Below are 144,179 nucleotides of genomic sequence, written 5' to 3'. Positions count from 1 at the left end.
GGACAATAGCAAAAAACTGAAAAAGGATGGAGGTGGGAGGGCTGATACCTGGCTGGCCAATGCCTTTTTGTTTACCAGTGTCTAATTTCTCCTGAAGGTGGCAGTAGAACTCAGCTGAATTTGCATACTTGAATCCTATATCCCTTAATGAACGGGAAAGTAGGTACAGCATCCTAGGACACCATGAAAAAACTGAAATAGGATGGGGGCGGGTGGCCTTTTTTTTTTTCTTTTTGCATACCAGTGTCTAATCTCTCCTGTAGGTGGCAGTATAACCCAGCTACCGTATCTCTAAATACCTGAATCCTGTATCCATTAATGAATGAGAAAGTAATATTAATACATTGTACTGTAGTTGCTTTATTTGCTGTTTATGTTATGACTCTGAGTAATATCACGTAGCAAGATGACAGTTTATATTTTGATCAATAGCACCATTTTTTTAAGAATTCTTTCTTTTTTTTTTTTTTTCTAACTTTCTACATAAAAAAGTAAAAATTTAAATTGATCCTTGCCTATTACATTGTGTCTAACAATGGCACCTCTTTTTGTACGCGGTCATATAGTTCTGTGAATTCTTTGTATAACGTTCAAGTGCAAGTTTTATATATAAAAAAAAAAAAAAACAATTAATATCATTAATCATGCTCATTGAAAATCTAATCTTTTTGATTTTGCCCTGGTACAGGAAATTGCCCTCCATTATTGAGTCTCTCATTAACAGAAGTGATCTTCAGCAGTGAAGTCCTATTATTCGCTTCCTTTGTAACTCTCTACAGCTAGCCCATTACTTTTTTTCCTCTTTATACATTTCATTTATTATAAGAATCCATGTGATACAGGAAGGGTCAGAGTCATAAGATACATCTGTACCTCTCTCCAACATCAAAGGCGATGGAGGTGCATTGCTTGCTGTATTCTTCTATCCGGAGAGAAATCCCGAGACTTCTGCTCTAATCACGGCCATTCCATAGAAGAAATATTGCTTTTGTTATTAACAATTCGAGGGGTTATCAATCTTATTTGAGAAAGGAAGACGCTGCACGCCACTGCTAAGCCTGTGATTGGAATGGTGATAATTTCTCAAATGCTTTGAGACAAAAAAATACAAAATGATACATTAAATAACATCGAATTTGTACAATAACCAAGCCTTGGTTACAACTTGCTATTTAATTCCAATCATAAGTACCTCCCATTAGTAGATGTGTGTGGAAGATGGAAATTTAACGCTACCCACGTAGGAGCCGCTGATTTTAACCACTTTACCACCGGAGGATTTTGCTGTCTTACGTCCAGGCCATTTTTTGCGATTCGGCGCTGTGCGAATTTAACTGACAATTGCGCGGTCGTGCGACGCTGTACCCAAACGAAATTTACGTCATTTTTTTCCCACAAACAGAGCTTTCTTTTGGTGGCATTTGATCACTTGTGTGATTTTTACTTTTTGCGCTATAAACAAAAAAAGAGCGTAAATTTTGAAAAAATAACAATATTTTTCACATTTTTTATATGAAATTCCCCCCAAAAAAAAAATGTAAAAATCAAAATTTTTTTAAATTTTTGGCCAATTTGTTTTCTGCTACCTATGTTTGGTAAAAAAAAATCACAATAAGCTTATTTTGATTGGTTTGCGCAAAAGTTATTGCGTTTACTAACTAAGGGAAAGATTTCTGTCATTTTTGGTGTTTTTTTTTTAACGAGTAATGGCGGCGATCTGCGATTTTTTTTGCGGGACTGCGACATTGCGGCAGACAGATCGGACCCTTGACTGACATTTTTGACACTTTTGGGGGTACCAGTGACATTACTACAGTAATCAGTGCTATAAATATGCACTGTTACTGTAAAAATGACACTGGCAGGGAAGGGGTTCATTTTATTGGAGAGGGAGGGGTTAATGTATGCCTGGTGCTTACTAACGTGTGTGGGGGGAGGTGACTGAGTGACACAGGGACAGATTGCATGTTCAGCTACGCTGAACCCTGCAATCTGTCACTGTCTGTCACTTAGGAGATCCGCCCGCTCTGTTTACACAAGCGGGCGGATCTCCAAACTCGATTCCCGGACAATCGGGGAAGAGCGGCGGTAAGCACCGCCGCTCCTCCCCTGGCCCGACTCCCGCTGTGACTAAATACAGTGGGAGCGAGCCTCCGGCGGCACGCGTGCGCCGCCCACAAGTGGAGGAGTCCAGCGACGTAGGTCTATGTCGCTGGACGGGAACTAACCACTTTGCCGCAGTAGAGCTCGGCAAGTGGTTAACAGGTTCTTCCCCAACCAGTGCAAAGGCCTCCAATCACACAGTCAACAAATCCATTTACTCCAGCTCCATTAAATAGTCTAGGGCAGGGTTTCTCAACCAGGATTCCATGGAACCCTAGGAGGTTGGTAGGGGTTCCTGGATTACCTATTTTGGGACCGGTAGGATTTTTCCCATTAATGACCAGGCCATTTTTTCCGATTCGGAACTGCGTTACTTTAACGGAAAATTGCGACGCTGTACCCAAATAAAATAGATTTTTCCTCACAAACAGAGCTTTCTTTTGGTAATATTTGATCACCTGTGCGATTTTTATTTTTTGCGCTATAAATAAAAAAAGAGCGACAATTCTGAAAAACAAAAACAATATTTTTCACATTCTGCTATATAACATTCCCCCCCCCAAAAAAAAAAAAAAATTAAAAATCAAAATTTTCTTAATCTTAGGCCTATTTGTATTCTGTTACATATTTTTGGTAAAAAAAAATCGCAATAAGCGTATTTTGATTGGTTTGCACAAAAGTTAGTGCATCTACTAACTACGGGAAAGATTTATCTAATTTTTATTGTTTTTTTTTACTAGTAATGGCGGCAATCTGCGTTTTTTTTGCGGGACTGCGACATTGCGGCGGACAGATCGGACTCCTGACTGACATTTTTGACACTTTTGGGGGGACCAGTGACATTACTACAGTAATCAGTGCTAAAAAAATATGCACTGTTACTGTAATAATGACACTGGCAGGGAAGGGGTTAACATTATGGGCGATCAAGGGGTTAAGTGTGAGCCTAGGGAAGTGTTTTCTAACTGTGGGGGGCGTGGCTTGTGAAAAGACCATAGAGAACTGTGATTCTATATAGAAGGATCACAGGAGCTCTGTGATCATTTCAGGGAGAAGAAGGGTCTGCCGTGTTTACAACAGCTGACCGTCCTTCTCTCTCAGCGGGGAGTGATCGCGGGTGCCCAGTGGCAATTTTGCCCGCCGGTCCGGTGGATCGGCATCCCCGCTGCCTAGTGGGGGCAGCAGGGATGCATCCCCGCTCGCCCCTCTAGCACTACACGCGCGACCGATGTAGGGCTACGTCGTTTCATGCAGCCTAGCCAGCCCGCCGCAAGTGGTTAATGAGCAATTTTTGCCTCCTGGATAAGTTCCCACTGATGCCATTGATTTTTGTAGTTATCTGTAAGTGGGTGATTCTTCCCAATGACCACAAGTATGAGGAGCATTCTTCCCATTGACCATCACACTGATGTATCATGAGTTGTAGATATAGTCATTTTTAGCAGGGGTTCCCTGAGACCGGAAAGTTAGTTTAACCCCTTAATGCCTAAGGGTAGGGTTGAGCGGACACCTAGATGTCCGTGTTCGACGGGTTCGGCCGAACTTTAAAAAAAAGTCCGGGTCCGTGTCCCGGACTTTTACCGAACTTTTCCCGGACACCGAACCCCATTGAAGTCAATGGGGACCCGAACTTTAAGGCACTAAAATGGCTCTAAAACACCAAAGGAAAGGGCTAGAGTGCTGCAAATGGCAGCAAAACGTAATTAAGAGCATGGCAAGTGCTCTGCAAACAAATGTGGATAGGGAAATAACTTAAAACAACAAAAAAAAACAGAAAAATAAAACAATGTTCTTCTTCATCTCTGAAGGACGAGGCCCATATGGAGTAGGAGGGAGGTTGAGGTGGTGGTGGATGTGGCGGTGACATAGGCGTGCGCACAGGGTGTGCTGGGTGTGCCTGGGCACACCCTAATCACCTAGGGCACATAGCATTGCCAGTGAGGAGATGGGAAAGATCTCCCTGGGACCTGCTCTGCTCTATTTCTCCTTGCCTACAGGTACATGGCCCCGATACATTACTCTCCCTGCTGGCAAACACATGCATGTGTATTTCAACTTTGGGGTGCACACCTTAATGCAATAGGCTGCGCACACCTATGGGCGGTGTAGGTGGAAGCGGCGGTGGAGGAGGACCAGGGCCGGATTAACAGCATCATGGGCTTGGTGCTGAGGATTTTGAAGGGCCTTAAGGGCCGTGCCTTGCCATGCACCCAGAGGAGGAAGGGTGCAGCCATGCATGCCTAATTCAACATGGGATGCTGTCTCTGAAGCCCATAAACACATCCATGCATCGCCAACTGTCCCTCCTTGTCCGGCCTTCACGCTGTGTGGGGAGGTTCTGAGGGTGCTGCCTGGGGAAGCGAGCATAGAAGCCAGACTTCTGTGTTTACAAGTGACAGAAGAGCGGTAACAGTGAATATGGCCAACCCGGGGCCTATATAAAAGGTAGGGGCCTGGAGCTGCAGCTCCAATAGCCCCTACATTAATCTGGCCCTGAGGAGGAGGACGAGGTAGCCAACACTGCTTCTTTTCAAAAATTTTAAATGAGGGTACACCCCAAAAGAGTGAGAAAGAGCAAAAATGGAACAATGGGTGGGTAAGGTCGGTATCCATTGCTATTCTGCATAAGGTACGGAAAAGTCCCGTGGGATCCATGCCTGGTTCATTTTAATGAACGTGAGCTTGTCCACATTGTCTCTGGACAGGCGGCTGCGCTTGTCTGTTATAACGCCCCCAGCCGTGCTAAATACCCGTTCAGATAATACACTGGCTGCAGGGCACGCCAGCACCTCCAAGGCGTAAAGGGCAAGCTCAGGCCATGTGCCCAATTTGGAGACCCAGAAGTTGAAGGGGGCAGACCCGTCATTCACTACATGTAGGCGTGTGCACACATACTGCTCCACCATGTTGGTAAAATGCTGCCTCCTGCTAAGACGTTCCATCTGAGCTGCTGGTGCTGCTGTTTGTTGTGGCGTGCTGACAAAGCTTTTCCACATTTCGGCCATGCTAACCCTGCCTTCTGAGGTGCTGGCGGTGCCCTGGTTGCGTTGGCGACCTCCTCCTCCTCCTCCTCTGCCTTGTGCTTCCACTGTGGCCCCGCTGTCAGATGGGAATGCCAGCAGCATGGCGTCTACCAGCGTGCGCTTGTACTCGCGCATCTTGCGATCGCGCTCCAGTGAGTGAATTAAGGACGGTACGTTGTCCTTGTAACGGGGATCCAGCAGCGTGGCCACCCAGTAATCAGCACAAGTTAGAATGTGGGCAACTCGGCGGTCGTTGTGGAGACACTGCAGCATGTAATCGCTCATGTGTGCCAGGCTGCCCAGAGGCGACGAAAGGCTGTCCTCTGTGGGAGGTGTATCGTCCGTGTCCTCTGTATCCCCCCAGCCACGCACCAGTGATGGCCATGAGCTGGCCTGGGTGCCACCCTGCTGTGAACATGGTTCCATCTCCTCCTCCAGCTCCTCCTCCTCCTCATCCTCCTCATCCTCCAGAACTGTGCCCCTGCTGGACAATTGTGTCCCTGGCGTTTGTGTGTGCAGGAACCCACCCTCGGAGCCCCTTGCGAATGACTGCCCTGAAAGCCTTTGAAATGTTACCTCTTCATCCTCCTCCTCCTCCTCCTCATCCTGTGCCACATCCTCTTCCATCATCGCCCAAATTGTTTTTTCAAGGAGGCATAGAAGTGGGATAGTTAAGCTGAGAATGGCGTCATTGCCACTGGCCATGTTGGTGGAGTACCCAAAACAGCGCAACAAGGCACAATATATGCAAATGTCAAATATGCAAACTATGCCGCAATTTAATGTTTTTTACACCAAAAGGGTGTGTATTGAATAGCGGAATAGGATAAAAAACTGTGTATCTCACACGTACAAACACAGACTAGGCCCGATTAAATTTTTTCCTACCCTAAAGGGAGGATGAGGAAGAGGAGTATGGAACATGCAGCACCCTCAAATCTTCAGAAGTATGAGATGAACCCCAAAAACTTGGAAAGGTGGATCTCTCTCACACGTACCAACACAGACTATCCCCCAATTTAACTGATCCCCAAAGGTTTTTGATTAAATAGCGGAATAGAAAATATGATCCAAAAAAAGTGTATGTATATCACACGTACACAACCACACTAGGCCCCAATTACTATTGTTTGTACCCCTAAAAGGCTAGATGAGGAGTAGGGGGGGTATGGAACAGGCAGCACCCTCAAACCTTCAGAAGTATGAGATGAACCCCAACAACTTGGAAAGGTGGATCTCTCTCACACGTACCAACACAGACTATCCCCCAATTTAACTGATCCCCAAAGGTTTTTGATTAAATAGCGGAATAGAAAATATGATCCAAAAAAAGTGTATGTATATCACACGTACACAACCACACTAGGCCCCAATTACTATTGTTTGTACCCCTAAAAGGCTAGATGAGGAGTAGGGGGGGTATGGAACAGGCAGCACCCTCAAACCTTCAGAAGTATGAGATGAACCCCAACAACTTGGAAAGGTGGATCTCTCTCACACGTACCAACACAGACTATCCCCCAATTTAACTGATCCCCAAAGGTTTTTGATTAAATAGCGGAATAGAAAATATGATCCAAAAAAAGTGTATGTATATCACACGTACACAACCACACTAGGCCCCAATTACTATTGTTTGTACCCCTAAAAGGCTAGATGAGGAGTAGGGGGGGTATGGAACAGGCAGCACCCTCAAACCTTCAGAAGTATGAGATGAACCCCAACAACTTGGAAAGGTGGATCTCTCTCACACGTACCAACACAGACTATCCCCCAATTTAACTGATCCCCAAAGGTTTTTGATTAAATAGCGGAATAGAAAATATGATCCAAAAAAAGTGTATGTATATCACACGTACACAACCACACTAGGCCCCAATTACTATTGTTTGTACCCCTAAAAGGCTAGGAGTAGGGGGAGTATGGAACAGGCAGCACCCTCAAACCTTCAGAAGTATGAGATGAACCCCAACAACTTGGAAAGGTGGATCTCTCTCACACGTACCAACACAGACTATCCCCCAATTTAACTGATCCCCAAAGGTTTTTGATTAAATAGCGGAATAGAAAATATGATCCAAAAAAAGTGTATGTATATCACACGTACACAACCACACTAGGCCCCAATTACTATTGTTTGTACCCCTAAAAGGCTAGATGAGGAGTAGGGGGGGTATGGAACAGGCAGCACCCTCAAACCTTCAGAAGTATGAGATGAACCCCAACAACTTGGAAAGGTGGATCTCTCTCACACGTACCAACACAGACTATCCCCCAATTTAACTGATCCCCAAAGGTTTTTGATTAAATAGCGGAATAGAAAATATTATCCAAAAAAAGTGTATGTATATCACACGTACACAACCACACTAGGCCCCAATTACTATTGTTTGTACCCCTAAAAGGCTAGGAGTAGGGGGAGTATGGAACAGGCAGCACCCTCAAACCTTCAGAAGTATGAGATGAACCCCAACAACTTGGAAAGGTGGATCTCTCTCACACGTACCAACACAGACTATCCCCCAATTTAACTGATCCCCAAAGGTTTTTGATTAAATAGCGGAATAGAAAATATGATCCAAAAAAAGTGTATGTATATCACACGTACACAACCACACTAGGCCCCAATTACTATTGTTTGTACCCCTAAAAGGCTAGATGAGGAGTAGGGGGGGTATGGAACAGGCAGCACCCTCAAACCTTCAGAAGTATGAGATGAACCCCAACAACTTGGAAAGGTGGATCTCTCTCACACGTACCAACACAGACTATCCCCCAATTTAACTGATCCCCAAAGGTTTTTGATTAAATAGCGGAATAGAAAATATGATCCCAAAAAAGTGTATGTATATCACACGTACACAACCACACTAGGCCCCAATTACTATTGTTTGTACCCCTAAAAGGCTAGATGAGGAGTAGGGGGGGTATGGAACAGGCAGCACCCTCAAATCTTCAGAAGTATGAGATGAACCCCAAAAACTTGGAAAGGTGGATCTCTCTCACACGTACCAACACAGACTATCCCCCAATTTAACTGATCCCCAAAGGTTTTTGATTAAATAGCGGAATAGAAAATATGATCCAAAAAAAGTGTATGTATATCACACGTACACAACCACACTAGGCCCCAATTACTATTGTTTGTACCCCTAAAAGGCTAGATGAGGAGTAGGGGGGGTATGGAACAGGCAGCACCCTCAAACCTTCAGAAGTATGAGATGAACCCCAACAACTTGGAAAGGTGGATCTCTCTCACACGTACCAACACAGACTATCCCCCAATTTAACTGATCCCCAAAGGTTTTTGATTAAATAGCGGAATAGAAAATATGATCCAAAAAAAGTGTATGTATATCACACGTACACAACCACACTAGGCCCCAATTACTATTGTTTGTACCCCTAAAAGGCTAGATGAGGAGTAGGGGGGGTATGGAACAGGCAGCACCCTCAAACCTTCAGAAGTATGAGATGAACCCCAACAACTTGGAAAGGTGGATCTCTCTCACACGTACCAACACAGACTATCCCCCAATTTAACTGATCCCCAAAGGTTTTTGATTAAATAGCGGAATAGAAAATATGATCCAAAAAAAGTGTATGTATATCACACGTACACAACCACACTAGGCCCCAATTACTATTGTTTGTACCCCTAAAAGGCTAGATGAGGAGTAGGGGGGGTATGGAACAGGCAGCACCCTCAAACCTTCAGAAGTATGAGATGAACCCCAACAACTTGGAAAGGTGGATCTCTCTCACACGTACCAACACAGACTATCCCCCAATTTAACTGATCCCCAAAGGTTTTTGATTAAATAGCGGAATAGAAAATATGATCCAAAAAAAGTGTATGTATATCACACGTACACAACCACACTAGGCCCCAATTACTATTGTTTGTACCCCTAAAAGGCTAGATGAGGAGTAGGGGGAGTATGGAACAGGCAGCACCCTCAAATCTTCAGAAGTATGAGATTGTGTTCACTGTACCCCACAAAGATTGAGTTCACTGCACCCCACAATGATTGTGTTCACTGCACCCCACAAAGATTGTGTTCACTGCACCTCACAAAGATTGTGTTCACTGTACCCCCCAAAGATTGTGTTCACTGCACCCCACAAAGATTCTGTTCACTGTACCCCACAAAGATTGTGTTCACTGCACCCTAAAAGGATGTTGTTCACTGCACCCCACAAAGATTGTGTTCACTGCACCCTAAAAGGATGTTGTTCACTGCACCCCAAAAAGATTGTGTTCACTGTACCCCCCCAAAGATTGTGTTCACTGCACCCCACAAAGATTGTGTTCACTGCACCCCAAAAAGATTGTGTTCACTGTACCCCCCAAAGATTGTGTTCACTGCACCCCAAAAAGATTGTGTTCACTGTACCCCCCAAAGATTGTGTTCACTGCACCCCACAAAGATTCTGTTCACTGTACCCCACAAAGATTGTGTTCACTGCACCCCAAAAAGATTGTGTTCACTGTACCCCCCCAAAGATTGTGTTCACTGCACCCCACAAAGATTCTGTTCACTGCACCCCACAAAGGATTTTGTTCACTGCACCCCAAAAAGATTGTGTTCACTGCACCCCAAAAAGGATTTTGATCACTGCACCCCAAAAAGGATGTTGTTCACTGCACCCCAAAAATGATTTTGTTCACTCCACCCCAAAAAGATTGTGTTCACTGCACCCCACAAAGATTGTGTTCACTGCACCCCAAAAAGATTGTGTTCACTGTACCCCCCAAAGATTGTGTTCACTGCACCCCACAAAGATTCTGTTCACTGTACCCCACAAAGATTGTATTCACTGCACCCCAAAAAGATTGTGTTCACTGCACCCCAAAAAGGATGTTGTTCACTGCACCCCAAAAAGGATGTTGTTCACTCCACCCCAAAAAGATTGTGTTCACTGCACCCCACAAAGATTGTGTTCACTGCACCCCAAAAAGATTGTGTTCACTGCACCCCAAAAATGATTTTGTTCACTGCACCCCAAAAAGGATTTTGTTCACTGCACCCCAAAAAGGATGTTGTTCACTCCACCCCAAAAAGATTGTGTTCACTGCACCCCAAAAAGATTGTGTTCACTGCACCCCACAAAGGATTTTGTTCACTGCACCCCAAAAAGATTGTGTTCACTGCACCCCAAAAAGGATGTTGTTCACTGCACCCCAAAAAGGATTTTGTTCACTGCACCCCAAAAAGATTGTGTTCACTGCACCCCACAAAGGATTTTGTTCACTGCACCCCACAAAGATTGTGTTCACTGCACACCAAAAAGGATTGTGTTCACTGCACCCCAAAAAGATTTTGTTCACTGCACCCCAAAAAGATTGTGTTCACTGCAGCCCAAAAAGATTGTGTTCACTGCAGCTCACACACAGAAAAATGGATGTGGATCACTGACACCTGCCTATCTCCAATCCCACACCACACAGCAATATCGATTGTAGTTTGTAGAACACAGTTTCCCTAAAATTCAGCAGACTCTGTCCCTAACAGGATTGAGAAGAGATCGTAGATCAGGATTGAGTGCAGATTCACCCCACCCCCCACACAGCAATATCGATTGTAGTTTGTAGAAGACACTGACCCTATAATTCAGCAGACTCTATCCCTAAAATGCCTACAACTCGCCCTGCCTAAACACTCCGACCTGTCCCTCAATTCTATCCGGACACAAATGGTTTTTTCCTGCCTATCTTTCCCTAATCAGCAGCCAGCACATTGATGTGTGCTCTGTCCCTTAGCTAAGCAGCAGAATGACGCTGCTGCGGCGGCTGCCTCGAACTTATAAAGACTTGGTCACATGCTTCAGACGGCCAATCACAGCTACTAAGACATTTGCAGGCATGGCTGGGATGGCTTAAGGCACACCAGTTAAACGATTGTTGATTGGCTGTTGAAAGCCCGCCATGAAAAGAGCGCCAAAGCATGCAAAACCCGGAAATAAAACGACCGAACACGGATTTTTACCCGAACATACAGTAAAGTGTCCGTGTCCGTGTTCGGGTAAAAAAAATCCAATTATTCGGTACGAACACGAATAATACAGTCCGTGTTCGCTCAACACTACCTAAGGGTAAAACAAATCTTAATGCCTAAGCACAATTTTGCAACTTTGATATGTGTTAGTAAAACCATACATATCATCATAAATACTTTGTGCATCCAGGTGGATTATACCATGTTTTATTCAGGACAAATTGGGCTTTCAGTTGGTGGTAAATGGTAATCTCCTGATTTTTTTTTTTTTTTTATCAAAGGAAAACTGGCCCAAAATAATAAAAAAAAAAAAAAACATTTTTAAAAAAAAGCTGCTACTATCATAACCTTCCACCAAAGAACAACCCAAAATAGATATGTGCACAGCGGAAAAATTTGTTTTGTTTCATTTCCGTTGATTCGTAATTTCGTAAGATGTGAATTTTTCTATTCAGACTAATTAGTGCCTTCGTAAGGGTAATTTTTTGGTTGAATTGGAATGATTTGTATTTCCATAAGGCTCCTTTTTCATTGATTTGGAATTCGTACTTTTGTAAGATTTCCTTTTTCGTTGATTCAAGGCACATTTTGTAATTTTGTGATTCGTACTTTCATGAGATTGCCTTTTTCGTTGATTTCGTACTTTCAAACACATTCAACCGGATCAGAGTGTGTTTTTTCTTTTTAAACAGCAAGAAACGAAAAAAAACATGTCTCTCTCAAAATGGTGGTGCCTAATGTGTCAGAAAACTAAACTAAGATACAAAATTCAGAACAGATGGACGAAAATACGAAATTCTGAACAAAAGAATAAAAATACGAAATTCTGAACAGACAAGGGAACGAAAATACGAAATTCTGAACAGACAAAGGATCAAAAATACGAAATGCAAATCACTCGTTATAGACATTTTCTTTCTTTCGAAAGTTCATATTTTTGATCTTTCATCTGTTTGGAATTTCCAGTTTTTGTTTTCTTTGTTATTTTGCCTGTTCGGAATTTCGTAATTGTCGTATTTTCGTTCTTTTACCTATTTGGATGTATGTTTGTGTTGGTTTCATGCCGCTGGCCACTGCCACAGCTCCCGGAGATGAGTCCCCCACCATGTCTTCGGCTTCCAGCACCTCATTTGGAACCTTTAGCTGACCTGTGAGTAACCAGGGGAGGCTCCTCTCTCCCCCTTTTTACTTTTCTCCCCCCCCTTTTTTTGCATTTAATACTAGACTACAAATATACTTTATTGCTGGTACAAGCTTATTTACCCTGCATGAGTGGAAAGAACCCACGAAACGCGTAGAGCCCTTTTTGATGCTACGCAATTACCACTATCTGATGCATTACTTGTTCATACAACCATTATTCATCAATGCATCTTGACAGCAAAGTCTAGGTCAATTTATAACACCCACAACACGATGGTGTGGCGATGTGTCTTAGTGTGTATATATATGTACTATGTGCGATTAATGAGCAATGCCATTTATTCATTGAATTTTGAAACGACTCAATATGTGTATATGTACCGATAAACATTTTATACATTGATTTTTTTACATCACTTTATAGCTGTGTGCTTCATTCAAAGTCCCAAACCTCCCTCCTCTTTTATTTGGATGTATGGATTGATCTGAATGTCCGATTGCGTAAAAATTTGTACCAATATTAATTTGTTACGAAACAAATTTTCGTAAAAAAAATTTGTACCAATATTAATTTGTTACCCTCATGCTTTCATGTCTTTTCTTTCCTTCCTCATGCTTTTAATTTGTGAGGTACAGGCATTTGAACTGTCAGGAAGGATCTTGTAACGGTTCTTTCTCTGTTTGAAAGTTTAGAGAGGGGTGGAAAGTTCTCCGGCAATCCACTCCCTCTTTCAGTCCCTCCCTCTCTTGGACATGTGGCTGTGCTTGGCGAACAGGCACACCCCCAACTGCCAGCTAGAGCGAGCACGCTCTTCACGTGCATCCGTCTCCATGGCAACCTGTCACCACAAAACCCAGTCAGTTTCCTATCCTCCAGTAACTCTTCTGGTCTTGTGTTCTCGGCAGCACTTTCCCTCCGGTTTGTATCTTCTCTCCTCTGCAGCTCTCCTTCACCTCTCCCTTGGACTTTGATCTCCAACTATCTGGGCAGATCCCCCCTGCCATCAATCAGCAGCTGTCAAAGTCTGTGTTGGCTTTTCCAGCCCTGCAAGCACAGGGGATGGGGGAGGGCAGTGCTGGGACAAGGGGTGGGCAGGAGGGGAGGCTGCCCTGGGGGCAATGGTTTATTGCAGAGATAGGGGGGCACCCTGACCCTAACCCTAAGGGAAGGGGGGGGGTGCAGTTTGGCATCTTTGCCCTGGGCGCTGGATGACCTGGTCCCGGCACTGGGGGAGGGAGATGGGGTTGTCAGAATTGTGAAGGGGGGGGGGAAGTGTCAGCCAATACTTCCCATGCTCAGCTATCCTCTGAAGAGGGGGTGGAAGGAGAAGGGAGGGAGAGGAAGGAGAAGGAAGGGAGAAGGAAGGGAGAAGGAAGGAGGAGGTAGGGGGGAGGGAGGGAGGAGGGGGGGGGGGAGGAGGAGCAAGGGGGGAGGAGGGGGGAGGGAGGAGAGAGGGGGGAGGAACGAGGAGGGGGGAGTCATCTACTTCAACGATATACTGAAGATCTGGGTTGGGATGCTAGAGAATTTGAGCCATACTAAATATTTCCTTTAATTTCTAGAAAGCAGATACTGCTTCTGTCGACCACACCTTAGTTTGCCACTTTCTTGGTCATAGCAGTAAGGGGGGAAGCAATGGTGGCAAACTGTTTTATGAAGCGTCCATAATAATTGGGGAACCCCAGGAAACTTTGGACCCCTTTTAATGTCTTTGGTTGGGGCAACTGGAGAACAGCCATCAGTTTTTGTGGATCCATTTGGAAACCTTCAGGACTTATGATATACCCCAAGAACGGTATCTGAATTTGATGACAAGCACACTTGTCTAACTTGGCATAAAGGTGGTTTTCACGTAAGCGCTGTAACACCTGTTTCATGTGAAAGACGTGTTCCGGGTAAGATTTTGAAAACAAAGGATTTGTCAAAAACTGTCTTGTGTGGTTATTACTTTTGTACACTTTTTGGGTGAATGGACAAGGGTATTATGTACCCAATATGTGCCCAATTCATTATGTACCCGATACCCATTCACATGGGGGGGGGGGGCTGGATCTGGGAGCCCCCTTGATAAGGGGGGCTTCTAGATTCCAAAAAGCCCCCTGCCCAAAGACCCCCAACAACCACATCCCAGGGTTGTTGGAAAGAGGCCCTGAGAGCTCGCCCTGCCCCAAAGCACCCAGCCCTCCATATTAAAGCATGTGGCCTGGTGTAGTTCAGCAGGGAGGGCACTCGTTTGTCCCTCCCAATTCCTGACCTGCCAGGCTGCATGCTTAGATAAGGGTCTGGTATGGATTTGGGGGGGAGCCTACGACATTTTTTTTTTACATTTTGGCATTGGGTTCCCCTTAAAATCCATACCAGACATAAAGGCAGTTTTTTTCTTTATTTTTTTCAGTAGCTGAGCTCCGACAATTGTAAGTAATTTTAAATGGGGTTTGACTAGTTTTTGTTCTTTAGAAATGTAATTGTTCTAAAATGTTCTATGCATGCTACAGATGTGACACTTTACAGGTACATTATGGGGACCCCCAGGCACTATATTAAAAAGGAATTTTTCATTGTTATTTTTGCACTTTAAGCCTAATTAAAACACTGCTCCTGACAAAACTATTGTGGGTTTTTTTTATTTTTCTTAAACATCAGTGCCTGACCTCACAAATGAGCTCCTGGAAAAATGGTCAAACATTCCGGTAGACACACTCCTAAACCTTGTGGACAGCCTTCCCAGAAGAGTTGAAGCTGTTATAGCTGCAAAGGGTGGGCCAACTCAATATTGAACCCTACGGACTAGTGGGGCGCCATTAAAGTTCATGTGTGTGTAAAGGCAGGCGTCCCAACAGGGGCGTACCTAGAGCATTTGGCACCCGGGGCGGATCCTATATCTGGCACCCCCACCGGCGTGCAGGCGACGAACCGCACATTGACCCGGCGACCAGGCCCCTCCTCCTCTGCAAAAACGGCGCCGATTGACTTGAGGCGCCAGACAGAAATACATGTAACTGGCAGTGGCATACTTACTGTGTGCTACTGCCAGTGGTGTCACTAGGGTTGGTGTCATCTGGTGCAGTAAACCATGGTGTCGCTCCCCCCCAAAAAAATGATTTTCCTGTTTTCTGAAAGCGCGCCAAAGATGCAGCATGCAAGACTTTTGGTGCGCTTTCAGAAAATGCAGAAAGAAAATCTATAGGACTGCAGTAATATCTGCGAGTAAAATGTAGGAAGACCCCCTTTACATTACACAGCCCCCGTACCCCTGGACCCCTTTACATTACACAGCCCCCCCATTGGAACCCTTTACATTACACAGCCCCCGTACCCCTGGACCCCTTTACATTACACAGCCCCCCCATTGGAACCCTTTACATTACACAGCCCCCGTACCCCTGGACCCCTTTACATTACACAGCCCCCCCATTGGAACCCTTTACATTACACAGCCCCCGTACCCCTGGACCCCTTTACATTACACAGCCTCCCCATAGGAACCCTTTACAGTACACAGCCCCCATACCCCTGGACCCCTTTACATTACACAGCCCCCCCATTGGAACCCTTTACATTACACAGCCCCCCCCATTGGAAGCCTTTACATTACACAGCCCACACCCCCCTCATGGAAACCTTTATGTTACACAGCTCCCGCCCCCCATAGAACCTTTTCCATTATACAGCCCCCGTCCCCCAATAGAACCCCTTACATTACACAGCCCCCATGGAACCCTTCACATTACACAGCCCCTGCCCCCCAAAAGAACCCCTTACATTACACAGCCCCCACCCCCCCCATAGAACCTTTTACATTACACAGTTTCCGCACCCCCCCCCAATAGAACCCTTTACATGACATAGCCCTCGCCCCCCCCTCAATAGAACCCTTTAAATTATACAGCCCCCCAATAGAACCCCTTAACAATACAAAGCCACTGCCAATAGAACCCCTTTACAATACAACCCCCCCCCCAATAGAACCCCTCTACAATGCAAACCCCCAATAGAACCCCTTTACATAAAAACACCCCCAATAGTACCCCTTTACAATGCAGACCCCCCAATAGAACCCCTTTACAATACAAACCCCCCAATAGTACCCCTTTACAATACAAACCCCCCCCAATAGAACCCTTTACAATACAAACCCCTCCAATAAAACCCCTTTACAATGCAGACCCCCCCCCCAATAAAACCCCTCTACAATGCAGACCCCCCCCCCCATAAAACCCCTCTACAATGCAGACCCCCCCAATAAAACCCCTCTACAATGCAGACACACCCCCCCCAATAAAACCCCTCTACAATGCATACCCCCCCCCCAATAAAACCCCTATGCAATGCAGACCCCCCCCCAATAAAACCCCTCCACAATGCAGACACACACCCCCAATAAAATCCCTCTACAATGCAGACACCCCCCCCCCCAATAAAACCCCTTTACAGTGCAGACAACCCCCCCACCCCTTCCAATAAAACCCCTCTACAATGCAGACCCCCTCCCCCCCCCCCCGACTGTCTTTACAATACAATTGTCCCCCCCTTACCTTATGAGGAGGAGAGCAGAGAGGGAGGAACTGTTCAAAGCAGAGAATGGGAGAGAGGCTCACGAGCCCTGCATACACAGCGGTCAGCGGGAAATGCTGAAGTTTACAGTGCTGGTTAATGAGCCGGTGATTGGTTGCTAGGCGGTCCTAGCAACCAATCACCTTCTCATTATCGACCAGAGTTAACTTCGGCATTTCCCGCTGTGTATGCAGGGCTCGTGAGCGAAGTGAGTCTCTCTCCCATTCTCTGCTATACAGCTTCTCCTCCTCTGCGCTCCTGTATAAGCGAGCGGCGGAGGCAGTCCGGCGGCCGGCCCCGGGTGTCACCCTGGTGCTCGCTGACACCCCCCTGATGTGTGGCACCCGGGGCGGACCGCCCCCCCGCCCCCCCTATTGGTACGCCACTGCGTCCCAATACTTTTAGTAATACAGTGTATCTTAAAATAATAAAGGATGGATGTATTGATGGATGGAGATATGGATGGGGAGTTTGCTTTGAGTACTAAAAATGAATAAATGGTGTTTTTAGTTTGTGGTTCTCAAATAATGTTATGTTTTTTGCTTTATTGTATCTACTTTAAATCTCACAAATAAAATAATTTCCAAAAAATAAATTTCACCCGTAAATAAGGTTTGAAGTTTAGAAGAGGATAACTCATCTAACAATAAATGTTGGAAAACAGCAAAATCAAAGCAAAACTCTGGGTGCAGGGCTTGTACCATTGCCCTCTAAACCGGCAGCCTCCACTTCTTGCTCTCTTTTGACTGAAATGAAGGACAGCGGGGGACCCTGGAGACGCACAGTCATCTAAGGAATGCCAACCTTATGCAGCTGACTATTAAATGCAAAGTAAAAACATTCTTCCATTCTCAGCAAGTGCCTTGAACCTACAACAACTACACAAAAAGCTTCATAAAAATAAGAAAAAAAATATGTTTAGTGCTTTTTCTAAAAGCCTATTAAATTCTTGGTGTACGGTAATCATAAAGTATTCAGAACATAAAGGAAGGAATGCTTTGATTCCACAATATACAAACAGATATACAGTATAATATTTAGTCAGACAGATTCATAGTAAGCATATGTAGTTTCAGATTTTGTATTAGGAAACTTATAAATGAAATATATTGGATGACTTCAGTTGTAGTTGCGGTATTTAATTTGTGGTATGTACAATATATATATATATATATATATATATATATATATATATACAAACCCAATTCCAAAAAGTTGGGACACTGTACAAATTGTGAGTAAAAAAGGAATGGACTAATTTACGACAAAAAGAGAGAGAAGACCAAGCGCCAATCTAAGTGTAGCAATGCAGTTGATTTATTAGCAATTAAAAGAGTATTACTCACAAACGTGCGTTAAAAACAGGCATCTCAAATAGTGCAGGGCATCTGGGCGCTATTCATCCAGGGTGTCATTCCGGATCCCTTGTGGAGCTGGCGCTGTGGGGGATGAGCGGCGATCTCCTGTTGTGAGGCAGGGGACGTGCAGATCCTTCGGCGGTGGTGTAGCAGCGTGGGTCCTCGGGTCGGAGGGCTATGACTTCACTTTCTGGGGATGCTGGTGCGTAGAACGGCGACGGCCTGAAGAAGGAGCGCATGCTCCGCAACGCGTCGCCGTTCTACGCACCAGCATCCCCAGGAAGTGAAGTCATAGCCCTCCGACCCGAGGACCCACGCTGCTACACCACCGCCGAAGGATCTGCACGTCCCCTGCCTCACAACAGGAGATCGCCGCTCATCCCCCACAGCGCCAGCTCCACAAGGGATCCGGAATGACACCCTGGATGAATAGCGCCCAGATGCCCTGCACTATTTGAGATGCCTGTTTTTAACGCACGTTTGTGAGTAATACTCTTTTAATTGCTAATAAATCAACTGCATTGCTACACTTAGATTGGCGCTTGGTCTTCTCTCTCTTTTTGTCTTGGATCCATACAGGGTTGCTTCACCCTACAAAGCCTGCAGCCATCAAAGTGTCTAGCAATTCCACTGGACTCAATCATCTGCATTTTTGCCCATATCTAGATTATTGCAGCAGCTCGTGTAATCCGATTGCGCCAATCTCCCCCCCTTTTTTCCTGCATGGACTAATTTACAAATCTCATAAACTTATATTTTATTCACAATATAATATAGATAACATATCAAATGTTGAAAGTGAGACATTTTGAAATGTCATGCCAAATATTGGCTCATTTTGGATTTCATGAGAGCTACACATTCCAAAAAAGTTGGGACAGGTAGCAATAAGAGGCAGGAAAAGTTAAATGTACATATAAGGAACAGCTGGAGGACCAATTTGCAACTTATTAGGTCAATTGGCAACATGATTGGGTATAAAAAGGGCCTCTCAGAGTGGCAGTGTCTCTCAGAAGTCAAGATGGACAGAGGATCACCAATTCCCCCAATGCTGTGGCGAAAAATAGTGGAGCAATATCAGAAAGGAGTTTGAAGTTATCATCATCTACAGTGCATAATATCATCCAAAGATTCAGAGAATCTGGAACAATCTCTGTGTGTAAGGGTCAAGGCCGGAAAACCATGCTGGATGGCGGTGATCTTCGGGCCCTTAGACGGCACTGCATCACATACAGGAATGCTACTGTAATGGAAATCACAACATGGGCTCAGGAATACTTCCAGAAAACATTGTCAGTGTGCCATTCACCGTTGCCGGCTAAAACTCTATAGGCCAAAAAAGAAGCCATAACTAAACATGATCCAGAAGCACAGGCGTTTTCTCTAGGCCAAGGCTCATTTAAAATGGTCTGTGGCAAAGTGGAAAACTGTTCTGTGGTCAGACGAATCAAAATTTGAAGTTATTTTCGGAAAACTGGGATGCCATGTCATCCGGACTAAAGAGGACAAGGACAACCCAAGTTGTTATCAGCGCTCAGTTCAGAAGCCTGCATCTCTGATGCTATGGGGTTGCATGAGTGCGTGTGGCATGGGCAGCTTACACATCTGGAAAGGCGCCATCAATGCTGAAAGGTATATCCAAGTTCTAGAACAACATATGCTCCCATCCAGACGTCGTCTCTTTCAGGGAAGACCTTGCATTTTCCAACATGACAATGCCAGACCACATACTGCATCAAATACAACATCATGGCTGCGTAGAAGAAGGATCCGGGTACTGAAATGGCCAGCCTGCAGTCCAGACCTTTCACCCATAGAAAACATTTGGTGCATCATAAAGAGGAAAATGCGACAAAGAAGACCTAAGACAGTTGAGTAACTAGAATCCTGTATTAGACAAGAATGAGACAACATTCCTATTCCTAAACTTCAGCAACTTGTCTCCTCAGTCCCCAGACATTTGCAGACTGTTATAAAAAGAAGAGGGGAGGCCACACAATGGTAAACATGGCCTTGTCCCAACTTTTTTGAGATGTGTTGATGTCATGAATTTTAAAATCTACTTATTTTTCCCTTAAAATGATACATTTTCTCAGTTTAAACATTTGATATGTCATCTATGTTGTATTTAAATTTAATTTAAATATTTGAAATATATATATTTGAAATATATATATTATATAATATATATATATTTTATACACTGCTAAGGAATCTAAGGAATGGCCCAGGCATAGTAAATATTCAGGCCAATTATTTGATTTTCCTGCCCTTAGCTCTAGAACAGGGGTGTCAAACTCATCTTTATAGAGGGCCGCATCAGCATTATTGACTTCCCTCAAAGGGCCAGTTGTATCTGTAATACTAGATGTCCTTACATCAGATATCAAGAGTCCCCCCCCCCCACACCCTCCCTTACATCAAAGTGCACCCCACCTTGTGTTGTTGCTGGGAAGAATATGGGGTAAGAGCTGGGAAGCAGTAAGTGCAGGGTCACTAGGGGGTCCAATGGGGGGCTGGAGCTCTACTGCAGCTCTAGGAGAATGGAATGGCCTTGAGGGCCAGATTCGGCCCGTGGGCCTTGTGTTTGACACATATAGAAGATTCTCCCAGAGACAGGGTGAAAAATTAAACCCCTAGTCTGTTAGACCATGAGCAATCAAAGGAAAATTATCAGTGCTCCTCTAATTACAGAGCAAGCCAATAAAATAAATTTACCTAGCATCAGAGGCGTAACTAGAACCTTCAGGGCCCCGTTGCAAGAAACCATGAAGTACCCCCTGCCCCCCCCCTATCCATCCGTGCCCTGGGCTTCCAGTTTTGGGAGGGTGTCCGTGGACATCTTCTCAGAATCCCGCCTCCCGTGCGCCCCCTGGGGTGTGCATCCAGCACGCTCTTTGACTGCTGTGTCTTTTGGACACAGCTGATCACTAATCATGCTAAAAGGCCAATCACAGCGGCCCTTTACCATGTGATCACATGAAAACAGACTTGCCAGTTATCGGCAGTCCTTTCCTCCCATGCTGTGTCTGTGTGAGGAAAGGAGAGCCGTTAACCGACAAGACCTTTCAATACATTGTTTACACTGATAATCAGGGCACCGATCTACAGTGCAGCCCCATCAATGCCACCTATCAGTGCCATCTATTAGTGCTCATCAATGCCACCTATCAGTGCCATCTATTAGTGCTCATCAGTGCCGCCTATCAGTGCCATCTATTAGTGCTCATCAGTGCGCCTATCAGTGCCACCTATAAGTGCTCATCAATGCCACCTATCAGTGCCCATCAGTGCAGCCTATCAGTGCTCATCAATGCCACCTATCAGTGCCCATCAGTGCAGCCTAGCAGTGCTCATCAATGCCACCTATCAGTGCCCATCAGTGCAGCCTATCAGTGCTCATCAATGCCACCTATCAGTGCCCATCAGTGCAGCCTAGCAGTGCTCATCAATGCCACCTATCAGTGCCCATCAGTGCAGCCTATCAGTGGCGCCTATCAATGCTCATAAATGCTGCCTATCAGTGCTGCCTATCAATGTCCATTATTATTATCATACAGGATGTATATAGTCCCAACAGTTTGTGTAGCACTTTACAACATGAGGGCAGAGAGTACAGTTACAATACAATTCAATACAGGAGGAATCAGAGGGCCCTGCTTCCTAGAGCTTACAATCTAGAAGGGAGGGTCAAGTGAAACAAAGGCAATATCTGTGGGGGATGAGCTGATGGAGAAAATGGAAGTACGGTTGTTAGGTGTGGGTAGGATAGGCTTCTCTGATGAGGAGGGTTTTCAGGGATCATCTAAAAGCGAATAGAGTAGGAGGTAATGGGACAGATTGGGGTAAGGAGTTCCATAGGATTGGGGAGGCTCTAGAAAAGTCCTGGAGGCGAGTATAGGAGGAGGTGACGAGGGAGCTAGAGAGGAGGAGGTTTTGAGAGGAACAAAGAGAAAGATTAGGTTGGTATTGTTGCTGGGGGGCTAGGCTGTGGATGGCTTTGTAAGATGTTGTTAGTATTTTGAATTTAATTTGTTGGGTGAGCGGAAGCCAGTGGAAGGCTTGACAGAGAGGAGCAGCGGACACTGAGCAATTGGTAAGGTGGATGAGTCTGGCAGCAGCATTCATGATGGATTGAAGGGGGGGGGATAGCCTATGTAGAGGTAAGCCAATGAGAAGGGAGTTGCAGTAGTCGAGGGGCGAGATGACCATGGAGTGAACTAGGACCTTTGTGGCGTCATTGGTTAGAAAGGGGCTTATTTTAGAGATGTTGCGGAGGTTGAGGTGGCAATATTTGGACAGTGATTGGACGTGAGGCTTGAAGGAGAGTTCAGAGTCCAGGACTACATCTAGGACCTTGGAATACGGGGATGGGCTGATAGTTGTGCCATTGATTTTGACAGAGAGTTCAGGGGAAGGGGCACGTGGTGGAGGAATAATTACAGGGAGCAGTGCTTCTACCGGCTGTCCCGTGCGATCGGCGAGCCTGAGAAGGAACCCGTCGGTGGTGGAAGTTCGCCATGGAGAATACCAGTGACCAGATGGTCCCCGGCAGTCTCCATGACCTTCGGAGGCTCGGGCACGATGGTATAACATCAGGTCCGGCCTGGCAGATGTAAACACTGCTGTGTCCCCGGCTGGAAAGGCTGATCTTTCTTTTTTTTTTAATCTCAGGCTTTCCAGTCTAGATGAGAGATGTGAGGTCTTATAGACCCCACATCTCTCCATAAAGAGGACCTGTCATGCCCTATTCCTGTTACAAGGGATGTTTACATTGCTTGTAATAGGAATAAAAGTGATAAACAATCAAAATCAAAAAATGAAAGAGTAAAGTGTAAAATTCAAAAAAAAAAAAAAATTTAAAGTGCCCCCCTGCCCCCGCATGCAGAAGCAAACTTATACGTACCACATATGTAAACAACATTTAAACCACACTTGTGAGGTATCACAGCGAACGTTAGAGGGAGAACAACAATTCAAGACCTCCTCTGTAACTCTAAGGCTACGTTCACATGTGGGCGCAGCGGATCAGGGCAGAATCACAGCGACTCTGCCCGCGATCCGGAAATCATTGCAAATTGCGGGACGCCTGTGCGATGCCGGTGATTTGCAATGGCACCCCAAACGCTATGCGATGTTGCAGCGATTTCCGCCTGCCGAATCGCTGTAACATCGCGCAAACAGAATCGCGGGATGCATGATGCCCAAAAAAGGTACAAGAGCTTCTTTTGTGGGTCATGCGCCCCGCAATTCTGTTTGCGTGATGTTACCGCGATTCGGGAGGCAGAAATAGGGGCAACATCGTATAGCGTTTGGGGTGCCATTGCAAATCACCGGCATCGCACAGGCGTTTCGCGATTTGCAAGGATTTCCGGATCGCAGGCAGAATCGCAGTGATTCTGCCCTGATCCGCTGCGCCCACATGTGAACATAGCCTTAACTGGTAATCTGTATAAAATGTTAAAGCGCCGCCTTTGGAGATTTTTTAAGTACCGAAGTTTGGCGCCATTTCACAACTATGTACAATTTTAAAGCATGACATGTTAGGTATCTATTTACTCGGCGTAACATTATCTTTCACATTATACAAAACAATTGGGCCAACTTTAGTGTTTTGGTTTTTTTAATAATTTATTAAACAGTTTTATTTCCTAAAAAAAACCTGTTTGAAAAATTTCTGCGCAAACACCATGTGACATAAAAAGTTGCAATGACCGCCATTTTATTCTCTAGGATTTCTGATAAAAAAACAACATATAATGTGTGGGGGTTCTGAGTAATTTTCTAGCAAAATAATGATGATTTTTCCATGTAGGAGTGGAGTGCCAGAATAGGCCCGGTATGGTTACATTTTTCTTTGCACATATTGGGTAATCTTTGCAAAGAGAAACTTCCCCACATTCGAAATTCTCTGGGGAAAATTCCCTTGGCAAGTAAATCAACCCCCCAATGAATGTTGAGCACTTTGGTGACATCTCTAGAGGCGGGCCCATGATGCTTTGCACACACACACTATGTTCTCAGTCTCCTGGGTTAAAGCAGAATTCCACTTTTGTTGAGAAAAAAAAATTCCCCTCTGGGTGATCTCTGTACATTACAAGGATTATAATAAACTTTGTTGCAGATTCCTGCCTTTTGTTATTCTGAAGAAATCATTGTTTGTTCCTCTGTGTTGAGTGGGTCTAATGGGAGTGGTTTCATAATTATGTATCAGCTGTGGCAGCTGCAGGGCTCTAATGAGGAAAGCTGCTGGGCCTGCATCCTTTAGACGTGTTCCTATTGGGAGTATCTCACCAAAAATGACATTTTTGTTGCAGGGGATGCCAAAAATCTGACTTGTATCTTATGAAAAGGAGAGACAGACTCAAATTGGAGGTATGGAGAAAAAGAAAGGGCACTCACGCCCCAGTATGTATAAATGGAGATAGAGAGGAAAAAGGAGGCGCAAAAGGAGGGGGGACTTTCTAAAGGGGTACCGTCATAGGACCAATAAAGTCAAAAATGATGTAAAAGAAATATTTTATTGAGACATATATATAAAATGTATACTGTGTTTCCAAACAATAGAAGACAGTAGTACAGTAATCAATTAAAAACATATAAGTGCAAGCCAAATCATAGCAAACCATGTATCGATCAGTAAATACCGTATCTTACACAGGGGCTGATAGAAATTACTACAGACCCTCAACCAACCAGAAATAGATTGTCCTGGTTAGTATGGACGTGAAGAACGATGATGCCCAAAACTGTAGCCCGACATGTTTCGCGGCAACAGCAGCTTCCTCAGGGGCAGTTGAGGGGTTATATAAACATCAATACAGTTACTAGAAAAAAGGAGAAAAAAGACATATATATAACAGATCTTTGATATGGTACATAAGCCATTAATTATTTGTAGCACATAAAACATGACTTGTATCTTAGTGCAGACTTCTGTGAAAATCGGTGAGCCAATCACACAAGCAGGAAATGATGTTTCTGGGGGGTGTGGTCAGTATACATTCTGTGTACAGAACAGCTCCAGGCGGCCATATTGCATTTTCCAAAAATTTCAACAGCTGCAGATTGAAAAGAAAAGGTAATTTTTGATAACAATTAATTAAAATATGATTTGTGTCGCAATTGTATACACTATATTGTTTTTCTTTATTTGCTATTTTTTTTCCTTACGACAGTGGAGTTATCCTTTAACCACTTGCTGACCGCTCACAGTAATACTACTGCGGCAGATCGGCTCCCCTGGGGCCAGCGACGTAGACCTACGTCACTGGACTCCTAGTGATCAAGGTGGCGTGCGCGCGCCGCCGGAGTCTCGCTCCCCTGTGTTTAGACACAGCGGGAGTCGGGCTGGGGGAGGAGAGGCGGCGATTGCCGTCTCTCTTCCCCGATCGTCTGGGAAAGTGTGAGAAGATCCGCCTGCTTATGTAAACAAAGCTGGCAGATCTTATCTGTGATAGACAGGGAGAGATCACAGGATTCAGCATAGCTCAACCTGCGATCTCTGTCTGTGTCACAGAAACCCCATCCCCCCACACACATCAGTAAGCATGAGGCACACATTTAACCCCTTGATCACCAACAGTGTTAACCCCTTCCCTACCAGTGTCATTATTACAGTAACAGTGCATTTTTTTTAGCACTGATTACTGTAGTAATGTCACTGGTCCCCCCAAAAGTGTAAAAAATGTCAGTTAGGGGTCCGATCTGTCCGCCGCAATGTCGCAGTCCCGCAGATTACTAGTAAAAAAAAAAAAAAACAATAAAAATGACATAAATCTTTCCTGTAGTTAGTAAATGCAATAACTTTTGCGCAAACCAATCAAAATACGCTTATTGTGATTTTTTTTTTTTACCAAAAATATGTAGCAGAAAACAAATTGGCCTGAAATGTTAAAAAAATTAGATTTTTACATTTTTATTTTTTTGGGAATGTTATTTTTTTTTCAAAATAATTTTTCAGAATTGTCGCTCTTTTTTTGTTTATAGTGTAAAAATTAAAAATTCGCACAGGTGATCAAATACCACCAAAAGAAAGCTCTGCTTGTGGGGAAAAAAGGACGTAAATTTGTAAATTTTATTTGGGTACAGCTTTGCACGACTGCGCAATTGTCCGTTAAAGTAACGCAGTGCGGAATCTCAAAATATGGCCTGGTCAGGAAGGGAGTAAAATCTTCCGGTCTTAAAGTGGATAAAAATACGCTCATTACGAATTTTTTTGTCAAAGACATGTAGCTAAATACATTTTGACCTAAATATATGACAAAAATTTAATATATTGGATATTTTTTAAGAGTCAAAGTAGAAAATGTAAATTTTTCGCAAAATTTTCGCTCATTTTTTTATTAATATCGCAAAAAATAAAAATCGCAGAGACGATCAAATACCGCCAAAGGAAAGCTCTGTTTGTGGGGAAAAAAGGACATCAATTTTGTTTAGGTACAGCGTTGCACGACCGCGCAATTGTCAGTTAAAAATCACGCAGTGCCAAATCGCAAAAAATATGGCCTGGCCAGCAAGAGGGTAAAATATTCCGGTCTTAAAGTGGATAAAAATACGCTCATTGAGAATTTTTGTTTGTCAAAGACATGTAGCTAAATACATTTTGGCCTAAATATTTGACAAAAATTGAATATGTTGAATATTTTTTAACAGTCAAAGTAGAAAATGTCAATTTTTTGCAAAATTTTCGCTCTTTTTTTTATTAATATTGCAAAAAAAAAAAAGCGCAGAGGTGATCAAATACCACCAAAAGAAAGCTCTGTTTGTGGGGAAAAAAGGACATCAATTTTATTTGGGTACAGCGCCGCACGACCGCGCAATTGTCAGTTAAAATCACGCAGTGCCAAGTTGAAAAAAGTGGCCTGGTCATTGAGCAGCAAAATCTTCCAGGGCTAAAGTGGTTAAATGATGCTTTTGGAAAACAGGAGTACAGCAGGAGACAGCTCTGGAATGAAGTTTAGCATTGCAGCCTAAGCTGCTTCTTTTTTTTTTTCCCGCACCTCTGGAATCACAAAAAAAAAAAAAAAAAAAAGCTAAAGCACGAACTGCTAAAGATTGCCAGAAATTGAAATGCACTTTTGATTCAAAGGAACGTTTATTTACCAGCAAGGAAGATAATAAGATACAGAGAATTATTATTAAATTCTTTAGGCAATGCAAATGCCACGTAAATGTTAATAAAAAAAAAAAAAGCAAAGAGGAGCGAGTTTACAGCTTTTTAATAATTTATTGTGTGTGTTTGGTTTTGTGTGTGAAGGGATTTCGGTGATATATGGGAGTTCATCCTTGTAGAAATGTTTGCTATGTTTATCAATTGCTTGTGAGCGTATCAGGAGAATGAATATAGATTTCTGCAATGTTTGACTTCAGCGCATTAAATAAAAGGCGCCTTCGCTGCAGGGCTGCCCATCAAGTGGCGGTGTCAGAATGATTCTATTCTCATGATAATCTTCTCTTCATTGTTGGGAGAATATTTGTGACGGATCGGGTGTATATTATAGAGCTCTGCCGATGTAAAGATGGAGCCGACAGATTAAACCCCACCATGCCCACCAAGAAAAGGTATAAAAGTTTATTATATCTCACAGAACGGAGTGCGCAGCATGAGCCGGCTGGAAAATAAGATACACAGTATGGATATCATACATTGTAAATACAGCGTCCATATATCACTTGATGGTACAGTGCAGTGTATTGTCAGTAAGCACACATTTAGAGTTTTTCTTTTTTCTTGCAGTGTATAATTTACCCACTTCAGCCCCGGAAGGTTTTACCCCCCCCCCCCCACTCCTGACCAGGCCATTTTTTTTTATATGGCACTGCGTCATTTTAACTGACAATTGCGCGGCCGTGCGACGCTGTACCCAAATAAGAAAAATGTTACGTTGTGTTGGCTTATACATATCTATAAATCTCTATCTATCTATCTATCTATCTATCTATCTATCTATCTATCTATCTATCTATCTATCTATCTATCTATCTATCTATCTATCTATCTATCTATCTATCTATCTATCTATCTATCTATCTATCTATCTATCTATCTATCTATCTATCTATCTATCTATCTATCTATCTATCTATCTATCTATCTATATATATATATATCTATATCTATCTATCTATCTATCTATCTATCTATCTATCTATCTATCTATCTATCTATCTATCTATCTATCTATCTATCTATCTATCTATCTATCTATCTATCTATATATATATATATATATATATATATATATATATATATATATATCTCTATATATATCTCTCTATATATATATATATATATATGTATATATATATATATATATATCTATATATATATATATATCTCTATATATATATATATATATATATATATATATAGAGAGAGAGAGAGAGAGAGAGAGAGAGAGAGAGAGAGAGAGATTTACATATCTATCTATGTGTGTAAATATTGATTTTACACATATATACTGTATCTATATCTAAATATATATCTATATCTATATACTGTATCTATATATACTGTATCTATACATCTATATCTAAATATATAAATCTATATATATATATATAGATATATATATATATATACACAGTGCCTTGCGAAAGTATTCGGCCCCCTTGAACTTTGCGACCTTTTGCCACATTTCAGGCTTCAAACATAAAGATATAAAACTGTAATTGTTTTTGAAGAATCAACAACAAGTGGGACACAATCATGAAGTGGAACGAAATTTATTGGATATTTCAAACTTTGTTAACAAATAAAAAACTGAAAAATTGGGCGTGCAAAATTATTCAGCCCCTTTACTTTCAGTGCAGCAAACTCTCTCCAGAAGTTCAGTGAGGATCTCTGAATGATCCAATGTTGACCTAAATGACTAATGATGATAAATAGAATCCACCTGTGTGTAATCAAGTCTCCGTATAAATGCACCTGCACTGTGATAGTCTCAGAGGTCCGTTTAAAGCGCAGAGAGCATCATGAAGAACAAGGAACACACCAGGCAGGTCCGAGATACTGTTGTGGAGAAGCTTAAAGCCGGATTTGGATACAAAAAGATTTCCCAAGCTTTAAACATCCCAAGGAGCACTGTGCAAGCCATAATATTGAAATGGAAGGAGTATCAGACCACTGCAAATCTACGAAGACCTGGCCGTCCCTCTAAACTTTCAGCTCATACAAGGAGAAGACTGATCAGAGATGCAGCCAAGAGGCCCATGATCACTCTGGATGAACTGCAGAGATCTACAGCTGAGGTGGGAGACTCTGTCCATAGGACAACAATCAGTCGTATACTGCACAAATCTGGCCTTTATGGAAGAGTGGCAAGAAGAAAGCCATTTCTTAAAGATATCCATAAAAAGTGTTGTTTAAAGTTTGCCACAAGCCACCTGGAAGACACCAAACATGTGGAAGAAGGTGCTCTGGTCAGATGAAACCAAAATCAAACTTTTTGTCAACAATGCAAAACGTTATGTTTGGCGTAAAAGCAACATAGCTCATCACCCTGAACACACCATCCCCACTGTCAAACATGGTGGTGGCAGCATCATGGTTTGGGCCTTCTTTTCTTCAGCAGGGACAGGGAAGATGGTTAACATTGATGGGAAGATGGATGGAGCCAAATACAGGACCATTCTTGAAGAAAACCCGAAGGAGTCTGCAAAAGACCTGAGACTGGGACAGAGATTTGTCTTCCAACAAGACAATGATCCAAAACATAAAGCAAAATCTACAATGGAATGGTTCTCAAATAAACATATCCAGGTGTTAGAATGGCCAAGTCAAAGTCCAGACCTGAAGTCAATCGAGAATCTGTGGAAAGAACTGAAAACTGCTCTTCACAAACGATCTCCATCCAACCTCACTGAGCTCGAGCTGTTTTGCAAGGAGGAATGGGCAAAAACTTCAGTCTCTTGATGTGCAAAACTGATAGAGACATACCCCAAGCGACTTACAGCTGTAATCGCAGCAAAAGGTGGCGCTACAAAGTATTAACTTAAGGGGGCTGAATAATTTTGTAAGCCCAATTTTTCAGTTTTTTATTTGTTAAAAAAGTTTGAAATATTCAATAAATTTCGTTCCACTTCATGATTGTGTCCCACTTGTTGTTGATTCTTCAAAAAAATTAGTTTTATATCTTTATGTTTGAATCCTGAAATGTGGCAAAAGGTCGCAAAGTTTAAGGCACTGTTTCTAAATAAATATATATATATATATATATATATATATATATATAAATATCTATATCTTTATATCTATATCTATCTATCTATCTATCTATCTATCTATCTATCTATCTATCTATCTATCTATCTATCTATCTATCTATCTATCTATCTATCTATCTATCTATCTATCTATCTATTTATCTATCTATCTATATATATATGTATGTATGTATATAGATATATATATATATTTATTTATTTATATACACACACATACAGTCAGGTCCATAAATATTGGGACATTGACACAATTCTAATCTTTTTGGCTCTATATACCACCACAATGGATTTGAAATTAAATTTCAGCTTTAATTTGAGGGTATTTACATCCAAATCAGGTGAACGGTGTAAGAATTACAATAGTTTGTATATGTGCCTCCCACTTTTTAGGGGACCAAAAGTAATGGGACAATTGGCTGCTCAGCTGTTCCATGGCCAGGTGTGTGTTATTCCCTCATTATCCCATTTACAAGGAGCAGATAAAAGGTCCAGAGTTCATTTCAAGTGTGCTATTTGCATTTGGAATCTGTTGATGCCAACTCTCAATATGAGATCCAAAGAGCTGTCACTATCAGTGAAGCAAGCCATCATTAGGCTGAAAAAACAAAACAAACCCATCAGAGAGATAGCAAAAACATTAGGTGTGGCCAAATCACTTGTTTGGAACATCCTTAAAAAGAAAGAACGCACCGGTGAGTCCAGCAACACCAAAAGACCCGGAAGACCACAGAAAACAAATGTGGTGGATGACCGAAGAATTCTTTCCCTGGTGAAGAAAACACCCTTCACAACAGTTGGCCAGATCAAGAACACTCTCCAGGAGGTAGGTGTATGTGTGTCAAAGTCAACAATCAAGAGAAGACTTCACCAGAGTGAATACAGAGGGTTCCCCATAAGATGTAAACCATTGGTGAGTCTCAAAAACATGAAAGCCAGATTAGAGTTTGCCAAACAGCATCTAAAAAAGCCTTCACAGTTCTGGAACAACATCCTATGGACAGATGAGACCAAGATCAACTTGTACCAGAGTGATGGGAAGAGAAGAGTATGGAGAAGGAAAGGAACTGCTCATGATCCAAAGCATACCACCTCATCAGTGAAGCATGGTGGTGGTAGTGTCATGGCGTGGGCATGTATGGCTGCCAATGGAACTGGTTCTCTTGTATTTATTGATGATGTGACTGCTGACAAAAGCAGCAGAATGAATTCTGGTGTTTCGGGCAATATTATCTGCTCATATTCAGCCAAATGCTTCAGAACTCATTGGACGGCGCTTCACAGTGTAGATGGACAATGACCCGAAGCATACTGCGAAAGCAACCAAAGAGTTTTTTAAGGGAAAGAAGTGGAATGTTATGCAATGGCCAAGTCAATCACCTGACCTGAATCCGATTGAGCATGCATTTTACTTGCTGAAGACAAAACTGAAGGGAAAATGCCCCAAGAACAAGCAGGAACTGAAGACAGTTGCAGTAGAGGCCTGGCAGAGCATCACCAGGGATGAAATCCAGCGTCTGGTGATGTCTATGCATTCCAGACTTCAGGCTGTAATTGACTGCAAAGGATTTGCAACCAAGTATTAAAAAGTGAAAGTTTGATTTAAGATTGTTAATCTGTCCCATTATTTTTTGGTCCCTTAAAAAGTGGGAGGCACATATACAAACTGTTGTAATTCCTACACCTTTCACCTGATTTGGATGTAAATACCCTCAAATTAAAGCTGAAAATCTGCAGTTAAAGCACATCTTGTCTGATTCATTTCAAATCCATTGTGGTGGTGTATAGAGCCAAAAAATATTAGAATTGTGTCGATGTCCCAATATTTATGGACCTGACTGTATTACATATATATTGTGACAAAAGTAGATAAATCAGCGCAAACTATTAATATAATATTATGTGTGACACAGCAGCTATGCCAACTGTGCTTACCACTGCAAAGTCAAGAAATTATAATATAAAAAGGTACAGCGCTTTTGAAAACTAGACATCAAATTCCAGTAGATAGCTGGCTAAAGTGCTTGCCCAGAAGCTGTTCAGCAGGGAATGACGCGCCTGCACCGGAAGTGACGAGCGGGGCCGGTGCAGGCGCATTGACTCCTGGGAGAGATGGCGTTCAGCTCCCAGGAGTCAATGCAAGCAGGAAGTGACGGCGCGGGCCACGGCCGCGGAGGGAGGAAGTGGAAGGAAGGTAAGTATATTTTCTTTAAAAACAAGGTTAACATTTAAAAAAAAAATTGTGATTATCCAATTCTTTTTCAGGTTACTTAGAGCAAGCGGATGGCAAAATTTCGTTTTGAGGCTGGAACTCCGCTTTAAACTCATATAACATTAAAAATACGATAGACTATCTGCTACAACACAGCACAGGCCCGGCCGAGAAACATATATTGCATCAAATCTGTGAAAATACTTTTAAAAATCAAAAAAGATGGGCCAGTTAGCAGCCACCATCCCTCAGGAACGCCTGGATCCAGATCCTTTTGCACTTGTATCGGCACTTGTTTACCCCGTTAATTCGGGTTGATTGTATATGTGTCTGGTTACGTCGCTGTTATATTGATAATTTATATGATTTTTAATACTTGATGGATTATTCAATTTTTTTTATTTTTTTATGTATTTGAGGAACATTGTATGATTAATAATTATTATACAACTGAACACTTAAAAATCCCCCTTTTTTTCCCGCCATCTCCTCCAATTGGGGGAAAGGTGGGGGCCTCTTTTTTAACCACTTCTGGACGATTTCCCCCCTTAATGTCCAGGCCATATTTTGCGATTCGACAATGCGTTACTTTAACGGACAATTGCACGGTTGTGCGACGCTGTACCTAAATAAAATTGATGTCCTTTTTTTTCCCACAAATAGAGCTTTCTTTTGGTGGTAATTGATCACCTGTGCGATTTTTATTTTTTGCGCTATAAACAAAAATAGAGCAACAATTCTGAAAAAAAAAAAAACAATATTTTTCACATTCTGCTATATAACATTCCCAAAAATTTTTTTTAACATTTTAGGCCAATTTGTTTTCTGCAACATATTTTTGGTAAAGAAAATTGCAATAAGTGTATTTTGATTGGTTTGCGCAAAAGTTATCGCGTCTACTAACTACAGGGAAGATTTATGTAATTTTTATTGTTTTTTTTTTTTACTAGTAATGGTGGCGATCTGCGATTTTTAGTAGGACTGCGACATTGCAGCGGACAGATCGGACCCCTAACTGATAATTTTGACGCTTTTGTGGGGACCAGTGACATTACTACAGTAATCAGTGCTAATAATATGCACTGCTACTGTACTAATTACACTGGCAGGGAAGGGGTTAACACAGTGGGTGATCAAGGGGTTAAATGTGTACCTAGGGGCGTGTTTCTAACTGTATGGGGGCGGGGCTTATGGAATGACCATAGAGACCTGTGGCACTCTGTGATCATTCCAGAGAGAAGAACGGTCAGCTGTGTTTACAACAGCTGCCCGTTCTTCTCTCTCAACGGGGAACGATCGCGGGTGTCAGGCGGCAATCGGAGCTGCCTGCCCCGTGCATCGGAGTCCCCGCTGCCGAGTGGGGGCGGGAACGTGCCGGCGCGCGCTTGCCCCCTAGGTGCAGGCACGCGACTGACGTAGGTCTAGATCGTTTCGCTTAGGAGGGGCTGCCTGCCGCAGTAAAACTGTGGCGGGTGTTCGTTAAGTAATTAAAGTGGAGTTCCACCCATTTTAATAACTTGGATTACATAGATGTATGTAATCCCCTTTAAAACTACTTTTACCAATGGAAACTTTTTTTTTTTTGCTAGGAAATACCTTATTTTCTTCTTTATTCATCCTCTCCTCACTTCCGGGTCCGGTTGGCGATTACGTCATTCGGCGATTCGCAAGGGCTGCTGGGATTTATCTCATGGGATGAAATCTCGCATTATTACACAGGAGTCCTGAGCTGTACTTGTATGTATTGGATTGAGGCCGTGCTTCGCCCCGCCCCGCCTCCGCCCCGCCTCCTCTCAGTGAGCTGTACTCGGATGTATTGGATTGAGTCCGTGCTCCGCTCCACCTCCGCCCCGCCTCCTCTCAGTGAGCTGTACTCGGATGTATTGGATTGAGTCCGTGCTCCGCTCCACCTCCGCCCCGCCTCCTCTCAGTGAGCGAGGACTGAAAGCATTATATCCTCACTGAGCTCACTGAGAGGAGGCGGGGCAGAGCCGGGGCAGAGCACGGACTCAATCCAATACATACAGTACAGCTCAGGACACCTGTGTAATAATGCGAGATTTCATCCCATGAGATACATCCCAGCAGCCCTTGCGAATCGCCGAATGACGTAATCGCCGATCGGCGGCCGGACCCGGAAGTGAGGAGAGGATGAATAAAGAAGAAAATAAGGTATTTCCTAGCAAAAAAAAAAAAGTTTCCATTGGTAAAAGTAGTTTTAAAGGGGATTACATACATCTAAAGTTACTAAAATGGGTGGAACTCCACTTTAACTTAGCTCTATCTAGGGATTGTGCCACAGTGTATTTTTTAATACAGAGTCTCACCCTACCTATTCACTCCAAAAAGATGTCAATATACTATATTTATTTCTATACGCTCACTCTATTGTTAAAATTACTCTGAAATTCAACAAGTATCTGGGTGTAGTAGGATGTTCGAATGGTAGTTCTATCAGATTAGTGCTACCGGTCCTGGAACGCATAGCGCATGCACAGTAAGTGTTTTTTGTCGGAACGCCACTTCTGTTACACAATCTGATGGGTAGCGGGAACACAGGCAGGAGGGTGTGCTTAGCTGAGGAAGAGCCTCCTCCCACAAAGACCTCTGGGCAGAGGCGTAACTAGAACCTTCAGGGCCCCGGTGCAAGAAACCATGAAGGGCCCCCCAGACCCCTGGCCGGGTCCCTTCTCTTCAAGCCTGGGGCTCTTCCCACTGATCCTGGGGCCCTTTACTCTTGTAATGGGGCCCTTTATCAGGGTCCTGCAGCGGGACCCTTTCACAAGTTCTGCAGTGGGCCCCTTTCCTGCCATCTTGGGGCGCTCCCACGGTTGTGGAATGCCAGGGCCCGGTTGCAAGTGTGACCTTCGCGATCCTGGAAGTTCACCCACTGGTGTCAGTAGTTTTTATTTTTTGGTATTTTAATTGTATTATTTTTTTATCATTTTATTTAATTTTTTACAATGTAACTGACTATGACTCTGTCCATTCAGAAAAGGAAGGAGCTGGTAAATTACAGATTTACCGACCCCTTCCTTGTTCTCTATTGTGACAAATCCCCTGCAGCAGCCGGGGAAGGGAGCACAGTAGGGGGGGGGGAACCAGGGGAGCACAGGGGCCCAGAGACAGCAGAACAGAAGTGAACTGAATAGGAGGAGTGGCGGGGGCAGCATACAGAGGAACCAATCTCCTCCTTTTTCCTCCTGCGGCTACAGAAGGAAAAAGGAGGACAGTGATTTCTCTACATGCTGCCCCCGCCGCCCCTCCTATCCAGGTGTACAGGGGAGCTGCATGGGCCCCCTGGAGCATGGGGCCCGGTTGCAATTGCAACCCCTGCAACCCCTGTAGTTACGCCCCTGCCTCTGGGATGTATGACATCATTTTGGCCTAGACCAGAAACCAGGAAGTAACTGAGGAAATGTAAAAAAAAAAAAAAAATTCAAACAAGTAAATATACAGGTGCATCTCATATAATTAGAATATTGTCAAAATGGTAATTTATTTCGGTAATTCAATCCAAAAAGTGAAACTCATATATTTTATATAGATGTGTTACACACAGAGTGATATATTTCAAGCATTTCTTTCTTTTAATTTTAATGATTATGGTTTACAGCTAGTGACACCCCAAAATTCAGCATCTCAGAAAATTAGAATATTACATAAAACCAATAAAAAAAAAGGATTTTTAATACAGAAATGTTGGCTTACTGAAAAGTCTGTCCATGTACAGTATAGTATGCACTCAATACTTGGTCGGGGCTCCTTTTGTATGAATTACTGCATCAATGCGGCGTGGCATGGAGGCGATCAGCCTGTGGCACTGCTGAGGTGTTATGGAAGCCCAGGTTGCTTTGATAGCGGCTTTCAGCTCATCTGCAGTGTTGGGTTTGGTGTCTCTCCTCTTCCTCTTGACAATACCCCACAGATTCTCTATGGGGTTTAGGTCAGGCGAGTTTGCTGGCCAATCAAGCACAGTGATACCATTATCATGTAACCAGGTATTGGTCCTGCTGGGAAATGAAATCAGCATCTCCATAAAGGTGGTCAGCAGAGGGAAGCATGAAGTGCTCTAGAATTTCCTGGTAGAGGGGCTGCGCTGACTTTGGACTTGATAAAAACACAGTGGACCAACACCAGCAGATGACATGGCTCCCCAAATAATTTACAGACTGCGGAATATTTTGCATTTCATTTAGAAAGCAAGGTCCCAGAGTCTGGAGGAAGAGTGGAGAGGCACAAAATCCAAGTTGCATGAGGTCCAGTGTGAAGTTTCAATGGTCTGTGGTCAAGAAATAAGATCAGCCGTCAGTACATCAGGATTGATAAATTTTCAAATATACAGTATATATACCATAGTTTATAGACACTATAACTTCCACACAAACCAATCAATATACATTTATTGTTTTTTTTTTTTCAAAGACATGTAGCAGAATACATTTTTGCCTACAGTACATTTGGTCTGGTCGTGGAAAGGGTAAAACCTTTCTAGAGGTCAAGTAGTTAAAATAGTTAACTCAGTTCTTCCTCTTTAGTTGTAAACTAGATCTAAACAAATTTAGACACACCCTCATGCATTTATGAGGGATAGCTTAACCACTTGCCGACCAGTCAAGTACCAGTGACTGTACTGCGGCAAAGTGGCTCGATTTCGTCCAGCGACGTAGACCTACGTTGCTGGACTCCTCCCCTTCTGGGCGGCGCTCGCGCGCCGCCCGAGGCTCGCTCCCGCTGTGTTCAGTCACAGCGGGAGTTGGGCCAGGGGAGGAGCAGCGGCGATTGCTGCCGCTCTTCCCCGATCGTCGGGGAATCGAGTTTGGAGATCCGCCCGCTTGTGTAAACAAAGCGGGCGGATCTCCTAAGTGACAAACAGTGCAGGGTTCAGCATAGCTCAACCTGTGATCTGTCCCTGTGTCACACAGTCACCTCCCCCCACACACGTTAGTAAGCACCAGGCATACATTAACCCCTCCCTCTCCAATAAAATTAACCCCTTCCCTGCCAGTGTCATTTTTACAGTAACAGTGCATATTTATAGCACTGATTACTGCAGTAATGTCACTGGTACCCCCAAAAGTGTCAAAAATGTCAGTCAAGGGTCCGATCTGTCCGCCGCAATGTCGCAGTCCCGCAAAAAAATCGCAGATCGTCACCATTACTCGTTAAAAAAAAAAACACCAAAAATGACAGAAATCTTTCCCTTAGTTAGTAAACGCAATAACTTTTGTGCAAACCTAGGTAGCAGAAAACAAATTGGCCAAAAATTTAAAAAAATTTTGACTTTTACATTTTTTTGGGGGGAATTTCATATAAAAAATGTGAAAAATATTGTTATTTTTTCAAAATTTACGCTCTTTTTTTGTTTATAGCGCAAAAAGTAAAAATGGCACAGGTGATCAAATAGCACCAAAAGAAAGCTCTGTTTGTGGGAAAAAGGACGTAAATTTCGTTTGGGTACGGCGTCGCAAAAAGTGACCTGGACGTAAGACAGCAAAATCCTCCGGTGGTAAAGTGGTTAAGCTGACTATACATGGACCACAGTTCAGCAGGAACCGGCCAAATTTTAATTCCGTTTATGATCGTTCCATCCATGAAAACTTTGGCCTGTACGTTATTACTAAGGGCATGTAGTACATGCAAATAGAAATATCTTTAAAAGTACCAATATTTGAGATGAAACACATCCAAAATATACCCAAAAAGACCACCCAACAAACAGATATTTAGAATACAATCTCTAGACCAGTATTCATGAGTTTGGCTAGCGATGGTCCTTACAAGTCAGACAGAGAGACAGAAAAAACACACTAGAGGGCATTGTCCCGGCCCTTGTGTAGAAATGAAATGAACAATCCTTTAGGGGGGCAGAGTGCAACTCCTCCTGGTATGCTGTGCACAATGTAAAAATGACCATCACTGCAGAACAATTACCCTGTCCGGCACAGGACATGTTATGACCTTGTTATGCTGTATAGCATGTGCATTGGGCATATTGAGTGAAGTTCTTTCTTCACATTGGGTATGTTGAGGGAAGTTCTTCCTTCACATTGGGTATGTTGAGTGAAGTTCTTCCTTCACGTTGGGTATGTTGAGTAAAGTTCTTCCTTCACATTGGGTATGTTGAGTGACATTCTTCCTTCACATTGGGTATGTTGAGTGACATTCTTCCTTCACATTGGGTATGTTGAGTAAAGTTCTTCCTTCACGTTGGGTATGTTGAGTAAAGTTCTTCCTTCACGTTGGGTATGTTGAGAGAAGTTCTTCCTTCACATTGGATATGTTGAGTGACATTCTTCCTTCACATTGGGTATATTGAGTGATGTATTGGATATTTTGAGTGACATTCTTCCTTCACATTGGGAATGTTGAATGATATTCCTCCTTCACATTGGGTATGTTGAGTGAAGTTCTTCCTTCACATTGGATATACTGAGTGAAGTTCTTCGTTCACATTGGATATACTGAGTGAAGTTCTTCCCTTACATTGGATATGTTGAGTGATATTCTTCCTTCACATTGGATATGTTGAGTGATATTCTTCCTTCACATTGAATATGTTGAGTGATATTCTTCCTTCACATTGGATATGTTGAGTGACATTCTTCCTTCACATTGGGTATATTGAGTGAAGTTCTTCCTTCACATTGGATATGTTGAATGATGTTCTTCCTTCACATTGGATATGTTGAGTGACATTCTTCCTTCACATTGGGTATGTTAAACAAGCAAAAAAATTTGGGGGAGCATACCCATGTATTTCTAAAGCTGGTGCAGCTATGAACCAAAAGACATGTATATTAAAAAGGAAAAGCGCACACATGCAAAAGAAATTACTACCAAATTTGAAGACAATCCATAAATAAAAATGGGGGTTTGGTCCCACCATATGGCCATATAGTGCTCAAGCCCACCACTACGTCAAAGTACCCCATTATCAGTGGGTCCTACACTATTCATGAAAAAGAGATGAATCCAGCCTCTCTAACCCTTGGAGACAACACTCCTTGCTGGGAAAGATGTGCAAATGCACTACAGGGGACTCCTCCTATATCCACTTGATAGTGGACACTGATAGAGTACAGGTGTGTGTGGGGGATGGGTTGCTCAACCTCAGTAGTCTGGTCAGACCGAATACATAATAAACAAGCAAAAAAATTTGGGGGAGCATACCCATGTATTTCTAAAGCTGGTGCAGCTATGAACCAAAAGACATGTATATTAAAAAAGAAAAGCGCACACATGCAAAAGAAATTACTACCAAATTTGAAGACAATCCATAAATAACCCCCCACATACACCTGTACTCTATCAGTGTCCACTATCAAGTGGATATAGGAGGAGTCCCCTGTAGTGCATTTGCACATCTTTCCCAGCAAGGAGTGTTGTCTCCAAGGGTTAGAATGGCTGGATTCATCTCTTTTTCATGGATAGTTTAGGACCCACTGATAATGGGGTACTTTGACGTAGTGGTGGGCTTGAGCACGATATGGCCATATGGTGGGACCAAATCCCCATTTTTATTTATGGATTGTCTTCAAATTTGGTAGTAATTTCTTTTGCATGTGTGCGCTTTTCTTTTTTAATATACATTGGGTATGTTGAATGATGTCCTTCCTTCACAATGGGTATGTTGAGTTAAGTTCTTCCTTCACATTGGGTATATTGGTTGACATTCTTCCTTCACATTGGATATGCTGAGTGAGGTTCTTCCTTCACAATGGGTATATTGAGTGAAGTTCTTTCTTCACATTGGGTATATTGGTTGACATTCTTCCTTCACATTGGATATTTTGAATGATGTTCTTCCTTCAAATTGAGTATGTTGAATGAATTTCTTCCTTCACAATGGGTATGTTGAGTTAAGTTCTTCTTTCACCTTTGGTATATTGGTTGACCTTCTTCGCATTGAAGATGTTGGGTGAAGTTTTGCCTTCACATTGGCTATATTGAGTGAAGTTCTTCCTTCACATTGGATATGTTTCTTAGTAATAACTGTGGCCTTGAGAGCTGCCAAAGCCGTAAGGATTTACTAATGAAATGTTTTCAGCCACTGCGTCATGTGCAAATGATTTGCATGTTTTTTTCCCTAATAGATGGCGTATAAATCTTTCAGCATTCAAGTAAGTGGAAATCTATAAGGACACCATATTATCATCTAACATAGGTCTGGACACAAAGCAGATGGATCAATATCATGCAAATAATTAGAGTTCCGATGGTATATTTACTTATCTGTTAATAATGACTAAATCAATCCAAAAGGTCCATGCCTGGGGAAGAGAGTACATGAAAAACAGAAGCACATTTTAATTTACCTTTGACAAACATCTTTTCTATCCTTGGCTCCAATGGCTCCAGATTTGTAATTGTCTATTTTGCAGCTACAACTCAATAGTTCTAATGGTTTTTTTATGGTTTATCTAGCAGAGGTGTAACTGGCCCTTCAGTGTCCTGTAATAGGAGATGGGGCCTTCCTGGTACTGGACCATTATTTTACTGGCCACTAGAAATGCCACCTGGATGGTCAAAATGTGACTCGCCAATTTTATCAATATGAAAACTTCCATAAAGCTGATATATTTTAGCAAAAAAACGAACAAGTTTATTGACCACATTTTTTGTAAATTGTATGTGTAGTCAGGTTTGCAGTGGTTACAAATATATTTTTCCGTGTATGGAAGCGTTGCTCCTTACCTGTGGCATAAGGAGGGCTAAATGAATTACTTTCAATGCTGAGCTGAAGTGACCATTTTCGAGAAGACTACAAACAGTGCTCACCTATGGAGTGTCTTCAACCTTGGAGGCACCCATTTTGGGTGAGCTAATATAAATATGTTGGACAGATTGTAATTGGCAGAAGCAGGCCAAAAACACAGAGGTAGGGTGCTGGACTGCTGTGCATCTTTGGAGTCACAAGTGTCTTCTGGGAGGAACTGAAACTCGTAGAGGATGTACTGTAGTCCCCAGACAGACTGAGCCTATATGTCAGGCTGACAATTGAACTACGCTTACTAGCATGACTGGGACTCTGTGGAGAGGAAGATGAAGGTCTGCTCCTGGGCTAGAGACATGGCCTTAATCCATCCATTATTATATATGTGCTCCAACTCAGGAGATTTTTAAGATTTATAGAGTTAGGACTGCAGTACACTGGGGTTCCGTGACCTGGCTTCTGCAGCTTATGCAAATGTGTGCAAACTAAACCCCTTGTTTTTAACGTGAACTGTTAGACAGGACAATTTGGTTTGTTGCAGGCTGGCTATTTATTGAGCTGGGAATTATTGTTGATTTTTGAGCACGTCACTGTTGCTGACTGGTGCTGCCACCTAACCATTGGGGAGAATGCCACTGTTGCTGACTGATGTTGCCACCTAATCTTTGGGGAGAATGCCACTGTTGCTGACTGGTGTTGCCACCTAATCATTGGGGGGAATGCCACTAACCTCATTGAGCCGGTGAAGGAAAATCGGGTGGAGACCAGCTGCCATCCCAGGAGTTGGTGAGAGGATACCGGCAGACTTGTATAAAGTATTCAAAATTTCTACTTGAGTAAAAGTACAAGTGCTCGATCAAAAAGTGACTTGAGTAGAAGTGGAAGTGCTCGCAGAAAAAGTTACTTAAGTAGAAGTACTAAAGTATTCAACATTTTTTTTACTTAAGTATTGCAAGTAGTTTTTTCAAAAAATTTGCTACTTAAGTACTAAAAGTAAAAAGTACCAGTAGTTTTGAAAAAAAATTTCTACTCAAGTACTGAAAGTAGAAGTACAAGTACTGTGTTATGTAGTTATTAAAGAAAGAAGTCAAAAGTTTGAACATCATATTGTTTTTTATTATTTCAAATGATTTATTCAAATGATTAACCTAAAGGACAATCACAATTCCTTAGGCTGTAACTTTTTGTAAACAAAAAACAGATAAAGTATGTCCCTCCCTTCCCCTTTTAAAGCATCCACCTTTTAAAGCCAGGGGTGGTCTCCTTCCTGAGCTTCCTCACTCTCACAGCCAGGCAGATCACTTGAAGTTGAAGGGCCAGGGGTGGAAGGTGGTGTTTTTGGTTCGTCCATCTTTTCAGCTGATCAAAAGGCAGAACAGGAGCATGCGCAGTCTTCTTAATCGCGGTTTGATTTGATTTGCTCAATCGATGATGATGTGCCAGGCCAGCTTCATCAAACCTACAACGCTTAAAGTGAAAAATGGATCAAAAACTACTAACAAAGTGGCTGTGCTAAAAATGCTAATAAAGTGCCTGCAATTATATATATTCTTCTTGTATTCAAAATCATCGCCCACAGTATCAAAAATAAAGTGACATGTCTGTGCTAAATGCAGTGCAAATTATTCCCAATTTTATGTAAATTTAATTCATATAAAATATATATGACAATACCACAATAAAATAAGTTGTGATTGTGAATAAGATAGGTGCAAGTTTAAGTGTGTAAACTAAAACTGAATTCCAGTGTGCAATCTAAGAAGTGCTGTCACTTGCTGTCAGATGCTTCCACCTTTCTGCTGTGATCTGCACAAGTAAAGTGGTGGACTGGATAGCCTCTCTCTCTGCCTCTCACCTTAGTAGCACTGGCACTGCACTGGTTCAAAAAGCTGTCTATATTATTTTCATTATAAGAACTTGTCAGAACATGCTTCCACCACCTGTCCTTCACACTAGTAGTGCTCATTTGCTTTGCTCAAGTCAAGTGCCACTGCCAGTGGCCACTGCAGTGCGGGCACAGCCGCACAGGCGGGTGTCCCCGTCATCCTGCCAGGGCCACCAAGAAGTTCATCACCTAATCTTAAGTTATTAATATCTTATGAGGAGAGGACCTATGAGATTGAGAATTGAAATAATTAAATATATATGGCTTTTTGAACCAGTGCAGTCAGTGCCACAGTGCCACCCAGACGCTATCCACCAGTGCCACCACCATTAAGTGTGTTGGTCGGTCACTCGAGCACTGAAGGAGGTGAAAGCATCTGACAAGTGAAGTGACACTTTAGATTTGCACACTGGAATTCATTTATGGACTTTTCGTTATAGATAGGTTTACACACTTCAACTTGTTGCACGCACCTGACCTAACTTATTTCATAACTTATTTTATTGTGATTTATTGTCATATTTTATATGAATTGAATTTACTGTTACATTGTGGGAATAATTATTTTCACTGCATTTAGGCTTTAGCACATTCATGTCACTTTATTTTTGATACTGTGTGGAGTGTGGGCAGGGCACTGGGGACAACAATGATATTATATCGATTGCACAGGCACTTTATTCGCACAGCCAAGTTGTGTTTGTTAGTAGTTTCTTGATGCACTTTAAGCGCTGTAGCACAATTTATTTGTTTGTTTCATATTTTCTTTTTATTGGAAAGATTTGGTATAGCAGCTTTTATTATACACAGCCTTTATTTTCGTATGCGCTGATTTACAAATGACATTATTCCCCTTTTTTTGAGCTTTATGTAACCTGCCATCTACTGTTCTGGCAGTGGTAATTTTTTTAAAAGTAACGAGTAACTATGCAGCACAAAAAAAAAATACTTGAGTAGAAGTATCGAAATCATCGAAAAAATGTAGTGAAGTAAAAGTAGAAGTAGGAGAAAAAAATTCTACTCTAGGAAAGTACAGATACCGCATTTCGGTACTTAAGTACAGTACTTAAGTAGTTCTACTTCGTTACTATACATCTCTGGATACCGGCCAAACCCTGCTGCACCCTGGTAAAGAGGAACAGTATTGTTTGCTTGGGATACAGTGCGAGAGTCTATACCCAGGAGGAACTTATTTTGAGTGTTCCAACACCAGATCTGGCCCCCAATGTGCTGGCCAATTGTTTGTTCCTTCTAAATCCACTCTGAGATGCACAGGACACCCAGATACCCAGGAGGTTGGATAAAGAGTGCATCCCGGGATTGGAGATTGAAATTAAGCGTTATATGATCCAGGTTGCCATAAGGTAACAGGGATATACACAATTTGGTAAGCTTTAACTCTTACCACAGTAAACGAGTGCCTTGGGGATACCCACCATCACTGTTCCCCTGCATGATTGGGATGTTTCACTTGGACAACATAGGCTGTATATACACAGTTGTTGGACATTGCGTGGACATTTCTGCACAGAGCACACTGGCACTTTACTTATATAATTATTGCACAGTTATTTTATATATATTTATTATCTACTATATCGGCACATTTTTTTTATGATATTTTGGACATTTTTGCACAGCATTGTGTTCATTTATATGTATTGGTATGTTCACAATGTATGCACTTTGAGGGTGATGTTATTCCACTTAAGCACTTTATATACACAGGAGATTTATTATTTATTTTGTATACATATATTTTCTTATATATTTTATATGTATGCACTTTAAATTTATACAGGAATTTTGCGCTGCTAGAATTGTGGATATTTATCTCCAATTTATAGCTATATTGTTTCCCTATATTGGGCGTGTAGCAGCTGCAATTCCCTGAAGTTTACACATATTATTTTTACACATTGGCGCAAGTGTTTTTTCATTTTTAGTCCAAGAGGCACGGGCTGGAACAGGCGATAGCTCGCCTCGCGGCGGACCGCCAGCTAGAATGACTATGTGTCCCTGGATTCCGAAAGTGACTGTCACGTTTCCGGCGATGGCACGGCTTTGGGCTGAGTCCAACACAGAGAGGGAGACTCCATTCAACCCAGCAGTTACATAGATAGTTTGTGAGGTTGAAAAAAGACACCAGTCCATCCAGTTCAACCTAAGATGAGTGTGTGTGTGTGTGTTTTTATGTCAATAGTACATTGTATACCCCTGTGTGTTGTGGTCGTTAAGGTGTCCATCTAATAGTTTTTTGAAAACTATCGATGCTCCCTGCTGACGCCACTGCTTGTGGCAGAGAATTCCACATCCTTACTGCTCTGACGGGATAGAACCCTTTATGCAATTTAAGGTTAAACTACTTTTCTTCTAATTTTAGCGAATGCTAAAAAGTTTGTTCCTTATGCTAGGGTCACCAGTACAGTATTTGTACGTTGATATCATATCCCCTCTCAAGCGTCTCTTCTCCAGAGAGAATAGGTTATAAGCTTGCAGTCTTTTTTCATAGCTGAGATCCTCCAGTCCCTTTATTAGCTTTGTTGTCCTTCTCTGGACTTTCTCCAGTTCCAGCACATCCTTCCTGAGGACTGATGCCCAGTTAAAGGAGAAGTCCAGGCAAAACCTAACTAACGCTAAACCTTGTCTGTGCCACATTCTAAACCTAAACTATCTAACCCTGTAAAGCTAAAATCTCTGTACTTACCTATTCTGAGATCTGGTTATCGCAATAAATATTTGATTTTATTGGCACCACTGTCGAACGTTTTTTTTTGGTATCACAAAGCCCCCCCATTTCCCCCATTCCCTCCTTTATGGTAGTCTCTTATGCCCGGGACAGTCGCGCATTTTGCATGTCTGTCCCGGGTCCCGGACACCTTAATTCCCGGACAATACAGTGTCCCAGAATGAAACTGACAGAGCGATCAAACCCCACCATAGCGCTGGTGCTCCGCCTCCACCTGAGACTCTGGCCACTGGTTGCTGGAGCCGCCTGCCATCTAGCAACTAGTAAAGTCACAGCCGCAACTTCCTACCCATCAATCAAAGCGGAGGAGGAGTTAACTTTCTCCTCCTCTTCGCCAAGTGCTCTCCACCACGCCAGACGTTCACCCACCCCCAGGGCCGGATTAACATTGGGGCTATTGGACCTCCAGCTCCAGGCCCCTTCTCAAAACACAGAGAAACAGGAGCCCAAACCTTGCTGAAAACATTGCTTCCTCATGAAGTCTGTATAGCTTCCCTGTAACCAGGGCTTTTTTTTTTCAGCCAGCCCTGTGTTGGCCGCTAACAACTGTCACATCTATACACAGAAGCTTCTGTGTTCACATGTGACAGCGATTCTCTACTGGCTGCTGCAGTAAATCTTCCCTGCCCTGCACAGTTCTTTTGAGAGTAGGAGGCCGGGAATGTACACAGCCGCTCTGGTCTGGTGGTGGTTCGGCAAGTTCCTCTTGAAGCCCTCGTGGAGACATTAAGTAAGATTTATGCTTGGACTACTACACTATGAGGAGTCCCCTTTGTTTGTTCCTTCTAAATCCACTCTGGGATGCACAGGACACCCTGATACCCAGGAGGTTGGATAAGGAGTGCACCCCCGGAATTGGAGATTGAAATTAACCACTTAAGCCCCGGAAGATTTTACCCCCTTCCTGACCAGGGTTTTTTTTTTGCGATTTTTTACTGCGTGACTTTAACGGACAATTGCGTGGTCGTGCGACGCTGTACCTAAACGAATTTGATGACCTTTTTTTCCCACAAACAGAGCTTCCTTTTGGTGGTATTTGATCACCTGTGTGACTTTTACTTTTTGCGCTATAAACAAAAAAAAGCGTCAATTTTGCAAAAATAACAATATTTTTCACATTTTTTTATATGAAATTCCCCCCCAAAAAAAAGTAAAAATCAAAATTTTTTAACATTTTTGGCCAATTTGTTTTCTGCTACATATGTTTGGTAAAAAAAATCGCAAAAAGCGTATTTTGATTGGTTTGCGCAAAAGTTATTGCGTTTACTAACTAAGGGAAAGATTGTCATTTTTGGTGTTTTTTTTTAACGAGTAATGGCAGCGATCTGCGTTTTCTTTTGCGGTACTGCAACATTGCAGCGGACAGATCGGACCCTTGACTGACATTTTTGACACTTTTGGGGTTACCAGTGACATTACTGCAGTAATCAGTGCTATACATATGCACTGTTACTGCAAAAATGACACTGGCAGGGAAGGGGCTAACTTTATTGGGGAAGGAGGGGTTAAGTGTGTCCCTAGGGGCGGGCTTTTTACTGTGATTGGCTGTGGCTACTAGTGTAGGAACAGTGATCAACGGTCCTACATAGTAGAACCGTATGGATCAGTGTTTCTACACAGGGGAGAATGACAGGCGGCTTGTTTACATCAGCCGCCTGACTTTCTCCCTCTGCACCGACGATCGGCGAGTGACCGGTGGACATCGGGTCCGCCGGTCACACGCACTGACTTCCCTGTGAACGAGCCGCGGCGGGCGCACGCTCGCCCGCTATTGGCTCACAAGGAAGTGACAGGCAAGTGACGTACCGGTACGTCACTTTGCCTTGCCGGGGCTGACCGCTGCAGTAACGCTTAACCGGTCGGGAACCGGTTAAGCGTTATATGATCCAGGTTACCATAAGGTAACAGGGATCTACAAAATTTGGTAAGCTTTGACTCTTACCAGAGTACACGAGTGCCTTGGAGATACCTGCCTCTCCCTAAAGCTCTTGACTGAGTGTCCCGGGGGCCCGAAGTGTTTATGAAAGTGTCCAAAGCAGGCCGGTCGAATACTTCTAGTATGCTAATGGTAGGAATGATGGAATAGGACTCCGGTTCTATTTTGTTGTTTTTCGGAACTGGGACCATGTTTGAGAGGGACGGCCGGGGGGGCATTCGTATTGTGATGCTAGAGGTGAAAATCTTGGACCAGCCCAAGACAGACCAAAGAAAAAGCATTTGCCAAGAAGAACCCCACCTCCTCACTATTGAACAAGTATACAAGGAAAATCATTCCTCATGACGTCTGTGGTCCTGCTTTGAGCAGGTTCTGGAAATAATGGATATTGGACGGTACGGAAATGGTTATTCGTTATCTTGCTTGCAAATAATGCTTGCGGCTTGCATGTTAATTAGCCAGCACTGCCCGCTGATAATATTTCCTGCTTGATGAGTAACCTATAGTTTTCGCTCTGAGTAATACACAAGTTTTCCCCAACAAAGAGCTGCTGCAGTGCAGTGTGCGCGGGCCGCACTGTAATCTGAACTCCGCTTGACCTGAGGATAGGAAAGAAAGGCCTCTACTGATTTACTGCGCAGCTTCACTTTCCTTTGTGCTCTAATTTGCCTGCTGGGAAATTGCACGTACTGTTAGGCTATGCGTTTATTTGTCTTTGAAGTTAATATTAATTAGCGTTTTCATTATCACTTATTAAAACATACACTGGTTCCATAAGAGACAGCCCTGTGCTTAATGAAGTCATTTTATCTCCTGCTCCATTTTTACGGGGGCAAATTGAGAATTTAATTTTGCCATTTAATGCTCGCCATTTACTAGTAGTCAGTGGGAAGAAGTTATCAGTACGGGTTTGCTACTTAATTTCAATAATGATAAAATATCTATTTATCATATTATGTCTATAATAAAGTGGAACGAAACTCTCTCAATCACCATGAACTATGTTTAATCCTTATGCTGCCAGCAAATAGATAGGAAGGTAGAATATATTTACTTTAATCCTTTTTTTTATACATTTATACAGTTACTTCCTGGTTTCTGGTCTAGGCCAAAATGATGTCATACATCCCTATAGTTCCCAACTGTCCCGGATTTTGAGGGACTGTCCCTGATTTGGAACAACGTCCCTCTTTGCTCCTCATTTTGGTCTGATCTTTACAGGGCTTTCTTTTAGTGGGAACGCCGTTCCGGCACCTCTAGTACTGCATACCTCCCAACTTTTTGAGTTGGGAATGAGGGACACCTATTAGCAAAAAAGGTCTAGGCCAAAATGATGTCATATATCCCCAAAGCTCCCAACAGTCCCGGATTTCGAGGGACTGTCCCTGATTTGGAACAACGTCCCTCTGTCCCTCTTTGCTCCTCATTTTGGTCTGATCTATACAGGGCTTTCTTTTAGTGGGAACGCCGTTCCGGCACCTCTAGTACTGCATACCTTTCAACTTTTTGAGTTGGGAATGAGGGACACCTATTAGCAAAAAAGGTCTAGGCCAAAATGATGTCATATATCCCCATAGCTCCCAAATGTCCCGGATTTCGAGGGACTGTCCCTGATTTGGAACAAAGTCCCTCTTTGCTCCTCATTTTGGTCTGATCTATACAGGGCTTTCTTTTAGCGGGAACGCAGTTTCGGCACCTCTAGTACTGCATTCCACCCAACTTTTTGAGATGGGAATGAGGGACCCCTATAAGCAAAAAAGGTCTAGGCCAAAATGATGTCATATATCCCCATAGCTCCCAAATGTCCCGGATTTCGAGGGACTGTCCCTGATTTGGAACAAAGTCCCTCTTTGCTCCTCATTTTGGTCTGATCTATACAGGGCTTTCTTTTAGCGGGAACGCAGTTTCGGCACCTCTAGTACTGCATTCCACCCAACTTTTTGAGATGGGAATGAGGGACCCCTATAAGCAAAAAAGGTCTAGGCCAAAATGATGTCATAAATCCCCATAGCTCCCAACTGTCCCGGATTTCGAGGGACTGTCCCTGATTTGGAACAACGTCCCTCTTTGCTCCTCATTTTGGTCTGATCTATACAGGGCTTTCTTTTAGCGGGAATGCAGTTCCAGCACCTCTAGTACTGCATACCTCCCAACTTTTTGAGATGGGAACGAGGGACACCAATTATCAAAAATATATAGGCATAGAACACACCCCCTGCCACGCCACCCTTAAAGAAAAATTTATACCAAAAAAAAAAAAATTTGTTAAAGCCACAATTATTGCTTTATATTGGCTTTTGACATATGTAAATGCAGCAATTTATAAATTAGCACTTTGAAACACTTTTTGAAAAATAAATAGTGCATTTTATATACAACTATATAGATCAGATCAAAATGAGGGACAACTGAGGAGGAAGGAGGGACAGAGGGACTTTGTTTCAAATCAGTCCCTCAAAATCAGGGACAGTTGGGAGCTATGGTACTGTATGCACTGTATGTAATGGCAAAGGGTGCTGGGGTGTACTGGAGGGTCTAATAAGGCTGACTGCTGGGGGGTCTATTGTTGCTGGTTTGCTGGGGGGCAGTGGGGCTTATGTTGCTGGGGGTTAATTGTTGCTGGAAGGGATCTACTGTTGAGGAAGAGGTCTATTGATGCTGGCCTCTGGGAGATCTGTTGTTGCTGCTCAATGTCTTTTGTTGCTGGGGTGGCAATGTTGCTGGAGTACATCTATTGTTGCTGGAGAGGGTCTATTCCTGCTGGCTGCAGGGGATTTATTTCACTGCTTTTCTTATTAATTATTACCAAATTCCATACAAATGACTTAGCACCACAAAATTATACTTGGCTGTGTATTCTCTAAAAGGGGCGGTACTAGGAGGTGGGTTAGACTCGAGGGCGGAGACAAGAATTGACTCACAAAGGGGGAGTTCTTGCACCTATTCACTGAGAAAAAAAGCCCTGGATCTATATAATTGTATATAAAATGCATTATTTATCTTTCAAAAAGTGTTTCCTAGTGCTAAACTTTTCATTCAATTTCTAAATTGCTGCATTTGTAAATTTCAAATATAAGGGGGGTTTGTACTGCGCTTCAAGGTTGTTTTAATAAATCGCTTATATATTTTGTTTAAAATATTTAAATAAATTCAATAAACAAATACAGTGCTTGTGTGTGTATCATGTGACTACAGACATCATGTGCAAAAAATGTGCGAAAAACCATAAACAATACCGTAAATTGCTTAAGTGTCAACATCACAGTATAAATAAATATAAACTATAAGGTGCTTTTAAAGCTTAAAGTGAATCCGTGCACAAACATATAATATATATATATATATATATATATATATATATATATATATATATATTCCGTGTAAAGCAGTTAACAAGTGCAAATGCCTCTATCCTGCACATATACAGTCAGGTCCATAAATATTGGGACATCGACACAATTCTAATCTTTTTGGCTCTATACACCACCACAATGGATTTGAAATGAAACAAACAAGATGTGCTTTAACTGCAGACTTTCAGCTTTAATTTGAGGGTATTTACATCCAAATCAGGTGAACGGTGTAGGAATTACAACCGTTTGTATATGTGCCTCCCACTTTTTAGGGGCCAAAAGTAATGGGACAATTGGCTGCTCAGCTGTTCCATGGCCAGGTGTGTGTTATTCCCTCATTATCCCATTTACAAGGAGCAGATAAAAGGTCCAGAGTTAATTTCAAGTGTGCTATTTGCATTTAGAATCTGTTGCTGTCAACTCTCAATATGAGATCCAAAGAGCTGTCACTATCAGTGAAGCAAGCCATCATTAGGCTGAAAAAACAAAACAAACCCATCAGAGAGATAGCAAAAACTTTAGGTGTGGCCAAATCAACTGTTTGGAACATCCTTAAAAAGAAAGAACGCACCGGTGAGCTCAGCAACACCAAAAGACCCGGAAGACCACGGAAAACAACTGTGGTGGATGACCGAAGAATTCTTTCCCTGGTGAAGAAAACACCCTTCACAACAGTTGGCCAGATCAAGAACACTCTCCAGGAGGTAGGTGTATGTGTGTCAAAGTCAACAATCAAGAGAAGACTTCACCAGAGTGAATACAGAGGGTTCACCACAAGATGTAAACCATTGGTGAGCCTCAAAAACAGGAAGGCCAGATTAGAGTTTGCCAAACAACATCTAAAAAAGCCTTCACAGTTCTGGAACAACATCCTATGGACAGATGAGACCAAGATCAACTTGTACCAGAGTGATGGGAAGAGAAGAGTATGGAGAAGGAAAGGAACTGCTCATGATCCAAAGCATACCACCTCATCAGTGAAGCATGGTGGTGGTAGTGTACCTAGGTTGGGCTTCCTAGAGGGGCTTTTGGGTCCTTCCGAGATCGTTCTGGTAGCTAACACCTCTGCTCCTTATAGCAGAGCAGCAAGTTTGAAGCAATCCAACATGCTGATCCTGGCTGCTGCGGGTGGAGCCGATGATGTTTCAGCTCTAGGTGGAGTAGCCCAGTACAGCTCAGAGGTAGGTGAGATAATCCAGTGGTGACCCCGGGGATAGTCCTGTTGCAGTGTTATTAGAAGGGAAGTGGGGTGACCCTGGTGCAGTGTTTCGGTGGGGGGTGACCCCGGTAAAGTTGCTCGCTCAGCGCCGCAGCAGGAATGCGAGGAATGATGGAATTCTCTTCCTGGCAGGTGGGCAGCTCGAATTCTTGTAAATAATGATTTTGTTGTTTATAAGTTAGCTCTGCTCCTAAGACTTTCATTGGGGTGTATTCATTTTTGCAACAGGGTCTTGAATTAATTTGTTAGGAAAAATACTTTTTTGTGTGTGCAAATAAACAAATCCTGGTTGCAATCAATGGCTCGCCTTTGAGGGAGTATTGTTTTTAGTAAAGTGTCCCATAGAAAATGTTGGAAAGTAAAGGTTTTTCTGACAATTCTGCTGGGGTGTACTTATTTACGTATGCTGAGCACTGTATTTGTAATATGTTTGTATATCAAGTTTTTTTAATACATGATTAAAATACTTTGTTTACCAATGATTTACCCAGTCTGGAGAAAGCTGCAAGGTTGAAGTTCCCCTTTCACATTCAGTTGCCCTAAGTGAGACACTTTTTTCCTGAACACCGATTACAATATTTGTTCCCTTTCTACACTGAAGGGGAGACGGTTATCATTTGATTTTCTATCGATACTGTAACCTGTGAAATCGGACAAGAAGTCAACTTTAGGCTAAGGGGAATAAATATGGGTGGGTGGGGTATCAAGGCTTCACAGGATAGGTAAAGGAGATGGTTTTGGAAGACCATCTAGTGGTGGTTTGGTATGTTGAGGGTGTTTCAAAGGGGACTACAAGTTTTGCTATATTGATGAAGTAATAAGTGGTAAACCACTTGGCGACCAGCAGCCGTAGTTTTACGGCAGCAGGTCGGCTCTGTCCCGTGAAATGACGTACCTGTACATCGCTTCGCAGGACCGCTAGAGTACGTACGCGTGCACCCCCAGAGGCGCGTGCATGCGCTGATTGGCTACAGGTGGAGCCAATCAGCGGGTCCAGCAGCCGCGATGTTGTTAACACGGCAGACCTCTGTTCTGTCAGTAATGAACACAGGGATCATGTGTTCCTCCTATTTAGGAACACAGGTCTCTGTGTTCACGCAGCAAGCCCATCCCCCACACAGTAAGAAAGCACACCCTAGGGACACATTTAACCCTTGGTGTTGCCCCTGGTGTTAACCTCTTGCATGCGTGTTAGTACAGTAACATTTTTAGCACTGATTCCTGTAGTAATGTCACTGGTCCCCCCAAAAGTGTCAAAAATGTCAGTTAGGGGTCCGATCTGTCCGCTGCAATGTCGCATAAATCTTCCCCTAATTTGTAGACACACAAACTTTTGCGCAAACCAATCAATATAAACTTATTGGGGTTTTTTTTTACCAAAAATATGTAGCAGAATACATATTGGCCTAAAACAATGAAAAAAAAAATGATTTTTTTTAATTTTTTTTTTGGGAATGTTATATAGCTGAAAGTAAAAAAATTTTTTTTTTTTTTTTTTTCCAGAATTGTCGCTTTTTTTTTTTTGTAGCGCGAAAAAATAAAAATCACAGAGGTGATCAAATACCACCAAAAGAAAGCTCTATTTGTGGGAAAAAGGACATCCATTTTATTTGGGTACAGCGTCGCACGATTGTCAGGGAGTCAAATTGCGCATATGGTAAAATCCAAGATGTCATACATGAGGTCACAGGAATGATTTCAAACCGCTGCTGTCATTCATTCAATATGTTAATAAATAGCGTATTCAAAGCTCCATATAGAGAGGTAGAGGAAGAAACACTCTCATGGTGCAGTAATTCAAATCATTTATTTAAAAAAGAAGATTGTATTGCACTTACATCAAAGAAGACAGGGATCAGCATGTATTGTATGGGGTATGGGGACGTTATTTCCGGTCAGCTGGAACGCAGGTGGAGTGCAAACTGGCGATTCCTGAATACATGCTGATCCCTGTCTTCTTTGATGTAAGTGCAATAAAACTTTCTTTTTTAAATAAATTATTTGAATTACTGCATCATGAGAGTGTTTCTTCCTCTCCCTCGCTATATGGCAACACTGGAGCTTTGAATACGCTATTTATATACATAAGGGGTCTTCAAACCTTGGCCCTCCAGTTTTTCAGGAACTACAATTCCCCTCATGCCTAGTCATGTCTGTGAATGTCAGAGTTTTACAATGCCTCATGGAACATGTAGTTCCCCAACAGCTGGGGGGCCATAGTTTGAGGATCCCTGATATACATATTGAATGGATGACAGCAGCGATTCAAAATAATTTCTGTGGCCTCATGTATGACATCTTGGATTTTACCATATGCGCAATCTAACTCCCTGTAATAGGGGTCAAGTAAATCTGGTGAGTGTATTGTGCATCTGCACGCTGGAGGAGAGGAACCTTTAATATACACACTGAGGACGCTACTCACGTGTGGGATTATATATGGACAATTTTTATGTATTTTCAGGTGTTTAGACCCCCCTACAATTTCATCCAAACCACCCCTCCCCTCCCTCCAAACAGTAATGTAAATTTTTTTTCTATAACTATATATATATACAGGGCTTTTTTTCAGCGGGAACGCGGGGGAACGCAGTTCCGGCACCTCCAATGGGTGATGGAGGGTCTACTGATGCTGACTGCTGGGAGATCTGTTGTTGCTGGAGGGGATCTATTTTTGCATGGCAATCTATTGTTTCTGGTGGAGGATATTTTGATACTGAGGGTTAATTGTTGCTAAGAAGGGATCTACTGTTTAGGTAGGGGTCCGCTGTTGCTGGCTGCTAGAGAGTGTATTGATGTTGGCTGCTGGGAAATCTTTTGCTGCTGCTGGGGTCTATTGCTGCTGGGGGGGGGTCTATTGCTGCTGGCTGTGTGGATCTATTTTATTGCTTTTCTTGTTATCATAACCTAATCCTATACATTCCAATACAAAATTATACTTGGCTCTATATTCTATAAAAGGGGCTGTACTGGAAGCTGGGTAGGGGGTGGAACCAAGGGTTAGTGCTCGGAGGTTGGAAGGGGTGGAACCAAGGGTCAGTGCTCGGAGATTGGAAGGGGTGGAACCAAGGGTTAGTGCTCGGAGGTTGGAAGGGGTGGAATCAAGGGTCAGTGCTTGGAGGTTGGAAGGGGTGTTAGGGTTAGTGTTCGGAGGTGGGTAGAGGGCAGTGACACAAAGTAACTTAGAAGGGGGAGTTCCTGCACCTATTCTATGAGAAAAAAAGCCCTGTATATATATATATATATATATATATATATATATATAATATTTTTTTTCCCACAAAAGATTTATTTTGGAAAAACTATTAAGAACAAGCATTGACATATGGAAAAAGTTTTTTTTTTAAATTGTAATAAAACATTTGTAAAATAAAAAAAAAAAAAATCATTAATTTTTGTAATTCGGGAGGGGGGCCTTGTCAGGTAGGCTGTACGTGGCCCCATGATTTCTAACGCCAGCCCTGGGAATGATATTCAAGAGGATAGTAAGTAGGTGAGTCAGATGTTAGTTGAGTTTCGAAGCATACTGACAATTTCAAGGGCAGGCAGATCAAATTTTATTAGGAGCCCCTGGGTTTGCTGACGCACAACCAAGGAAGTGTTGCATTTTTGGTACTACCGGTGGTCCACTGTGTCTCCGGGAGAGACACCAACCAGAACTGTGATAGAGTATGGAGATGGGATCAACCGATTATCGGCAAAGCCATTATATCGAGGGCCGATATGTGCTTCCCCGATATATCGGAATCGGCCCCAGAGGTTACCGATATCATTGATATTTCATAAAGTGCTTGTACCGGAGTGATGCCTGCAGCTAGAGGTACCGGCATCCATAGCCGACGGTCGGCTGTCTTGTAATGACAACCGATGCGGCTGAGAAGCCACTCGGCTGTCATTACAAGGAGCGGGAGGCGACGTCCCCCCTCTCGCCGCCTTCCGCAGCTCGCCTGGGTCTCCCGTCCCACCGGGAGACCCGGGAAACCAGCCTGCACGGCCGCCGAAGACCCGATCAAAGCCGCATTCGTCTCTGATCGGGTCTCCATGCAAAAACCCGGAAGGGATGTCATGACATCACTTCCGGGTGCTGTCTGGTGCCAGATTAAAAAAAAAAACAGCATTCAAAACAGCCAAACTTGGCGTTTTGAATGCTTTTAAGTGCAGAGGGGTGGTTTGGGGTCTTTTAGACCCCCAGATCCCTCCACAAGAGTACCTGTAAAGCAAAAAAAAAAAACATTTTTAAATGTACGAAAATATCGGCTGATATCGACCGATACCGATATATCGGTATTGGTATCGGCAATGAGAAAACGATATTGGTCGATCACTAGTATGGAGAAACAGCAATTGAAAGGTACATGTTTATAAGAACGCAATGACTATTCTGAGCCGAGGAATGTGGTTCATGGATGGGTTCATGGGGACATTTGATTTATTTTCCCCTTCATATGCTTTTTTCTTACATTTAATTTTTCTGCTCTTTATATTATATATTCATGGAATTGTGTGGTTGGCACCACACTAGATAAGAGAAAGATTATAATTATACTTTTTGTTATATTTTATAACACTAGAACAGAAAATCGAAATAGGTCAACCTTAGGGCCCAATTCAGTCTGAATGACTAAATAGATATTGAAAGAGGGAAGCAAGTGTTTCTATGGTGGAGCAATAAACAGCATTTCCACCGGTGATGGCTTCTTAGCAGGCTTTAGAAATTCACGCGTGTCCTTCAGCTATTCCAAAGCATTGAATACTGCAGTTCTTATTCTTAGGAAATAGAAACTGACCACAGAGACAAGTGTTCTGCCATTATGTTCAATGAAAGGAACAGCAGTATTCGCAATACTTATTAATATGCCATTAGGGGCACTCGACCCCGGTGGTATTGTATTAGCAATGCCTATAATAGCCAATGAGTATATGGCAAAAAGAATAATACGGCTGTAGAGTATAATAACGACTGCAATAATAGAAATCCCAATGCTTTTATTGTCACACATTAAATAAATGAACAACAACATCTCCAGCATCCCTTTACAATCCAACTAGAAATAGTAACAATAAAGAGTAACTCTAAAAATGTATATTTAGGATAAGGTAATATATTGATTATGTTCACCCTTATAGAATAGCCCAGTAGCATCTGCCAAAAACTCTACAGCCAATATCTGGACTATTAAATGATCCTGAAGAAAATATAATTAGGTAGATTTTTGGTGTGGTGATTTAATCTGCAATGCAGCCCAGGACAAGGGTAGAAGGCAAGTTACAAGGAAGGAAGGAAGGAAGGAAGTTATGGAAGGAAGTTATTTGTCTGTATGCCTTTGTTTGATCTTTTTTTTTTTTTTTTGGTGTTAATGTTTTACTTTAAATAAAACTTTTTATTTTATTATTTGATTATATTATCATTTATTTATTTAATTAAATATATTTATTTAATATATTTAAATGTTTATTATTATTATCTATTAAATAAATATGTTTTTAAACTTTACATGTTTAATACCTGGAATAATATATAATATATCCAAAGAAAATATTATTAAGTAAATTTTTGGTGTGGTGGTTTAATCTGCAATGCAGCCCAGGACAAGGGTAGAAGGTAAGTTACAAAGAAGGAAGTTGTTTGTCTGTATGCCTTTGTTTAATCTTTATTTGGTGTTAAGGATTTACTTTAAATAAAACATACTTTATTTTTACTATTTGAGTATATTATCATTTATTTATTTAATTAATTAATTAATTAATTAAAGTGTTTTTATGTATTTATTGTATTTAAATGTTTATTATTATTATCTATTAAATAAAATGTTTTTAAACTTTACATGTTTAATACCTGGAATAATATATAATATATCTAAAGAAAATATTATTAAGTCGATTTTTGGTGTGGTGGTTTAATCTGTAATGCAGCCCGGGACAAGGGTAGAAGGCAAGTTACAAGGAAGGAAGTTGTTTGTCTGTATGCCTTTGTTTGATCTTTATTTGGTGTTAATGATTTACTTTAAGTAAAACGTACTTTATTTTTATTATTTGAGTCTATTATCATTTATTTATTTATTTAATTAAAGGTTTTTTATTTATTTATTGTATTTAACTGTTTATTATTATTATCCATTAAATAAATATGTTTTTAAACTTTTTATGTTTAATACCTGGAATAATATATAATATATCTGAAGAAAATATAATTAAGTAGATTTTTGGTATGGTGATTTAGTCTGCAGTGCAACCCAGGACAAGGGTAGAAGGCAAGTTACAAGGACGGAAGGAAGTTTTGTCTGTATGCCTTGCTTTGATCTTTTTTTTGGTAATGTTTTACTTTAAATAAAACGTACTTTATTTTTATTATTTGAGTGTATTATTTATTTATTGAATTAAATGTATTCATTTATTTAATGTATTTAAATGTTTATTATTATTATCCATTAAATAAATACAGTATAGAGAGGGAGAGGAAGAAACACTCTCATGGTGCAGTAATTCAAATCCTTTATTTAAAAAAGAAGGTTGTATTGTACTTATATCAAAGAAGACAGGGATCAGCATGTATTGTATGGGAATTTCCGGTTTGCGCACCACCTGTGTTCCAGCTGACATAATTTTCAGTCAGCTGGAACGCAGGTGGAGCGCAAACCGGCAATTCCTATAGAATACATGCTGATCCCTGTCTTAATTTATTTAATGTGTTTAAATGTTTATTATTATTATCCATTAAATAAATATACATTTTTAAACTTTATATGTTTAATACCTGGAGTAATTGATAATATATCTGAAGAAAATATAATTAAGTAGATTTTTGGTGTGGTGGTTTAATCTGTAGTGCAGCTAAGGAAAAGGGCACACACCGCCCTAGTGTAACACCATTTATTTGAAGTTAATAGAAGCCATAAAAACAGGTACTCACAAACAGATAGGAAGTCATGCATGGAAATAAATATCCCCCGATAATGTTTACAGGGCTCTCTCCTCCTAGCCTCGGCGGCTCAGCTGTTCGTCCAGCACTAGTCAGTGAGTATCGTACGGCTAAGCCAACCGCCTCGGATTACTCAAGGAGACTCGATGTGGTGAGCCTGCGCACGGTCCAGCCGCCGCCGCACACCCTCCAAGAGCCGGATGCTATAGCCGCTCAGAGAAACTGACAATGCGGTTAAGCAGAGGGAGACTCCACGATCGGGACCCAGAGCATGACTTGCATGGGGCTGCTAAGGACAAAGTTTCGGAGGCGTAGCCTCCTTCTTCAGATCTCAACACCCCAGAGATCCTTTGCCCTCATTTATATAACAATATAGCGGCTCCTCCCCTCACTATTTCTTAAAGGGACATGACAATAGAGAGCCTGTAATCAGGGGCAATAATATCCAAACATTCATATATATCCATGAATTGTACATATCTAATAAAAATGTATAAAAGTGAATAAGTTCATAATACAATAAAAACTTTAAAAAACTTAAAAAAAAAAAAATATATATATATAATATACATATATAAACCTACATGACACTGTGGAGACTAGTAAACTCAAAAGGTGCATGGCCTGTAATTTCATGCACCATGAGAAAAAGCACTTTGTTGGAAAAGATGGGCGGACATTTAATATTCAACAGTTTGTCTGCTGCGGCACACAATTTGTTGTATATGGTCTGCGGTGCCCATGTGGATTATTCTACGTGGGCAGAACGGTGAGGGCTATGAGAACCAGATTTGGTGAACATCGCCGGTTCATCGAACAAAAGAAAGACAAACATAGTGTTCCCCGCCATTTTTGCCAAGTACATGGGGGCAGCACCAAGGGGTTAGAGTTATTTGGTATTGAAGCCATCCCTATGACATTATCAGAAGGTGAAAGATTTTCGCGTCTATGTATGCGCGAAACGTATTGGATATTTACGCTTAACTCTATATCCCCCGATGGCTTGAATGAGGAATTGGAGGTTGGCACTTTGATTTAAAACTTTGTTTTTATGTATGTACCAGTCTATATATTTTACATGTTGTCAGCATATATTTACATCTTCCTCATCTCTTATGGTCTTCTATGTCAGTGTACATATATGTTGGCATGTGTATTCCTTTATACGCACCCAGTATCAGTATACGGGAATATTTTGAGATACATATGTGCACATATATGGTGTTTATCTTGTTTTGTTAGTCTAGTCTCCACAGTGTCATGTAGGTTTATATATATTATATATATAATTTTTTTTTTTAAGTTTTTTAAAGTTTTTATTGTATTATGAACTTATTCACTTTTATACATTTTTATTAGATATGTACAATTCATGGATATATATGAATGTTTGGATATTATTGCCCCTGATTACAGGCTCTCTATTGTCATGTCCCTTTAAGAAATAGTGAGGGGAGGAGCCGCTATATTGTTATATAAATGAGGGCAAAGGATCTCTGGGGTGTTGAGATCTGAAGAAGGAGGCTACGCCTCCAAAACGTTGTCCTTAGCAACCCCATGCAAGTCATGCTCTGGGTCCCGATCGGGGAGTCTCCCTCTGCTTAACCGCATTGTCAGTTTCCGGCTCCTGGAAGGTGTGCGGCGGCGGCTGGACCGTGCGCAGGCTCACCACATCGAGTCTCCTTGAGTAATCCGAGGCGGTTGGCTTAGCCGTACGATACTCACTGACTAGTGCAGGACGAACAGCTGAGCCGCCGAGGCTAGGAGGAGAGAGCCCTGTAAACATCATTGGGGGATATTTATTTCCATGCATGACTTCCTATCTGTTTGTGAGTACCTGTTTTTATGGCTTCTATTAACTTCAAATAAATGGTGTTACACTAGGGCGGTGTGTGCTCTGTTCCTTTATTTTTTGTACAGCTGCTTTGCCTCATATCCCATGGAGGGTTAGAAGAGCTGCCACGCTTCATTCATGTGTTTCACCACAGGCCATATTACAAGATTCCCCAGCTTGAGAATCAATCTCCAGGATCTGCGCAGGGACTGGTAATGTGTGTTTTCTCTAAGGAAAAGGGCAGAAGGCAAGTTACAAGGAAGGAAGGAAGGAAGTTATTTGTCTGTATGGCTTTGTTTGATCTATTTTTTGGTGATCATGTTTTACTTTAAATAAAACATACTTTCGTTTTATTATTTGAGTGTATTATCATGTATTTATTTAATTAAATGTATTTTTTTATTGTATTTAAATGTTTATTATTATTATCCATTAAATAAATACAGTATAGAGAGGGAGAGGAAGAAACACTCTCATGGCGAAGTAATTCAAATAATTTATTTAAAAAAGAAGGTTGTATTGCACTTACATCAAAGACGACAGGGATCAGCATGTATTGTATGGGAATTGCCTGTTTGCACACCACCTGTGTTCCAGCTGATGTCATTTCCGGTCAGCTGGAACGCAGGAGGAGCGCAAACCGGCGATTCCTATACAATGCATGCTGATCCCTGTCTTAATTTATTTATTTTGTTTAAATGTTTATTATTATTATCCATTAAATAAATATAAATTTTTAAACTTTATATGTTTAATACCTGGAGTAATTGATAATATATCTGAAAAATAATTAAGTCGATTTTTGGTGTGGTGATTTAATCTGCAGTGCAGCCCAGGACAAGGGTAGAAGGCAAGTTACAAGGAAGAAAGGAAGTTTTTTGTCTGTATGCCTTTGTTTGATCTTTTTTTTTTTTTCCTTTTTGGTGTTAATGTTTTACTTTAAATAAAACATATTTTTTTTATTATTTGAGTGTATTATCATTGATTTAATTAAATGTATTAATTTATTTAATGTGTTTAAACGTTTATTATTATTATCCATTAAATAAATACAGTATAGAGAGGGAGAGAAAGAAACACTCTCATGTTGCAGTAATTCAAATCCTTTATTTAAAAAAGAAGGTTGTATTGCACTTACATCAAAGAAGACAGGGATCAGCATGTATTGTATGGGAATTGCCGGTTTGCGTACCACCTGTGTTCCAGCTGATGTCATTTCCGGTCAGCTGGAACGCAGGAGCGCAAACCGGCAATTCCTATACAATACATGCTGATCCCTGTCTTAATTTATTTAATGTGTTTAAATGTTTATTATTATTATCCATTAAATAAATATACATTTTAAACTTTATATGTTTAATACCTGGAGTAATTGATAATATATCAGAAGAAAATATAATTAAGTAGATTTTTGGTGTGGTGATTTAATCTGCAGTGCAGCCCAGGACAAGGGTAGAAGGCAAGTTACAAGGAAGGAAGGAAGTTATTTGTCTGTATGCCTTTGTTTGATCTTTTTTTTTTTTTTTTTCCTTTTTGGTGTTAATGTTTTCCTTTAAATAAAACATACTTTTTTATTATTTGAGTGTATTATCATTTATATAATTAAATGTTAATCTATTAAATGTGTTTAAATGTTTATTATTATTATCCATTAAATAAAAAACAGTATAGAGAGGGAGAGAAAAAAACACTCTCATGGTGCAGTAATTCAAATCCTTTATTTAAAAAAGAAGGTTGTATTGCACTTACATCAAAGAAGACAGGGATCAGCATGTATTTTATGGGAATTGTCGGTTTGCGCACCACCTGTGTTCCAGCTGACGTCATTTCTGGTCAGCTGGAACGCAGGTGGAGCGCAAGCCAACGATTCCTTTAGAATACATGCTGATCCCTGTCTTAATTTATTTAATGTGTTTAAATGTTTATTACTATTATCCATTAAATAAATATAAATTTTTAAACTTTATATGTTTAATACCTGGAGTAATTGGTAATGTACCTGAAGAAAATATAATTAAGTAGATTTTTGGTGTGGTGATTTAATCTGCAGTGCAGCCCAGGACAAGGGTAGAAGGCAAGTTACAAGGAAGGAAGGAAGTTATTTGTCTGTATGTCTTTGTTTGATCTTTTTTTTTTTTTTTTTCCTTTTTGGTGTTAATGTTTTCCTTTAAATAAAACATACTTTTTTATTATTTGAGTGTATTATCATTTATATAATTAAATGTTAATCTATTAAATTAAAAGAAGGTTGTATTGCATACAATAAATATTGATCCCTGTCTTCTTTGATGTAAGTGCAATACAACCTTCTTTTTTAAATAAATGATTTGAATTACTGCACCATGAGAGTGTTTCTTCCTCTCCCTCTCTATGCTGTATTTATTTAATGGATAATAATAATAAACATTTAAACACATTAAATTATTATCCACTAAATAAATATACGTTTTTAAACTTTATATGTTTAATATCTGGAATAATTGATAATATCTGAAGAAAATATAATTAGGTAGATTTTTGGTATGGTGATTTAATCTAAAATATAATTAAATGTAATAATTTATTGAATGTTTTTAAATGTTTATTATTATTATCTTATTATCCATTAAATAAATACTTTTTTAAACTTTATATGTTTAATACCTGGAAAAATATATAATATATCTGAAGAAAAAAGAATTAAGTAGATTTTTGGTATGGTGATTTAACCACTTTACCTCCGCTCACATGGAGGCTACTGCGGCAAAGTGCCGCGATCCCGTCCAGCGATGTAGACCTACGTCGCTGGACTCCGCCCCTTGTGGGGGGCGCTCGCGCGCCGCCGGAGGCTCGCTCCCGCTGTGTTCATTCACAGCGGGAGTCGGGCCAGCGGAGGAGCAGCGGCGATTGCCGCTGCTCTGCCCTGATCGTCGGGGATCGAGTCTGGAGATCCGCCCGCTGTGTGTAAACACAGCGGGCGGATCTCCATAGTGACAGGGACTGACAGATCGGAGTGTTCAGCATAGCTGGACATCCGATCTGTCCTTCTGTCACACAGTCACCTCCCCCCCCCCACATGTTAGTAAGCACCAGGCATACATTAACCCCTCCCTCTCCAATAAAATTAACCCCTTCCCTGCCAGTGTCATTTTTACAGTAACAGTGCATATATATAGCACTGATTACTGTAGAAATGTCACTGGTACCCCCAAAAGTGTCAAAAATGTCAGTCAAGGGTCCGATCTGTCCGCCGCAATGTTGCAGTCCCGCCAAAAAAATCGCAGATCACCGCCATTACGCGTTAAAAAAAACCCACCAAAAATGACAGAAATCTTTCCCTTAGTTAGTAAACGCAATAACTTTTGCGCAAACCAATCAAAATACGCTTATTGTGATTTTTTTTACTAAACATAGGTAGCAGAAAACAAATTGGCCAAAAATTTAAAAAAAAACATTTTTTTGGGGGGAATTTCAAATAAAAAAATGTGAAAAATATTGTTATTTTTTCAAAATAAACGCTCTTTTTTTGTTTATAGCGCAAAAAGTAAAAATCGCACAGGTGATCAAATACCACCAAAAGAAAGCTCTGTTTGTGGGAAAAAAAGGACGTAAATTTCGTTTGGGTACGGCGTCGCACGACCGCGCAATTGTCAGTTAAAGTCGCACAGCGCCGAATCGCAAAAATTGGCCTGGACGGAAGACAGCAAAATCCTCCGGTGGTAAAGTGGTTAATCTGCAGTGCAGCCCAGGACACGGGTAGAAGATGTCTATTATTTGTCTGTATGCCTCCTTCTCATCTTTGGTGTTTATTTTTGTGATCTGATTTTTTTTTTTTTATAGTTTATTCTATATTGCCTGTAGTGTTTATGACAGATGTATCTAGACTATTTTAAAGGGTGCACAGAATGGTATATTGACGATACTATTTGCAGATATATATTTTTATAGACCACTCTCTATTTTTATAGGCAGATTACAGACGAGTGTTAGATGAGAAGGGTTTTCCCGGTATGTTTATTTTTTGTGACAATAAAATGATTTGAATGATGTCGCAATCATTATTTTACATTTGTTCATTCTCTAGCTAACGTATAGATGTTTTAGGTTTATGGAAAATGCAGTAAGCGCTAAACCACGCCACACAGAGCATCATTAAAATGTATTTAAGAGAACATGAAGACATGAATTTACTGACAAAAAATCTGTGGAGAAACCACGGGAAGCCAAAAAGGAGACTTGTAATGAGAGAAATGAGCCAGCTGCCATTGGTGACCTCTCCTTCTGAAAGTACTACTTCAATGGCTGTCATGCTGGTTTCTTTGGCTTCCGTATTTCATGGCATGGAGAAAGTATGTGCTTCAGGAGTCCAGACTTTTTTTTTTTTGCAATTACTTTTAATTAAAGTTTCTCCTTTTAACCACTTCAATACAGGGCACTTTCACCCCCTTCCTGCCCAGGCCAATTTTCAGCTTTCAGCGATGTCGCACTTTGAATGACAATTGCGCGGTTATGCAACACTGTACTCATATGACATTTATACATCAGTGCCTTCTCATCAGTGCCCATCAGCACTGCCATTTAGTGCCATCTCATCAATGCCCACCAGTGCTGCCTCAACAGTGCAGCCTATCAGTGCCAATCAGTGCAGCCTATCAGTGCCCATCAGTGCAACCTCATCAATGCCCATCAGTGTCGCCTCATCAGTGCAGCCTATCAGTGCCCATCAGTACAGCCGCATCAGCACACACACCATTTTGAGACAGATAGAGCTTTCTTTTGGTGGTAATAACCACTGGGTTTTTTTTTTTTGCTGAACAAACGAAAAAAGACCGAAAATTGTGAAAATAAAACCTTTATAAATTTTAGCAAAAAAGTAATTTTTCTCCTTCACTGATGTGCACTGATGAGGCTTCACTGATGGGCACTGATAGGCTGCACTGATGAGGCGACACTGATGGGCATTGATGAGGTTTCACCGATGGGCACTGTTAGGCTGCACTGATTGGCACTGATTGGCTGCACTGTTGAGGCAGCACTGATGGGCATTGATGAGGTGGCACTAAAGGGTGGCACTGATGTGAAGGTACTGATGAGGCTGCACTGATAGGTGGCACTGATGGGCACTGATAGGCGACACTGATGGGCACTGATAGGAGACACTGATAGGTGGAACTGATGGGCACTTATAGGTGGCACTGATGGGCACTAACAGGCGGTACTGATGAAGAGGCATTGATGGGCACTGATAGGCAGCACAGTTAGGTAGCACTGATGGGCACTGATAGACACTGATAGATGGCACTGATAGGCAGCACTGATGAGCAGCACTGATGGGCAGCACTGATGGGGCTGCATGAATAATCAGGCCACTTATGATCAGTGCCCTTATTATCTGTGTATATGCCCCCTGTCAGGATTGCTGGTTACCAGTTGTCCTCTCCTCATTCTCCTCATTCTCATTCTCCTCCGCTGTCACAACGCGGGAGGTGAGAGGAATACCGATAACCAGAAAGCCAGTTAAAACTGTGATCAGCTGTGATTAGACACAGCTGATCACATGGTAAAGGGCCGCTGTGATTGGCCCTTTATCACGATCTATGATCGGCTGTGCCCAAAGGACACAGTGATCACAGAGCGTGTCGGATGCGCGCCCCAGGGAGAAGAAAGAACTGTTACTTTCTACAGAGTATGTATGTCACATATTATACTTGTAGTGCCACCTCTGTAAGGGCCACTGGATTTTCAGGCCTTCCCTTACGCACACAGCCTGGCAACAGTAATTTTGCAACTCTCGCTCCGACTCCATGATCAGTCCAGGATATTTTGTTTTGTTTTTTTGTTTTTCTATTTAGATTTATTTGGATGAATTTAGACATGGAATAGGAATTCATGGGATGCCCAAAATTGTAAACCTTGAATGAAATCCTAAGGAATGGCTGATGTCTCAGACTGGTAGGCATTAATATCCATAATGCTGTCCTCCCGTAGGGTTGATGCCACAGCTAAACTGATAGCCGTGACGACTGATGAATGCAGATGCTACTCCTTAGAGAACTGTTGATGCACCTGGCTGCTTTGAACCCAAGCTAGAGGTGTAGGATAGCTTGGAAGGCTATGAACTAGCATTAGGCGGTCCAAAAGAAAGGTAGACGGCAACTCCAGAATCCAAGTATAAAGTCTTTATTGCTACATATAGGTGAGGTTAAAAAACAGCTTACGCGTTTCAACAAGCATGCTGTGACCAAGGCTTTGTGCGGAAATCTGTAAGCTGCTTTTTAACCTCACCTATATGTAGCAATAAAGGCTTTATACTTGGATTCTGGAGTTGCTGGGTACCTTTCTTTTGGACATTTATTACAGTAGATGGAGATCCTTTAAACCTGGGTAGCCAGTAAAAAACTCCACTTTGGATTTATCAGGAGTTTCCCCTGCTGTGAATGCTGCTTTTGTATTTCTTTTGTCCCTTGGTTAGGGGCATGCAAAATATTGCACCTTGCTGACCGCCTCTATCCAGGCTTGGGGTATGATGAAAGAAAGTCAATTACTCAGTCCCTCTTTGGTAAATCCTGAGGTCCAAGAGGCTGCTGCACAGGTTTCCGGCTATATAGGTCCAAATCTTGACTTTCAGGGTAGCGTCAGCTAAACCTAGCTGAGTCTGGAGAGGGTGTGAGACTTCAGCTGCTCCTTCTCTCTTCTACTGGCTCTCTCCCATCCTTTCTTCTGCCCAGGGGCAGCACAGGGGTCTCCTCCAGGTGACTGGACCCTGAACTCTGCTCCCCCACTAGCAGACTCCTGAACATTTATGGCCCATCTCCCCACCTTCTGGGCCTTACCTACCCAGGGATTGGTGGAGATCCCACCAATATTCAGGCTTTAGCTTCTGTTCCTCCACCCTCTAAGTTCCAGAACTATCCAGTTCATTCTGGAAGAATGATAATGGAGCTCTGCCCAGCTAACACAAACAAATTAACCCCAGCTCCTCTGATTACAGAGGAGCCAAACTAAATTTATCAACACTGTACACTGAGCGTGTTGCTTTCCTTTGTAAACTAAGCTGTTGTGGTACTCCAACCTATGTTGTCCGGTGTGTATGTATCCTAACGGCATTAAATAAATCTCAATGTGAGCCACAAATCTCAATGTGAGCCACAATGTGTACCACAAACCTCAATGTAAGCCATAATGTGTACCAGAAATCTCAATGTGAGCCACAATGAGTACCACAAATCTCAATGTAAGCCACAATGTGTATGACAAATCTCAATGTGAGCCACATAATGTACCACAACTAAGGGTTCTAAACCAGGAATGGACAGCCATGGTTCTCAAAGTTTTTTCAATTTATTTTGAGCTTCTCTATGTTGAAAAATCAAGTGTTCCCTTGGGAGTGTGGAATTAATATGGGTATTGTCAGGGTCCGGACTGGTAGCAGGAGCGGTGCAGGGAGTGGATCCGCTGTGTCAGTGAGGGATTGGCGTGGACCGTACCGGAGGATCGGTTCTAAGTAGTTACTGGTTTTCACCAGAGCCCGCCGCAAGGCGGGATGGGCTTGCTGCGGCGGTAACTACCAGGTCGTGTCCTCTGGTAGCGGCTCAACCTCACCGACTGCTGATATAGGCGTAGTACAAAAGGGACAGGCAGAGGCGTAGTCAGACATAGCAAAGGTCAGGGCAGGCAGCACAGGTTCAGAGGCGATAGTCGTTAGCAAAGGGTTCGGCAACAGGCAAAGGATTACACAAATAACGCTTTCACTAAGGCAACAAGGCAACAAAGATCCGGCAATGGCTGGAAGGGGCAGGTCACTTATATAGGAAACAGGAAACAGGTCACAGGAAACAGGTCACAGGAAACAGGTCACAGGAAACAGGAAACAGGTCACAGGAAACAGGAAGGGAGGTTTGGACCAGACACCAATTACTGGTGCACAGGCCCCTTGAATTTCAAACGACCTGCGCGCACTCGCCCTATGGTGCAGGGGCGCACGCTCCGGGAACCATGTGAGCGGAGGAGGGAGCCGGAGCGGGCACAGGTGAGTGGATCTGGAACGAACGCTGCGAGCGCTCCGGGTCCAGAAGCAGGGACCGGAGCGCTCAACGTTACAGTACCCCCCCCCCCTTTGGTCTCCCCCTCTTTTTGGTACCCAGAAACCTGAGGATGAGGTTACGGTCCAAGATATTCTCCTCTGGCTCCCAGGATCTCTCTTCAGGACCGCAGCCCTCCCAGTCCACCAAAAAATATCTTCTCCCCCTGACCAATTTAGAGGCCAATATCTCCTGAACGGAGAAGACATCCGAGGTACCGGATACAGGCGTGGGAGGAAGATTCTTGGGGGAAAAGCGATTAAAGACCGCAGGCTTGAGGAGGGAGACATGAAAACAGTTGGGAATTTTAAGGGAGGGAGGGAGGGAGATGGAGTTGGTAACACACAGGATTGATCCTCTTCTTGACCTTGTAGGGTCCCAAATAACGAGGACCAAGCTTGTAACTAGGAACCCTGAAGCGGACGTACTTGGAGGAGAGCCAAACTCTGTCCCCAGGAACCAGGACAGGAGGAGACCGACGTTTCTTGTCCGCTTGGATTTTCATGCGGGATGAGGCCTGTAAGAGGGACAGGCGCGTCTCACGCCAGATGGCAGAAAAGTCTTGCACCAGGTCATCCACTGCAGGTACACCGGAGGAGGAGGATAACGGCAGAGGAGGCAGAGGATGACGACCGTAAACCACGAAGAAGGGAGACTTGTTGGTGGCCGAAGACTCTTTGTGGTTATAGGAGAACTCTGCCCACGGGAGGAGGTCGAACCAATCGTCTTGACGGGAGGAAACGAAGTGGCGAAGGTAGTCGCCCAAGATTTGATTGACCCGCTCTACTTGTCCGTTGGTTTGGGGGTGGTATGAAGAAGAGAAATCCAGCTTGATTTTAAGCCGTCCACAGAGAGCCCTCCAGAACTTGGACACAAACTGGACTCCTCTATCGGAGACAATATGTGAAGGCAGGCCGTGTAACCGGAAGATGTGTCGGAGGAAATGCTTGGCCAACTGAGGTGCGGATGGTAAGGCTGGCAACGGGATGAAGTGCGCCATCTTCGAGAAGCGATCTACGACGACCCAAATTATCGTTTTCCCGTGAGATGGTGGTAGGTCCGTAACAAAGTCCATCGCGATATTGGACCAGGGGGTCTCTGGTATGGGAAGTGGCTGGAGAAAGCCGGGGGGGGCTTTGGCGAGGGGTTTTGTCTCTGGCACATACAGAGCAGGACTGTACAAATTCAGAGATGTCCTTCTCCAAGGATGGCCACCAATATCTCCTGGAGATAAGTTGTAGAGTCTTTCGGACGCCAGGATGTCCTGCGAGAAGAGAAGAATGTCCCCACTTAAGAACCTTTAGGCGAAGACGGGGAGAAACATAGGTCTTTCCGGGAGGGAGGTTACGCAAGTCTATAGGTGCCACGGTGACCAGACATTCCGGGGGCACAATGTGCTGTGGCTTGACTTTCTGTCCTGTGACATCAGACGAACGAGAGAGGGCATCGGCCCTGAGGTTCTTGCTCGCTGGACGAAAGTGGATCCGGAAGTTAAATCTGGCAAAAAATAGAGACCAGCGAGCTTGGCGGGGATTTAGTCTCTGAGCAGACTGGAGGTAAGATAAATTTTTATGATCCGTGTAGATGTTCACGGGATGTACCGATCCTTCCAGTAAATGCCGCCACTCTTCCAAGGCCAGCTTGATGGCGAGTAATTCTCTATCCCCAATAGAATAATTTCTTTCAGCGGGAGAGAAAGTCTTAGAGAAAAACCTGCAAGTAACCGACTTGCCTCTCGTAGTCTTTTGCATGAGCAAAGCACCAGCACCAACAGAGGAAGCGTCTACTTCCAGGTAGAACGGCTTAGTAGGATCCGGTCTGGACAGAACTGGGGCGGTGGCAAAGGCAGACTTAAGAGCGCTGAAGGCCTTCTCGGCCTGGGGCGGCCAAGATTTCGGGTTAGCCCCCTTCTTGGTTAGGGCTACAATTGGTGCCACAAGGGTGGAGTAATGCGGGATGAACTGTCTATAATAGTTTGCGAATCCGAGGAATCGCTGGATGGCCTTAAGGCCAGAGGGACGAGGCCAGTCCAGGATGGCAGACAGTTTGGCAGGATCCATTTGTAGTCCCTTGGCAGAAATGATGTAGCCCAGGAAGGGAAGGCCGGTACGGTCGAACAAACACTTTTCAAATTTTGCGTAGAGACGGTTCTTTCTGAGACGGGAGAGTACTAAGCGGACATGAGCACGGTGTTGATCCAAGTTAGTAGAGAAGATGAGGATGTCATCCAAATAGACCACGACACAGGTATAGAGCAGGTCTCGGAAAATGTCATTAACGAACTCCTGGAAGACCGCTGGAGCGTTACAGAGCCCGAAAGGCATGACTAAGTACTCAAAATGCCCGTCTCGGGTGTTAAAAGCCGTCTTCCACTCGTCACCCTCTCGGATGCGAATAAGGTTATAGGCCCCTCTGAGATCCAACTTGGTGAAGTACTTGGCGCCTTGTAACCGGTCAAAGAGTTCCGTAATCAGGGGAAGAGGGTAACGGTTCTTTACAGTAATGCTGTTGAGACCCCGAAAGTCTATGCAAGGCCTAAGGGTACCGTCCTTCTTCGCAACAAAGAAGAATCCTGCTCCGGCAGGAGAAGAGGATTTCCTGATAAACCCTCTCTGCAGGTTCTCCTGGATATACTCTGACATGGCTAGAGTCTCTGGAGGGGAGAGAGGATAGATTCTTCCCCTAGGCGGCGTAGTGCCAGGTTGCAAGTCAATGGGGCAGTCATATGGCCTATGTGGAGACAACACCTCCGCCTGTTTCTTGCAAAAAACGTCTGGAAAATCCGCATATGGTTCAGGCAGACCGGGAGGAGGAGAAATAACAGGTGCAGACTTGACTCGTACCGACTTGAGACATCTGCCGAAACAAGCCGAACCCCAGCTTCGAACCTCTCCGGAGGTCCAATCCAGAACGGGACAATGGCGCTGGAGCCAGGGCAGACCCAAGAGGAGTTCTGAGGTGCAATGGGGTAACACAAAAAACTCCAATCGCTCAGAATGCAGGACTCCGATGTCCATCTGGAGGGGTTCTGTACGGAACTGCACCATACCGTCGAGTCTCTCTCCATTAACTGTGGAGATGAAGATGGGCTTCAGTAAATGAACCACAGGGATGTGGAACTTGTTCACCAGCGAGGCGTCAATGAAGTTACCGGCTGAACCGGAATCCAGAAAGGCAGAGGCAGCAAAGGAGATCTTGGCGGACACGGAAATCCGCACGGGTACCGTAATGCGTGGAGAGGAGGTATTCACACCTAGCAACGCCTCTCCCACGTTGACTAGGTGCGAGCGTTTCCCTGACGCGGTGGACGGAGAGGACAGTCCTTTAGAAAGTGCTCAGTACTGGCACAGTACAAACAGAGGTTCTCATCCCTACGGCGGTTCCTTTCTTGCGTGGTCAGGCGAGACCGATCCACCTGCATGGCTTCCTCGGCGGGAGGCCCAGAAGAGGGTTGCAGTGGAGGCTGGAAGATAGGCGCCAGACGAGGAAAGCGTCTGGGACGAGCACTTCCCTTTTCCTGTAGCAGTTCCTCTCGTTGCTCAGCAAAACGCAGGTCAATCCTGGTGGCCAAATGGATGAGGTCACTCAGGTTGGTAGGGACTTCTCGTGCGGCCAGGACGTCCTTTATGGCGCTGGACAAGCCTTTCTTAAAGGTAGCACAGAGCGCCTCGTTATTCCAGGAGAGTTCCAAAGCCAGGGTGCGGAAACGGATAGCATAGTCTCCGACAGAGGAACTCCCCTGGGACAAGTTCAATAACGCAGTCTCTGCTGAGGCAGCCCGGGCTGGCTCCTCAAAAACACTCCGGAATTCCACAAAGAAACTCTGGACACTGGCAGTGGCAGGATCGTTGCGGTCCCAAAGTGGTGTAGCCCAGGCCAGGGCCTTCCCCGAAAGCAGGCTAACGACAAATGCCACCTTGGCTCGCTCCGAGGGGAACAGGTCAGCCGACATCTCCAGGTGAAGGGAGCATTGGGATAAGAATCCACGGCACAACTTGGGATCACCGTCGTACTTGGCCGGCATGGACAGACGGACTCTAGAAGTGGTGGCGGCCACAGGCTGCGGTGGTGAAGCAGATGCAGGCGGTGGAGGCGGCTGCTGCTGTGCTGGAAGAAGCTGCTGCAGCATGGCGGTCAACTGTGCCAGCTGTTGACCTTGCTGAGCGATCTGCTGCGACTGCTGGGCCACAACTGTAGTAAGGTCCGCGATACTAGGCAGAGGCACATCAGCGGGATCCATGGCCGGATCTTACTGTCAGGGTCCGGACTGGTAGCAGGAGCGGTGCAGGGAGTGGATCCGCTGTGTCAGTGAGGGATTGGCGTGGACCGTACCGGAGGATCGGTTCTAAGTAGTTACTGGTTTTCACCAGAGCCCGCCGCAAGGCGGGATGGGCTTGCTGCGGCGGTAACTACCAGGTCGTGTCCTCTGGTAGCGGCTCAACCTCACCGACTGCTGATATAGGCGTAGTACAAAAGGGACAGGCAGAGGCGTAGTCAGACGTAGCAAAGGTCAGGGCAGGCAGCACAGGTTCAGAGGCGTTAGCAAAGGGTTCGGCAACAGGCAAAGGATTACACAAATAACGCTTTCACTAAGGCAACAAGGCAACAAAGATCCGGCAATGGTCACAGGAAACAGGAAACAGGTCACAGGTCACAGGAAACAGGAAACAGGTCACAGGAAACAGGAAGGGAGGTTTGGACCAGACACCAATTACTGGTGCACAGGCCCCTTGAATTTCAAACGACCTGCGCGCGCTCGCCCTATGGTGCAGGGGCGCGCGCTCCGGGAACCATGTGAGCGGGGAGCGGAGGAGGGAGCCGGAGCGGGCACAGGTGAGTGGATCTGGAACGAACGCTGCGAGCGCTCCGGTCCAGAAGCAGGGACCGGAGCGCTCAGCGTTACAGGTATGCTATTCCTCAAGGAGTGCTGACTTTACTGGTCCCAGATTTCAGATTAGAGATTCAGACCAAAGAAGGTCAGTGATGGCAGTCCCTGTATTTTTCTCATCTCAGCTGAAGCAAGATGACACAAACCACATGATGGTGTCACTCACCCCTGATATATTCTGTATAATAATGAATATACAATGCTATAGCTGCAGAAGTGTGACACACAATCAGCAATATACTGTATCATCAAGTAATTCAACCCATGGTAAATTATACTGAAGTGAAGTAATAGACTACCATAGTGTAGCTAAGTGCCCATTTACTCACCATGCTCAGATGCAGGCACAGACCCTTTCAATGTTTTTTTCCCATAAATCCCTGGGTTTCTACAAATTTCTAAGAGAAATAAGCTTATTTTTCTCTCTCCGGCAGCAGCTCGGTAAGGTCACAACTGATGAGGCAGATGTAGCTGGGAAAGTGATCTACAGCCAGGTGAGAGGCCCTCCACTGTCAAAACAGCTGTTCACCTGTGTTACCAGAGTGCTCTAGTATCAGTGGAGTGGCTCCCCTGTGTTCTCAGGCATGGGATCTCTCCAGCTATTCACCTGTGTTACCAGAGTGCTTTAGTATCAGTGGATTGGCTCCCCTGTGTTCTCAGGCGTGGGATCTCTCCAGCTGTTCACCTGTGTTACCAGAGTGCTCTAGTATCAGTGGATTGGCTCCCCTGTGTTCTCAGGCGTAGGATCTCTCCAGCTGTTCACCTGTGTTACCAGAGTGCTTTAGTATCAGTGGATTGGCTCCCCTGTGTTCTCAGGCGTAGGATCTCTCCAGCTGTTCACCTGTGTTACCAGAGTGCTCTAGTATCAGTGGAGTGACTCACCTGTGTTCTCAGGCATGGGATCCCTTCAGCTGTTCACCTGTGTTACAAGACTATTCTAGTATCAGTGGAGTGGCTCCCCTGTGTTTACAGGCGTGGGATCCCTTCAGCTGTTCACCTGTGTTACCAGAGCTACCCTGGACTTTACTGAAAGGGACGCTGTTTAACCACTTGCTGACCGCGCTATAGCCAAATGACAGCTACAGTGTGGCCGACTAGTTCTGGCAGGCTGTCATATGATATCCACCCGTGATCATGCCCGGACAACTGCTGATCACAGATTGAGGTACTGAGTTAAACAGCGTCTCTTTACCACGGGAACAGTGTGTCCGATCACACCTGATCACAATGTAAGCAGAAACCGGTATCAGCACTCCTTTCCTCACGCTGACAGTGTGACAGTGTGAGGGAGGGAGAAGAGAGCCGATAACCGGTTTCTGTAAAGGGGGAAATGTACACTGATAATCAAGCTGCATTCCCAACAGAGTGCACCAGTGCTGCCAATCTGTGCACACCAGTGCTGCCAATCAGTGCTCATCAGTGCCTCCTCATCAGTGTCACCTATCAGTGCTGCCTACCAGTGCCCATCAGTGCTGCCTATCAGTGCCGTGCCATCAGTGCAGCATATCAGTGCCGCCTATCAGTGCAGCCTTATCAGTGTCTCCTCATTAGTGCCCATCAGTGTGGCCTATCAGTGCCCTTCAATGCCCACATGTGCCGCCTCATCAGTGCCCATCAGTGCAGCCTTTCAGTGCCCTTCAATTGTATAATGTGTAGCGCTAACATCAATAAGTGATAATTCAAATATGTCGGTCTGTGGTGCCTCAAGTCAGTATGGGATTTTAAGGGCAGGAGTAAACAAATACACAGAAGTAGTACAATTTTACATAAAAAATAGAAATTTATTCCATGTTGAGGTTTTTATACATAACATAGGTGAATAAATGGGTACAGTCCCATAGTGATAGTGAAGAAGAATAATAAGTTGTGTTGAACGTGAATTGAGTGACTTTAAAGAAACAATTGATAATTGGTCCTGTTCTGCTGCTCCTCATATCCAAGATTAGGAATGATTGCAGAGAACGGGCTTGATCGGTATTTCCGACATGTTTCGGCCTGTAGCGGCCTTTATCAAGGATTTTTTACCGATTCTGAAGTAAATAAAAATAATGTCAGTGGTAACAGTATAATTTGTTCATAAAAATGTGTTGTTACATACATATTTTTTGTCCAATTCCTAAAGTATTGTTTTTCCGGGGTGTCTCCGGGAGCTGCAGGAACAGTGCTGTATTAGATGAGAGGATGTATATTAGAGTTTACCAGATTTGAGCAAATTGGGAGTAAAAGGTATAAAAGAAATTTTAGTATTATTACTTATTGGGCCACGCTTTTTAGGGGTCCAAGATGCAATGTGATAATTCAAATACATGTGTTGACGTCAAATCAATTACATGTGCACGTGTATAAAAATAATCAAATCATAACACCAACAATATCCATAAAAAGAAATGGTGAAAGTGAATCCGTGAAAGAAAAGGAATTCCTCAAATAATTGAACTGTGCGCCAATTGAAAAATGGACCACAAGTCCCAGCATAGATGGTAGATAGGAGACCTATTCCCAGCAGAGATGTAAGCCAGAGATGCACCCGTGAAAGGACTGTAAGATTGACTGCTTACCAGAAATACGGGGCCCCCAAATTAATGGGTAGACCACATGCGCTTTAGGTATAAAGATGGTACAATTCGCACTGTTCAGTCCTCCTATCGGGCACCAATGGAGTAGATCATATATATATACAATGGGAGGTGGATACGATGTATGTATCAATATTAGCTTCACATATCAGACCCCTCTCCGGCGGCTCCCAGGCTCGCTCGGTACACTCCGGTGTCCGTCTCTCAGCGCTTTTGCAAACTTTGGAATGGGGAGAGAATGACTTCCTTGCATCAAAGGGACGATGGATGGGGCCATGTACCTCCAAATCTTGGGTGAGAACCTCCTTCCCTCAGCCAGGGCATTAAAAATGGGTCGTGGATGGATGTTCCAGTATGACAATGACCCAAGATAAACGGCCAAGGCAACAAAGGAGTTGCTCAAAAAGAAGCACATTAAGGTCCTAAAATGGCCTAGCCAGTCTCCAGATCTTAATCCCATAGAAAATATGTGGAGGGAGCTGAACGTTTGAGTTACCAAAAAGTCAGCTTCAAAACCCTAATGACTTGGAGAGGATCTGAATGGAGGAGTGGGAAAAAATCCCTCCTGAGATGTGTGCAATTCTGGTGGCCAACTACAAGAAACGTCTGACCTCTGTGATTGCCAACAAGGGTTTTGCCACCAAGTGCTAAGTCAAGTTTTGTGAAGGGGTCACATACATATTTCACTCATTAAAATGCAAATCAATTTATAACTTTTTTGAAATGTGTTTTTCAGGATATTTTTGTTGTTGGTCTGTCTCTCACTGCCAAAATAAACCGACCATTAAAATTATAGACTGATCAGTGGGCAAGCGTACAAAATCAGCAGGGGATCAAATCCTTTTTTCCCTCAATGTATTTGCTTCTAAAAGATACATTTTTTCTGCTGTTCTTGATATACTGAAGCCATATTGGGGCAATTAAAAAAAAAAATAATAATAAAGCAAACATAGAGCTGTTAGCCATAGCAACTACACTTCTTGTTACACTTGGACGGGAAGACCTGGTCGGTTGATATGGAAGACTGCTCACATTATTCCATTTCTGTATGCCGTGCCTAAAATAAATCACCTCCATTGTTCATTGCTGACTCTGATGTTGTTTATGTGTGATTAGATTGGAGGTGATACGTTAACCGATGACAACAACACTGAAATAGCATGAGCCAGCATCCCGATGACTCCATAGGTTTTTTTAGTGCAATTAGGCTCTCAGCAGTACACAGCCCGTAATTCTAGACTCTCTAATATAACTGCAGCAACGCATTAGCATTCTGATTCACAGTCTTTTGGTGGAAAATGACAAACTAACTAATTATGATGGAGAGAAGCACTTTTAAAGCTTTCTCTTTTACTACTATGGCCCAATTTATTTAAAAAAGGATCATTAATTATTGCGACGTGCCGACAGCAATTGTGGAAGTGACAACATTTAATCTCCCCCTGTCAATAATTGGAAAGAAAGGCTGGCCAGAGATGGGCAAATCTCTGCTCAAGAAAGGCAGTCGGGGGAAGATATCTGCCTATCCTGGAATGACTCGCCAGAGAGCCAAGACCCGCCATAGTGCAACAGCAGTTCATGCAAGGTTCTTCTCGTCCTTCTGTCTCCTCTATAGTGGACGGAAAAATTCTCTCTTGCAGGAATTATAGTGGAAGTCAACCCTCCTATTGTTTTTAGCCAAGGAAGCCACCATCTTGGCCTCTGTTTAACCACTTCAGCCCTGGAAAGGATTTTCCCCCTTTCTGACCAGGGCCAATTTTGCGATTCGCCACTGCGTTACTTTAACCACTTTACCACCGGAGGATTTTCCTGCTTTACGTCCAGACCACTTTTTGCGATTCGGCACTGTGCGACTTAAACTGACAATTGCGCGGTCAAGCAATGCCATACCCAAACGAAATTTACGGCCTTTTTTTCCCACAAACAGAGCTTTCTTTTGATGGTATTTGATCACCTCTGCGCTTTTTATTTTTTGCGATATTGATAAAAAAAGAGCGACAATTTTGAAAAAATAACAATATTTTTCTTTTGACAGTTAAAAAATATCCAAAATATTCAATTTTGTCATATATTTAGGCCAAAATGTATTTAGCTACATGTCTTTGACAAAAAAATTCTCAATGAGCGTATTTTTAACCACTTTAAGACTAGAAGGTTTTACCCCCTTCCTGACCAGGCCATATTTTGCGATTCGGCACTGCATTACTTTAACGGACAATTGCGCAGTCGTGCGACACTGTACTCAAACAAAATTTACATCCTTATTTTTCCCCACAAATAGAGCTTTCTTTTGGTGGTATTTGATCACCTGTGCGATTTTTACTTTTTGCGCTATAAACAAAAAAAGAGCGACAATTTTGAAAAAATAACAATATTTTTTCACATTTTTTATATGAAATTCCCCCAAAAAATGTAAAAATTAAAATTTTTTAACATTTTAGGCCAATTTGTCTTCTGCTACATATTTTTGGTAAAAAAAAATCGCAAAAGTTTGGTTTGCGCAAAAGTTATCGCGTTTACTAACAAAGATTTTTGTCATTTTTGTTGTTTTTTTTTAACGCGTAATGGCGGCGATCTGCGTTTTTTTTGCGGTACTGCGACATTGCGGCGGACAGATCGGACCCTTGACTGACATTTTTGACACTTTTTGGGGGTACCAGTAACATTTCTACAGTAATCAGTGCTATAAATATGCACTGTTACTGTAAAATTACACTGGCAGTGAAGGGGTTAACTTTTTTTTGAGAGGGAGGGGCTATGTGTGTCCCTAGGGGCGTGATTTTAACTGTGATTGGCTGTGGCTTGAGATGTATGAACAGTGATCAACGGTTCTACATAGTAGAACCATATGATCATTATTCATACACCAGGGAGAATGACAGGCGGCTTGTTTACATTAGCCGCCTGCCTTTCTCCCTCTCTACCGACGATCGGGAGTGACCGGCAGACGATCGGGTCCACCGGTCACACGCGCGGGGGGGTCTGTGACCGCGCGGGAGCAGGAGCGTGCCTCCGGCGGTGCACGCTCGCTCCTGAGACCCTCACAGGCTAGCGACGTAGACCTACATCGCTCTGCCTGTGAGGGGCTGATTGCCGCAGTAAATATACTGTGAGCAGTCGGCAAGTGGTTTATGTCATTGGTAGAAATTTTGTCCCATCATTGGTGTCATTAGAAGAAACTGTGCCCCATCATTGATGTCATTGTGTAGGAATTGTGCCCCATCATTGGTGTAAATGGGTCCCATTGTTGGGTCATTGTGAGGAACTATGCCTCATCCTAATGTCATTGGTAGAAATTTTGACCCATCATTGATGTCATTGGAAGGAACTGTGCCCCATCGTTGATGTCATTGGTAGGAATTGTGCACCATCATTGGTGTAATTAGGCCTCATTGCTGGGTCATTGTGCCATCGTTGATGTCATTGGAAGGAACTGTGCCCAATCGTTGATGTCATTGGTAGGAGTTGTGCCCCATCATTGGTGTCATTAGGCCCCATTGTTGGGTCATTGTGAGGAACTGTGCCCCATCCTGTCAGGGTTATTGGGTACATTAAATAAAAGAAAAATTGAATTTTGGCATAGTCATATATAGATATTCTATGTTGAGCAGTGGCGTCCATTTTGTTAAAGGTTGTTAACAGTTCAAACCTCCTTTTTAACAAAAAGTGCCTGTTCAGGAAATTCTTAAACAGGTTTACCCCAGACATGCTATGTTAACCTAAGGTAATAAATAAATAGTTTGTTGACTTTCTTTAGACGAAGACTAGCTGACAATATACCAAGGTAATCTTGTTTGTGTGGGATCATAAACCTTAGTCAGTATTTTCTAAAATCCTTAGTTAGTATTTTCTATGCTTAGACCTATGTAAAACTAAAATTTACAGATATGTTATAATCTTATATGTAACATAATATTAAAAATTAAATATATATAACTAGCATACATAGATATGTAGAAAACCGTTATATATTATAATTGGTTCATATTTTGATAAATTCTAACTTTACTGATTTTGATGACTCATGACTACATGTCAAGAAAGAAAGACTTCATGTTAATCCTTGTAAGTGGTAAAGAATCATAAAAACTTTTCTGGCCTTGCCAGGTGTTTAATTTAGAAGGTCTTGGTCTATATAAGGTTCTAAGTTTATTTGAAGATAAATAATGCTGCTATATTGCTGTATGCTGAACCTAAAGAGCAATGCAAGAGTGCCATCTCTGGTGACTGAATGCTACTGCGGTAGTTGAAGTCTTGGGTTAAAAAGTAAAATCCAATATATATATATATATATATATATATATATATATATATATATATATATATATATATATATATATATATATATCTAAATAAGATATATTAAATATTAGAATGGTGTTACTAAGATAAATTCTTTATTCAGATACCTGGTGGATATTAAATGGATTAAATGGACATGTCATAGATGAGAGCATGGTTACATTTTATGTTGTTTTATAATAGTCTTATATGGAGAAATCTTTATTTAATTTTAATATACTGGTTGACCAAGAGGTGTCACCCTATGACATCACCAGTTAATGAATAAGATGTTCCAACCAATGGGGATCATGTTACTCCCTCTGGGTTTAACTTATGGTAATTGTTCTATACCATATAAAAGCCCAGATGAGAGAGACACATGACACATGACACATGACATCTTGCCCAATATACATCACACATACAACATACACACTACTACAGCTATGCATAGACTCATCTACACAGACTCCATTTCGCTCCACCATGTATCTGAACCTTTGAGGGACGCCAAACGAAACTGCTCCCTAATTGGCCACCATCTTGGAAATGCAGCCATCTTAAAGACTCTGGTAACTACCATTCTAAGCTAGCAGCCATCTTAAATATGGTAAATATGCCTTGCTAATTATTTGATTATTATTCAATATTGTTTATATACTGCCTTAAATGTTTTACATTTCATGCTAAATGGTAACGAGAGTACAATCCCAGCCGTATAAACCATATGTAGATTTTTCTCTAAAGAGATGATTTTTGTTTTTACAACATTTTTATTAATATCAGATTTAGCGCATATTGGCGTATTAGTTTCACGTTTTGCATAGCCTATTCTCGCGTCATCTGCAGTGAAGTGACTATCAGGTTGTGCATTGCGCAGACAATTGTGGTCTGATTGTATAGTATACTTATCTATGGTTATGCTACTACATCTGGGGAAAACGTAATCTTGCTTTATTTTCACTTTCATTATTGAGCTACAAATCACATTGCATTTATTGTTTGAAGTTTGTATTTTTTTGTTTAAGTTATCTTTTTGTGTCATTTCAAGTTTGATCATTTATCGTGATAACACGTCTCGTGAATAAATATTCTTATATATTCCATACTGTAGACTGTTTTCACTAAGATTGGTATATGTATTTAAAAAGAAATGAATCAATAAAAAGAATTCGCTACATATTGATTTATGGACATAAGTGAAGATTCTCCTACCTCATAGATCTTTGCTTATTATTAACCATAAATAGACACTGTTATATTCAGAGCAGTATAAACATTCTGACATAATGGAGGCACAGCGAGATATTATTAATTTATTATTAATTCTGACAATCCTTAATGTCATTGGTAGAAATTTTGCCCCATCATTGGTGTCATTGGAAGGAACCGTGCCCCATCGTTGATGTCATTGGTAGGAATTGTTCACCATCATTGGTGTAATTGGGCCTCATTGCTGGGTCATTGTGCCATCGTTGATGTCATTGGAAGGAACTGTGCCCCATCGTTGATGTCATTGGTAGGAATTGTGCTCCATCATTGGTGTAATTGGGCCCCATTGTTGGGTCATTGTGAGGAACTTTGCCCCAACCTTAATGTCATTGGTAGAAATTTTGCCTCATCATTGGTGTCATTGGAAGGAACTGTGCCCCATCGTTGATGTCATTGGTAGGAATTGTGCACCATCACTGGCGTAATTGGGAGGAGTGGTGCACTTCATTGGTGTCCGTGAATAAAATAGTTCCCCAAGGACCAGTTAAAAGCAAGCCAAGGGCTGCAGTTTGGAGAACACTGTTATAGGATGTAGCATGCACTTCTCTATTCAAACTTTGGAGATTTCACCCACCAAGACCCTTTAAGGCACCCAGTTAAGTGTTTCCATTTAGAGTAGTTCATTTTTCTTTTTTTTTTTTTTTTCCATAAATTTCATTTTTCTGCTTTGCCAAAACTATTTCTTGAAATGTTGCAGATGAAATTTGAAGCTGAGGGATCCTAATATAAAAGTTGCTCGTATAATTAATCATCATGAAATATTTACATATCTGAATCGTTCTTCTATCTTCATTTCTTAAATCACACAAAATATCGTCGCCATGCTTCTTCTTTTTTTTTTCTTTTCTCGGCAGTTACATTGAATTAGTGTTAGCTTCTTATAGCCTCGGGTTTTTAAAATATTTGACCCATCACCGATACTTCAGAAGACGTACGAGCTCATTGTGTGGCAGCCATTGACATGACTTCACTGTGACGGGTACAATGTGTGGAAGGGCAAAAGAGAAGGACTCAGTAGCTGGTGGCTATGACCAGGAAACATGATTTGCTGCTATACACAAACTTTAATGTGGTTTTCTCTTCTATTCTTCATGTTTTCTATCGCAATAATATTGTATAAATGTCCAGCAATTGATATCCATCACATAAACTGAGCCTGTCACACATGAGGCAGGGACATTCAGCTGTACATCACACTGAAGTGATGCAAAGTTGACTTTCTCTCTTTTAGGCGGAATAGTTATAAAGCGGTGAATGTGACTTGCACCAAACATTCACGGGCGGTGAATCAGTCACTGTCACTAAAGACACACGTACCTGCAGTCAATATTGGGTGAATGTCAGATAAATATGCCCCTCAGTGGTTTTTAACCACTTGCCGACTGCCCGCCGCAGATATACTGTGGCAGGCTGGCTTGGCTGCGTGAACCGAAGTATGGGTACGCCGGTACGCAGGAGCGCTCCTGTGGGCTCGTGCCCGCCCGCCCGCTGGAAGCGCGTGCCCACCCCCATTAGGAAGTGGGAAATGACGAGCCTGCACCGGCCTCGCTCGTCAGTTCCGGTGCAGGCTTGTGGGAGCGATGACGCTCAGTCATCGCAAGCAGTAAGTGACGGCGCGGGCTGCGGCCGAAGAGGGAGGAAGTAGAAGGAAGGTAAGTGCAGTATACTTTCTACAAGGTAAGTAAAGAAAAAAAAATCCAGGAGTATCCATTTGATTTTTAGGGCATTCACAAAAAGCAGATGGGCCAAAGTTGTTTTTGAGCCCGGAACTCCGCTTAAACCCCTTCTCTGCCAGTGTCATTATTACAGTGACAGTGCATATTTTTAGCACTGATTACTGTAGTAATGTCACTGGTTCCCCCCCCCCCCTCAAAGTGTCAAAAATGTCAGTCAGGGGTCCCATCTGTCCGCCACAATGTCACAGTCCTGCTAAAAATTGCAGATCGCCGCCATTACTAGTAAAAAATAAATAAATAAATAAAAATTACATAAATCTTTCCCCTAAGTTGTAGACGCAATAACTTTTACACAAACCAATCAAACTACGCTTATTGGGATTTTGTTTTACCAAAAATATATAGCAGAATATAAATTGGCCTAAAAGGATGAAAAAATTAGATTTTTAATTTTTTTTTATTATTGGGAATGTTATATAGCAGAATGTGAAAAATATTGTTTTTTTTTTTTTCAGAATTGTCGCTCTTTTTTTGTTTTTAGCACAAAAAATAAAAACCGCAGAGGTGAGCAAATACCACCAAAAGAAAGCTCTATCTGTGGGGAAAAAAGGAAGCGTTTTTTTTTTAAGGTACAGCGTCGCACGACCGCACGATTGTCAGTTAAAGTAACGCAGTGCCGAATCGCAAAAAGGGCCTGGTCATTAAGGGGGTAAAACCTTCCGGTCTAGATGTGGTTAATTCATTTTCAGAGAGGATTCAAGGACACAGTAAAACCTTGGTTTGAGAGCATTTTGCAAGACAAGCAAAACTTTTTTATAAATTTTGACTTGATAAACAAGCGATGTCTTGATATACAAGTAGCGTCACATCACAACTCAGTCTATGAAAAAGGGGGATAAGACATTCTTCAGATATATAAATATATAAATGAAAAAAGGAAATAAAAATTAAAACAAGGAATAACTAAATTAAAAACAAAGGACGGAAGGTATGTAGAAGAGAATAAAGGGCTAGCCGACTGCCTTAATGAATACTTCTGTTCAGTTTTTACAGAAGAAAAAGAAGGAAAAAGGACCTCCACTTGAAAGGATGACTAATGAATCGTTTGATGCATGTGTCTTTACAGAGGAAGACGTTCTAAGATTGCTGTCTAAAGTGAAGACAAATAAGTCACAGGGTCCTGATGAGATACACCCAAAATTATTAAAAGAGCTTAGTGGTGAGCTGGCAAAACCATTAACAGATTTATTTAACCAATCATTAGTAACAGGAGTCGTCCCGGAAGATTGGAAATTGGCAAATGTCGTGCCCATTCACAAGAAAGGTAGTAGGGAGGAATCGAGCAACTATAGACCAGTGAGTCTGACATCAATAGTACGCAAATTAATGGAAACCCTATTAAAGGATAGAATTGTGGAACATCTTAAATCCCATGGATTGCAAGATGAAAAACAACATGGGTTTACTTCAGGGAGATCATGTCAAACAAATCTTATAGATTTTTTTGACTGGGTGACTAAAATAATAGACGGTGGAGGTGCAGTAGACATTGCATATCTAGATTTTAGTAAGGCTTTTGACACTGTCCCACATAGAAGACTTATCAATAAACTACAGTCATTGAGCATGGACTCCCATATTGTTGAGTGGATTAGGCAGTGGCTGAGTGACAGACAACAGAGGGTTGTAGTCAATGGAGAACATTCAGAACAAGGTCATGTTACCAGTGGGGTACATCAGGGATCTGTACTGGGACCAATTTTGTTTAATATCTTCATAAGTGATATTGCAAAAGGCCTCGAAGGTTTGTCTTTTTGCTGATGACACAATATAGAATATTTGACACAGTCCTGACCTCAGTATCTGAGGAAAGGGATTTAGGAGTAATTATTTCAGAAGACTTAATGGTGGGAGGACAATGTAATAGAGCAGCACGAAATGCCAGCAGAATGCTTGGATGTATAGGGAGAGGTATAAGCAGTAGAAAGAGAGAAGTGTTTATGCCGCTGTACAGAACACTGGTGAGACCTCACTTGGAGTATTGTGCGCAGTACTGGAGGCCATATCTCCAGAAGGATATAGATACTCTAGAGAGAGTTCAGAGAAGAGCTACTAAACTAGTACATGGATTGCAGGAAAAAACTTACCAGGAAAGGTTAAAGGACCTTAACATGTATATCTTGGAAGAAAGAAGAGACAGAGGGGATATGATAGAAACTTTTAAATACATAAAGGGAATCAACTCGGTAAAGGAGGAGATCATATTTAAAAGAAGAAAAACTACCACAAGAGGACACCGTTTTAAACTAGAGGGGCAAAGGTTTAAAAGTAATATGAGGAAGTATTACTTTACTGAGAGAGTAGTGGATGCATGGAATAACCTTCCTGCAGAAGTGGTAGCTGCAAATACAGTGAAGGAGTTTAAGCATGCATGGGATAGGCATAAGGCTATCCTTCATATAAGATAGGGCCAGGGACTATTCATAGGATTCAGATATATTGGGCAGACTAGATGGGCCAAATGGTTTTTATCTGCCGACACATTCTATGTTTCTATGTTTCTATAAGTATAAAAGAGAAGGGCGGCGCCTCTAAGTGTAGCAATATGGTTACATTTAATGAAGATATAACATTTAGCAACTCACATGGTTGATGATTAGAACAGGTACATCTAAGTATGCAGACATCCGGGGTAAAGCTGTCCACATAGACCATCCTCCGCACCTCCATCAAAGTTATCCCTTCCACACTGCGCTCCACGAGCATTTCAAGCCTCGCTTTCAGATCGCTCCACTGCAGGGTAGTCTTCCCGGTCACAATTGCAGACTGATGACGGTGCGGTGGATGGTCTATGTGGACAGCTTTACCCCGGATGCCTGCATACTTAGATGTGCCTCTTTTAATCATCAACCATGTGAGTTGCTAAATGTTGTACCTTCATTAAATGTAACCATATTGCTACACTTAGAGCCGGTTCACACTACCGCGACCAGAAAGTCGCCCCATGAAGGAGTACATTTTTAGTGCGACTTTGAAGAGACTTTTGAAGAGACTTGGAAGAGACTTAAATGATAGGTGACTTTGTCTGTGGGGAATGCCTGGCTAATCTTTTTCTTCTTCCTGGAAAGTCTGATCACAGTCGCTTGAAAATAGATAAGGATCCGACTTGGAGGCGACTCCCATTGAAGTCTATGTGCACAAGTCGGATAGAGGTCGCCTTGAAGTAGTACAGGAACCTTTTCTGAAGTCGGAGCGACTTCATTAGTGAATATTAAGACAGCTCTCATTCATTTACATTGAATTTGTAATGACAAGAGACTTGGGGCGAATTGAGGCGCACAAGTCGCGTCCCAACTCGGAGTAGTGTGAACCGGCTCTCAGAGGCGCCTCTCTTACTTAGCTACATAGTTAGTGAGGTTGGAAAAAGACATCAGTCCATCCAGTTCAAGCTATGATGTGTGTGTGTGTGTTTGCTGTTAACCGTACATTGTATACCCCTGTATGTTGTACATTGTATACCCCTGTATGTTGTACATTGTATATCCCTGTATGTTGTACATTGTATACCCCTGTATGTTGTACATTGTATACCCCTGTATGTTGTACATTGTATACCCCTGTATGTTGTACATTGTATACCCCTGTATGTTGTACATTGTATACCCCTGTATGTTGTACATTGTATACTCCTGTATGTTGTACATTGTATATCCCTGTATGTTGTACATTGTATACCCCTGTATGTTGTACATTGTATATCCCTGTATGTTGTACATTGTATACCCCTGTATGTTGTACATTGTATACCCCTGTATGTTGTACATTGTATACCCCTGTATGTTGTGGTCTTTAAGGTGCCCATCTAATAGTTTTTTGAAACTATCGACGCTCCCCGCTGATACCACTGCTTGTGGAATACTGAAACTAATTGACCTATGGTCACTGTTTCCTAAGTTGCCCCATATTTCTATATCCGTGAGCAGGTCTGTATTGTTGGTAATCAGTAGGTCAAGTACCGCGTTGTTTCTTGTCGGTGCATTCACCATCTTTCACCATGAAATTGTCCTCCATTGTGCCTTGGCTGAATGTGCGGTTCCTTCTGCCCAGTCTAAATCTGGATAATTTTCTCTTTTATACTATATGTAGCTCCTGCTGGGTTTTGTTTCGAATCCCCTTGTGGAGGCGCCATTTGTGGATGGACATTTTATGGTTACACAACCTATCACATTGCTATAATCTTTTTATATGGACTATAAACTGAAGGATTTATGAATAAATGGTTGTGGAACGAATCATCTGAGTTTCTGTTATTTCTAATGGGGAAATTCACTTTGATATAAGAGTGCTTTGGATTACAAGCATGTTTCCGGAACAAATTATGCAAGGTTTTACTGTACTTATTTGCATTGCATGGACTACGATCACAAACAGTTATAGTTTCAGTTTATATTACATTGCTGTGTCCTGCATTGCACTGACTTTGTGTCTTTTTTAAAATTTGTGACATTTCTAATTTGCATTTATTAATACGATAGCAGACAGCATAGATGTGCGCAGCCTATTGCGTTAGGATGTGCACCACAAAGCTCAAACACACACATGCCTTTCTCTGCAGCCTCAGCTGCACTGGACAGTGAATGAATAGGAAGTGCTCTGTGCTGAGCAACTTCCTGTTCATTCACAAACTGAAGCACAGTAAACATAGTTTACTATGCTTCAGTTATGAATGAACACAGTGAGTGAGTGTGTTCACTGTGTTCATTTAGAAAACGAAGGGGCTGGTAATCTACATATTTACTAGCTCCTTTCCCCACTCTCCATCCTGAAACATCCCCTGCAGAAGCTGGGGAGAGGGGAAAGCCAGCAGCATCCTCCCATCCATGCGAGGGAGGAGGGAGGGGAAACTGTCAGTGCAGGCTCTGGGCTGTATGAGAGCGACACCCTGAGGCTCAGAGTCATGCGGCCAGAAACCCCGCTGAGGCCCCCAACAGTGGGCCCAGTTGCAAATACAACATTTAGGACCCTGGTAGTTCCTCCACTGGTTGAGTCAGAATTTTAAATAGCCAAGCACCCTTCGTGATTCTTTTTACCCCCAAGCACAGCAGTATCACCTATAAGCATTCATACAAATTCCATACAACATGCATTCACATGCAACATACATACATACACACTGCAGACATGCAACATACATACACACTGCATACATGCAACATGCAAACATACTGCATGCATGCAACATACGTATATACACACTGCATACATGCAACATACATACCCACTATATACATGTAACATACATACACACTGTATACATGTAACATACATACACACTGTATACATGTAACATACATACATACATACTGCATACATGCACACTGCATACATTCAACATACAAACATACTGCCTACATGAAACATACATACATGCAATATACATACCCACTATGTACGTGTAACATACATACACACTGCATACATGTAACATACATACACACTGCATACATGTAACATGCATGACCAATATGTACATGTAACATATATTCACACTGCATACATGTAACACACATGCACACCACATACATGTATACACACTGCATACATGTAACACACATGCACACCACATACATGTAACATGTATACACACTGCATACATGTGACATACATACCCACTGCATACATGTAACATACATACCCACTGCATACATGCAACATACATACACACTGCATGCATGCAACATACATACCCACTATATACATGTAACATACATACACACTATATACATGTAACATTCATACACAATGCATCCATGTAACATTCATACACACTGCATACATAGCCATTATATACATGTAACATACATACACATTGCATACATGTACCATACATACCAACTATATACATGTAACATACATATACACTGTATACATGTAACATACATACACACTGAATACATGCAAAATATATACACACTGCACATATGTAACATACATATACATGCAACATAAATAAACATACAGGCAACACGCATACACAATTAAACACTTACTATTCTGGTGACAACTTCAGTTCCCTTTGTCTGCTCTCTTGATGGCGACGGTTGTTCCTATGCGATTCACAGTCCCAGCCCCAGCTCCTCCTAATTTATGTACTGACTCCGCCTTCTGAAACTCCTCCTCTCAGAAGGCGGGCTCTGTGAAATGTGTGACACAGCATTGCCTACTCACAGCTCATAGTGACTCCATGTCACAGAATTCCAAGAGGTCAATGTGTGGGGTCTTCACAAACTTCAAGATGGTTCCGAGTATCAGAGTAGGGCAGAAATAACTGGAATACAATGTATCCAATGAATATAGAATTTTCCATTCCCACCATAGATACACTTCACACCTACAAAGTAACTTCTGCAGTTTATAGTTTGAAATGTGTACAATGTACCTATTATTAGAAGGAATCTCGTGGTTTTCTCAGCCTCCTATGTTCTCGAAGTTTCATGACACTGACAGCCTCCCTCATCATCTTTTATATCACATCACCCACATAGATGACGGGGATAATTATCATCGCTCGCACACGCAACGCCCTTCGTAAGGGTTCCCTGACACCGAGGAGTTTGGAAAATCATCATGATATTCAAAGAAATTAACTTCATGGGTTTAGTTTCCCTTTGGATATCAATACAAAAATAGCCCAGCTGGCCTCTGATCCTCAGCAATATTATACAATGCGTAAAAAAAAAAGCCGCTGTTGTTCCCGGAAGATAATGTGAAAAGATCACAAATGTCCAATAAATGAAAAAAATAACTCTACTGAATGGGATTCTATTCTGTAACTGAAGGTGATAACAGAATGGCACAATCATAAAACAAAACAACAAGTAAACCAATTAAATGCCCCCCCCCCCTGTTCAAAAGTCTGCACCCCCTTAGTTCCTAATCCTGTGTATTGCCCCCTTTAGCATCATCAACAGCGTGCCGTCTTTTGTAACATTTGTTTATGAGGCCCCGAATTCTTGCAGGTGGTAGAGCTGCCTATTTGCCTGGCACAATGCCTCTAGGCCATGCAAAGTCTTTGGTCGCCTTACATCAGTGGTGTCCAAACTTTTTTCAAAGAGGGCCAGACTTGATGAAGTGAACATGCGTGAGGGCCGACCATTTTGCCTGACATTAAATACAATCATCAGCACAGTGCCTACGAATGCAACTTCGCCAGCACAGTGTCCTTAAATGCAGCCTCGCCAGCGCAGTGCCCATAATTGCAGCCTTGCCAGTGCAGTGCCCATACATGCTGCCTCGCCATAGCAGTGCCCAAAACTGCAGCCTCGCCATCGCAGTGTCCATACAAGCAGCCTCGCCAGTGCAGTGCCCATAATTGCAGCCTCGCCAGCGCAGTGACAATAATTGCAGCCTCGCCAGCGCCATTGACACTATCCGAATCACTTTTAAAAAAGTCCAGGAAGCAGTGCCGAGAAGTAGAAGGGGGCTGGTGGGGCAAAGGAGAAGGAAGGACGCGCTGTCATCGGAAGTCCCGGCTCCTATGATAGACGTTGTCACAGGAGGCGGGACTTCCGATGACAGCGTGTCCTTCCTTCTACTCGGCGGCGCCCGCCCCCTTCTACCTCTCGGCGCTGCTTCCTGGACTTTCTTTTTTTTACATCGGCGTATAACACGCACTGTTACTTCTTCCTCCATTTTTATATATATATATATATATATATATATATGTGTGTGTGTGTGTATATATATATATATATATATATATGAAATAAAAAGCATTAGTGCTTTATGGATAAAATCACACTTCCTTAGACAGGCAGTATAAGAGATGACACCTCCTCGGTCATCTCCACATGGCTTCTACAGGTGGCTGTGCTGTGAAGGAGAGAATGAATGCAGATTTCAAATTCCTTCTGCACTCCCGCGCAGTCGTGGGCGGCGCCAGGCCCATAGAGCAGGGGGGTTGAGCTGGACTCGGGAGCAGTCGGGATGCCGAGGGAGGCCAGAGGCCCCGCCCCCCCGAGCCATCGCATCGGCATCGGGGCGGGGATGTGCGATGTCTCAGAGAGACATTGATCAGCAGTGTCTCTGGGGGCCGTATGAAAGTAAAGGACGGGCCGCAACTGGCCCGCGGGCCGGACTTTGGACATGACTGCCTTACATGGACCAAGCATTTGTGATCTCCCCAGAGCAGCTAGATGATATTAAGGTTGGAAGACTGTGATGCCCACTCCAGAACCTTCACCTTTTGCTCCCCCCACCGCGTTCAAAAGTCTGCACCCCTTAGTTCTTAATTCTGTGTATTGCCCCCTTTAGCATCATCAACAGCATGCCGTCTTTTTTAATAGTTGTTTATGCTGTGACCCATAAGGCGGGGTCTATGGCGTCACTTCTGGGTCAGCCACTCAGCGTCCCTGGCTAGCATAACCGGGAAGAGATGTACCTGCAATGCGGTCTACATTGCAATACATTCAGTGGAGCCCATTGGTAAAAAATAACCTTTCACCTAAAATCATCACATAGGGTACTATTTGTCCTCTATGTGATTGAAAAAAAAACAGATAAGCAAAAAATAAAGTTACATACTAGCACATCAAATCGCCCCCTCCCCCCCCCCCCAATAGTTTTGAGGCCCCACACATATACATACGTTTAAACTCGCACGCCCGAGTGAAAGCATAATTCTTGCACAAGAAATATATATAGTCCAAAAAAAGTGCAGTGCTCTCCTTCAATAAAGTCAAATTCAAATTATAGTGCTTAAAAAAAATATCTGAAAACAATTTATAGAATAAATTTACGTGAGTCCATCTTTCTTTTTAACCACTTTACGACCAGTCACTGTGCCTCTACTGCGGCACAGTGGCTCGTTCCCGTCCAGCGACGTAGACCTACGTCGCTGGACTCCTCCCCTTGTGGGTGGCGCCCGCGCCCCGCCGGAGGCTCGCCCCCGCTGTATTCAGTCACAGCGGGAGTCGGGCCAGGGGAGGAGCAGCGGCGATCGAGTCTGGAGATCCGCCCGCTTGTGTAAACAAAGCGGGCGGATCTCCTAAGTGACAGACAGTGACAGATTGCAGGATTCAGCATAGCTGAACCTGCGATCTGTCCCTGTGTCACTCAGTCACCTCCCCCCACACATGTTAGTAAGCACCAGGCATATATTAACCCCTTCCTCTCCAATAAAATTAACCCCTTCCCTGCCAGTGTCATTTTTACAGTAACAGTGCATATAGATAGCACTGATTACTGTAGTAATGTCACTGGTACCCCCAAAAGTGTCAAAAATGTCAGTCAGGGGTCCGATCTGTCCGCCGCAATGTCACAGTACCGCAAAAAAAAAAAATCGCAGATCGCCGCCATTACTCCATTATTACCAAAAATGACAAAAATCTTTCCCTTAGTTAGTAAACGCAATAACTTTTGCGCAAACCAATCAAAATACGCTTATTGTGATTTTTTTTACCAAACATAGGTAGCAGAAAACAAATTGGCCAAAAATGTAAAAAAATTTAGATTTTTACATTTTTTTTTGGGGGGGGGGGGGATTTCATATAAAAAAATTTGAAAAATATTGTTATTTTTTCAAAATTTACGCTATTTTTTTGTTTATAGCGCAAAAAGTAAAAATCACACAGGTGATCAAATACCACCAAAAGAAAGCTCTGTTTGTGGGAAAAAAAAGGAAGTAAATTTCGTTTGGGTACGGCGTTGCACAACCTCGCAATTGTCAGTTAAAGTCGCACAGTGCCGAATCGCAAAAAGTGGCCTGGACGTAAGACAGCAAAATCCTCCGGTGGTAAAGTGGTTAAATATATATACAGTCCATCAATAAAAGATTCAATGTCCGTGAAAAAAAGTGCAGTCCCATCAGGGGCAGACTGGCAACTTTCAGCCCAGGGGGCAAGTACAAACAAGAGGCCCATGGTGCAGCAACTCGGCCCCCCTTCCACTCTCCTCTTGACCCCCATTCCAGGCTGAAGCCCTGCTCCAGGTACTCTCTGCTCAACGGCCCGAATCCAGATTCCCGACCTAGTCAGCAGGGGGCAGTTGGAGGGAGCTGGGATAGCTCGGTCGGGCTGACTGGGGGAGGAGAGTCTACAGTGGGGCATGGAACCAACCTCTGCTCAGACACAGTTTACACCATCCATGCTGGGGGGGGGAGGGCTGCACTCTGTCCTTGTCTTCATCCCGCACTCAGTAGATCAGGAGTGGGGACTTTTTATTTCTCTTCACCAGGAATCCTTTAGACATATCTGTGGCAGAAGCAGTGCAGCCTTTTTGCAGGGCATCAGAGTGGCCCGGGGGGGCAGTTTCCCCTTGCCTCCTGGCCCAGTCCTCCCCTGAGTCCCATACACCAGAAACTCTTCAGTAATTGCCTCTGATCACCACAGTGTCCTTCACCCCACCTATGGGTGTCTTCTCACCTGCTTCATGGACCTCACTAATTAAAGGAGGTCTACTGTATATGTGCTTTGCACCTTTGAGAAAGCCCATTTAGCGATACACGTGAGGTGGGCGGTGACGTGATCATGCTGGGACTAAGTGGAGCTGAGTATGCCGAGGATTGTATTGTGAAATTCCTGTTTTTTGCTTTTGAAATGTCGGTGGATTTTTTTATGGAAATAAGAACTTTTTATTAGCAATTTCACTATGGTTCTATCCTCTTGCCTCTTATATGATTGACACCACACTTAGAGCTGCTGAGAGCTGCTGAGAGCTAAGGATTTGGAGTGTACGGCCAATGGGAGCGGTGCCACTTATAAAAAATGCAAAGTGGATATGGACCTCCTTTATTTAGTGAGGTCCATTCCAACAAAAAACTATCAATGTTATAACCTTTTCCTGGTGCCAATATGGCAGCATATCCCCCACCTACCACATGTATGCTGCCATGGATTGGTGGCAGGAAAGGAAAATTACGTAGGTACTTGATACAATTTTCCATTTCCCTGGCACCAACATGGCAGCATGGTAGGCAAGAGTTCTACTACATGTATGCCGCCTTGGATTGGCGCTGGAAAAGGAAAAAATTACAAGAAGTATTTGATGCAATTTTCCATTTCCTTGTCACCAGCATGGCAGCATGTGGTAGCATCCCTGTCGGATTGGTGGAAGGAATGTAAAATTACGGTAAGTGTTTGATACAATTTTCCATTTCCCGGGCCCCAAAAGGGCAGCATACATGTGGTAGCATTTTCGTCTAGCACATGTACAGTATCTCACAAAAGTGAGTACACCCCTCACATTTTTGTAAATATTTTATTCTATCTTTTCATGTGACAACACTGAAGAAATGACACTTTGCTACAATGTAAAGTAGTGAGTGTACAGCTTGTATAACAGTGTAAATTTGCTGTCCCCTCAAAATAACTCAACACATAGGCATTAATGTCTAAACCGCTGGCACGAAAAGTGAGTACACCCCAGGGGTCGAGTCCTGCAGGAACGCATGGGAACAACGTCCCTGTACTATTTCTACAGCAGGAACTCTATTCCCATTGCTCCAGTCCTCCTGCAGGACAAGGGCAGCCAGAAGACAGAACAGTGCAGGCAGCCGCAGCGTCTCGCCGCTCGCGGCGCCTCTACAAACAGGCCGGCGGAGGGGGGCCTGCACAGCGGGATGACGTCACGCCAGCAGAGGGAGAGTGCACAGCAAGCAACACCAGCCCAGGCCTAGAGTGCCCGCAGAATGGACAGGCGTGGGCATGGCCTGACTGGAGTGAGTCGGTCGGTAGGTCGGTGAGGCGGCAAGGCAAGGTGAAGGCAGCATATGCCAGAAGAAAACTGCAGCAGTCAGAGAAGGTCGGTTTTAGAAGTGGCACTGTGGCAGCCTGCCTGGGAGGTGAGTCACTGGAGCAGTGAGTCCACAATCCACTCACTGCACATCTGCCTCTTATGCTGTCCCTCACACTGTAAAATTCTGTCAGCAAGTCAGCCACATTGTCATTTCCAGGGGTGTGTGACACACCCCTGAAAATGACAATGTGGCTGAACTGCTCCACTTACCTTACCTGCCACTTCTAAAATTGAGGCCCCCGCGCCTGCTCCTTGTGTGCTGGCTGTGTCTGGTTCCTTTACCGCGTGCTGCTGCCTCGCCTTACCGGTGACTCCACTGATGATGTCCACACACTCTGGGCCTTCAAATGCATAAACATGAAATATTCATGGCCAATTTGTCACAAATGTTTCATGTTTATGCATTTGAAGGCCCAGAGTGTGTGGACAGCATCATTGGACTCACCGGTAAGGCGAGGCAGCAGCACGCAGCAGAGGAGCCAGACACAGCCAGCACACAAGGAGCAGGCCCGGGGACATCGATTTCAGAGGTGCCAGGTAAGTGGAGCAGTGAGTCCACTGCACATTTGCATTCTCGTACCACCCTCACACCCCTGGAAATGACAATGTGGACTGACACGCTGACAGAATGTTACAGTTGAACATGGCAAACATGTATAATACATGTCAGTAAGTTTGCTATGTCCAGCTGTAACATCCTGTCAGCTTTTCAGTCCACATTGTCATGTAACGTTTATGCGTTTAATATCCATTGTTTCTTGACAATGGGAATCAAATGCAATTAATGTTGCATTGTATTTTCTGTGAAATATATGAGCGTACATTTTTTTTTTTTGGGGGGGGGGGGGTTGGATCTTGGGTGAGTTCCCACATTTTTTCCCCAGGACTTGATCCCTGGTACACCCCTAAGTGAAAATGTACAAATTGGGCCCAATTAGCCACTTTCCTTCCCCAGTGTCAGGAAAGGAAAATTTCCGTAAGTATTTGATACAATTTTTAATTTCCCTGCCTACAACATGTACGTATGCTGCCATAGATTGGTGCCACAAAAGAAAAATTACAATAGGTATATGATACAATTTTCCATTTCCTTAGCCCTGACATGACATCATACATGTGGTAGTATCCCTGTCCATCACATTTATGCCGCTATGGATTGGTGTCAGGAAAGGAAAATTACGGTAAGTATTTGATACAGGTTTCCATTTCCCTGGCACCAACATGGCACCATAGATTTGGTAGACACAGATATTGTTACATTTACACTGCCATGGATTGGTGCAAGGAAAACAGAAAATGATGGTAAGTATTTGATTCAATTTTCTGCTTCCCGTGTACCAACATAGCAACATACATGTGATAGTATCACCAAGTATCCACGTCTACAACATGTATGCTGCCATGGATTGGTGCCACAAAAGGAAAATTACGATATGTATATGATGCAATTTTCCATTTCCTTGGCCCTGACATGACATCATACATGTGGTAGTATCCATGTCCACCGCATTTATGCTTCTATGGATTGGTGTCAGGAAAGGAAAATTAGGGTAAATATTAGATACAGTTTTCCGTTTCCCTGGCACCAACATGTCACCATACATGTGGTAGACACAGATATTGTCACATGTACACTGTCATAGATGGGTGCAAAGGAAACAGAAAATTATGGTAAGTATTCAATTAAATTTTCTGCTTCCCTTGTACCAACATGGCAACATACATGTGATAGTATCCCCAAGTATCCACCTCTACAACATGTACGCTGCCATGGATTGGTGCCACAAAAGGAATATTACGATGGGTATATGATACAATTTTCCATTTCCTTGACCCGGACATGGCATCATACATGTGGAAATATACATGTCCATCGCATTCATGCTGCTATGGATTGGTGTCAGGAAAGGAACATTACGGTAAGTATTAGATACAGTTTTCCGTTTCCCTGGCACCAACATGGCACCATAGATGTAGTAGACATAGATATTGTCACATGTACACTGCCATGGATTGGTGTCAGGAAAGGAAAATTAAGGTAAGTATTTGATACAGTTTTCTGTTTCCCTGGCACCAACATGGCATCATACATGTGATAGTATCCCCAAGTATCCAAGTCTACAACGTGTATGCTGCCATGGATTGGTGCCACAAAAGAAAAATTACAATAGGTATATGATACAATTTTCCATTTCCTTGGCCCTGACATGACATCATACATGTGGAAATATACATGTCCACCACATTCATGCTGCTATGGATTGGTGTCAGGAAAGGAAAATTACGGTAAGTATTTTATACAGTTATCCATTTCCCTGGCACCAACATGGCATCATGATAGGCAAGGATACCACCATATGCAGGGCTTTTTTTCCTCGAAGAATAGGTGCAGGAACTCCCCCTTTCTGACTCACTCTTTTTCTCCGCGCCTACCCCCCCCCCCCTCTGAGGACCGTTCCCTGATTCCACCCCCTGACCACCTCCCAGTACTGTCCTATATAGGGAATACAGAACTATTTTTGGTACCAAGTAAGTATGGAAGTTGTTAATGATTGTTAATGATAACAAGAAAATCAGTAAAATAGATCTCCTGCAGCCAGCAACATCAATACACCCTCCAGCAACAATAGATCCCCCCAACAACAATGCACCACCCACAACAAAATATCCCATAGTACAACAATAAAGCCCTGGCAGCAAAAACAGATCTCCCCACAGCCTGCATCAATAGACCCCCCCCTTAACAAAAGATCTCTCTCAGCAGCAACTGACCCCCCAGCAACATAAGAGAAACCCTAGCAACAATAGATCCCCCGCCAGTAACAATAGACTTCCCCGGCAACAATAGACCCCCCCTGCAGTGCAAATATGGATCCCCTCCAGCTACAATACATCCCCTAGCAGCCAGGATCAGTAGACCCTTCAGTACACCCCAGCACCTCTTGCATACATTCAGTGCCGGAGGTGCTGGAACTGCGTTCCCCCGCGTTCCTGCTGAAAAAAAGCCCTGACCCTGTGTATGCTGCCATAGATTGGTGCCAGGGAAACAGAAAATTATGGTAAGTATACAATTCTTTCAAGATCTTTCAAGATTCTTTCAAGATCTCGAGAAAGAGGTTTTGGGTTAGAGTCCCATTTTGGTTGTAACAAGCAAGTTAACCAATTCCTTTTTTAAAACCTGTTTTTAGTTACAATGTTTTTAATTTATTCTTTACCATAATAACCGCTTTGGCACAAAGTTAACTAGCTGAACTTAATAATGGAATTCGACTTTTAAGCCCTGATTATTGCTAACACACGCGACCCATTGTATAATTTCTCCGTTAGAAATTCCACACCTTGGCCGACACGTCAACATTAACCTTGACTGACCTTCTCATCCTTATGCTTACGGTAAGTATACAATTCTTTCAAGATTCTTTCAAGATCTCGAGAATGAGGTTTTGGTTAGAGTCCCATTTTGGTTGTAACAAGCAAGTTAACCAATTCCTTTTTTAAACCTGTTTTTAGTTACAATGTTTTTTTCTTTAACATAATAACCGCTTTGGCACAAAGTTAACTAGCTGAACTTAATAATGGAATTCGACTTTTAAGCCCTGATTATTGCTAACACACGCGACCCATTGTATAATTTCTCCGTTAGAAATTCCACACCTTGGCCGACACGTCAACATTAACCTTGATTGACCTTCTCATCCTTATGCTTACGGTAAGTATACAATTCTTTCAAGATCTTTCAAGATTCTTTCAAGATCTCGAGAAAGAGGTTTTGGTTAGAGTCCCATTTTGGTTGTAACAAGCAAGTTAACCAATTCCTTTTTTAAAACCTGTTTTTAGTTACAATGTTTTTCATTTTTTCTTTACCATACAAAATTTAAACAAAACAAAAATTATAGTAAGTATTTGATTCAGTTTTCTGTTTCAGTTAGCCAACATGGCAGCATACATGTGGTAGTATCCCAGTCTACCACATGTATGCTGCCATGGATTGGTGCCAGAAAAGGAAAATTATGGTAAGTATTTTTTCTTTACCATAATAACCGCTTTGTCACAAAGTTTACTAGCTGAACTTAATAATGGAATTTGACTTTTAAGCCCTGATTATTGCTAACACACGCGACCCATTGTATAATTTCTCCGTTAGAAATTCCACACCTTGGCCGACACGTCAACATTAACCTTGACTGACCTTCTCATCCTTATGCTTACGGGAAGTATACAATTCTTTCAAGATCTCGAGAAAGAGGTTTTGGTTAGAGTCCCATTTTGGTTGTAACAAGCAAGTTAACCAATTCCTTTTTTAAAACCTGTTTTTAGTTACAATGTTTTTAATTTATTCTTTACCATAATAACCGCTTTGGCACAAAGTTTACTAGCTGAACTTAATAATGGAATTCGACTTTTAAGCCCTGATTATTGCTAACACACGCGACCCATTGTATAATTTCTCTGTTAGAAATTCCACACCTTGGCCGACACGTCAACATTAACCTTGACTGACCTTCTCATCCTTATGCTTCGCAATTAGTAGACAGTAAGAGTGCTATATTAAATGTTCCAGGTGTCCATCAATAAAATCGCTGTCTGAAATGGAAATGCCTGGACTTATTATTCCAGTGTTTAATTCTTTACACGCCTCTTTTGATGGCTAATGTTCTGCTGTTTCTTGCAACCATTTTTCCATCACACGGGCGGCAAAGAAAGGTGTCCATAATTTCAGGACCTATTGTTTCATTAGAAAGGTTTTATGGGAAAGAACTGAAATTAAGAGAAGGCATTTTCACATTTTAGAGAGAAAAAGAAATTCATTTAAAGGAACGCTTTCGAAACAGAAGATCCTCTGCTTATGATTCTTCCTAATGTCCATGAAGATGTAACGAATGACCATAATGAAAACGGAAAAAAGAAAAGAACGAGGACTATCCAGCAATGTATATCTAGAAATAAAACATCCTAGCCTACAAAACTATCGCAGTCTACTTTTTTACTATAGCATATCGCCTATAAATCGCAGCAGTTGTACACAATTAACTCCATGGTTCCCTGATTCAACAGCTTCATTCAACGACACATAAATCATCCACACAATTTTGTTCTCCTTTACGTTCTGTCATTTAAGATATAACAATCTCCGACTTATTTTATCCTCTATCAATTGCAACTGCCACGCATCATCACCAGCTTATTTCACGCTGTATTGGGCAAGACAACGCTCCTCTCGCACACTTCTATTCACTTTATCGCACCTCTTTTGTTCATCTGGCTTGCAAAACTTTGTGATACATCTTGACTGATGGCCACCTACAGCGATTCCTTACTACCTCCGCCTGTGTAAATGGAAGAGTTCTTATTCCTTACTGCTAAAAAATAATGCCAGGCATTGGCATGCTATATCTTGTTACATTGTTCTAGCTTGGCCCATTGTAACTATGTACGCTATATTACCAAAAGTATTGGGACACCTGCCTTTACACACTAATGAACTTTAATGGCATCCCAGTCTTAGTCCATAGGGTTCAATATTGAGTTGGCCCACCCTTTGCAGCTATAACAGCTTCAACTCTTCTGGGAAGGCTGTCCACAAGGTTTAGGAGTGTGTCTATGGTAATGTTTGACCATTCTTCCAGAAGCACATTTGTGAGGTCAGGTGCTGATGTTGGACGAGAAGAAGACGCTCTAATTCTACTCAAAGGTGTCCTATCGGGTTGAGGTCAGGACTGTCAAGTTCCTCCACCCCAAACTTGCTCATCCATGTGTTTATGCACCTTGCTTTTTGCACTGGTCCAAATCATTTGGTGGAGAGGGGTTTATGGTGTGTGTCTATGGGAATGTTTGACCATTCTTCCAAAAACACATTTGTGAGGTCAGGCACTGATGTTGGACGACAAGGCCTGGCTTGCAGTCTCCACTCTAATTCTACTCAAAGGTGTCCTATCGGGTTGAGGTCAGGACTCTGTGCAGGCCAGTCAAGTTCCTCCACCCCAAACTCGCTCATCCATGTCTTCATGGACCTTGCTTTGTGCACTGGCCCAAATCATTTGGTGGAGGGGGGATTATGGTGTGGGGTTGTTTTTCAGGGTTTGGGTTTGGCCCCTTAGTTCCAGTGAAGGGAACTCTTAAGGTGTCAACAAACCTAGACATTTTGGACAATTTCTTGCTCCCAACTTTGTGGGAACAGTTTGGGGACGGCCCCTTCCTGTTCCAACATGGCTGCACACCAGTGCACAAAGCAAGGTCCATAAAGACATGGATGAGCGAGTTTGGGGTGAAGGAACTTGATTGACCTGCATAGAGTCCTGACCTGACCCCGATAGAACACCTTTGGGATGAATTAGAGAGAGACTGCGAGCCAGACCTTCTCTCTAACATCAGTGCCTGACCTCACAAATGTGCTTCTGAATGAAGACTAGGATGACATTAAAGTTCATGTGCACGTAAAGGCAGGTGTCCCAACACTTTTGGGATTATTTAGTGTATCACCAGGCCCATATTATGGTGTGCCCATTTTTAAGTTTTTTCATTTTATAGGATCTTCAGATCTATATGTGGGGGCTGTGTGGTTGTATTTTTTATTTGCTTGTTCTTTTGTAGGAATAATGTATCCAAATAAGAAAATTATATCAGGTTTTACTTTGGTAGCTGGGTTTTTAATTGTTTTTAAATGTCTTGGGAGGGGGGGGGAGTCCAAACAATTTTCCAGGGCAGGGGTCTCCATACTTTCTAAACAAAGGGCTGGTTTACTGCTCTTCAGAATTTAGTGGGGTTGGACTAGGGCCAGTGGTGTAGAAAATATCCTAGGATCAGAGAATGATGGACAATGTCTTCAGCTTGTCGATCAGTGGGAGTCAAAAAAAAAAGTACATATTGCATGTGGTCATAAGGAGGGGGGGACAGTGTCCCGTCATTGGTGTCAGTAGAAATAATGTTGCCTCATCATTGGTGTCAGTGGGAGGAATGTTGCCTTATCATTGGTGTCAGTGGGAGGAATAGTCCCCATCATTGCTATCAGTGGGAGGAAGAGACCCCCCATCATTGGTGTCAGTGGGAGGAATAGTGTCCCATCTTTGGTATCAGTGGGAGGAATAGTGCCCCATCATTGGTATCAGTGGTAGGAATAATGCAACATCATTGGTGTCAGTGGGAGGAATAGTGCCCCATCATTTGTCTCAGCGGGAAGAATAGTCCCCCATCTTTGATGTCAGTGGGAGGAATAACGCCCCATGATCGATGTCAAAGGGAGGAATAGAGCCCCATCATAATTGTCAGTGGGAGGAATAGTGCCTCATTATTGGTGTCAGTGGGAGAAATAGTGCCCCATCATTGGTATCAGTGGGGGGAATCGTACCCCAGCATTGGTGTCAGTGGAAGGAATAGTGCCCCATCATTGGTGTCAGTGGGAGGAATAGTGCCCCATCATTGGTGTCAGTGGAAGGAATAGTGTCCCATCACTGGTGTCAGTGGGAGGAATAGTGCCCCATCATTGGTATCAGTGGGAGGAATAGTGCCCCATCATTGGTATCAGTGGGAGGAATAGTGTCCCATCATTGGTGTCAGTGGGAGGAATAGTGTCCCATCACTGGTGTCAGTGGGAGGAATAGTGCCCCATCATTGGTATCAGTGGGAGGAATAGTGCCCCATCATTGGTATCAGTGGGAGGAATAGTGCCCCATCATTGGTGTCAGTGGAAGGAATAGTGTCCCATCACTGGTGTCAGTGGGAGGAATAGTGCCCCATCATTGGTATCAGTGGGAGGAATAGTGCCCCATCATTGGTGTCAGTGGAAGGAATAGTGTCCCATCACTGGTGTCAGTGGGAGGAATAGTGCCCCATCATTGGTATCAGTGGGAGGAATAGTGCCCCATCATTGGTATCAGTGGGAGGAATAGTGCCCCATCATTGGTATCAGTGGGAGGAATAGTGTCCCATCATTGGTGTCAGTGGGAGGAATGTTGCCTTATAATTGGCATGCCAGATCCTCTTTTAGGTTTAGACTGGGCATACATGTTCAATCGAAAGGAAAATTGTACAAGAAAATTGAAAGGCCAGCCTTAGTTGAATGAATAACGCAACATTTTTTGGATCAATGGAAGGAATAGTTCCCCATTGCTAGGGGCGGTGGAAGGAATAATGCCCCATTGTTTGGATCAGTGGAAGGAATAGTTCCCCATTGTTAGGGACGGAGGAAGGAATAGTGCCCCATTGTTAGGATCAGTGGAAGGAATAGTTCCGCATTGTTAGGGACGGTGAAAGGAATAATGTCCCATTGTTAGGATCAGTGGAATCAATAGTTCCCCATTATTAGGGACGGAGGAAGGAATAGTGCCTCATTGTTCGGGTCAGTGAGAGGAATGGTGCTCCATTATTGGTTTTAGTTAAAGGAAATGTACCCCATCATTGCAGTCAGTGGTAGGAAAAGTGCTTTACAACTGTGGGAAACTCTGGGGTAGCTTTTAAGGAGCACCTAGTACAAAATTTCATAGCAGTTGTCTTTTTGAAATGTTTATTGATTAACAGCATCCAATATATCCAATGCATTTCGGGAGAGAGTCCTCCCCCTTCCTCAAACCTTGAGCAATGGATGTTATTAGAATCATGATGAAAGGCAATAGAAGACCTATGTTAGGGCTTGATGAAAACCATCAGATCTTAATGGCACTATGAATGTGAGTTCTTCTCGGTGTAAGGAACATTGCCCCAAGGGCCAAATAAAAGCAAGCAAAGGGCCACAGTTTGGAGACCACAGTTGCAGAGGACAACCAGCTAAACAAAGTTATTTTTTATATAAAGTATATTTCAGATTGTTTGACATTTTATTTTTTTCCCAGTTTTTGATTTATTGAACTATCAGAGAAACGCTTGAAGCCCTATATTTTGCATAGTATTTATCATAATTTATTACAACAAAGAAAAAACACAGACAGAAAAACATCACAAATGATCTCCCCTGCAATTCTGTAAGGCTACGTTCACATGTCAGCGTAGCGATCGCGGGCAGAATCACAGCGATTCTGCCCGCGATCCGGAAATCATTGCAAATCGCGGGACGACTGTGCGTTGCCCGTGATTTGCAATAGCACCCCAAACGCTATGCGATGTTGCCGAGATTTACGCCTGCCGAATCCCGGTAACATCGCGCAAAAATAATCTCAGGAAGCATGACGCCCAAAAAAAGGTACAAGAGCTTCTTTGGGGCGTCATGCGTCCCGCAATTTTTTTTGCGCAATGGTACTGTGATTCGGCAGGCGGAAATCGCGGCAACATCACATAGCGTTTGGGGTGCCACTGCAAATCACGGGCAACGCACAGGCGTACCGCGATTTGCAAAGATTTCCGGATCGCGGGCAGAATCGTGGTGATTCTGCCCGCGATCGCTACGCTGACCTGTGAACGGAGCCTAAAGAGAACTGGAGCACATAGACCATTGGTGGACCATGAGGGCCAGAGTCGAGCAGCCCCTGGATGTAAAGTGTTGCAGATGTGTACAAATAATAAATAATGAACAAAATATGGGTTTACTGGCAACTACCACAGTACACATATAAGTATTTACCAGTATACAGTATGTAGCTGTTAGCCTGCAGTGTATTATTTCTGTATACCCTTAGCTGACATAAGAAGGCCACCTGTAGACAAGCATGCCTACACTCCCCCCTTCTTATTGCCTGGAAGTTGCTCATGCTCTGAAGGCAGCAGAGCCACAGGGCAGACATTGGTCATTCGAACAATGGCTTATGTTCCAGGAACAAAGGAACAAACAGCTCCGACCTAGGAGTGCACTTCCCAGCACTGGCTGGTATTTTTAACTCCAGCCTGGTTTCTAATTCCCTTAAATCCATAATTTCATCAATAAAATATTTAACCTTACACCTCGGAGAAAAAAAAATGTCTCGACACCTTCAGCAGAACAAGAGTACACGGGGATGCGAAGATGAAATAACGCCATGCGATTCAATAATACGGTCAGCTGGTCTGCCATTATTGACCCGGGTACGTCTCTGACAAAACATGACTGATATGTGCACTGGGAGCCAAACGCCTTTCCAAGAGTTGTCATGAGTGCCCAACAAGCTGATAATTCCTCTGCCTTTTATTTGTCTTGTTTCCGTTTAATCCAATACTCATCAGACATTGTCATTTCTCCGCGTTCTCCACTTCTTTCCTCCTTTTAAGTCCTTTTATTTCACGACGTGAACAAGAATACTTCATCCGCCGCTACGTCTGCCAGGCCGCATGCACTGCGCTGCGATCTTTATCTCTATTTAAGCCTTGAACATTCTTATTCAAAATCTATACTGATAATAATACAAAGCACTCGGTATGTTCATTGTTAGGAATTCCGTGAAGCATTATAAATTATTTATCCCTTTTATACAGACACGGACTGATATTAAAGGTTGGCAAGAAAGAAAGGCACGCGTTAGAGGAGACAGACACAGCTGGATGGAATTTTGCAACTTTAGCGGTAGCAGCCAATGCAATTGCAAAGGAGATGAACACCGTAGGGGTCAAAAGTGGTAAAAAAAAGCTTGAAGACAACTTACTAAGTGGATTGTCATATTCAGCTTCACCCTGTAGTGATTTAACCCAACGTTTCTCAACCTTTTTCATATGAGGTTGGCACCCTTTTAAACTATGCAAAATCCTGAGGCACCCCAGTCTAAAAAATGTAAATGTTCCTTATCAATGGGAAACCTGAGCCTGGGACAATGCACACAACTGCCTTGATGAAAATAACTTCACATTAGAAGCCCCTTCACTTTAGATGTACTCTCACGACACCGGAGGTCCCCTCATCACACCAGAGGTTCACTCATCACAGCATAGGTTTATTCATCACATCAGAGGTCCCCTTATCACATCAGAGGTCCCCTCATCACTTCAGGGGCCCTCCTTTACACCAGAGGTACCCCACTACGTCAGAGCCCCCCCCCCCCCATCACCTTAGAAATCCCTTCATTACACCAGAGGCCACCTTCACATCAGTGGTCCCCTAATCACATCAGAGGCTCCCCTTCCCATCAGAGGCCCCCCTTCACATCAGAGGCCCCCTTCATATCAGAGGTCCCCTCATCACCCCAGAGGCCCCCTTTCACATCAGAGGTCCACTTATAACATTAGAGGTCCCCTTAACACATCAAAGCCCATCTTCACATCACAGGTCCCATCGTCACATTAGAGTCTACCTTCAAACCAGAGACCCTCCCAGCACATTAGAGCCCACCTTCACCCCAGAGGTCCTCCCATCACCTCAAAGCCTACCTTCACAACAGAGGTCCTCTCATCACATCAGAGGTCTCCTCGTCACATCAGATGTCCCCCTTCACATCAGAGAACCCCTTATCACATTAGAGGACCCCCACATACAGTCTCCTGGGCCTTTGTAACCCTGTATGCTTTACAGTCTCCTGAGCCCTGGGAGCCCTCTATGCTGTACAGTCTCTTGAGCCCTGGGACCCCTGTATGCCATTCTGTCTCCTGATTCCTGGGAGCCCTGTATGCAATACAGTCTCATGAGCCATGGGCCCCTGTATGCTGTACAGTCTCCTGGGCCTTTGTACCCCTATATGCTTTACAGTCTACTGAGCCCTGGGAGCCCTCTATGCTGTACAGTCTCTCGAGCCCTGGGACCCCTGTATGCCGTACTGTCTCTTGTTCCCTGGGACCCCTGTATGCCGTACAGTCTCCCGAGCCCTGGGACCCCTGAATTCCATACAGTCTTGCGACAGTCTACTGAGCCCTGGAAGCCCTATATGCAGTACAGTCTCTTGATCCCTGGAAGCCCTGTATGCCGTACAGTCTCCTGAGCTCTGGGAGGCCTGTATGCCGTACAGTCTCCCGAGCCCTTAATCCCTGTATGCCGTACAGTCTCGCAAGCCCTAGAAGCCCTGTATGCCGTACAGTCACCCGAGCCCTTAATCCCTGTATGCCATACAGTCACCCGAACCCTAAAAGCCCTGTATGCCATACAGTCACCCGAGCCCTGAATCCCTGTATGCCATACAGTCACCCGAGCCCTAAATCCCTGTATGCCATACAGTCTCCCAAGCCCTAAAAGCCCTGTATGCCATACAGTCACCCGAGCCCTGAATCCCTGTATGCCATACAGTCACCCAAGCCCTTAATCCCTGTATGCCATACAGTCTCCCGAGCCCTAAAAGCCCTGTATGCCATACAGTCACCCGAGCCCTGAATCCCTGTATGCCATACAGTCACCCGAGCCCTGAATCCCTGTATGCCATACAGTCACCCGAGCCCTGAATCCCTGTATGCCATACAGTCACCCAAGCCCTTAATCCCTGTATGCCATACAGTCTCCCGAGCCCTAAAAGCCCTGTATGCCATACAGTCACCCGAGCCCTGAATCCCTGTATGCCATACAGTCACCCGAGCCCTGAATCCCTGTATGCCATACAGTCACCCAAGCCCTTAATCCCTGTATGCCATACAGTCTCCCGAGCCCTAAAAGCCCTGTATGCCATACAGTCACCCGAGCCCTGAATCCCTGTATGCCATACAGTCACCCAAGCCCTTAATCCCTGTATGCCATACAGTCTCCCGAACCCTAAAAGCTCTGTATGGCATACAGTCTCCCGAGCCCTAGAATCCCTGTATACCATACAGTCACCCAAGCCCTTAATCCCTGTATACCATACAGTCTCCCGAGCCCTAAAAGCTCTGTCATACAGTCTCCCGAGCCCTAGAATCCCTGTATACCATACAGTCACCCGAGCCCTGAATCCCTGTATGCCATAGTCTCCCGAGCGCTAAAAGCCCTGTATGCCATACAGTCTCCCGAGTCCTGAATCCCTGTATGCCATACAGTCTCCCGAGTCCTGAATCCCTGTATGCCATACAGTCTCCTAAGCCCTAAAAGGCCTGAATGTCGTACAGTCACAAAAATGACAGACGGACCTGATCGGAAAGCCTGTCTGAAAGGGGCCTTAAGATACAGAAAACATGTTTTAATATGTTTTCCTCCTTGTTTTGTTTTGGATAAACTGGGTAAAGGTTAGGTTTTGCATTGCTGTCTGCATTCCTGTTAGAATTTCCCTAACTTTCTGTGTGCTCATCTTCTTGTGTGGTCATTGCAGGGCCGGGACAAGGGGTGGGCAGGAGGGTTAGTTGCCCTGGGCGCAATGGTTTATTGTAGGGATGGGGGGATGCCTTGACCCTAACTCTAAGGGAAGGGGGGGCGCAGTTTGACATCGTTGCCCTGGGCGCTGGATAACCTTTTCTCGGCACTGGGTCATTGGGACAGGAAATGAGCAGAAGTGCTGCTGAGAAAACACAGAGAGCAACAAGAAGAACACTTTATTTTTTAATAGAGAATTGCAAGTATTAGAATCTCTTTTGGGCCTTTGTTGCTATTTGTGGTCTCTACAGGAGAGAGAGTAAATAAAAACTTGACCGAGATTGTAACCGTTTCTTTACCCTTATCAAAATTGACCAATTGACCTACGGAAGATTTACCCCGCTTCCTGACCAGACCATTTTTTACGGTACGGAACTGCATTACTTTAACCACTTTACCACTGGAGGATTTTCCTGCTTTACGTCCAGGTCACTTTTTGCAACTTGGCACTGCGCGACTTTAACTGACAATTGTGCGGTCATGCAATGCTGTACCCAAACAAAATTTGCGTCCTTTTTTTCCCACAAACAGAGCTTCCTTTTGGTGGTATTTGATCACTTCTGCGCTTTTCATTTTTTGCGATATTAATAAAAAAAAGGGAAAATTTTGCGAAAAAATTGACATTTTCTACTTTGACAGTTAAAAAAATATCCAATATATTCAATTTTTGTCATATATTTAGGCCAAAATGTATTTAGCTACATGTCTTTGACAAAAAAATTCTCAATGTGCGTATTTTTAACCACTTTAAGACCGGAAGATTTTACCCCATTCCTGACCAGGCTATATTTTGAGATTCGGCACTGCGTTACTTTAACAGACAATTGCGCGTTCGTGCGACGCTGTACCCAAATTCAATTTATGTCCTATTTTTCCCCCCACAAATAGAGCTTTCTTTTGGTGGTATTTGATCACCTGTGCGATTTTTAATTTTTGAAAAAAAGAGCGACAATTTTGAAAAAAAAAAAAAAACAATATTTTTCACATTCTGATATATAACATTCCCCCCAAAAAATTTAAAAATCAAAATTTTTTAATATTTTAGGCCAATTTGTTTTCTGCTACATATTTTTGGTAAAAAAAAATCACAATAAGCGTATTTTGATTGGTTTGCGCAAAAGTTATCGCGTTTACTAACTAAGGGAAAGATTTGTCATTTTTATTGATTATTTTTTTTTTACTAGTAATGGCAGCGATCTGCGATTTTTTTTGCGGGACTGCAACATTGCGGCGGACAGATCGGACCCCTAATTGACATTATTGACACTTTTGGGGGTACCAGTGACATTGCTACAGTAATCAGGGCTATACATATGCACTGTTACTGTAATAATGACACTGGCAGGGAAGGGGTTAACTTTATTGGTGATCAAGGGGTTAAATGTATGCCTGGTGCTTACTGACGTGTGTGGGGGGGGATTGTGTGACACAGATCGCAGGTTCAGCTATGCTGAATCCTTTAATCTGTCACTGTCTGTCACATCGGAGATCTGCCCGCTTTGTTTACACAAGCAGGCGGATCTCCACACTCGATCCCCGACGATCGGGGAAGAGCGGCGGTGATCACCGCCTCTCCTCCCCTGGCCCGACTCCCGCTGTGATTGAATACAGCGGGAGCGAGACTCCGGCAGCGTGCGCGCGCCGCAGAGAGAGGGAAGGGTCTGGTGACGTAGTTCTATGTCGCCAAACGATAACGAGCCACTTTGCCGCAGTACCAGCTCAGTGAGCGGTCGGCAAGGGGTTAACTGACATTTATGCGATTGTGCGTCATTGTACCCAAATAAAATAGATGCCCTTTTTTTTTTACCAACGATTAGAGCTTTCTTTTGGTGGTATTTGATCCCCACTGCGGTTTTTATTTTTTGCGCTATAAACAAAAAAAGATCGTACATTTTGACAAAAACAAATATTTTTTACATTCTGCTATATAACATACCTATAAACATGAATATCTTCATCAATTTAGGCCAATATGTATTCTGCTATATAATTTGGTAAAAAAATAAATAAAATCACAATAAGCGTATATTGATTGATCTGCGCAAAAGTTATCGCGTCTACAAACTATGGGGTTTGTTTATATATATCTTTATTTTTTACTATTGATGGCAGCAACTTATAGCGGGACTGCGATATAGCGTCGGATATTTGGACACTTACTGACACTTTTGACACTTTTTGGTAACCAGTGACACTAATTCAGCAATCAGTGCTAAAAATATACACTGTCATTATACTAATGACACTGGCTGGGAAGGGGTTAACATCAGGGGGCGATCAAAGGGTTAACTGTATGCCTAGCCAGTGTTTTACTACTGTGGGAGGTGCTTTTACTATAGGAAGAGATGGATTTTATTCCCTGCTTTGCAGGGACACAAACTCCATCCCTTCCCCCCTTTCCGAACGGTGATCTGCCTTGTTTACATAGGGAAAATCACAGTTCTGTTCTTCTGCCTGAGGTTTGGCTGGTGCCGGCAGACATTGGGAGACCGGTAATCACAGCGGGAGTGAGCATTCGCACCCCCTACCTGGAAGCGAGCATTCGCGCCCCCTACCCGGAAGTGCGGGATCACATATACACTATACTGTCAAAAGTATTGGGACTCCGGCCTTTACACGCACATGAACTTTAATGGCATCCCAGTCTTAGTCTGTAGGGTTCAATATTGAGTTGGCCCACCCTTTGCAGCTATTCTACTATTCAACTCTTCTGGGAAGGCTGTCCACAAGGTTTAGGAGTGTGTCTATGGGAATGTTTGATCATTCTTCCAGAAGTGCATTTGTGAGATGTTGAAGAGAAGGCCTGGCTCACAGTCTGCGCTCTAATTCATCCCAAAGGTGTTCTATCGGGTTGAGGTCAGGACAGTCAAGTTCCTTCGTAATCGAAAAACAAACACAGGGGCGCACCAGCCTAGGGCATTATCCTCCACAAAGGTTTTATTGCATACAAATGTAGCACCCTACAGGTAGGTGCTAGGTAAATGCATAGTGGGCCTTGTCTGCCTAACAGCAGGGCCCTGATTTCTTTTGTCAGGGTGTCATGGCTTCCAGGTGTGTCTGCTGGGAGGGGAGTCTCCCCACTGGTCCTGTGAGAGGCTTCTCATAGGGCAGTGGAGGAAACCCAATCAGGGACACATTCAGGCTTGTAACTACCCCAGAAGGCAGATTCTGCCGCAGAGGATTCTGGGAGTGGATATAAGTTTGAAGGGAGCGCATGACTCATTGTCTTTGGCGGGAGCAGAGTCCCAGGAGGGAGGGAATGGCTGTCTCTCCTGTTAGAGGAAGCGGATGTCTCTGGGTGCTGTCTGAGAATCCAGAGGGTGTTGAGTTGAGCTGAAGGGGATCCAGTGTGCCGAGAGCCTGCGGAGAGAGAGAGAGAGGGGTCCAGTCCCAGGAAAGCCTACAAAGGTCGTGAGTACTGAGGATTGCCCCTGGGGGTCTGCCTAGTGCCAGTGGGGACCACTCCGGAGAAGGTTCTGGGATCCAAGTGTCAGCTAGCTGTAAAGGGGGTGCCTGGTCAGAGGACCCTGAAGTTAGAGGGGGTACCTAGTCAGAGGACCCTGAAGTGTTAAAGGGGGCACCTGCAGTTTGGGCCCTGAAGAGTCAGTGCACAGTGTAGTGTGCCAGTTGAGAGTTGCAGCAGCACAGGAATTCACAAAGAGCTACCTCAAGCCAGCGCAGGGCTGGAGGGAGCTATTCAGGGACCTTTGGGCAAAGCAGTGTCAGAAGTCAAATATTCTACAGTCCTGGATCTTCTGGACTAAAGTCAAGGTTACAGCACAGTTTTCAGTGTTACAATATATTCAAGCGTCAGGAAGCGTTGGCTAGCGTCGGCTGGTGTCAAGACAGCGCTAATAGGCATTTTAGCCAGAAGAGTCCCAAAGTAGTACCTAGTTGAGCCAAAGGAGTATCCCACTCATTTCCTTCTCCCATCCCCTAAAATCAATAAAACAACACAAACCAAAGATGCCGGAAAAGTCATTGTCTCAGTTTTCACCAGTGGCGGCATGCGTCCGGCCCCCTAATCTACATGTGGGGCACCGGACGCATGGAGTTCAATGGGTTTCTTTTTCTGAATCACCTGATTAGAGCCAGAGGCTCTAAAAGGCTTCAGAAAAGGGTGGACCACCCATTGTGTGACCATAGCGAATGAAAATTCGCTATTGTCACACGGATCCTCCTCCTGGCCAATGAGGAAGCGGGTCTGAGACCCGCTTCCTGATTGGCCGAAAGGCAAACCCTTGCCATTGGCCGAGGAGGAGGACTCGAGGAGACACGGGGGACTGAGGAGAAGCCACCGCTGCAGGTAAGTGCACTGGTCTCAGGGGGGGGGCACGGCACGCTGGTCACTCTGCATTGAAAGGGGGCACCATGATCTCTCTGCATTGAAGGGGGGCACGGCATGCTGGTCACTCTGCATTGATAGGGGGCACGATGATCTCTCTGCATTGAAGGGGAACAGGGCATGCTGCTCACTCTGCATTGAAGGGGGGCACGCTGGTCATTCTGCATTGAAAGGGGGCACGCTGGTCATTTTGCATTGAAAGGGGGGAAGCTGGTCTCTCTGCATTGAAAGGGAGCACACTGGTCACTCTGCATTGAAAGGGGGCATGCTGGTCTCTCTGCATTGAAAGGGGGCACGCTGGTCTCTCTGCATTGAAAGGGGGCACGCTGGTCACTCTGCATTGAAGGGGGGCACGGCACGCTGGTCACTCTGCATTGAAAGGGGGCATGCAGGTCACTCCGCATTGAAAGGGGCCACGATGTGGTCACTCTGCATTGAAAGGGGGCACGCTGTGGTCACTCTGCATTGAAAGGGGGGCACGCTGGTCACTGTGCATTGAAAGGGGGCACGCTGGGCACTCTGCATTGAAGGGGGGCATGCTGGTCATTCTGTATTGAAAGGGGGCACGCTGGTCATTCTGCATTGAAAGGGGGCACGCTGGTCATTCTGCATTGAAAGGGGGCACGGCACGCTGGTCACTCTGCATTGAAAGGGGGCATGCTGGTCACTCTGCATTGAAAGGGGGCACACTGTGGTCACTCTGCATTGAAAGGGGGCACGTTGGTCACTCTGCATTGAAGGGGGCACGATAGTCACTCTGCATTGAAGGGGGCACACTATACCTTGATTACTGAAGGCCCCTTTTACACTTTTGTGACCTCAAAGTCACGCAATTTTTTACAGGGTTTTTTCCGCAAAGCAATGCCTATTACATTTTTCTATTTCTGCCCCCCCCCCCCCAAAAAAAAAATTTGAGCACCAGCCGCCACTGGTTCTCACACCTGGGATCACAGCTCACATGGGCTGGAGAGGTAGCCGGTAACAATGACAGACCCACCTCAGGCTCAATGCCTGGAAAACCTGCTACAAAAAAATACTCACAAACGAGTTCTTGGTACATGCATATCAAAATAATATATTGCCGTCAGCATCAGAACCGGAAGATGTACCTTCCTCTAAAGCATGAAAAGGCTTACGTGTTTCAAGGCTTAGCCTCTCCCTCAGAGCCTCAAGCTCCTTCACCCCAAACTCGCTCATCCAAGTCTTTATGGACCTTGCTTTGTTACTGGTGTGCAGTCATGTTGGAACAGGAAGGGACCATCCCCAAACTGTTCCCACAAAGTTGGGAGCATGAAATTGTCCAAAATGTCTTGGTATGCTGACGCCTTAAGAGTTCCCCACACTGGAATTAAGGGGCCAAGCCCAACCCCTGAAAACAACCCCCACACTATAATCCCCCCCTCCACCAAATGATTTGGACCAGTGCACAAAGCAAGGTCCGTAACAACATGGATGAGTGAGTTTGGGGTGGAGGAACTTCACTGGCCTGCACAGAGTCCTGACCTCAACCCGATAGAACACCTTTGTGGACAGCCATCCCAGAAGAGTTGAAGCTCTTATAGCTGCAAAGGGTGGGCCAACTCAATATTGAACTCTACAGACTAAGACTGGGATGCAATTAAAGTTCATGTGTGTGTAAAGGCAGGCGTCCCAATACTTTTGACAATATAGCATACTGTATGTGTGATCCTGCGCACAGCTGCCATCCTGTAGCAGTAAAACTGCTATAGGGCGGTTGGCAAGCGGTTAAAAAAATGTTTTGACTGGAGTTCGGCTATAAATGCTAGGTCCTTGTACCTGAGTTACCTGTCTGGGTATTGGGAAATATTTCCTATATACTGCATACGACTGTAACATTTTTCTCTTGTGTCTGGAAACATCGGAATTCAGACAATTGTAAAGGATGATTTCTATGGAAATGCACTTAAGTGTTATTGCTCTGGAAATTCTGAGCGCTCCATAATGCAGAACAATATTGGATGGGAAGTTCTCTATTCTGTCTATGTGTCTATGGGGTCTATTTATCAGAGGCTGGAATTTGTTTGTCCGTCATTTTATATCACTGAATCGACTAACAATGGGATTAAAATAGAGCGTCATGTGGAGGCTGGTAATCAGAGAAAGTAATTCATATGCGTGATGAGATGAGGATTCATAATTAACTCCTTGGGGCAATTTTTTTTATTTAGAAATAATTTTTATATTTCAAAATTCCATGAAAACAAGCGAGGGAGGGAGAACATAGAAACCTGCAAAGGAAAAGTAGATGAACAAAGGTAAAACAGCAATAATTTGCAGAATAAGACCCGTGCACATAGGAAGATGCCTAAAATGTCCTCTGTGTATTGTATGTGGAAGTTGCTGTTCAGTGATGTAGGAAATTATATGCTGTGGTGTAGCAAACAGTATAAAAATGGCACAATGGTTAAAACTTTCCCTTATAATCATCTACACTCACCAGACACTTTATTAGGTACACCTTGCTAATAACGTTTTAGACCCCCTTTGCCATTCTTCGTGGCATAGATACTGTATCCTTGCCCAACTTCATCAGGAAAAAATAAAATATCTCTGAAACATAAATATTTATACTGAACTGTTACATATTTTTAGAATAAATTGAAACAATATCTATATACACTCCCCAGCCACTTTATTAGGTATGTATATTAAAAAAGAATAGCGCACACATGCAAAAGAAATTATTACCAAATATGAAGACAATTCATAAATAAAAATGGGGATTTGGTCCCACCATATGGCCATATAGTGCTCAAGCCCACCACTGCGTCAAAGTACCCCATTATCAGTGGGTCCTACACTTTATTAGGTATACCTTGCTAGTGATGTGTTGGACCCTCTTTTTCCTTCATTCTTAGTGGCATAAATACTGTATCCTCAACACGTTTCACTGGTTTCTTGCCCAACTTCATCAGGAGGAAAAAAAATATCTCTGAAACATAAATATTTATATTGAACAATTACATATTTTTGAAATAAATTTGAACAATGTCTATATACACTCACCAGTCACTTTATTAGGTATACCTTACTAGTAATGTGTTGGACCCTCTTTTGCCTTCATTCTTCGTGGGATAGATACTGTATCCTCAACACGTTTCACTGTTTTCTTGCCCAACTTCATCAGGAGGAAAAAAAATATCTCTGAAACATAAATATTTATACCGAACAATTACATATTTTTTAGAATAAATTGAAACAATATCTATATACACTCACCAGCCACTTTATTAGGTATACTTTGCTAGTAATGTGTTGGACCCTCTTTTGCCTTCATTCTTCGTGGGATAGATACTGTATCCTCAACACGTTTCACTGGTTTCTTGCCCAACTTTATCAGGAGGAAAAAAAATATCTCTGAAATATAAATATTTATACCGAACAATTACATATTTTTTTAGAATAAATTGAAACAATATCTATATACACTCACCAGCCACTTTATTAGGTATACTTTGCTAGTAATGTGTTGGGCCCTCTTTTTCCTTCATTCTTCGTGGCATAGATACTGTATCCTCAATGCATTTCACTGGTTTCTTGCCCAACTTCATCAGGAGAAAATTAAATATCTCTGAAACATAAATATTCATACTGAACTGTTACATATTTTTAGAATAAATTGAAACAATATCTTTAACCACTTGCCGACCGCCGCACGACTATTTACTGCGGACCCCCTTTTTCTCTCAGAACTGCCTTCATTCTTCATGGCATAGATACTGTATCCTCAAATCATTTCCCTGGTTTCTTGCCCAGCTTTATCAGGAGGAAATAAAATGTCTCTGAAACATAAATATTTATACTGAAAAATTACATATTTTTAGAATAAATTGAAACAATATCTATATACTGTACACTCACCAGTCACTTTATTAGGTATACCTTACTAGTAATGTGTTGGACCCTCTTTTGCCTTCATTCTTCGTGGGATAGATACTGTATCCTCAACGCGTTTCACAGGTTTCTTGCCCAACTTCATCAGGAGGAAATAAAATATCTCTGAAACATAAATATTTATACTGAACAATTACATATTTTTAGAATAAATTGAAACAATATCTATATACACCCACCAGCCACTTTACGCAGTACACCTGAGAGGAAAATGGGGTTCAACCTGGTACTAGCAAGGTGTACAGCATAAAGTGGCTGCTGAGTGTATATAGATATTGTTTCAATTTATTCTACAAATATGTAATTGCTCAGTATAAATATTTATTTTTCAGAGATATTTTATTTCCTCCTGATGAAGCTGGGCAAGAAGCCAGGGAAATGCGTTGATGATACAGTATCTATGTCACAAAGAATGAAGGCAGTTGTAAAATGACACCGGCAGGAAGGGCTCCTCGATCCGGGCGGCGATCACGGATGAGGCTCGTCCCTCGGACAGAGCCCATCCCCAATCAAGGTAAACAGCCAATGAAATTGGCTGTTTACCACATGATCGGCTGTGTCCAATCATAGCCAATCACATGAGCGGCTCCAGCGCGAGCCGCTCGTTATCTCTGCAATGCGCGCCCCCGGGGGCACGCAGCATGGCGATCGGGGACCAGGCTCGTCCCTCGGACAGAGCCTATCCCCGATCTAGGTAAAGAGCCAATGAAATTGGCTTTTTACCACGTGACCGGCTCTCAATCACAGCCGGTTACAGAATGTCAACAGAGAACACGGTAACTAGCTGTTACCGTGTTCTCCTCCTCACACACTGATCCTGTGTGAGGAGGAGATTGTGGTAACAGCTAGTTACCCAGCATAGTGAACCCCAAAACACACTGATTGCCCACCCAATAAGGAGAACCTGTCACCAGCCCATCAGAGTACCCGAGTACCTGTCACCAGCCCATCAGGTACTCTGATGACAGGTACTCGGGTACTCTGATGGGCTGGTGACAGGTATTCGGGTACTCTGATGACAGGTACTTGGGTACTCTGATGACAGGTGCTCGGGTACTTTCAGTACCTGTCATCAGAGTACCCGATTACCTGACATCGGAGTACCTGAGTACCTGTCTCCAGCCCAGAGTGCCTGAGTACCTATCTGCACCCCATCAGATTACCCGAGGACCTGTCTCTAGCCCATCAGAATATCCAAGTACCTCTCCGAAGCTCATCAGAGTACCCGAGTACCTTTCTGAAGCCGATCAGCATACCTGAGTACCTGTCTGCAGCCCATCCGAGTACCTGAGTACCTATCTGCAGCCCATGCCTCCTAGATTACGTGTTGGGGTGTTTGCTTTCCAAAATGGGGTTATTTTGTGGGGGTTTCCATTGTCCTGGTGCTCCAGGGCCTTCAAAAGTGTGATTGGTTGTAATGAAATTCTATGTGTAATTTGTGCTCCTAGAACACCTGATGGTGCTCCTTGCATGTTGGGCCTCTGTATGTGGCCAGGCTGTGACAAAGTCCCACACATGTGGTATCGCAATAATCAGGAGGAGTAGCAGAATGTATTTTGGGGTGTCATTTTTGCTATGTACATGCTATGTGTTAGAAATATCCAGTGTTGGTAGTAACTGCGTTTAAGTAAACGGCGTTACTTAACGCAGTTACTTTTCAGGGTAACGAGTAATCTAACTGACTACTCGTCTTGTCCCTGTAACGCCGCTGCCGCTACTTTCGGCAGCGTTACTGCAATTACATCTACCGCCACTAGATGGCAGTAGATGTAATTGTATTCCCCCTCTCCTCTATGACCGCTGTCCGCGGCACTGGAGAGAGAAGAGGAGGAGACTGTCGAGTGAGTCACGCACACTCACGTCTCAGACAGCACAGGCAGCACAGCGCGCCATAGCATAGGGCACAGGGCAGGGCATAGAGTCCGGCGGGCGGCGGATCGGCGATCCGACCCAGCCAAGCGGCTGCTGCATATTGCATTGCCAAAAAATTTAAATAATAATTAATGAGACTTTTGCCAGCCTGGGCTGAATATGTAAAAAGTTAAACAACATAGTCCAGACCAGGACCAGGACTCCACCCACCCACAGGGCTGAGGGCAGCAATAAGTCCACCACCACCGACTCCACCAACGCACACAGCCCAGAAGAGGAGAGGAGAGAGGCACAGACAGAGGGACCCGGACAACAGTGTGCCTGCCAGGCCACACCACCACCAGCAAGCACAGCAGGTACCAAAAAAAAAAACACCTCACAGACTCAGTCAGTCACAGTCACAGACAGTCAGGACCCCCACCAGCCACCACCCACCACCATTGTGCCACGCCACCACCAGTGTGCCACATTACCACCAGTGTGCCAAGCGCCCACACCACCACCAGTGTGCCACGCCACCACCATTGTGCCACATCACCACCAGTGTGCCACATTACCACCAGTGTGCCAAGCGCCCACACCACCACCAGTGTGCCACGCCACCACCAGTGTGCCACATTACCACCAGTGTGCCAAGCGCCCACACCACCACCAGTGTGCCACGCCACCACCATTGTGCCACGTCACCACCAGTGTGCCACATTACCACCAGTGTGCCAAGCGCCCACACCACCACCAGTGTGCCACGCCACCACCAGTGTGCCACATTACCACCAGTGTGCCAAGCGCCCACACCACCACCAGTGTGCCACGCCAGGCAGCCGCCCCACCACCAGCAGCGGCCAGCCAGTCCAGGCAGCAGCAGGTACCAAAAAACAAAAAAGGACTCAGACCCCCACCACCAGTGTGCCAAGCGCCCACACCACCACCAGTGTGCCACGCCACCACCAGTGTGCCACGCCACCACCAGCCAGGCAGCCGCCCACCACCAGCAGCAGCCAGCCACTCCAGGCAGCAGGTACCAAAAAACAAAACAAAATACAGTTACTCACAGTTAGGAGGACTCAGGACTCAGACCCCCACAGTGTGCCACACCGCCACCACTATTAAAGATCTCATAGAACGTAATTGCATTATAGAATAGTAAAAAAAGTCGCAGTTACTTTGCTGAGTAACTAATTACTTTTTCAATGTGGTAACTGAGTCAGTAACTCAATTACTTTTTGGGAGAAGTAATTTGTAACTGTAACTAATTACTTTTTTAAAGTAAGATGACCAACACTGGAAATATCTTATAAATTAACAACTTTGTGTAAAAAAAAATGAGTTTTCATTTTCTTTCCACATTTTCCCAAAACTTGTGGAAAAAAATGACATGTTCAAAAGACTCATTATGCCTCATAGAATATAGGTTGGGGTGTTTGCTTTCTAAAATGGGTTCATTTTGTGGGTAATTCCATTGTCCTGATGCTCCAGGGCCTTCAAGAGTATGATAGGTCGCTAGGAAATTATATGTGTAATTTATCCTCCTAGAACACCTGACGGTGCTCCTTGCATGTTGGGCCTCTGTATGTGGCCAGGCTGTGTAAAAGTCTCACACATGTGGCATCCCCATACTCAGGAGGAGTAGCAGAATGTATTTTGGGGTGTAATTGAAAGTATGCATATACTGTGTGTGAGAAATAACTTGTTATTATGACAATTTTGTATAAAAAAAAAATAAAAATAAATAATTTCTTCATTTTCCCAAGAATTGTGGGAAAAAATTACAACTTCAAAAAACTCACCATGCCTCTTACTAAATACCCTGGACCATCTACTTTCCAAAAAGGGGTAATTTGCGGGGTATTTGTACTGTCCTGACATTTCAGGGCCTCAAGAAATTAGATAGGCCATCGGTACATCAGGTGTGATTAGGTGTGATCAATTTTCAATGATTGGCACCATAACTTGTAGACTCTATAACTTTCACACAGACTAAATAATAACCACTAATTTGGGTTATTTTTTACCAAAGATATGTAGTAGTATAAATTTTGGCCCAAATTTATGAAAAAAAAAATTACTTATTTGCAAAATGTTTTCACTTATATCGCAAAAAATAAAAAACCCAGTGGTGATTAAATAGTACCAAAAGAAAGCTCTATTTGTGTGAAAAAAAAAAGATAAAAAATTTGATTGGGTACAGCGTTGTATGACTGAGTAATTATCATTCAAAGTGTGAGAGCGCTGAAAGCTGAAAATTGGTCTGGGCAGGAAGGGGGTGTAACTGCTCTGTATGGAAGTGGTTAAAATCCCTGCAATGTACAGAGATCACCCAGAGGGGAAATTATTTTCTTAACAAAAGTGGAGTTTTAAATCCCCTTTCTTCCCCATTCTGATGCTCGGTTTGAACAGCAGGTTGTCTTCACCATGTTTGGATGCCTGAATAAATGCATTGAGTTGCTGCCATGTGATTGGCTGATTAGCAATTTGTTTTACCAAGCAATTGAATAGGTGCACCTAATAAAGTGTCCAGTGCGTGTACGTGTAACTTAACCACTTGCTGACCGCCGCAGTACATTTACTGCGGCGGTCAGCCCCGTACAGGCAAAGTGACGTAGTACTACATCGCTAGCCTGTGAGCCTCTAGGGGCGGTCGCGCGCTGCCAGAGGCGCGCTCCCGCCCCCGCTCGTTCCCTAACATGTCCGCGCGTGTGACCGGCGGACCCGATGTCCGCCGATCACTCGCAATCTCCCCGTGGAGAGGGAGAAAGGCAGATGGCTGATGTAAACAAAGCCGCCTGTCATTCTCCCTGGTGTAACTGCAGAGATCATACGATCCTGCTATGTAGGATTGTATATCTCTGTGACTACTTCACTAGCCACGCCCCTGTACAGTTAGAATCACGCCCCTAGGGACACACTTAACCCCTTGATCACCAATAAAGTTAACCCCTTCCCTGCCAGTGTGGTTTTTACAGTAACCGTGCATATGTATAGCACTGATTACTGTAGTAATGTCACTGGTACCTCCAAAAGTGTCAAAAATGTCAGTCAGGGGTCCGATCTGTCCGCCGCAATGTCACAGTCCTGCAAAAAAAATCGCAGATCGCCGCCATTACTAGTTAAAAAAAGAACAATAAAAATGATAAAAATCTTTGCCTTAGTTAGTAAACGTAATAACTTTTGCGCAAACCAATCAAAATCCGCTTATTGCGATTTTTTTCACCAAAAATATGTAGCAGAAAACAAATTGGCCTAAAATGTTACAAAATTTAGATTTTTAAATTTTTTTTGAGAATTTCACATAAAAAAATGTGAAAAATATTGTTATTTTTTCAAAAATATCGCTCTTTTTTGTTTATAGCGCAAAAAGTAAAAATCGCACAGGTGATCAAATACCACCAAAAGAAAGCTCTGTTTGTGGGGAAAAAACGGGCGTCAATTTCATTTGGGTACAGCATCGCACGATCGCGCAATTGTCCATTAAAATCATGCATTGCCGAATCGCAAAATAGGCCCTGGTCTTTGAGCAGCCAAATCCTCCGGGGCTAAAGTGGTTAATTGGCTCCAAAAAAAAAAGATTTTCTGGCAGATACAAAACTCTTATTTTACTTTTGAATTCAGCAGAATCCATGTAATCTTCCTTTACTTCCTGCCATCATTATTGTAATAACCTGAACCAGAACGGAATCAGTGGTTGGGATTATCCCGCTTATTTGTGTTGCATGAGTGAAGTTACAGTCTAAATAAGGGACAGAATAAGCAACACATGGGGCTTTGTACAAAAATGTAACTTCAAAACACAGAAATGCAACAATGTATTTCCTACATAACCCTTTGTGTTATATTCCCATCAGAAGTAAAATGGGATGGCATTGAATACTACGCAATAACGCACAAACTAATATCAGCAGGATTGTATTACAAAAAGCATTTTGGTCCAAATTCTTCTTCTGAGTAAAATAAGAGGCAAACTGAACAAAGTAGCCGTTTTAACATTGGTCATTGCCAGTGCTGGATTGCCAAACAGGCAGAGTAGGCACCAGCCTATGGCCTCTACGCCATAACCACATCAATACTGGGCACTTACACCCCTTTCCTGCCCAGGTCAATTTTAAGCTTTCAGTGCTGTCCCGCTTTGAATGAGAATTACTTAGTCATGCAACACTGTACCCAAATTACATTTTTATCATTTGTTTTCACACAAATAGAGCTTTTCTTTTGGTATTATTTAATCACCACTGGGTTTTTGGTGAAAAAAGACCAAAAATCTAGAATAAAATGTGTTTTTCTTAGTTTCTCTTATAAAATTTTGCAAATAAGTAATTTTTCTTCATAAATTTTGACCAAAATGTATACTGATACATTTCTTTAGTAAAAAAAATAACCCAAATCAGTGTATATTATGTGGTCTTTGTGAAGGTTATAGAGTCTACAAGCTATGGTACCAATCATTGAAAATTGATCACACCCGATGTACTGACGGCTCATTTCTTGAGGCCCTAACAAGCCAAGACAGTACAAATATTCCCCAAATGACCCCTTTTTAGGAAGTCAAAACTTTGAGGTATTTAGTAGGAGGCATGGCAATTTTTTTGAAGTTGCAACTTTTCCCACATTTCTTTGGAAAATGAAGAAGTGATTATGTTTTTGTCGTATTATCAAGTTGTTTCTCACTCATAGCATAGGCATACTTGCAACTACACCCCAAAACACATTCTGCTACTCCTCCTGAGTATGGCAATACCACATGTGTGAGACTTTTTCACAGCCTGGCAACATAGAGACGCCCAACATCCAAGGAGTACCTTCAGTCATTATCTACTTTAAAAACAGGCCTTATTCTGTAACTTTTTGTTTACTAGTAAAAATCTGTATGTTTTCTAGAAAATTACTTAGAAGCCCCAAACATTATATATTTTTGTAGCAGAGACCCTAGAGTAAAAAATGGTGGGTTTTGCAAATGTTTATGTCACATGGTATTTGCGCAGCAGTTGTTCAGTCCTATTTTCAATCTACACCTCCCCCTTGGGTCAGCTGATAGCCTCCCATGGCTTTCAATGGCTTTTGGTCGCTGACGACATCCAAATCCCTCTCTCCACCCCTCAGCTCACTCCGTCCGTTTTCTCACGCATCACTAACTTACTAACTGCGCATCACTAACTTACTAACAGACTTATCTGTCTGGATGTCACCCTACTTCCTCAAACTCAACTTGTCTAAACCCGAGCTGATAATATTTCCTTCCCTACGTGCCTCTTCCCCTGACTTCTCTGTCAAGAGCAATGGCACAACCATCCACCCATTCCCACATGCTAGGGTTCTAGGCATTATGCTGGACTCTGAACTCTCCTTTCAGCCCATCATAGAATCACTTTCCAGGGCTTGTCGCCTCAACCTCTGCAATATCCCTAAAATACGTCCCTTCCTAACCAATGAAAACACAAAGCTCCTGATTATCTCCCTGGTTAATTCTCGCCTTGACTACTGCAACTCCCTTCTCATTGGCTTACCATTAAATAGGCTATCCCCCCTTCAGTCCATCATGAATGCTGCTGCCAGAGTCATCCACCTTACAAACCGTTCAGTGTCTGCTACCCTTCCCTGCCAATCCCTCCATTGGCTCCCACTCACCCAACAAATGAAATTCAAAACATGAGCAATAACTTACAAAGCCATCCACAACTTGGCCCCCAGCTACATCACTGCTAAAAACTAACACTATGCAGTGTTGATCTCCTCTGAGAAAGGGGGGGGGGGGATTTTTAAGGCAATAACATATGAAAAAACAAAATAAATAAAATATGATAATTTATTGGTTAAAAACAATATATCATGTCATGAATACATGGATATAGCAGGTTCCCTGGCCAATTGTGGAAAACCACGGCAGGCCATGGATCACAAAAACATGTGACATATATCTAAGCCATACAAGAATGGAAATGAACAAAAATGGTGAAACTGTGCAAGAAAGCAAGGGATATATAGTATCTCTCCCACACCGGGGTGCAACCCTAGGTGAAGGAGAGCATTAATCCAACGCGTTTCGAGAGAATAAACGAACTTTTAGTTCCAATCTTCGTCAGGGATTTGTCTATTAGTCCCTTTATTTTCTTACCTAAAGAAGAAAATTCCACAAACAAACACAGAAAAAATATACATTAGAGGCATGAATAGCTTGACCCATCCTGCACCTGTTTCCAAGGTCATGGATGTAAAAAATGAGCGAAAATGAGAATAACATGTGACTATATATATATGTGTGTATACAAATGTAAAAATATACCCACCAATGCCTCCTCATGGCAACATAATGTTGTCCTTACTCGAGGAAACCAAGCTTCAGCAAAAAAAAGTAGTAATAATAAACTCCCACTAATTTTCAAAAGGAAAAAAGGAAGCCTGAATAGCTCACAGATAGTCCTGGGCATGAGGTCTGGCACCCATCATATGTCCCTCCAGTAGACTCACAGGGTATGTATCAACAAAAAGGTACCCTTTAACATATAGTGCCTGAAAACAAACAAATATATATGTACATAAATATATTATTGGGAGCCAAAAATATCGCAAAAAATATCGCAAAAAACATATGGTGTACACATGGCAGCAGCAATACAGAATGGGTCTATGACCCAATCAGCCAAACCACAAAGAATTCAAAAGAGAGGTGGGGACACAAATGGGGGCATATATCGAGCCTATGGACCCCAATGCCTAGCCAAAAGTATGGTAAAACCCCCCCCAAAAAGAGGGGAAAACCATTGCCCAGGGATTACTTACATATAACAAAAAGAAGGGTCAAAATCCTTTGAGGGATGTGGGTTCAACCCACACCATTCCCACTGGAATTGCCGAAAGAAGCTGCTGGGTAACAGATGGACCAAAATCCGTGGCTCCCTGATGAATGGCTACCTCCCACAACGTGGAGGAGCAAAGGAGTGAGGCGCCATGGTGAGCCTTGGCGTCCTATGTTTAAGGAGAGGCGTGGACACGCCCTCCCTACACTCCCGCGGGTTCGCGCCACTCGAGAATGGCCGCGTTCCCGCGTCTGGGCCGGAAATGACGTGCTCGGCGCACCGGAAGTGACGAAAACGTCAACATCCGGTTACCGATGGAAGCGAGAACAGAGGACTTAATCACCACCGACACATGATCGAGCGCCGCATGTGGCGGCAGAGAATATCTCCACCCCACCATGCAGCATACTCAAGCCCCCAACTGGAATCGAGCCAAGTATGGGGGCCCACATGTGCCGGACCGGAGGAACAAAAGTGATGGAAAGCCAGACCACATAACACTGTAAGTCCCAAAGGGGACATAACAATGTATGTAAAGGACAAGGAGCAATCGAAAAAAGTCCTTTACATACATTGTTATGTCCCCTTTGGGACTTACAGTGTTATGTGGTCTGGCTTTCCATCACTTTTGTTCCTCCGGTCCGGCACATGTGGGCCCCCATACTTGGCTCGATTCCAGTTGGGGGCTTGAGTATGCTGCATGGTGGGGTGGAGATATTCTCTGCCGCCACATGCGGCGCTCGATCATGTGTCGGTGGTGATTAAGTCCTCTGTTCTCGCTTCCATCGGTAACCGGATGTTGACGTTTTCGTCACTTCCGGTGCGCCGAGCACGTCATTTCCGGCCCAGACGCGGGAACGCGGCCATTCTCGAGTGGCGCGAACCCGCGGGAGTGTAGGGAGGGCGTGTCCACGCCTCTCCTTAAACATAGGACGCCAAGGCTCACCATGGCGCCTCACTCCTTTGCTCCTCCACGTTGTGGGAGGTAGCCATTCATCGGGGAGCCACGGATTTTGGTCCATCTGTTACCCAGCAGCTTCTTTCGGCAATTCCAGTGGGAATGGTGTGGGTTGAACCCACATCCCTCAAAGGATTTTGACCCTTCTTTTTGTTATATGTAAGTAATCCCTGGGCAATGGTTTTCCCCTCTTTTTGGGGGGGGTTTTACCATACTTTTGGCTAGGCATTGGGGTCCATAGGCTCGATATATGCCCCCATTTGTGTCCCCACCTCTCTTTTGAATTCTTTGTGGTTTGTCTGATTGGGTCATAGACCCATTCTGTATTGCTGCTGCCATGTGTACACCATATGTTTTTTGCGATATTTTTTGCAATATTTTTGGCTCCCAATAATATATTTATGTACATATATATTTGTTTGTTTTCAGGCACTATATGTTAAAGGGTACCTTTTTGTTGATACATACCCTGTGAGTCTACTGGAGGGACATATGATGGGTGCCAGACCTCATGCCCAGGACTATCTGTGAGCTATTCAGGCTTCCTTTTTTCCTTTAGAAAATTAGTGGGAGTTTATTATTACTACTTTTTTTTTGCTGAAGCTTGGTTTCCTCGAGTAAGGACAACATTATGTTGCCATGAGGAGGCATTGGTGGGTATATTTTTACATTTGTATACACACATATATATATAGTCACATGTTATTCTCATTTTCGCTCATTTTTTACATCCATGACCTTGGAAACAGGTGCAGGATGGGTCAAGCTATTCATGCCTCTAATGTATATTTTTTCTGTGTTTGTTTGTGGAATTTTCTTCTTTAGGTAAGAAAATAAAGGGACTAATAGACAAATCCCTGACGAAGATTGGAACTAAAAGTTCGTTTATTCTCTCGAAACGCGTTGGATTAATGCTCTCCTTCACCTAGGGTTGCACCCCGGTGTGGGAGAGATACTATATATCCCTTGCTTTCTTGCACAGTTTCACCATTTTTGTTCATTTCCATTCTTGTATGGCTTAGATATATGTCACATGTTTTTGTGATCCATGGCCTGCCGTGGTTTTCCACAATTGGCCAGGGAACCTGCTATATCCATGTATTCATGACATGATATATTGTTTTTAACCAATAAATTATCATATTTTATTTATTTTGTTTTTTCATATGTTATTGCCTTAAAACCCCCCCCCCCCTTTCTAAGAGGAGATCAACACTGCATAGTGTTAGTTTTTAGCATCGAATTTTTGGGATGATGGCAATTTGAGGCACCAATCACCTGGAATCAATTTCTGTATCCCAGCTACATCACTAGCCTAGTCTCAAAATACCAACCAAATCGTCCTCTCCGTTCCTCCAAAGACCGTTCTGCTTTCTAGCTCCCTTATCACCTCCTCCCACACTTGCCTCCAGGACTTTTCCCGAGCCTCTCCTATCCTTTGGAATTCCCTACCCAAATCTATCTGACTATTTCCAACTCTATCCAATTTTAGGCGATCCCTGAAAACTTTTCTCTTCAGAGAAGTCTATCCTGCCCATACCTAACAACTGTTCTTTTATTCTCTTCATCAGTTCATCCCCCACAGTTATTACTTTTTGTGTCACTCGACCCTCCCTCTTAGATTGCAAGCTTAATGAGCAGGGCCTCTGATTCCTCCTGTATTGAATTGTATCGTAACTGTACTGTCTGCCCTAACCTTGTAAAGTGCTGTGCAAACTGTTGATGATATATACCAGGGGTACTCAAATGTAAACTTGAAAGGTCCACTTACAAATTTTCCATTCAGTCCGACTCGGAAAAGTGACCGTCAAATTTCAAATACAGAACGCCAACATCAAAAAAAGGCATTCCCCAAAACTTGCCCCCATCCAATGCAGAGTGACCATTGTGCGTGCCCCCATTAATGCAGAGTGACCATGTGCGTGCCCCCATTAATGCAGAGCGACCATGTGCGTGCCCCCATTAATGCAGATTGACCAGTGTGTGTGCCCCCAATACTGCAGAGTGACCAGTGTGCGTGCCCCCATTAATACAGAGCGACCATGTGCGTGCCCCCATTAATGCAGAGCGACCATGTGCATGCCCCCATTAATGCAGAGCGACCATATGCGTGCCCCCATTAATGCAGAGCGACCATGTGCGTGCCCCCATTAATGCAGAGCGACCATGTGCGTGCCCCCATTAATGCAGAGTGACCAGTGTGCGTGCCCCCAATAATGCAGAGTGACCAGTGTGCGTGCCCCCAATAATGCAGAGTGACCAGTGTGCGTGCCCCCAATAATGCAGAGTGACCAGTGTGCGTGCCCCCATAAATGCAGATTGACCAGTGTGCGTGCCCCCAATAATGCAGATTGACCAGTGTGCGTGCCCCCAATAATGCAGAGTGACCAGTGTGTGTGCCCCCAATAATGCAGAGTGACCAGTGTGTGTGCCCCCAATAATGCAGTGACCAGTGTGTGTGCCCCCAATAATGCAGAGTGACCAGTGTGTGTGCCCCCAATAATGCAGAGTGACCAGTGTGCGTGCCCCCAATAATGCAGTGACCAGTGTGCGTGCCCCCAATATTGCAGATTGACCAGTGTGCGTGCCCCCATTAATCTGGACCGCCGAAGCGGTCTGCTTCCTTCTGTCTCAGCGGGGGGCAGAATTGAGAGGATCGGAGTGGCTGTGTTTTACACTTACAGCGCTGCATGATTACAAAAAGCTGAGTACAAGTTCTTACCCGACGGAGAGGATGTCCTACAAAGTCCCGCCTCCTGGACACCGGCTCCTATGATAGACGTCACCAGTGTTCTGTCTATCATAGGTAAGAGCCGGCCCAGGAGGCGGGACTTTGTAGGACATCCTCTCCGCCGCAGAAGAACTTGTACTCGGCTTTTTGTAATCATGCAGCGCTGTAAGTGTAAAACACAGCCACTCCGATCCTCCCGATCCTCTCCATTCTGCCCCCCGCTGAGACAGAAGGAAGCAGACCGCTTCGGCGGTCCAGATTTTAATCCATGTGGGTCAAGAGGCGGCCCGGAGTTCGCCTATTAAGGACCCCGGATATATACAGTGCCTTACGAAAGTATTCGGCCCCCTTGAACTTTGAGACCTTTTGCCACATTTCAGGCTTCAAACATAAAGATATAAAACTGTAATTTTTTGTGAAGAATCAACAACAAGTGGGGCACAATCATGAAGTGGAACGAAATTTATGGGATATTTCAATTTTTTTTTTAACAAATAAAAAACTGAAAAATTGGGCGTGCAAAATTATTCAGCCCCCTTAAGTTAATACTTTGTAGCGCCACCTTTTGCTGCGATTACAGCTGTAAGTCGCTTGGGGTATGTCTCTATCAGTTTTGCACATCGAGAGACTGAAATTTTTGCCCATTCCTCCTTGCAAAACAGCTTGAGCTCAGTGAGGTTGGATGGAGAGCGTTTGTGAACAGCAGTTTTCAGTTCTTTCCACATATTCTCGATTGGATCTGGACTTTGACTTGGCCATTCTAACACCTGGATATGTTTATTTGTGAACCATTCCATTGTAGATTTTGCTTTATGTTTTGGATCATTGTCTTGTTGGAAGACAAATCTCCGTCTCAGTCTCAGGTCTTTTGCAGACTTCATCAGGTTTTCTTCCAGAATGGTCCTGTATTTGGCTCCATCCATCTTCCCATCAATTTTAATCATCTTCCCTGTCCCTGCTGAAGAAAAGCAGGCCCAAACCATGATGCTGCCACCACCATGTTTGACAGTGGGGATGGTGTGTTCAGGGTGATGAGCTGTGTTGCTTTTACGCCAAACATAACGTTTTGCATTGTTGCCAAAAAGTTTGATTTTGGTTTCATCTGACCAGAGCACCTTCTTCCACATGTTTGGTGTCTCCCAGGTGGCTTGTGGCAAACTTTAAACAATACTTTTTATGGATATCTTTAAGAAATGGCTTTCTTCTTGCCACTCTTCCATAAAGGCCAGATTTGTGCAGTATACGACTGATTGTTGTCCTATGGACAGAGTCTCCCACCTCAGCTGTAGATCTCTGCAGTTCATCCAGAGTGATCATGGGCCTCTTGGCTGCATCTCTGATCAGTCTTCTCCTTGTATGAGCTGAAAGTTTAGAGGGACGGCCAGGTCTTCGTAGATTTGCAGTGGTCTGATACTCCTTCCATTTCACTATTATCGCTTGCACAGTGCTCCTTGGGATGTTTAAAACTTGGGAAATTTTTTTGTATCCAAATCCAGCTTTAAACTTCTCCACAACAGTATCTCGGACCTGCCTGGTGTGGTCCTTGTTCTTCATGATGCTCTCTGCGCTTTAAACGGACCTCTGAGACTATCACAGTGCAGGTGCATTTATACGGAGACTTGATTACACACAGGTGGATTCTATTTATCATCATTAGTCATTTAGGTCAACATTGGATCATTCAGAGATCCTCACTGAACTTCTGGAGAGAGTTTGCTGCACTGAAAGTAAAGGGGCTGAATAATTTTGCACGCCCAATTTTTCAGTTTTTTATTTGTTAACAAAGTTTGAAATATCCAATAAATTTCATTCCACTTCATTTTCACTTCAAGTGGGATTGTGTCCCACTTGTTGTTGATTCTTCACAAAAAATTACAGTTTTAATATCTTTATGTTTGAAGCCTGAAATGTGGCAAAAGGTCGCAAAGTTCAAGGGGCCCGAATACTTTAGCAAGGCACTGTAAATCCTGTATAATAATATTAATACTATTAGTGCTTTGCCCTCGTTCTGAAATTATTTGTGTTTGCTCCTCAGTTTTGTACCTTTTAGGGGACCAATTCAACGTGTCCTTTCATGTTTTATTTGAAATGTGATACAGAACTATCCATAGCCACATCCTTTTGTCAATTGTGAATGAACCTTCTCCCTTGTGCTGGAAAGTGGCATTTTCTTATATGTTTTACCAACATTTCATGCTTCTATGTCCCTTTCAACTTCACTTCCCTTCTTGAGGACCAAATCCTTCCTGACCTTTTCAGCAAATCACGTTCTTCTTGAATCTTACATTCATAATTTTCTTGATATTTAAATTGTTCACCTTTTCATAAATTTCCAGGATTTCCTGTTCTGTTCTCTTCAGCTTCTTTATATGACATTGCATAAGAAGGATCATCATATTTTTTCCACAGACCTGTACTTTTTTTTACCCATCTTGATTTAAACTCCTTTCTTTCGCTCTTACATTTGGAAAGATGTTTCATTTTGGGACCCTGAGGGCAAAGGTATATTCCACCAAACTTTTTTACTTTATTTCGTATATCTTCCCCAGTCCAACAAAGTAAGTATTTAGTTGTTGGGGTTTTGATCTACATTATTTTGTTCCAATATACTATAAACAGACAATGTTTCTGTTACGGTCAGGGTTGAAGCTCGGAGACCAGTAGCTATTGCAGTAGAAAGGTTCCCACTTACCAGCAGGATAGGTGTACAAGCAGGTCACCCTGGCAGGTGATGCAGGATCACCTGAGGTGCAGAGTCTAAGCACTAACCTGTATTCACCAGAGCTCCTGATGGTGAGGATGGGATTTGCTGTGTTAGTACCAGGTCGCAGTCCTCAGGATCGTCTTGTAGAGCACTCCGGAGGTGAGGAAGCTGGGGTCCAGTAGCAGATATAGCAGATAGAGTTCAAGTAGAAGCATAGTCAGTAAAAAAAGCCGAAGGTCAGGAACAAGTGGTAGGAAAGATATGTACAGCAGCAGGGCTGACAAAAGCAAGATATTGGCTGGAGAGAGTGAAGAAATCTAGCAAACGGGAAGTACAGAGATATGGCTTTAACCACTATTTACGGCGGCAGTCAGCCCCTCACAGGCAAAGTGACATAGGGGTATGTCACTAGCCTGTGAGGCTCTAGGGGGCGAGCCCCCGCTTGCTCCCTAACTTCCCCGCGCGTCCGACGGTCACTCGCGATCGTCCGTTACAGAGGGAGAAAGGCAGGCGGCTAATGTAAACAAAGCCGCCTGTAATTCTCCCTGTGTAAGTGCAGAGATCATACGGTCCTGCTATGTAGGATCGTATGTCTCTGTGGTTACATCACAAGCCACGCCCCCCACAGTAAGAAACACACACTTAAGGGACACACTTAACCCCTCCTTCTCCAATAAAGTTAACCCCTTCCCTGCCAGTGTCATTTTTACAGTAACAGTGTATATGTATAGCACTGATTACTGTAGTAATGTCACTGGTACCCCCAAAAGTGTCCAAAAATGTCAGTCGGGGGTCCGATCTGTCCACCGCAATGTCGCAGTCCCGCAAAAAAAAATCGCAGATCGCCGCCATTACTCGTTAAAAAAAAACAATAAAAATGACAAAAATCTTTCCCTTAGTTAGTAAATGCAATAACTTTTGCGCAAACCAATGAAAATACGCTTATTGTGATTTTTTTTTACCAAACATATGTAGCAGAAAACAAATTGGCCTAAAATGTTAAAAAATTTAGATTTTTAAATTTTTTAGGGGGGAATTTCATATAAAAAAAATTTGAAAAATATTGTTATTTTTGCAAAATTTACGCTCTTTTTTTGTTTATAGCGCATGATCAAAAAATTGCACAAGTGATCAAATACCACCAAAAGAAAGCTCTGTTTGTGGGGAAAAAAAGGACGTCAATTTTATTTGGGTACAGTTTCGCACGACCGCGCAATTGTCCGTTAAAAACACGCAGTGCCGAATCGCAAAATAGGGCCTGTCAGGAAGGGGGTAAAATCTTCCGGGGCTTAAGTGGTTAATAGGAAGTTCACGTAAGGAGCAAAGAGCTCAAGGTTAACCCCAAACAAGGTTTAAGACAGGATTGTCCAATGTATTTACCAGGGAGCTGTCCAGCATCTTAGGTGGCTCAGAAAGAAGTAATACAGCCAAACACAGCAGAGGTTGCAGGTTAAGATCTGGGTCCTGACAGTTCTGCTGCAGGCTGCACTGTTCTCTCTGCAGGAGCTGGCTCTCCCTAACCATGGGCCGATGCATATATAACTTTTTGAATACTCCCAAAACAAGAAAGGGAGAACCACTCACCATAAAAAAATAAAACAATTTCTGATTTAATAATGCCAAATAATACACAAACAGTCTCTGGTGCAAGGCAGCCCCAAGGCATTTCACTTCTCACAGGAGCTTAGTCATTGTGTAACACATTGGGGCTGTCTTGGCACCAGGTGGAGGGTTTGTTCATTTTTTGATTTGAATAAATCAGAACTTGGCTTTCATGGTGAGCCACACTCCCTCTCTTGTTTTGGAACATTCAAAATATAACATTTTGCTCAGACTATCTTTTTTATGACAGCATCCTATTGCAACATTATAAAAATAATATATATATTTATTTGCATTGCAAACTTTAGAACCAAAAGAGGCATGTAACCCAAAAAAAACGAACATGAGTATGAGTGTATATGATAACCTTTCTCAACCAAGGTTCTGTGGAACCTCAGGGCTTCTACAAAGTTTGCTAGGGGTTCGTTGAGCAGAGAGCAACTTCTGTCTCTCAGATGAGTAACAAATATGAACAATGATCCTTTTAGTTATCTGTAAGAAAAGGGAGGAAATCTTCCCCATGGCCACACATTCTTCTAAGTGACCAACACACTACTGTGAACTGTGATATAATATTTATTAGTAGGGGTTTGCTGTGCCTGGAAAGATATTTCAATGGTTCCTCCATGCTAAAAAGGTGGGAAAAAGGATGGTATATGGATTACTACTATGTTAATTCAACCAATTAAACAAAAAAATAAACTGAGCCCTATGCCTACTCAGCAATGAGCATCAATCTTGCTGACACAGGCAATCATTTCCCAATAAACCACAGGCCATCTGGCGGATAGCCAAGTCCCTCTGCAAATGTCATGGTCTGGATCTGAACCTGCAACCTCTGTGGTGTCTGGCTGTAGCTCTTCTTGCTGAGCTACCAGTGATGCTAGACAGCTCTTTGTCTGATCTCTTAGTCTCGGATCACACTAGGTCACTCCGACTTCGGGGCGACCTGTGAAGTCGCGTGCACCGCGACTTCGGCGCGACTTGCACGGACTTCATATAATGAATGTCTATGCAAGTCGCTCCGAGGGCGCCCCGAAGTAGTACAGGACCCTTTTTATAAGTCGGAGCGACTTGTGTCGCTCCTATTAGAACGGGTCCTGTAGCACTGCATGGACCGCGACGGACCGCGATTTGTCAGGCTGACAAGTCGCCTGACAAGTCGCGGTAGTGTGAATGGACACTTAGAACAACCTTGCCTTGTCAATTGTTTCTGGTGAACATTGAACTCTTTGCTCCTCCCATTAACTTCCTGATTTAAGCCATGTCTCTGCATTTACCATATTACTGTGCTCTCTACAGCCAAAATCTTGCACCTTTGCGTACCTGCAGCTGTCCGTATTTCCACTACCATTGCTGACTGAGGTTTGGCTTGTCCCTTGATTACGCTTCTGCTTGACCCCAGCCTGCAACCACTCGTTACCCACCTTTGGCTTGTTACTGACTATGCTTCTGCTTGATCCCAACCTGTTTCATGGTCCTGATCTGAACCTGCAACCTCTGTGGTCTCTGGCTGTAGCTCTTCTTGCTGAGCTGCCAGTGATGCTGGACAGCTCTCTGTCTGATCTCTTAGAACAACCTTGCCTTGTCAATTGTTTCTGGTGAACATTGAACTCTTTACTCCTCCCATTAACTTCCTGATTTAAGACATGCCTCTGCATTCGCCAGATTACTGTGCTCTCTACAGCCACAATCTTGCACCTTTGCGTACCTGCAGCTGTCCGTATTTCCACTACCATTCCTTACTGAGGTTTGGCTTGTTCCTTGATTTTCGCTTCTGCTTGACCCCAGCCTGCAACCACTCGTTACCCACCTTTGGCTTGTTACTGACTATGCTTCTGCTTGATCCCAACCTGCTGAAAAACAGCGACAAAGAAGAACATTGGGCTGTATCTTAAAGGTCCTCCCAATGACGATTCTCCAGTACGGATACTGTATATATTGTTTAAGTAATAAATACATACAATTTTATGCTTTGGAGATCTCCTTTTTATTATATATATCCGTACAGGGGGAATCGTCATTGGGAGGACCTTTAAGACACAATGGCAAAGAGAGACCCCTAATACTACATATGCACCATTTCCCCATCTGTCTGGTGAGTGGGGAAACAGGAGGGGAGCACGGAGTGATCTGCACATAATTTTGATCTACAGCACAGGCACTTTAGAAAGGACTTATTTGCTGATTATCCTGATTCATAGCATGAGCACTTTATTCATTTAGAAAAAAGGCTATCTCTGCAAATTTATAACAAATATAGAGCACCACGTCCCTAGTAAATATTGTAACGTGAAAGATTTTTGTTGGGGGTGCCACAAGGGGGGACTTTTCAATTGGGGTGCTTAAGTATTCATTGATATATAAAATAAAACTAGAGAAAATTTATTTATAGTAAAAAAACATGAAGAAAATTTTATTCTGAACAACAGTAAAAAGTATATTGTAATTGAAAGGATTACAATATACTGTACAAAAATGAATTGTATTAAAAACATATACAGTAAACAGCCATACAGTATCATACAAATATATATATACTCTCCTAACACAAGGGTAGATGGTATATATGCTTTATACCCAGTTGCACCCACAATGGATGGTCTTTGTGCAGGAGGCGTAGTGGCCCACAGCCATTAACCCAACATGTTTCGCGGCACTGCCGCCGCTTCTTCAGGGGTATCTTTGAGGGTATCACATAGATATATTTGTCATGAAAATAACGACTTAAATGGGAAAAAATAAAAATAAAAAAGAGAAAAAAGAAATCAATACAAAATCATCAAACGTATGTTTACAGTGACTTATGCAATTAATGATATACTATTAGAACATATAGAAGTCATATCTATAGTAAACAAATGTTGCACGGTGTCCATGATAGAGAGGCAGCGAGAATAATACACATTATCATACCTGTTAAACATGCAGTACAGCACGCTGTAATGGGAAATACGACCACAAGGCACAGGGGGGAGACCCCCGGGGGGCGGACACGGGAGACCGACCACAAATAGGGCACAAAAAGTATGGCTGAAGAGAGATAAGGTCTGAAAATTCAAAATAAAAAGATATATTTTCAGTTCCATATACGGCCATCTAGTGTCTCACCTGACAAGGGGAGAAAGGAAAGGCATCTGATAATACCAGATTGAGCCAAAGCCCTTGGAACTAAAATATTCAAAAAGGAAGAAAAAACTGAAAAGATAATTCTTACCTCAATATTGCCCAGCCATGGAAAAGGGCGGGGACTGGGTGAAATGATGTTGCTATGTGTGGTAGATCAAAAATAAAAGATCCACAAGAGTGCTTCCTAGAAAAAGCAGATATACAATAGTATGTATATAATGTATATCAACCAAAGGGGTTAATATAAGGTGTTCAACCAATATGTGCATCATGTCACCAAAAGAGTCAAGCTGGTAAGTTTTAACCCTAGGTTCAACACCTCATATGCCAATATATATAAATATGTAAGCGCGGCCCAATGGCACATGCATCTAAGAATCCATAAGTACATTGAGTAATAAACCATAGGGAAGATCAATAGTAAAGTGAGGTACGTTCAATAAATATCCTATACCTAGTCAATGAGGAAATAAGCCAATGAACTAGGCCTACCCATCGTTGACAGTACTGCAGATTAGAAGGTATAATGATCGGAGCACAAATCCCCAGCGTTACCTGATAAGAAGACACGGGTCACATCCAGTCCCCGCAGGTCGCGGTGGTGGACGCCGAGTTGCCGCTATTTGTATAGACAGGTAGCTCCACCCGGGTGACGTATAGGACGTGCGTCCTGACGAACATCCGGGCTGACGTCAGGGATGCGCGCGCAACTCGCGCATGCGCATCAGCCGAGGGCCAGCCAGCATACCCGAACCGCTTGCCAAAGCCATGGAAACGGCTATGTGAGCAAGGGAAGGAGGGGCAAGCCAAATCGGCATATCAACTCCAACCCCCCGAAGGGGGAGGGGCAATACCTGATGTCACGTGCCCGCCATTGGGGGAGCCCAAAGTGATCACATCCCAATATATGTGGATCAAGAATGGGCAAACTACATGCCGAAATTGAACCAAATAAACAGGAGAGGAAAGAGGAATGTGGTATAACGCTGGACGCTGTATCATGGACATAAGAAGTATTAGCAACATAATCATACAGATGTAAATATTATAAGAGGCCAAAATATAAATTGTGCCATCAATAATAAAAGAACAACAGACAAAATATAAATCAAAAGGTTACAATGTATATATAGCCATGTTGAAGGGAAAAAAATGATACACGTATAGTGAGACACTATACATCAACAACCCGGCTATCCATAGGGTAGTTTAACTCCCCAGGATGCTGAGGTTCATATATATATCTAATAACCGTATCGCATGGATAATGTTGGTGATGCTGGACAGGGAGAGAAGTTGTTTCTAGCAGCAACAGAAAGGGACGAGAGGAATAGGAAAAAGCAAGGGGGAAGGATGAGAGAATGAGGTGGACAAATAGTATACAAAATAGTAACAGAAGAAAAAACAAAAAAGGGGGGGGGGGCGGGGGAAAAGGGGAGGAAAAGGGGGGGGGGGAAACCATAAGAGCAGAATAAGCACAAAACAGTATATAGGACCTATAGAAACGCTTTGTAAGAGTGAGCTTCATTCAATCCTGGAGGTATAGTAGCGTTTAGCCTCTCTATCCAGAGGGTTTCACGCTGTAATATTCTCTGATCCCAGTTGCCCCCTCTAGGGTCAGGGGGAATAATTTCCAGTACCCTAAATTTAACAACTGAGTTATCAAACCTATGGTGTAGCCCTATATGTCGGGTGACCGGGGTAAGGATTTTCCCCCCTCCGGAATGGTATATGTGGTCCCCCACTCGTTGGCCTAGTTGTCTAATCGTTTTGCCAACGTAGAAGGCGGAACACTGACAAGTCATAAGGTATATCACACCCCAGGTCGCACAGTCTGCGGATCCCCGCAGTCTGTGGAAGGAGCCATTAGGTAACTGTGTGATCGGACCCTCCTCGATCCAGGGGCAGCGGGAACAGCCACCACATTGTTAGGTGCCCAGTCTGCCCCCGGGTCGAGGACGGTCCTCAGTATAATGGCTTTTGATCAACCAATCTCTAAGAGATGTAACTCGTCTAAACACGATTTCAGGATATTCCTTGACATATTTGCCAAGAGTATTTTCCTCTTTTAGCAGATGCCAGTGTCTCTGGAATATGGTTCTGAGTTGCTCATGATTGTTGGAAAACTGGGTAATTATTTTTATCGTTGGGTTGGGGTCCATTTTATTTTTACGCTGCAATAAGTCCTCTCTTGCCAGTGCCTTAGCCTTGTTGAAGGCTTTTCTTAGGGTTGTACGAGAGTATCCCCTTAAAAGCAATCTCTGTTGTAATTTTTTGGCTTCCCGAAGGAAATCCGGTTCCAAGGAGCAGTTTCTTCTTATGTGCAAATATTGCGCAAAGGGAATACTGTTCTTTAGTGGGACTGGATGTGCACTGGAGGCGTGCAATAACATGTTTCCTGCACTAGGTTTCCTGTACAGGCTCGTAGTGATATAACCGTTAATGTCCTTCCTGATTTCGATGTCTAAAAAAACAATACATTCTGGATGAAAATTGTAGGTGAACTTCAGATTAAAGTCATTCACATTGAGTGAAGATAACATTTCTTCTAATTCGACTTGGGGGCCTGTCCAAATTAGGAACAAGTCGTCGATGTAACGAAACCAGTGTGTTACATTTGTCAACCAAGATGCATAGGTGTCGCAAGAGGAAACGTGCCTCTCCCACCCTCCCAGGAATAAATTCGCATAGGAGGGGGCACAGCACGTTCCCATTGCGACACCCTGCTGTTGTAAATAGGTGATATTCATAAAAGTGAAAAAATTATGAGTTAGAATAAATCTAAGGAGGGACAAAACGAAATCACTGTGAGGCCATGTACGTTGATGTTGACCATAAAGAAATGATCCAACCTGCCGGATGCCCTCCTCGTGCGGTATACTCGAGTAAAGGGCCTTGATATCCACCGCTACGAGGAGGGCATCCGGGGGTACCTGGACACCATCAATACGTCTAAGTAGGTCAGGGGTGTCTTGAATGAAAGACGGTAGAGATTGAACAAAGGGACGTAAAAAGAAGTCAACATATTTGCTTGCGTTTTCCGAAATTGAACCAATCCCAGAGACAATGGGTCTGCCAGGGTTTTTTTGGGGGTTTTTATGTATTTTCGGCAGAGAATACATTGTAGGGATCCTAGGATGTTTAATTATGATAAAATCATGTACATCTTTATCTATGATCCCTGATGAAAAAGCTTCAAAACATAAATTTTTTAAAACATTTTGAAAATTTGTAGTTAGATCGGGGTGGATGGGGATATACCATCGACGGTTGCTTAGAGTATCAAGGCACATATTCTGGTATTGGTCGTGCGTCATTATGACCACATTACCCCCCTTGTCAGAGGGTTTTATGACATAATGAGGATTTTTCTGTAGATGCTGGAGAGCCAATCTTTGTGATGCAGTGAGGTTTTCAGACGTGGGTAGCCAGCGAGTCCGTTTCAAATCTCTTATTGTCTCACAGACAAAAGACCAAATTTGAGGACAAATGGTCAGATCAGGGAATCTCTGTGATTTCAATTTGAAGGGTTTCCGAGGAAGGTCCATTGGGACCCCAGGCCCCTCAGAGGGGGGTCGGAGATCCGCCGGATCGACCGACCCCTCCTCATAGAGGAGCATGAGGTCCCTCAGGGCCCGAAATTCCTCCATAGTGTAGTTTTTTAATTGTTCCGTGAGTTCGAGTTCAAGTCTCTTCTGTTGTCTATTGTCATCAAACATAAATTTATAGGTCAGGTTACGAGCAAACAGATAGACGTCCTTGATCGTGTCAAAGACGTCTATCTGTTGCGTTGGGCAGAAACCCAGGCCTAACTGTAGCACTTCAACCTGGTCAGGTGTAAGTGGGAATGGAGTGAGATTTATAATATTGAATGCGTCGGAGTGATTCTCTATGGGGGTGTGGTGGTGTTGGGACTTTGAGTAACAAACCCTGTTAGTTTGGTCTGTTTTTTGGTCGTTTTTGGGATGGCCCCTGATTGTGGGTCTAAAAAAACCCCATCATCCTGTGAAGGGTGTGAAATTTGTGATGGAGGGGGAGGGTTGGACAAAATTTTTTGTAGTGCAGGAGTGAGATCGGTGACTTGGGTTTGTGGAAGGGAAGGGCGTCTCTTACCCATTGGGTTAGAAGGAGACCCACCGCCGTGACGGGTGCGTTTAGGTGCTCTAGAACGTGCAGGTGGAGGGCGTGTGTTCATCTGTGAAGGAATAGAAGAGAAATTAGATACATCGTGATCAGTTTGGTCATTCATGTGGGCTTGTAAACCAGGTTGTCTGGATGCCACAGCCAGTAGAGGCTGTTTTTCATTCCATTTATGTGCGTATGGCACCCAGACAACCTGGTTTACAAGCCCACATGAATGACCAAACTGATCACGATGTATCTAATTTCTCTTCTATTCCTTCACAGATGAACACACGCCCTCCACCTGCACGTTCTAGAGCACCTAAACGCACCCGTCACGGCGGTGGGTCTCCTTCTAACCCAATGGGTAAGAGACGCCCTTCCCTTCCACAAACCCAAGTCACCGATCTCACTCCTGCACTACAAAAAATTTTGTCCAACCCTCCCCCTCCATCACAAATTTCACACCCTTCACAGGATGATGGGGTTTTTTTAGACCCACAATCAGGGGCCATCCCAAAAACGACCAAAAAACAGACCAAACTAACAGGGTTTGTTACTCAAAGTCCCAACACCACCACACCCCCATAGAGAATCACTCCGACGCATTCAATATTATAAATCTCACTCCATTCCCACTTACACCTGACCAGGTTGAAGTGCTACAGTTAGGCCTGGGTTTCTGCCCAACGCAACAGACAGACGTCTTTGACATGATCAAGGACGTCTATCTGTTTGCTCGTAACCTGACCTATAAATTTATGTTTGATGACAATAGACAACAGAAGAGACTTGAACTCGAACTCACGGAACAATTAAAAAACTACACTATGGAGGAATTTCGGGCCCTGAGGGACCTCATGCTCCTCTATGAGGAGGGGTCGGTCGATCCGGCGGATCTCCGACCCCCCTCTGAGGGGCCCTGGGGTCCCAATGGACCTTCCTCGGAAACCCTTCAAATTGAAATCACAGAGATTCCCTGATCTGACCATTTGTCCTCAAATTTGGTCTTTTGTCTGTGAGACAATAAGAGATTTGAAACGGACTCGCTGGCTACCCACGTCTGAAAACCTCACTGCATCACAAAGATTGGCTCTCCAGCATCTACAGAAAAATCCTCATTATGTCATAAAACCCTCTGACAAGGGGGGTAATGTGGTCATAATGACGCACGACCAATACCAGAATATGTGCCTTGATATTCTAAGCAACCGTCGATGGTATATCCCCATCCACCCCGATCTAACTACAAATTTTCAAAATGTTTTAAAAAATTTATGTTTTGAAGCTTTTTCATCAGGGATCATAGATAAAGATGTACATGATTTTATCATAATTAAACATCCTAGGATCCCTACAATGTATTCTCTGCCGAAAATACATAAAAACCCCAAAAAACCCCCTGGCAGACCCATTGTCTCTGGGATTGGTTCAATTTTGGAAAACGCAAGCAAATATGTTGACTTCTTTTTACGTCCCTTTGTTCAATCTCTACCGTCTTTCATTCAAGACACCCCTGACCTACTTAGACGTATTGATGGTGTCCAGGTACCCCCGGATGCCCTCCTCGTAGCGGTGGATATCGAGGCCCTTTACTCGAGTATACCGCACGAGGAGGGCATCCGGCAGGTTGGATCATTTCTTTATGGTCAACATCAACGTACATGGCCTCACAGTGATTTCGTTTTGTCCCTCCTTAGATTTATTCTAACTCATAATTTTTTCACTTTTATGAATATCACCTATTTACAACAGCAGGGTGTCGCAATGGGAACGTGCTGTGCCCCCTCCTATGCGAATTTATTCCTGGGAGGGTGGGAGAGGCACGTTTCCTCTTGCGACACCTATGCATCTTGGTTGACAAATGTAACACACTGGTTTCGTTACATCGACGACTTGTTCCTAATTTGGACAGGCCCCCAAGTCGAATTAGAAGAAATGTTATCTTCACTCAATGTGAATGACTTTAATCTGAAGTTCACCTACAATTTTCATCCAGAATGTATTGTTTTTTTAGACATCGAAATCAGGAAGGACATTAACGGTTATATCACTACGAGCCTGTACAGGAAACCTAGTGCAGGAAACATGTTATTGCACGCCTCCAGTGCACATCCAGTCCCACTAAAGAACAGTATTCCCTTTGCGCAATATTTGCGCATAAGAAGAAACTGCTCCTTGGAACCGGATTTCCTTCGGGAAGCCAAAAAATTACAACAGAGATTGCTTTTAAGGGGATACTCTCGTACAACCCTAAGAAAAGCCTTCAACAAGGCTAAGGCACTGGCAAGAGAGGACTTATTGCAGCGTAAAAATAAAATGGACCCCAACCCAACGATAAAAATAATTACCCAGTTTTCCAACAATCATGAGCAACTCAGAACCATATTCCAGAGACACTGGCATCTGCTAAAAGAGGAAAATACTCTTGGCAAATATGTCAAGGAATATCCTGAAATCGTGTTTAGACGAGGTACATCTCTTAGAGATTTGTTGATCAAAAGCCATTATACTGAGGACCGTCCTCGACCCGGGGGCAGACTGGGCACCTACCAATGTGGTGGCTGTTCCCGCTGCCCCTGGATCGAGGAGGGTCCGATCACACAGTTACCTAATGGCTCCTTCCACAGACTGCGGGGATCCGCAGACTGTGCGACCCGGGGTGTGATATACCTTATGACTTGTCAGTGTTCCGCCTTCTACGTTGGCAAAACGATTAGACAACTAGGCCAACGAGTGGGGGACCACATATACCATTCCGGAGGGGGGAAAATCCTTACCCCGGTCACCCGACATATAGGGCTACACCATAGGTTTGATAACTCAGTTGTTAAATTTAGGGTACTGGAAATTATTCCCCCTGACCCTAGAGGGGGCAACTGGGATCAGAGAATATTACAGCGTGAAACCCTCTGGATAGAGAGGCTAAACGCTACTATACCTCCAGGATTGAATGAAGCTCACTCTTACAAAGCGTTTCTATAGGTCCTATATACTGTTTTGTGCTTATTCTGCTCTTATGGTTCCCCCCCCCCTTTTCCTCCCCTTTCCCCCCCCCCCTTTTTTGTTTTTTCTTCTGTTACTATTTTGTATACTATTTGTC

This window comes from Pelophylax lessonae (genome assembly GCF_965119305.1).
Source record: "Pelophylax lessonae genome assembly, chromosome: 9".
NCBI lineage: Eukaryota > Metazoa > Chordata > Amphibia > Anura > Ranidae > Pelophylax > Pelophylax lessonae.
The sequence above is the reverse complement of the archived record's forward strand: the minus strand, read 5'-3'. Positions refer to the sequence as shown.